This window comes from Argopecten irradians, chromosome 6 (genome assembly GCF_041381155.1).
Source record: "Argopecten irradians isolate NY chromosome 6, Ai_NY, whole genome shotgun sequence".
NCBI classification, from domain to species: domain Eukaryota; kingdom Metazoa; phylum Mollusca; class Bivalvia; order Pectinida; family Pectinidae; genus Argopecten; species Argopecten irradians.
The window spans coordinates 8,990,328-9,127,625 of record NC_091139.1 but is presented as its reverse complement, the minus strand read 5'-3'; the positions used below and the strand labels follow the sequence as shown (position 1 = coordinate 9,127,625).

The window sequence follows — 137,298 nt, the reverse complement described above, 5'->3', positions numbered from 1 at the left end:
ACTTTATAATCATAAACAAATGCTTCAGATACTTAAAATGTGAATTAAATAATACTCATAAATGTACACGCATAATGAGATCTACAAACACAAAACGGCTAGAGTGTATCACAGACTATTCAGATTAAGTTTATGTTGTTTTTATATCACTTATGACAAAACTATGTCAGAACCTTATAACAAACAAATGAATAGTCAAGGATGAAAAGAATTAACGTGAATAGGCACACATGTTAGGAATGGTTAATAGAGAGACTTAGGCGGAACACCCAAAACACTATATCTAGATTGTCCAGTCATAAAGATACATTAATTTCAGAAAAAAGATATGGCTGGAATTACTTAGCATCGATCAGTTTCGCAAAGTTAACTTAAGGATGTATTCTTCTGTGGTTTCAGTTCCGTTGAAATCTCGTTTCCACATAGATCAAAAACGTTATGATATTTTCAAATACGATTTATCAATATCTGTAGCATGTGGTCTGTAGCAAATTTTGTCAAAAAATTACATTTCTATATTTAGTAGATTTTTTTACACAGCGATTTTAATAAATGGCCCATTTGGCGGCCATTTTGAAATTGTGTCCTTTTTGGCTTTGAGTAGAGCCACCGTTTTTCCTTTTTTTTACATAAATTGTTTTTACTTAAATCATCATCGCGTCAGCATTTTCAGCTGTATCGAGTTAATTTTTGCTGTAAATCTTCACTGGGTTCATGTTAATTAAGATATTGAACATTAATGTGTGAAATGATACACTTTTGTCACTTTATTTCTACATTTAATGGTAATTTGAGCACTTCTATTTTTTAATCAAAAATATTCATAAATAACAAATATTTAAATGGGGCAAAAAAGTAAACACACGGACCCCCCATTTTTCTGCCTGACTTAGGAAGAACAACCCTTTCCCTATTGATATGCAAACTATTGACAAAAGTTTAATATCAGAACTTTTTCTATAAAGGGTTAAATTTGACAAAATTGGCTGAAAATGGTGCCTTTTGGAGCTCAAAATTAAGGGGTAGGGGTATGTTGTCATTTTGAGAAAAATATTACTCTTATTATTCATAACTGGTATATTTTTAATGAAGACTACTTGAAAATAAATTCTACAAATATCCATGCATATCTAACACCTCATTAGGGAATTATGGCTTTAAATTCTATTGTATGTGGTCAAAACGGCTAAATTCCAATAAAATCCAACATTTTATCAACTAGATATCTTTGAGTGACAATAGCTCCAAAACGAGCACACGGACATATGTTTTTTCTTCCATTTTCTTTCATGGTGTGAACTCCTATTTCCAAAAATCTATTTGAGAAAAAAGTTTAATACAAGAAAATTTTGACTTCTGAGAGGAGTACATCCTTAAAAAATACATTTCATTCTTCAAAATGTATAGCAGCTTATTCAACTTATTTTCAGCTTATTAGAAACACAGAAGCCATTTTTGTGTGTAAATATAAGGTGCCATATATATCGTCCGCTCAATATAAGTTATGTAGTGTCCCTGACGGGCACCCTCAAGCATCACATAGCTTTGTGCTAAGGTGCTTCCTATGATCTAATGATACCGGAAAGATTCTTCTACAAACTGAGGTATTACGATCGTCTAAAAGCCTCAAACCCAAACCAGCAGCTACTGCTGTTCGGGAACTAACATACTCATATCTTTGTTGGATAGTGAACGATAATGGATTTTGTTGCCAAAATTTATAAAGCCTACTTTTGATTTGGCCATAAATAAACGTAGCAAATGGCCTAGGGTTATACATGCTGTTTCCTGTTATTCAGTTCCATAATGCTTGCTCCTTATAACATTCGTCGTCCCTGTAGAAATGTGATGAACTCGTGTGGAATGAAATGCGATGAAAATGATTTGATTTTGGAGCTGTTGATTAGTTGAGTTTCTCACTCTGACTGGTTCATATGTTCATATGTTGTTCTTTAAGGCATGGTTACCTTAATGGATTTTACTGGATTTAACACTAACATCTTAGTCGGCAGTCATAAAAGCTCTCTGCCGAACGAGGTAACATTCTGGATACTGTACTGTATATGTCATCCTCGGTACTCCAGGGGTTCCGATCACTTTCGATCTCTATACCCCTGGACTATCTTATAGTAAAACTGGAGACAACAGAACAGAACATGTCATTTAGTCCTTTGATCTAGTCTTCAAAGACCGTTTTTGCAGGTCTGTGATTGGTTAAGATTTGTTCCCCTAAGCTGCCTTCAAATTTACTATGAGATATATCGGTGGTGTAGAGATCGTAAGAGATCAGAACCCCTGGAGTATCGAGGATGTATATATGCATGATAAAATTGGTCCGATAGTATTGCATTTTACCCTCTAGTGTCCTTATTCCGTCTTTCTCATATCAGAACTAATTTGAAAACAAAATTTAAAATTACTCTTTGGCATTTCATGGATTTCATTACCGAATTCCACGAGGAGTGTACTTTGTAATTCGGTCTGCTGCTGAGGTATCTCATATCTCTGTTTACAGGGATTGAAATATGTAAACTTCTATACGATGCTGAGACACATTAAATATTTCTATAAATCAACAAGACATAGTAACATGTCACTGATAAAACGGTCCCACGACAAAATGTAATTCACATAAATACATGTTAAGACATATATGTATATAAATATATATAAAGAAAAAAAAATACAGTAAGAAAAAGGGCACAAAGCAGACTGGACGTTCAATAAATGCATATGGTTTCCACTTTTATCTTATGCTTATTTTCCTTACCTGAGTCTGATCTGATACCGATACAAATGATCTTAAATGATACATGTTAACAGTAACACACTATCTAGATATTCGTTAATGTTAATTCCGTTCCACAATATATGAGACTTAGAAAATGAGATTACATAAAACATGATAATTGTGAAATAACAGAATACATACGAAATTTGAAATATCAGAATACAGTATGTTTGTGCAAATAGTTCAGGTTAAATATTCATGGTATCATACTAAGAGATATATTTACCACTTTATCTTTCCTGATATACAACCGGAAGTATATATAACTAGGATTGGAAGACTTAATGGTTTCCGGTGTGCGTGGCACTCTTACCTTTTAACAATAAGCCACCCTATGACATGATAGTTTGCTCCTAATATAGTGTTATCACTTTACTGAACGTAATAATAACTGCATTACTTTTGGTTTCTTAATCTGCCGAATCAAGAATTACTGGTTTTAATAATGGCCATTAATAATCGTAGCAAATAGCATAGGGTTATACATGCTGTTTCCTGTTATTCAGTTCCATGATGCTTGCTCCTTATAACATTCGTCGTCCCTTTTGAAATGCGAGGAACTCGTGTGGAATGAAATGCGATGTAAATGATTTGATTTTTGAGCTGTTGATTGTTGGAATTTCTCACTCTAACTGGTTCACATTATTTTGTTCTTTAAGGCATGATTACCTTAATGAATTTTACTTGATTTAACACTATCATTTTAGTCGGCAATCAGATAAGCTCTCTGCCGAACGAGGTAACATTCCATACACTGTACTATGTGTCATCCTCGGTACTCCAGGGGTTCCGATCACTTTCGATCTCTATACCCCTTCCTATGGTTACTGGAATTGGAATCTGTAGACTCCTTTACGATGCTGAGACAAATAAAATATTTATGTAAATCAAACAAGACACAGTAACAAGTCACTGATAAAACGATAAAAATGTAATTCACACAAATACACGCTAAGACATATATATATGAAAAGAAGAAAATATTTAGTAAGAAAGAGTGAGCGAAGAAGACTGGGCGTTCAATAAATGCATGTGGTTTCCACTTTTATCTTATGGTTATTTTCCTTATCTGAGTCTGATCTGATACCGATACAAATGATCTTAAATGATACATGTTAACAGTAACACACTATCTAGATATTCGTTAATGTTAATTCCGTTCCACAATATATGAGACTCAGAAAATGAGATTACATTAAACATGTTTATTGTGAAATAACAGAAAACATACGAAATGCGAAATATCAGAATACAGTATGTATTGTGCAAATAGTTCAAGTTAAATGTCTACACCATCATACTAAGAGATATATTTCCCACTTTATCTTTCCTGATATACAACCGAAAGTATATATAAGTAGGATTGGAAGAGCTAATGGTTTCCGGTGTGCGTGACACTGTTACCTTCTAACAATAAAACTCCCTAAGACATAATAATATGTTCCTAATTAAGCGGTGTTCACTTCTTTGAACGTGATCATAACTGCATAATTTTTGCTGTAAATCTTCACTGGGTTCATGTTAATTAAGATATTGAACATTAATGTGTGAAATGATACACTTTTGTCACTTTATTTCTACATTTAATGGTAATTTGAGCACTTCTATTTTTTAATCAAAAATATTCATAAATAACAAATATTTAAATGGGGCAAAAAAGTAAGCACACGGACCCCCCATTTTTCTGCCTGACTTAGGAAGAACAACCCTTTCCCTATTGATATGCAAACTATTGACAAAAGTTTAATATCAGAACTTTTTCTATAAAGGGTTAAATTTGACAAAATTGGCTGAAAATGGTGCCTTTTGGAGCTCAAAATTAAGGGGTAGGGGTATGTTGTCATTTTGAGAAAAATATTACTCTTATTATTCATAACTGGTATATTTTTAATGAAGACTACTTGAAAATCAATTCTACAAATATCCATGCATATCAAACACCTCATTAGGGAATTATGGCTTTAAATTCTATTGTATGTGGTCAAAACGGCTAAATTCCAATTAAATCCACTATTTGTCATTTTGGTATCTTTGAGTGACAATAGCTCCAAAACGAGCACACGGACATATGTTTTTTTCTCCCATTTTCTTTCATGGTGTGAACTCCTATTTCCAAAAATCTATATGAGAAAAAAGTTTAATACAAGACAATTTTGACTTCTGAGAGGAGTACATCCTTAAAAAATATATTTCATTCTTCAAAATGTATAGCAGCTTATTCAACTTATTTTCAGCTTATTAGAAACACAGAAGCCCTTTTTGTGTGTAAATATAAGGTGCCATAGATATAGTCCGCTCAATATAAGTTATGTAGTGTCCCTGACGGGCACCCTCAAGCATCACATAGCTTTGTGCTTAGGTGCTTCCTATGATCTAATGATACCGGAAAGATTCTTCTACAAACTGAGGTATTACGATCGTCTAAAAGCCTCAAACCCAAACCAGCAGCTACTGCTGTTTGGGAACTAACATACTCATATCTTTGTTGGATAGTAAACGATAATGGATTTTGTTGCCAAAATTTATAAAGCCTACTTTTGATTTGGCCATAAATAAACGTAGCAAATGGCCTAGGGTTATACATGCTGTTTCCTGTTATTCAGTTCCATGATGCTTGCTCCTTATAACATTCGTCGTCCCTGTAGAAATGTGAGGAACTCGTGTGGAATGAAATGCGATGAAAATGATTTAATTTTGGAGCTGTTGATTAGTTGAGTTTCTCACTCTGACTGGTTCATATTATGTTGTTCTTCAAGGCATGGTTACCTTAATGGATTTTACTTGATTTAACACTATAAGCTCTCTGCCGAACGAGGTAACATTCTGGATACTGTACTATATATGTCATCCTCGGTACTCCAGGGGTTCCGATCACTTTCGATCTCTATACCCCGGACTATCTTATAAGTAAAACTGGAGACAACAGAACAGAACATGTCATTTAGTCCTTTGATGTAGTCTTCAAAGACCGTTTTTGCAGGTCTGTGATTGGTTAAGATTTGTTCCCCTAAGCTACCTTCAAATTTACTATGAGATATATCGGTGGTGTAGAGATCGTAAGAGATCAGAACCCCTGGAGTATCGAGGATGTATATATGCATGATAAAATTGGTCCAATATTATTGCATTTTCCCCTCTAGTGTCCTTATTCCGTCTTTATCATATCAGAACTAATTTGAAAACAAAATTCAAAACTACTCTTTGGCATTTCATGGATTTCATTACCGAATTCCACGAGGAGTGTACTTTGTAATTCGGTCTGCTGCTGAGGTATCTCATATCTCTGTTTACAGGGATTGAAATATGTAAACTTCTATACGATGCTGAGACACATTAAATATTTCTATAAATCAACAAGACATAGTAACATGTCACTGATAAAACGGTCCCACGACAAAATGTAATTCACATAAATACATGTTAAGACATATATGTATATAAATATATATAAAGAAAAAAAAATACAGTAAGAAAAAGGGCACAAAGCAGACTGGACGTTCAATAAATGCATATGGTTTCCACTTTTATCTTATGCTTATTTTCCTTACCTGAGTCTGATCTGATACCGATACAAATGATCTTAAATGATACATGTTAACAGTAACACACTATCTAGATATTCGTTAATGTTAATTCCGTTCCACAATATATGAGACTTAGAAAATGAGATTGCATTAAACATGTTTATTGTGAAATAACAGAAAACATACGAAATGCGAAATATCAGAATACAGTATGTATTGTGCAAATAGTTCAAGTTAAATGTCTACACCATCATACTAAGAGATATATTTCCCACTTTATCTTTCCTGATATACAACCGAAAGTATATATAAGTAGGATTGGAAGACTTAATGGTTTCCGGTGTGCGTGGCACTCTTACCTTTTAACAATAAGCCACCCTATGACATGATAGTTTGCTACTAATATAGTGTTATCACTTCACTGAACGTAATAATAACTGCATTACTTTTGGTTTCTTAATCTGCCGAATCAAGAATTACTGGTTTTAATAATGGCCATTAATAATCGTAGCAAATAGCATAGGGTTATACATGCTGTTTCCTGTTATTCAGTTCCATGATGCTTGCTCCTTATAACATTCGTCGTCCCTTTTGAAATGCGAGGAACTCGTGTGGAATGAAATGCGATGTAAATGATTTGATTTTTGAGCTGTTGATTGTTGGAATTTCTCACTCTAACTGGTTCACATTATGTTGTTCTTTAAGGCATGATTACCTTAATGAATTTTACTTGATTTAACACTATCATTTTAGTCGGCAATCAGATAAGCTCTCTGCCGAACGAGGTAACATTCCATACACTGTACTATGTGTCATCCTCGGTACTCCAGGGGTTCCGATCACTTTCGATCTCTATACCCCTTCCTATGGTTACTGGAATTGGAATCTGTAGACTCCTTTACGATGCTGAGACAAATAAAATATTTATGTAAATCAAACAAGACACAGTAACAAGACACTGATAAAACGATAAAAATGTAATTCACACAAATACACGCTAAGACATATATATATGAAAAGAAGAAAATATTTAGTAAGAAAGAGTGAGCGAAGAAGACTGGGCGTTCAATAAATGCATGTGGTTTCCACTTTTATCTTATGGTTATTTTCCTTATCTGAGTCTGATCTGATACCGATACAAATGATCTTAAATGATACATGTTAACAGTAACACACTATCTAGATATTCGTTAATGTTAATTCCGTTCCACAATATATGAGACTCAGAAAATGAGATTACATTAAACATGTTTATTGTGAAATAACAGAAAACATACGAAATGCGAAATATCAGAATACAGTATGTATTGTGCAAATAGTTCAAGTTAAATGTCTACACCATCATACTAAGAGATATATTTCCCACTTTATCTTTCCTGATATACAACCGAAAGTATATATAAGTAGGATTGGAAGAGCTAATGGTTTCCGGTGTGCGTGACACTGTTACCTTCTAACAATAAAACTCCCTAAGACATAATAATATGTTCCTAATTAAGCGGTGTTCACTTCTTTGAACGTGATCATAACTGCATAATTTTTGCTGTAAATCTTCACTGGGTTCATGTTAATTAAGATATTGAACATTAATGTGTGAAATGATACACTTTTGTCACTTTATTTCTACATTTAATGGTAATTTGAGCACTTCTATTTTTTAATCAAAAATATTCATAAATAACAAATATTTAAATGGGGCAAAAAAGTAAGCACACGGACCCCCCATTTTTCTGCCTGACTTAGGAAGAACAACCCTTTCCCTATTGATATGCAAACTATTGACAAAAGTTTAATATCAGAACTTTTTCTATAAAGGGTTAAATTTGACAAAATTGGCTGAAAATGGTGCCTTTTGGAGCTCAAAATTAAGGGGTAGGGGTATGTTGTCATTTTGAGAAAAATATTACTCTTATTATTCATAACTGGTATATTTTTAATGAAGACTACTTGAAAATAAATTCTACAAATATCCATGCATATCTAACACCTCATTAGGGAATTATGGCTTTAAATTCTATTGTATGTGGTCAAAACGGCTAAATTCCAATTAAATCCACTATTTGTCATTTTGGTATCTTTGAGTGACAATAGCTCCAAAACGAGCACACGGACATATGTTTTTTCTCCCATTTTCTTTCATGGTGTGAACTCCTATTTCCAAAAATCTATATGAGAAAAAAGTTTAATACAAGACAATTTTGACTTCTGAGAGGAGTACATCCTTAAAAAATATATTTCATTCTTCAAAATGTATAGCAGCTTATTCAACTTATTTTCAGCTTATTAGAAACACAGAAGCCCTTTTTGTGTGTAAATATAAGGTGCCATAGATATAGTCCGCTCAATATAAGTTATGTAGTGTCCCTGACGGGCACCCTCAAGCATCACATAGCTTTGTGCTTAGGTGCTTCCTATGATCTAATGATACCGGAAAGATTCTTCTACAAACTGAGGTATTACGATCGTCTAAAAGCCTTAAACCCAAACCAGCAGCTACTGCCGTTCGGGAACTAACATACTCATATCTTTGTTGGATAGTGAACGATAATGGATTTTGTTGCCAAAATTTATAAAGCCTACTTTTGATTTGGCCATAAATAAACGTAGCAAATAGCCTAGGGTTATACATGCTGTTTCCTGTTATTCAGTTCCATGATGCTTGCTCCTTATAACATTCGTCGTCCCTGTAGAAATGTGAGGAACTCGTGTGGAATGAAATGCGATGAAAATGATTTGATTTTGGAGCTGTTGATTAGTTGAGTTTCTCACTCTGACTGGTCCATATTATGTTGTTCTTTAAGGCATGGTTACCTTAATGGATTTTACTGGATTTAACACTATCATCTTAGACGGCAATCATATAAGCTCTCTGCCGAACGAGGTAACATTCTGGATACTGTACTATATATGTCATCCTCGGTACTCCAGGGGTTCCGATCACTTTCGATCTCTATACCCCTGGACTATCTTATAGTAAAACTGGAGACAACAGAACAGAACATGTCATTTAGTCCTTTGATGTAGTCTTCAAAGACCGTTTTTGCAGGTCTGTGATTGATTGAGATTTGTTCCCCTAAGCTGCCTTCAAATTTACTATGAGATATATCGGTGGTGTAGAGAGCGTAAGAGATCAGAACCCCTGGAATATCGAGGATGTATATATGCATGATAAAATTGGTCCAATATTATTGCATTTTCCCCTCTAGTGTCCTTATTCCGTCTTTCTCATATCAGAACTAATTTGAAAACAAAATTCAAAACTACTCTTTGGCATTTCATGGATTTCATTACCGAATTCCACGAGGAGTGTACTTTGTAATTCGGTCTGCTGCTGAGGTATCTCATATCTCTGTTTACAGGGATTGAAATATGTAAACTTCTATACGATGCTGAGACACATTAAATATTTCTATAAATCAACAAGACATAGTAACATGTCACTGATAAAACGGTCCCACGACAAAATGTAATTCACATAAATACATGCTAAGACATATATGTATAAAAATATATATAAAGAAAAAAAAAATACAGTAAGAAAAAGGGCACAAAGCAGACTGGACGTTCAATAAATGCATATGGTTTCCATTTTATCTTATGGTTATTTTTCCTTATCTGAGTCTGATCTGATACCGATACAAATGATCTAAATGATACATGTTAACAGTAATACACTATCTAGATATTCGTTAATGTGAATTCAGTTCCACAATATATGGGACTTAGAAAATGAGATTACATAAAACATGATAATTGTGAAATAACAGAATACATACGAAATTTGAAATATCAGAATACAGTATGTTTGTGCAAATAGTTCAGGTTAAATATTCACGGTATCATACTAAGAGATATATTTACCACTTTATCTTTCCTGATATACAACCGAAAGTATATATAAGTGGGATGGGGAGAGTTAATGGTTTCTGGTGTGCGTGGCACTCTTACCTTTTAACAATAAGCCAACCTAAGACATGGTAGTTTGATCCTAATATAGTGGTATCACTTCACTGACCGTAATAATAACTGCATTACTTTTGATTTCTTAATCTTCCGAATCAAGCATTACTGGTTTAAATAATGGCCATAAATAAACGTAGCAAATAGCCTAGGGTTATACATGCTGTTTCCTGTTATTCAGTTCCATGATGCTTGCTCCTTATAACATTCGTCGTCCCTGTAGAAATGTGAGGAACTCGTGTGGAATGAAATGCGATGAAAATGATTTGATTTTGGAGCTGTTGATTAGTTGAGTTTCTCACTCTAACTGGTTCATATTATGTTAAAAAACAATAAGACTCAGTACAAGTCACTGATAAAACGGTCCCTCGACAAAATGTAATTCACATAAATAAATGCTAAGACACACACATATATATATATATATATAAGAAGAAAATATAGAGAAAGAAAGAGTGCGAAGAAAGAGTGCGCAAAGCAGACTGGGCGTTCAATAAATGCATGTGGTTTCCACTTTTATCTTATGCTTATTTTCCTTATCTGAGTCTGATCTGATACCGATACAAATAATCTTAAATGATACATGTTAACAGTAACACACTATCTAGATATTCATAAATGTGAATTCAGTTCCACAATATATGAGACTCAGAAAATGAGATTACATAAAACATGTTTATTGTGAAATAACAGAATACATACGAAATGCGAAATATCAGATTACAGTATGTATTGTGCAAATAGTTCAAGTTAAATGTCTACACCATCATACTAAGAGATATATTTACCACTTTATCTTTCCTGGTATACAACCGAAAGTATATATAAGTAGGATTGGAAGAGCTAATGGTACCTTCTAACAATAAAACTCCCTAAGACATAATAATCTGTTCCTAATTAAGCGGTGTTCACTTCTTTGAACGTGATAATAACTGCATTATTTTGCTGGAAAACCACAGTGGGGTTGTAGTTATCACCTCGAGGAGATTTCGTTCATACAATTTCTCCGGTTTTATCTGGGTTTTTTTTACATCACACAACTCTTACAGAATAGAAATAGTTCCATTTTATAAACCGACACACGCAGTGCTATTCTGGTGCTATTTTTGGCAGATGATAAATTGACGTGGCGAAGAAATGGAGAATTACGCTTTACCAATACTGTTCTCCATAACAGACAGGGAGTTCCAATTGAATCAGCTGTCAAGTGTTTTATAATTATTACATTTCTGACCAAAGGAGCAACCTAATCCAACACTTACAAAGTGTAACTATGAGGATATAACTTTTGACTATAATAATAGTTGAGCCTTGTTAAAATTTTATGTAACCCAGCTTGCTAGATTTTCATTATATGTATCCCCTCATAACCTTAACAACACAACAACTAGTGATAAAACGTCTGTTTTGATTGCATAATTTTCATGATTCAATATTCCCCGTCAGATTCCTATACAATGATGACGTTGTCATGGTGACGTTGGTAACATTATGCTTGATTTATGTGAAATATTCCTTCCTATTGTGAAGCTAATGGAAAATGTTTGTTTTCGGATGACGTTACATCTGTCTCTATAAAGTACATCAAAAGATTTAACAAAACATAATGATTTGATTGCAACTTGGCATATTTTATACAAGCAAAACAATATGGATTTATTGTTGAAAAAATCAAATCCGAAATGTTTTAGTATATATTGTATTCAGAGGCTTACCGAGGTAATAATTTGGTCTATCGGTATATAAAATGACAACCTAAATACACATGTAAACAGAGTGCACATCGGGTTTCGGTCTATTCGTCGATATGTCAAGTTGTTTTTTTCTTCAAGCCTATAATTTATTTTATCAGAGATACAGAAATCAATAAGAAGTAAGTAACGGCGCTGTTCTAAGCAGCAATAATTTCGACGTTGATCAAACACAATTCGACGTTAAGCAATTGCAATTTCACAAAATGAATTTAACAAAACTAAACATTCATACTATTTTGGAACTCCTTTTCAGATCTCTTGCTACGGTATGTACGTCTTTTTGACCTGTTTTTCTTTTCTACGGTTACTTGATTTATAATTATAATAATGTGTTTCAGCACGTATGCATGGGTCAGAGCTACTGTGAACTAGCGAAAGTCGTTCTCCGATGTACGAGCAACAGATAATTATCTATCGATGTTGGAGCTCAGGAACGTCACAAAACATTAGTTCTGTCGCAGGTGTGACCAGATAAATTAATAAGTTGATGCAATCTCGTGGGGACACATGTGAGTATATCAACGTAATTGCTGACTTTCCATTTTTTATGAATCCTGTTCCATCACTGTGTTTGTCCATATCTTTATTTTCTTTTTTATTAGAGTCTACGTTTGACATTCGAAAGCCTTTTAATTTGTCGGTGCCTTCAGTAATGATATGGTCGTAGTACCTCTCACTTCCAACATTGCACAAGTAAATCATTATCAGATGAAGTCTTAATTAACCGAACGATCATTGGTAATAAAAAAACCCATTTAATACATTTTCATCACGAAAACGACTTAAAATTTAGCCTGTTGATGATATTTTATGCTGTAAACTATTCATTAATTGGTTTTCGTTCTAGAAAGTATTTATTACTTTTCTGGCATCACAAAAAATACGCCTTTCTTGTCGCTCTTGCGAGATACTGATATGTACAGACAATTTCTGATAACGCATTATCTATTTCCTAAACATAGTCATAAGACGTTAAACTAGCTAGTCAGACCGATTTCATAGATAAGCGCCGCTTTGTAGTGTCTTTATTACATGTAGTAATCTGTATCTTGACAATGACGTTCTTGATATAGCCCAACCCTTTATCAGGACACAGTCACGTAATACATAATTCACAATAGATCAAGAAGGCAATGGAAGCAATTATTGTTAATAGATATTTGACAAGGAATCCCCATGTTCAGATCCCATTTAGCGTCACTTTCCTGTTTAATTTCTGTTACATCTGTTCTGTAAAATGCCAGATAAAACAGATGTTATGCATTTTATTTGAGACAATAAAATACGATAAATGGCCGAGTGTTTAAGATGTCCTGACATATTATCACAAGCTCTCCACCTCTGGGATGCGATTTGCCAGGTACTGACCGGTGATCGGTGTTTTTTCTCCGGCTTTTCTCCACCAACAAACCTGGCACGTCATTATATGACAATGGCTGTTAATATGGCGTTACACTAATAAGACCAACGATTTTCCTAACACATGACTTCTTGAGAGTGACAACATATACAATACAATGATGGATAGTATGTAATACTAGACAAAAACAAAGCGTCTAGGAAAGGGCAGATACTATGTAATATTGACTATATTGGTGAATTTTATAATGCTTAATATCAATTAAAAAAAACCAACACTTTAAAATCCTAAACGAAGTAAACTGGTGTGCCTTCTTGCATACCGTACATAATAGCTGCAACTGAGAATCGTTATCTTACACAGAAATATGAATAAGAGTAATTTTGTCCATCTGTTTGCGTACGAAAGAGAAACACAAAGATAGATATTTGGTGAAAACTGGCACACTTCCATGTTAAATTGACCGGAAAGTTGATGATATTTATCCTTAAACACAAAATATGTGTATATCCAAAGCCAGCCAATCCAGCCAAGCAACAGAGGATCTTCATCCTGGTGTATGAGTGTAGCTAATTGTCAATTACATCGCTATGTTCGTGCGTGCCGGACAAAATAACTATATGAAATTGATATCCGTTCTCGGAACATTTCCTGGACATGAATATTCCTTAATTAAGAAAAATCGTTAATTTAAAATACCCCATGAAACATTGCAGACTTTTTGTAAAGATTTTGTTCAGAGAGTTTCAAGTCAAGAAGTTTGCCTTGCATTAGGGAAATCTAGTGAAACTAGGGCTTGAAAATGTATTGTTGATTCTAAACCACACCCATGAGACAATCATGTGCAATACTATCCGCCTAATATTGTTTTATGTTATGACTTTGCTTGGAACATTTATTATAATTATACATGTGTTTTCATTCCCTTAACTCTCTTGCAATGTGTTGTGAGCAATAATTTGTGTCTTAATGAGTTCAAATTAGATTCCCTACAATACACACTGCTGTTGTTAAGGCGTAGGCAAATCTGCAACAGAAAATATCACCTGAAGTTAGTCGCTAATTGAAAGCGAGAAAAAATCCGTACTAAAATAATCTTATTGCGAAATCTGCAACAAAACACAGGCGTTTAAATGTCAGATGTATCAGTCTACTAACAAATAAGACATGGCAATACCAGCAATACGATCAAATTCATAGCTGTAACAGATTAAGAGTCAAAGAATAGTCTGATATAGACTAAAAGTAGCACTACTATCCCACGAAGACATACAATTGTTAGATTTTGTAGGTTTTGAAGAAAAGCAATAGATATCAAAATGTATACTGTTATCATATTTATTACGCAGCGCTGCTTTTAATTAGTATAAATCCTAAATTTAAGATTTGTGTTACTTATTGGTATTTCGCATATTAATGTCTATGTCAAAGAATTTATAATCAGAGATACCTATATCACTTTTCTATTTTATTAATGTTTTAAGTATTATTCTTCTGTATTAACACCTCTCCCGATCCGGGCGATACGAAGAGTTTTTCAGATGTGCTAATAATGTCATTATCCGCATACAGTGAAACTAGATTTTCTAACTACACATATTTGTTAAATATTTAAAGTTTTTTCTTTCATACCTACGGGTGTAATACTGGCTGGTCTAGGGCAATACACTCATGCCGCCTGAGACTGTATTGCATGGCTACTAAAATTTTAACATTTTTTTCACAAACTTGACTGGTTTTACTATAAAAGATGCAAACAACGGAATTTTTGTTGAAAATATCACGTAATTTTTCATGTATGAAAAATTGACTTTCAGCCGTGAATTTCTTCGAATTTATTTCGAAATAGCGGAATATTATTCATATTATAGTTGTAAAATTGCAATAAAACGTCGAGGTATGAAAGAAAAATACTCTTTCATAAGTGGACATGAATGATAGGGATATTCTACCCTCGGGAACACAAAATGTTGCAAAAACCTTATTGCACGGTTCTAGATGTTATATTGCACGGCTTTTGGAACACCTTGCCATTGTTGTCTAACTTTGTAGAAAACCTCCGAGAAATCGCGTGTAACGGCGAGTTACGTTATCCTGACGTCACAAAGGTTCGCGCTCAATTTTGTACTAGCTTTATAGATCTCGGATTAAGCACGTAGAGATTGAACACGACGAATGTAGTGTATTTAAAGGCTGCAGGTCTAATAATATAAAAGAATGCAATACGACATGAAAAGTGTAGTTATGCCATTAAGTACTGGGACTGGACGCCAATTTTTAATATGATTTGAAGCTTTCCCGTCCAGTACGGTTGTGAGGATTTTGTTCAATAAAATTGATTATGTAATAAAAACGAAATTTTCACAAGTTACTGTGCTCTAGTTCATAATAGTTAACCTGAGGTGATGTTAATCAACAAATGTAACATTTGTATATTGAACGAGGCCAAAGTAATTTGTTGATCACCACCACCTTCGGTTATCCTGACTACCGTAGTTACCTAATTTGTCAACCCACACAGTTTAAAATTTCTAAAAGTAGACACATTTATGTACAAACATGTACATGTTTATAGATTGAAAAGTGTTTTGATTGCGTTAAAGGTGGTATGAACGCAACCAGATAGAGACACATTCCATGTATTGCCTTACAAACGGTGTCGGTTGATAAGTTGGCTAACTACAGTAGTCAGGATGACCGAAAATATAGTTCCGATTGTTGAACGCTATATACATTTTTATATTATTATTAATATTACAAGCTAACCGATACTTACATAATATATAATTCATTTTTCGCAATTTTCAGTCATGTGGATATGACGTAAATAGCAATTATTTACATGATGAATAATGTGCGTGCCCCTGTGATTGGGCTGAGGTGACCAATATTACATTTCACGGTCCCGGAATAGCATTTGAGATAGGTTTTTTTTATCTTGTACACACGTTCCTTCAACATATTCATAATTCTAAATATAACTGTCAAAAACTGACATATCTGGATCAAATAATCGATGAAAAGTTACATAATACATATGTATAAGACCACGATCGAATGCATTGTGGTTAGCGATAGGCCTAGGACGTCTCCTTGCAGGCGGTGTATGGAATTTTCAAATAATTATTTGCCTAGATGAAATAAATGATTTGTTTTAATGTCCAGGAGACAGGAGTCATCTCGTCTTTCCTTATCAACACCAAAATAAAACTAACAGGCCTATTCAAGGATACGTCCTTGGCCTAGTTACTGTAAGATACTGTATATATCCGATGTAAATCCTCAGATATATGATTATTTATTTTGTAGTAATAGAGCTACATATACATGTAGCCCTCGCCAGATATTGTGAATAATTTGAATAGGCATGTTTGCATGATATATTAAAAAATTTTTTAAAAAAAACGAAAAAAAAATTGCCGCCGGTGGTGAATCGAAAGATCAGAAGATCTGCTCTGTAACACTAAGCCAGATTTCTGCTTTTTTATATACAGTGATTTTTTATAAGAAGCAGATACCATTGATATTTTTTGATGATGTATGATTTAGTATTTCCTAATAGGAAAAATAAAAAAAAATGTAAATGTAATGTGCATGTAGCTGTTGTTTCAGCATGAAGAAATGTAAAAAATGGTAATAACACATTGATCACAAATCACAAAGTTTTTTGTTGTTCTTTAATATACCTGGTATACGATTTTTTTTTCTTCTGAAATGCTTGAACATCGGTGAAGACACCCCCTGAGAGGAATGAGTTAGATTTCGCCGAGACAAAGCACAGGCTCGTGTTACGTTGATACGGAGAAAACGACAGTTTTTTTTTATACCATGGAATATCAAAGTTATATGCAATGAGGAATTGTACAATACAATTTTTTTTAAATTATATCTTTCTACTGCGTATGAATCTTAAAATTCTACTAAGTTGCATGAAAATACAATGCACAGTCGATGTCGGGAACAGATCCGATTTGATGCATTCAACTCAAATATAAAAAAAAAAAAAAAAAAAAAAAAAAAAAAAATGCTATTGCCGAAATTTTTTAGTCTTAAGTCTTCAAAGATCGCTACTTTTTTAATGAATAAGAAATAAAAACACGAAAAAATCTCGATAGTTGCTCGCAACCCAGTGGTACCGCGGTTTCATCGATTTTCGACGGCTAAAGACCAAAATTGATTTTTTACACACAATGTCAAACATATTCAATTCAAATCATTTATTATATGTTTCAGAAGCATGTTAATGGTGTTTTTGTGCAATCTTTCATGAATTTCATCTACTAAACGAAGCATTGTATCCACAAACACTGTAAGATTTACATTGTAGCCTACGTAGGCCTACTGTTTCTTTTCTTTTTGTCAAAGTGACGTTTAAATTATGAAATGCTTCAAGATAAAGTAACACTATTATTTCAAACTATGTTAAGCTATATATGAGTGCAAATCGCCACCATAATACCACAAATGAATGCTTATTCAATCCTTCAAAACGTCATCTTGCAAGGTCGATTCACCCGGGCTCATAGAGGACAAAAAGTGACGTCATTGGAATGTTCGGGGTCAAATCGTCAAATTTAGAAATGGTAATCAGAATAAAGAAATTAATCATTTATTTACTCATATCGCAATATTTTCATATAAAATTCTTATTATCTGGTATCGAGTTCTATGCCTGGTTAATATCGATATTAGTGCTGAAAATATCTGGTTTATTGATATTGTTCCGCTACTTTTGTTTAGTTTGAATTCGCAAATTCGAAGGGCATCAGAGCGCTTGTTTTCAACCGGAATCAACACCGTAGTGATAAAGACCTTCCAAGTGAATTTTCGCATCGGGGGAACAGGGACATAAAACGTTGATTTTCTCAAAAAGTAAGAAATACACTAATTTTGCTGGAACACTAAAAAATCATTCTGATTTCGGAACAGTTGGAATTATGAAGATACCTCTAACAGTATTTTTTATTATTATTAGTATATATTATGTAAGATAATCATTTTTTCTAGTAGAACTGATTAATATGACAGCGAAAGTGATGTTTTTTTTTGTTTATAAATGTCTATGTTTATAGGATAAATCAAGATATTACATTGTAGCATAATGTACGCCTTCCGAAATCATCGATATGTCATTGACGTCATTTGTCACGTCATATCCGCTTCCTTGCATTATGTTCATTTATTTGTACGTATGTTTGGCGCGTTTTTGGAGCAGTTTTACAAACAACCACGACGGTAAATGTTACGCGTTACATACGTTTTCGTTGTATTTTGGGGATTTTGAACGCAATTAAAACGTATTTGTATTTCGCTTTACCTCCTATATTTCACATAGAATTAATGTACATCAAAAAACAATTCCATTGATATATAATGTGACGTGAGACCATAAAAAAAAGAAGAAACCCACAACGCTTTAAATAAGGGGGGTTTGTGTTTTGGAACGGTATCACCAACATCCCGCGTTACATCTATATATTAGAGAGCGCAGCGAAAGGGCCGGAGGCCCGTTCGCGAAGCGAACTCTAGTGATAGAGGTGTCTCGGTAACGTTATTTTTTGTAATTCATCCATATAAACCGGAAACAGCAAGTCAACACAAGATCCAGCATCGCGCAAGACAGTATCCAAAGTCACACTCTCGCGTAATTACAAACAAGTAATGCTTGCAAAAATTCAAAATGAAAACAAGTAAAAGATAAACCTTCCAATTTATTCTTACCTGAATCTAACAATTACATTTTGTCCTGAATATTAACATAAAAGTGAGCAGTTGCTTCGGAATTTTCTGTCTGGCAATGGAGAATGACGTTGAGATATAATTTGTAGCCGCAGTCACGTATTTTTGCAGAAAGTGAAAGTAGAAGTATCCTATGTTTAATATTGTTTTTCTTGTTATAAACTCAATGCCAGTAATTCAGAAAAGCTATGATTAATGATTGATAATTCTATATATGGTTTCTAGCAGTACAGTTAGTCAACGCACACAATAAGCAATAAAAACAAAACACATGTCAATATCGGTAAGACTGATGGGTCAGGGGAGTTTACTCTTTCGCCGTTGGAAATCCTTTATTTAGATCTACCTGGCATATTTCTATTTAGTTACACATTTAAAAAAACAAACAAACGAAAGAATGGATAAATTGCTGCGCTTTCAGATAGGCTTTGCCTAAAATTTTATTATGTAAGTAATTATGTAGCTGCAGTTTGACTTGAAATATTACAATGACACCTTTCAATAATTTTTAGAATATGTTTTTTTTTCTCTTTTTTCATTTTGAAAATTTCTCAATGATATCAATTTCGAGAAAAGTTACTGTGATATAACCTATTGATGGTACATTGTATAACCGTTGAGATGCTGAATGTTTGTCATGGATGTATATTTACCATACGATATAAATCCGTGGACTACATTCTTTATTGAGGTATCTGTCATTTTACTGTACGGATGATAGACAAGTGTTTGCATGGTGTGTTTAGGCCTATTCTGAATAAAAAGGTCGGATGATGAAGCTGATGAAAATGTTTCGGATATTTTTTTTTTTTCTGGAAACCTGTACGAGATCTGTTAACAGTCATTTCTTCGCGAGTTATGCCTAATTTTTGCTCTATGTATATCCTTCTTGACATTTGTGATAAAAACTCGAGTGTGATGATTGGGTACATATCCTCTGGCAATTTACTTCGATACCTCTTATGGAAGTTCTTATGTTTCATTTTATTACGTAACCGGATAAATGTCACGGCCATCCTAATTGCATAAAACACACTGACCACGGGAAATTGATTATATTCAATATAAGACCAAATATCACAGCTGTGTCATACTTCTAAGACACGGTAGTGAAACTAAAATCGTCTAGTAAATTTCCCGTCTTCCATATCATTGTTCGTGATCCTACAAGTTCCAGACAGGATAGCTTGTTAAAGCAAGACGTCAGACGTATTATTAATTGGTAATGATGGAGCAGGAAACGAAATAGTTTGAGTGGGTGGAAAGATAACTGTGAAATTAAATCCACATTGAGCGATATCTGTAAATCATAATTCTTTAATTTTATTGTCTGCACATTATTTAAGCGTGATATATTTTGTTTGTAAATCAGTTAGGTCTCCGAATTAATACGGAAAACAACGGCAACATTCTGGACACTCCGGAATAGCCCTCCTTCAAGTCAAACGTATCTGTTGTTTTTTTTATTTTAAAATTAAACTTCAAAATTTTCTTACGTGATCTTTACTTCTTGACAAAGCGTGCGGAAGTGTCTGTATGTCACATACGCCCTTGCGATCACGCTAATTTGAACGTACTACCTCTCATTGAATATATAGGAGCATGCGTTTAGTATGTTTTGGAAATATTGATTTATGGCTTTTTATTAAGACCTAGAACGTACTTTTTTATTTGTGGTTTAATTAAAATATCTTACTAATTAGTGATTAAGATTCAACTTAAGACCGAATATTACAGCTGTGTCATACTTCTACGACACGGTAGTGAAACTAAAATCGTCCAATAACTTTCCCGTCTTCCATATCATTGTTCGTGATCCTACAATTTCCAGACAGGGTAGCTTGTTAAAGCAAGACGTCAGACGTATTATTGATTGGTAATGATGGAGCAGGAAACGAAATAGTTTGAGTGGGTGGAAAGATAAAAGGGCTTTTAATCTAGAACTTCCAATCTAATTTGTCTTTGAAACAAATATCTATTATGACAAAAACAGATACGAAATGCATACCGTTCTTACTAAGAAAAATGATTAAAGATCTCCCTACAGACGAGCAAACCACCCCAGCAACACACAAACGATATAACCCTAAGAAATTATTTAGCTACATCAAAACAACTCGAAAAGAAAACAATGATATTACAGCCCTACGTGAAGATGGTCAACTCATAACAGACACCACTACAAAAGCAAAAGTTCTCAGTCAACAGTTTCAAAAAACATTCACAACAGAACAAAACCATAACATACCAAACAAAGGCCAATCACCACACCCCATTATACACCTCAAATACACATAACATGCTTGGGAATTACAAAACTCTTAGAAATCATAAACCCACATAAAGCTTCAGGGCCAGACCAAATACATGGGAAAATACTCAAAGAACTAACAGACGTAACAGCACCCAATTTCACAAAAATATTCACAACATCTCTCACCACAGGAAAACTACCACATGACTGGAAGCATGCTCATGTTCACCCTATTTATAAAAAAGGAGACAAACACACAACCCTACACATTATAGACCAGTCTCACTCACCTCAATTTCATGCAAACTCATGGAACATATTATAACAAGCTCTACAATGAAACACCTCGAAAACAATAACATTTTCTATGATTTACAACATGGATTCAGAGCGTCCCGATCATGCGAAACACAACTAGTCACCTTTATACATGAATTAATACAAAACCATAACAACACCAGACAAACAGACATCATCATCATGGACTTTGCCAAAGCATTTGACAAAGTCCCGCACCATCGCCTACAATACAAACTCAAATATTACGGTATTACAGGACAAACACTGACATTGATTACAGACTTCTTATCACACCGCACCCAAACAGTTGTACTTGAAGGGAAACAATCAGAAAAAAATACCAGTTACGTCAGGAGTACCTCAAGGAACCTGTTTGGGCCTAAGGCTCTTCCTCATATACATAAACGAATTCCCAGCATACATCAAACACAGCACCCTCAGACTCTTTGCAGATGACAAAATGTATTAAATTTCTAAAATCATGTTTTAATATCTTATAGTAGTGTTAAAGTGACTAGCTTAAAGTTGTATGGTCTATCACTTTCGCTCTTTTTGTCATAGTTAAAACTGTTTAAGTGTTATACACATTTTTCTCCGTTTCTCTGAGTTTTAAACTTTCTAATTTTACCACTTTTTATAAAGTTGCAGCCCTGGAAGTATTTTTAATTATAAAATTGAAAAATCTTTTTAACGTGCACACTTGAAAAGTAGGCTCGAAAGAGGCCGAATCATTCCGAACTCTTCCGAACATCGTCGCGACAATCTCGAAGTAACACGAGAGTTGTGAAACCGTAAACAAAAATTGTGGTCGACCTCAGCAGACTGGATCTACAAAGAAAATAATGCTCGCACATTACAATATTTGATACACTCATTATTGAATTACGGCAATGTGTGAATTAGATGTTTCTAATACTTGTTCTATGGACATATACCAGCACGATTTGCTCATATTAGCCAGAAGGAAAACGTAAACAAACACATGTGCGCTTACGCTAGTTACCTGGATCACTACGTGCAGGACGTGTGGACGTCAGTCACGTGATACGATTCGGAATTCCGACAAAACCCGAAGGTACTGAACAAAGCGGTGATTGAAGGCGTTTTATTCAAAACCAGGAATATATAATCCCTAGATTTCGGCTCTCTTATAGGCTGACATATGGTTTTGGGGAGCTAAATCATCAAGATACATGTCCATGTTCAAATATCAAATGTTAAAACGACATATCGTTTCAGTGAAAATTACAAGAAATACAACTTTAAGCGTAAATGTTTATAACTTTTAAATATGTAATTATGCATACTCAGTGGCTCTGATAACATCTTTACAACGATTGTAGTTATTTACGAATAGCAATTAAAACATTTACATGAACAAATATTTCATCGTCATCGGATTCTATAGGGTTGTATACATTGAAAAATAGATTTAATACATCGAACATCATGCAACAGAGGTTGTGTTGTTCAACCTTAAAAAATTCTGGCTGTCCTAAGGAAAAGCCTCATTATAGCTATATAATACTATCTTGATCTTTCAAATTCATTTCCATTTTGATTTCATCTGTGGTATTTATCTTCACAGGTATAGTGGTCAGCACGGGAGTGTTCTGGAAAAGCACGCGCACATTTTCCATCGGGGTACTGAGAGAATTCGGCTTTAGTAAGAGATCACTTGAGTCGAAAATACAAGAAGAAATAGCCATATTCATAGATATATCAGCTGACAAAACTGGAGAAGTTTTTTACCTAAGAGCCACTGCACAGACAAGTATATCCAACATCATATGTAGTATTGCGTTTGGACAGCGATATGACCATGATGAGGAGGAGTTCAAGAATCTACTTCACATGTTAGACCAGGCATTCGTCCTCACCGCTAAGGCCAATATTGCAAACTTCTTCCCCTTTCTCAGGTTCGTATTAAAAATTATAATAGAAAGATAAATAAATTGCACTGACCAGAGTTTCATAGACACAGAAGTTATTGAGGAATTCAGGAAAGTTGAACGATATCGTGATTTTATTTTTATTTATATATTTTTTAAATTTTCATTTATTTATTTGCTACGCGAAATCAAGCCAGTCTATTGTTCGGTGCTTCTGAAAATACATTTTGGTCCCTTACCGCCATGGATATTCGTTTAAGAAAGTGCAGTTTATACCAATATTTGACAACGACGTTTATGGCAGGCATTATATATGAAACAACAAATACTTTTATCATACCAAATATATCATGAAAACTGTTTTTTGTGATTGATCAAAATTACATTTTTATCACATAAATATGATATCGTTGTTATCATGAAAAACTATATTTTCTTGTAATCTAGAATATAATATGGATCGTGAAATTCAAAAATAATCGAAATAAGAGAAACTAACGTAAATACCACCATGTGTAGAACATACCTGGATACGCATTGGTTAAATGTCTACATGATTATTTTCCACCATTTTCATTTTCAACAGATATCTACCCGGGGGATTTAACACATCTGAAAGCAACACTCGAAAACATGGGGGAAATTAAGTCTTACCTACAGAACCAGATTGACCAACATAGAGCGACATTTGACGAAGAAAACGTCAGAGACTATCGACGCATTCCTGAAAGAGGAAATAGCACAGGGAAAGTAAGATTTTTTATGCGGTATGTTTGCCTTAATATGAACTATACTGTCTGTGGTCATCTTATCTTAGCTCTTTTCGAGCCTCAAAGAAGTGCTTAAATGTAATTGTACAAATTAAATCTTTTGAAGGGTCGTTCAAATAACTGCAATTGTTATAAATATGCAAATTTATCATTACGCAAAGGGATTTAAAATCGATAGCGCCCTTAAAAAACCACTATGCATTTATGGTCCCGGGGACCATCGGGGATGACGGGAAGCTGAATGGAAAAGACCGTAAGGTTCTTGCCTTCTCATTAGGTAAGTTTGACCAGGTGATCTTCATACTTTTTTGTTTTGATAAATTAAAGCACCAAGGTATCTACGCGGAAGAATAGAGATCGCAGCTCGAATGGGCCAAAGCCCAGTTCGTGAAACGATCGAACTAATAAATTGTGATTACAATGATTACAAAATAAATACTTTTATCCCATAACTATGCATGTTTCACAAAAGAAAACCCATGTGATAAATTCCGTAGCAGTTGGTGATCGTTTATGTTTACACACTCCAGTGTGTAAACACTTGCGGCCTCTGATTGGTCAACACAAAGATCTCTTGATTCCGATTGGCTCTCAACTTCGGGCAACTTTTCATAGCGCATTTTATTTTGAATAGCATTGTATTTACTGTTATAACAGGTATTTGCTCATTCAAAGTATTAAACAATAGAATATTGGCACTCTATTTAGGCACTTTATTATATGGTGAAAAGATATCACTGCATATTGTATCGTGGTAAGTTTCCTTGAATGAAGACGAGAAAATGGTCACCACGGTATAAATTTAGAGTTAAAGTCATGGGATAAACAATTTCCCCAACGCGTGACAGTTGTTAATCATGTTTATCTAAACTCTCGTTAGTTATTTTTCAAATTTCGCTAAAGCTCGTGTCTTTTCAAAATTTGAAAATTAACTAATTCGAGTTTGATTAACATGGTAAACAACAGCCACTTGTTCAGGAACCTCTATTTGAAAAATTCACAATGGAAGCTTTAGTGTAAGATAAATCGTCAAAAGGGATCGTTTAACATAATCGTACATTTACATTTTGTCCCAAATCTTAACGTCAAAGCCGTTTATGTGACTCTACTGTTTTGGAATGTTTCATCTGGTGGCGGATAATGACGATGATATCTATTTTAGCTTCAATTCGAACTGCGCTCTTCATTACATTATTGGTATTCGTAATTTAGCACTCCAAATAGACGTATGGGTATAAGAACATTGATGGAGTTATTTCTCATTTTAACTGAAACGTCATTCGTTTAATACGATGTAACAGCAACGGTCGAACAAATACATTAAAGTGACATGCTATCACATCATTATCTATTTAACAGGAAGAAGAGTGTGTTTTGGTGAAAGTCTGGCAAGGATGGAACTTTTTCTGTTCCTGACGTCTCTTGTTCAGCGATTCAAGCTTCTTCCTGAGGACGAAGACAACCTTCCAACACTTGAACCAGTGGTGACATTAACAAATGCACCACAGGAATACAAGTTCAAGGCCGTCAAACTGAAATAATGTCTGTCAATCAACTACATTTTCTGACATGAAACGAAAGTTATTAAGGTTTTGTAGATAAACACTGACGTCATTGAGGTACAGTTGATTTGAATATGTTTATGTGTCACGAACTGTATATGGATGTGCATGTATTAGGTTTCCTTATGATATACAAGAAAGAACAGAATCTCGTAGTAATAATCACTATACTATATATGCTATTCAAGACTGCAATGCATATCCTCCAGGAATCTCGTAATAATCACTATACTTTATATGCTATTCAAGACTGCAATGCATATTCTCCACGAATCTCGTAATAATCACTATACTTTATATGCTATTCAAGACTGCAATGCATATTCTCCACGAATCTCGTAATAATCACTATACTATATATGCTATTCAAGACTGCAATGCATATCCTCCGGGAATCTCGTAATAATCACTATACTATATATGCTATTCAAGACTGCAATGCATATCCTCCGGGAATCTCGTAATAATCACTATACTATACAGGCTATTCAAGACTGCAATGCATATCCCCCAGACCTTGCAATTTCAAAATCTCTTCACTGGTTGGAATCACGCCTTTAATTCATCAACGATTTCGTCTTTTTTGATACCCCTGGTCACAGTCATGTCATTGTAATATAATATCGACATGGATTTTCAATACCATGAAGTAGGTCGATTATTAGATACATGTAGATCGACAATCTACTGATGATCAGACCATGATTGTAATAAGTAAGCTTTGCCTAGCAAAAAAGGGTCATTAGTCATTTAAGGATCTGTCTAGTTTTGTCAGTGCCTTACAGGTAGTGCGCTGAAATCTTGCTGTCCCCATTGCTTGATCATAAAATTGCGATTTCATATCGCAAACCTCAATAAGATATAATTATGCATTTACGGCATCAGGCTAAACATCAAGCCCTGCAAAGCGAAAGTCTCGCCAAACGAGACTTGGAAAGTCTCAACGAGACTTTAGAATCTCGCATCCCGCGAGATCTTCAGTTTTAAAAATGGCTTCATGCTAGCTGCAGTGCACGTTTGCAAGAAGTATTATGGCGAATTCTAAAGGTGTTTCTTACGTCGAACCCACCCACAATGTGGAGTCGGGGGACGATAGGGATACCGGGCTTGACCCGGACTCCCGACGTGCCGGCGTACGTGGCCGATGTAGAGTTAGAGAGACCAGACACTCCTCTCCTATGTCTCAAACACGTGGTCGGAAAAGTGCCTCAATTAATTTGCGATCTCAATTTTTCTATTCTGCCTAAATATTATATGCAGGGGAAACCTAACCTGCGCTGTCAATATGCCGTAAAACCATTTCAGCGCATAAAACCATGATATTTGTGTTCTGTTTCTGTTTTTTAAAGAATATGTTGGTCTCTGTTAGTTAATGAAATATCAGAATACACAAAGGAGACGATTATCAAGTGTAGTAGGTTAACACCCATATACTTTACCATAAATAATGTAAAGTGAAATAATGTAAAGTGGAATATAAATAACTCTGAATGATAAAAAGTAGAGATGATATACAATAATGTAAAAAGTGGAAAATAATGCACCATAAATAAGGTAAAGTGGAATATAATTTACCAAAATAATGTAACGTGGAATATAATTTACCAAAATAATGTAACGTGGAATATAATTTACCAAAATAATGTAACGGAATATAATTTAACATAAATGATGTAAAGAAGAATATAATTTACCATTAATTAGGTGAAGTAGATATGACCAAAAATAATGTAAAAAAGAAGGTATGAATTCATTTTAAGTTAACCGGTATAAGTTTAATAACAAATCAAACAAAAAAACAAAAAAACTAACCCCCCCCCCCCCCAAAAAAAAAAAAAAAAAAACCCAAAGGAATGTACTTTTTAACAATAGAATTTTACAATTTTCTTCCTGGATAATAAATTCCGTGATTTTTTTTAAGTTCGCAAAGACAAAACCTCCGTAGATATTACAATTGAATGGTAATCTACATCCACGGAGACACAGATTCGGGAAATTACCCGCGAAAGTAAACCGCACGCTAAAGAAGGTTAATTAGCAGTATGGTGCTTGTGTGAATATGATAACTCTAGATAATGTTTGATAGCTAACTATTCAATTGTACATGGTGAGGGCTGTTACAGTAAAAATTACAAAGGCGTGTAGCTGTCAGTTGTTAATAAATTATCAATTTTATATTGAATTTTGAAATAGCGCCGCTGCAGTTATGCATATGTTTATATATAGCTATGTATTGTTAGATGTATGTATGTAAGAATTTTGTAGGAACAATGGATCAAGACACTGTGAATTGTATACCTGAAATTTGCCCGTATGTTACATGTACATGTATATCCTAAATTCGAATTAGTGATGGATCGTAATGCATGCAGAACAAACGTATACAGTATATACATATATTCATACTCTATGGAAACTCTTATTGACGGATCGGCAGCTGTCAATCAACCGACATGTGACTGCATACCGTTCATAAATGCTACCACAGGTGAGCCCACACATATTTCACTTTCATGGTTAGTTATGATTATATGATCATGAAAGGGGCTTGATATGTGTGCATTCGACAGTAGTACCAAATTCTCTAAACACGGGAGATACTTATCAATTTACCTTGTCGTAGTGATTAGGTCTATCAGTGTATGAAGTGTATATATAGTATCTCTAGTATCTCAAGTGGAAAAGGACTAACTTACCAATTTTGACATTTTAGATACCATGTTTATTAAATGAACACATCAGAAAGTTTCGCTAATCATTGTTTTATTGCATTATGTTTTATAAATTCAGAATACAAATGGACATTATTTTGCATACTTTACATAATTACACAATAATGATAATACGTTACAAATAATTCCTTTGCCTTTTTCACAAGCTAACCGTCTTATTGTTTCTTACTGTACACATCCCAAAAATCTTGGTGCAATATGAATTCCTCAAATCCAAATTAGTATCTCTTCACATTACAAAACATTCTTGTGCTCCTCATGATAGGTAATGACAAACTGTTGAATAAAGATTGCACCAAGGACCCCTAGTACAACAAAAGTACTCACAATAATATATAATAGATGCAGGTAAATCAATGATAAAACAATGGAAGTGCCGGGTATAGAGATGAAAAGGCGTGACTTAAGTTAACAAGCCCTCTCGACTTATTACACTCATACTTTGCTCAGGTGTAATAAATCAATTAGTATTCAAACGCTATGCAATGACCTTTACATACATTGAAAGTATTATCGTATCTGGACCTTTATCAGCAAGTGGTTACGTAATGGCTAGTCACATTTATCACGCGATTTTCGAAATCAAGGTCAGGACCTCAGTTACTGTCCATCGTTAAATAGTTAAAGTGTTGACCATTACCTGTTAGATAAACTCGGACTATCAACATGCTGGACGCACTACTGACCATGGATCCACTGACCATTGGTCTTGGGGTATTTGGACTTCTGTTCCTCTTGAAGCAGATATGCACCCCCAGGAACTCCCCTCCTGGCCCTTTAGGATACCCAGTGGTAGGCAACTTTGGGCAGTTCGCGATCGCAAACAGAACAGCAACATTTAGGAAGCTACGACGTACATATGGAGATGTGTTTAGATTGCGAATTGGTAGTTGTAACATGGTGGTGATCAACGGATATGATACTCTGAGAGAGGCTTTCATCAAACATGGAGACACCTTATCGGATAGACCAAATGATATCATCTTTAAGCTTCTCTCAAGCAATGGAAAAGGTAAGTATTCATCTTCCCCTCCGCTTTCTTTTCTTACAAACAATACACAGTCTGGTTTGTACATGATGTCTATTCTATTTTGACTATCAATTAATCAATATAAGTTGTATTGAGAGAAAGTAATTGTTGTTTGTGGTCTTCTGTCACTCGCTATACAAAATAATCGTTCATTTATATTTTCCACCAATAGCTGTGAATGCAAGGGGCAAGTATTACAAAAAAATCAAACAATTTAACTAGTTATTTTTCCATTCGTATCCAAATTGTTTGATATCTAAAACCCCTAGCCTCTAACAGCTATTATAACTTAAGTTACTATTGACGTTGCGCCAGCTGTCAATCAAACCGCTCGGGTATGGCACGTGACTTTGCATTTTGTATGTTACTATGCTATGCTAGGTTTACATTATGTTCCGGTTTGACTGAAACGTGGTGCGCCGTGGAATTTTGGCTATTTTTGTCTCTGTATTCAAGTTGAGCTAGGTCTTGTGAAGTTTTGCCACGGTCTTTTACGGATTATTTTGAGGACCGTGGATATAGGGGGAAATGTTGTTCTGGGAGGTTAAAGGTACACTAAGGCTTTAGCACGGTCTATCAAGGATACCACTGCGTTCTCTCTAGGCCTGTTACGATCTGATGAGGTCTGCTATGTTTTACACGTTTTGATCAAGGTCCGATACGTTTTTCACCGTCCACCAAGGCTTACTAGGGATGAAAGTCTTATGCCGGGCTTTTTTGGAGCAAATGAAACAATATTTATTGCCGAAATGTCACTTCAAACACGTATTAATTACAAAATGTGTTAAAAGAAAATAAAATCTTAACAATATTTGGTATAAATATATAATTATTATAACCAAGTGTTTCTACACAATTTTTTTTCTGTTATGGTTCTCACTTAATCTGCCTTTTGCAATAATAGCTTCGGTATAATTTGATGGTTTAAATGTGTTTGATAATGACTATATCTATTTATGAATACAAACAATTCCATGAAGTAGCAGATATGTACCGATACTCCATCATATATTGCTTGGAACGTAAGACCGTAATAAAACGTAACACGCCATAGCACGTCGGGCTTTAAACCGCTACAAGCCGTGATGTGCCTTGACAGAATGCATCGAAACGTCTATCATCCATCTTGGCTTGCCGTCAAAACCTTGGCAAACCTGGACAAAACGACAGAATGCAGCCAATCTGCATCAACCGTGATAAAACGTCGAAAAAATGCAACAGAACGTTACACAACTTGAAATCACCATGATATTTCGGGGGGCGTGCTTGCTGCCAGTTCCACCACGGACCGTCTGGAAGTTTTGTTACGGCCTCGTACGCGCTGTAACGTTTTGTTACGTCAATCCCGTTTTATTACGTCCTGTGGCGTTCACCGTCTGTACCGTAAATGCCGTAGCAAATTTTTTGACAGTTTAAAAATCTGGCACGGCATCCACGGTAATCACGACCGCTCACGTTTATCTATCATGTCCTTCTGCGTTATCTCACGTTGTCTTGCGGTCACCACGTTTTGTCCACGGTGGCCTGAAACGTGAGCGGTCGTGATTACCGTGGATGCCGTGGATGCCGCTACGGGACGTAATAAAATTGGATTGACGTAACAAAACGTAACAATGCGTACGAGGCCGTAACAGAACTTCAAGACGGTCCGTGGGCAGCAAGCACGTTCCCCGGAATCTCCGGAATCTCACGGTGATTTCAAGTTTTGTGACGTTCTGTTGCGTTTTTTCCACGTTTTATCACGGTTGATGCAGATTGGCTGCACATTTTGTGCCGTTTTGTCAAGGTTTGTCAAGGTTTTTACGGCAAGCCAAGGTGGATGAAAACTGTTTTGATGCGTTCTTTCAAGGCAATTCACGGCTTGTACCGGTTGAAAGTCCGACGTGATACGGCTTGTTACGTCTTATTACGGTGTTACGTTGCAAGCAAAATATGATGGAGTATCATTGCCTGGCCTGGTACATATTTGCTACTTCATTGAATTATTTGTATTAATAAATAGAAATAGTCATTGTCAAACATATTTAAAACCTCAAATTACACCAAAGCTATTATTGCAAAAGGCAGATTAAATAAGTACAGAAAAAAATATTTGCGTAGAATCACTTTGCTATAATAAATATATATTTTTACCAAATATGCTTTTAACAAATTTTGTAATTAAAACGTGTTTGAAATGACATTTTCGGCAATAAAGATTGGTTCAGTTACTTCAAAAAGCCCGGCATCAGACTTTCATCCTAGTAGGCCTTGGCGGACCGTGAAAAACGTATTGGAGTTCGATCAAAACGTGTAAAACGTAGCAGACGCCATCAGATCGTAACAGGCCTAGAGAGAACGTAGTTGTATCCTTCATAGACTGTGCTAAAGTCGTAGTGTTTCTTTAACCTCCGGGAACAGCACTTTCCCCTATATCCACGGTCCACCACGTAATCCGTAAAAGACCGTGGCAAAACTTCACAAGACCTAGCTCAACTTGAATACAGATACGAAAGTAGCCAAAATTCCACGGCGCACCACGTTTCGAGCAAACGGGGCTACCGTGGTCGCCGGGAACATCGTGTAAACCTAGCATTACTATATTTGCTATGGTTGGGTACACGTGCTTGAACGAGCACGAGGAGTAGAAATACATAGCGTCAGACTTTCGGTCAATGTGTAGATATACGTATATTGAACAGAGTCACTTGGAGATGCAATTATGAATGTTTAGGGGCTCTGATAACGTCCACTGATAAACATATGATGTTTGTTAAGGAATCGTGTTTAAACACGGATAACATTTTTCAAATTAAGTTATTCTGTCAAAGTTAAATTACTGAATTAATTTGCGACCCGAATTGTGGTCCTATTCTTGATGCAAATGTTGCTGAATACCTTTTCATTGTGTATAATGAGAAGGGTCATAATCTTCGCGATTTCAACCAAAAACAAAATAAAATATTTTAACGGTATCATTTTTTCGCGATTTGAATGTTAGGGTAATAGGTTTCAACCATTTTTCAATATTTCGTAGATCGAATGTGCAATGAATGTCCCGCGAAATCGGGAAAGTATCATCTCCACGAAAATAACCGGTTATACGTTAGTTGTAACTCTTTCAAGAATAGCTGAATAAAACAAAATGAGAATCTTGACTTTTCAAGTACTATTCCATAATTATGAATGTTTAGGGGCTCTGATAACGTCCACTGATAAACATATGATGTTTGTTAAGGAATCGTGTTTAAACACGGATAACATTTTTCAAATTAAGTTATTCTGTCAAAGTTAAATTACTGAATTAATTTCCGACCCGAATTGTGGTCCTATTCTTGATGCAAATGTTGCTGAATACCTTTTCATTGTGTATAATGAGAAGATTTCCAGTACAGTTTGCAGTAAAAATAGGACCAAGATACCGGTCGCAAATTCACTCAACAATTTTACTTTGATAGGATAATGTGTTAATATATTTAAAGGATGAAGCAATATAAAAAACACCAGACAAAATCCCAGTCGTTTTTGTTTTGTAATCTTCGAAATCCAGATAGATATAACGTAATTTGTAAAATTATAACCTGTATTAATTTATTGAGCAAAAAAATGGATTTATTTGACACCGTTGATAACAAATAAACTTCAACGAAAAATTACCAAAAACGTAGAATAACATTTAATAGATTAACAGCAGCTTAACAAGCCGTAACATTGTATGTTTTCACGCGGGTCATAATCTTTGCGATTTCAACCAAAAACAAAATAAAATATTTTAACGGTATCATTTTTTCGCGATTTGAATGTTAGGGTAATAGGTTTCAACCATTTTTCAATATTTCGTAGATCGAATGTGCAATGAATGTCCCGCGAAATCGGGAAAGTATCATCTCCACGAAAATAACCGGTTATACGTTAGTTGTAACTCTTTCAAGAATAGCTGAATAAAACAAAATGAGAATCTTGACTTTTCAAGTACTATTCCATATTGATTAGATATGTGATGTTTGTCTTTACAGGTATAGTCGCCAGCACGGGAGAGTTCTGGAAAAGCACGCGTACATTTTCCCTCGGAGCACTGAGAGAATTCGGCTTTGGTAAAAGATCACTTGAGACGAAAATACAACAAGAAATAGCCATATTCCTCAATATTTTAGCTGACAAGAATGGAGAAGCTTTCTACCTCGGAGCCATCGCACAGATAAGTGTAGCCAACATAATCTGTAGTATTGTGTTTGGACAGCGACATGACCACGATGATGAGGAGTTCAAGAGGCTGCTTCATATGCTAGAACAGGAATTGGTCCTCTCCACTAAAGCCAGTATTGCAATCTTCTTCCCCTTTCTCAGGTGTGTGTGATTGCAATAGAAAAAATAAGAAAAAACTTACTGAAGGCAGTATGAATAATAAATTAAAAGATTATTAATGATTGCAGGAGAGTTTATTGCTGGATATCATATTTTTTGTTATTAATTTGTTTATTTTGTAAGGTCAAGCTAATTAGGTGTTTTTAAAATGAATTTTGGTTCCCTTTAAACCACTGATATTCGTTTGAGAAAGTGCGATTACTCATATTTGACATATACATGTATGGCAGGCGTCATTTATGAAACAGTTTTACCACTAGAAAATATTTTTTCATTGATATTTTAATAAACGGAATAAAAATGATATTGTTGATAACAAAAGAAATAAGATTTTCTTGCAATCTTGCAACATAATTATAAATACATTTGTATGATTTAAAAAAAAAACATCCCCAAAAGAGAAATTAACGCATATATCGTCATGTATACAGCATTTCATGTATACCTACTTGTAAAATATGTCTATCATATAACTGTTCATGTTTCCCAATGGAAAAATCGATACTTGTAGCAAGTTTTTGCCTTTATGAAGTTTTAACATCCGAATATTTGATGTTTATTGAGGCACAAAAGTAAATGGTAGTAATATATGTATAACGTAATATGTGGTAATATGTGGTAAGGTGAGAAAATCGTCACGGTAACTGTTACAGTTATAGGATAAACAAGTTCCTCAAAAAGTGACTGTTCGTGCCTTCTAACTGTCTTGAGTGTGATGAACATGTTAAACAACTTGTTTGGAACATCTATATATATTTTTTTATTTTGCATCATTATCTTCTTTAACAGATATTTACCCGGGGATGTAACGCAACTCGATGCAACAGTCGAAAATTCAGGAAAAATTCAATCTCACCTACAGGACCAAATTGATCAACACAGAGCAACGTTTGACGAAGAAAATACCAAAGATTTTATCGACGCTTTCCTGAAAGAGCAAATAGCACAGGGGGAATCAGATGTTTTATGTGGTATGTCTGTCTTACTATATACAACGTTCTCTAAAGTGAATATTCGGGCAAAGGAAGGCTAAAGTCGGTAAAAATTGTGTCCAGTATAATTTCTTATGAAATGGACAAATAAAATGTCCTATCAAAATCATGCAAAGAAGTTAATTATATTATTGGAATCCTAAAACGTCCTCCCGGCTAGCTATGTCCGTGTTGACATTTCCACACAGCCTCTTTTTCAAAGAGCTGCACGAATTTATTTCAAAACATGCTTTTCACAAGGCACTTCCATAATTTCAATGGTCGAAACTGGACAACATAACCAGAACTTGACCGTCATTTTTGGTATATAAGGATTTTTGGAAGGCCAATGAACGTATTTAGACTGGTTTTATTTGACCGACTATTCACTTTAAATGTACACTTATAAATAGTAATATTTCGAGCTTGAACAGATGCGTTAAAATATGACCGCGCTACACGAATTCAGCATTGCGAAAGCAGTTTGAAGATGGTTATTCGAATGCGCCGAACTAAGTATACTGATATTATATTATCATATTCATATAAACAATAAAATGAAATGAATCTGAATGATGCCTTAAAAAATGACATTGACACTTACAAGACGAATTTATAATTAACTTTTTATCATATTTAGTTGAAACATGTATATAAAACAATCTAAACGTTAGCTTCAGAATTTAATTATCCAATAGTATACAATACAGAAATCCAGACATTGTAATCACCATTCGCTGATTACTTCCATCAATATATCACCGTAAGACTTACGTGTATTTTATCAAATATAAATTTTTCTTTCAGACGAGAACCTTAGAATAACATTGACCAACTTATATGTAGCCGGGACGGAGACAACTGCCACTACAATTAAATGGGCCATCCTGTTTCTCATCCACTACCCACACGTACAAACCAAACTAAGAAAAGAGATTGGAGACGTTGTCGGATTTGGTCGTTTTCCTTCAATGAACGACAAACCGGAAATGGTTTATACCGAGGCGTGTATTCATGAGCTACTGCGCATGGGTAACATCGCTCCATTTTCGCTCCTACACGGAGTAAAAGAGAATACGAAGTTAAATGGTTACACTCTACGAAAAGGGGATACCCTTATTCCTAATCTTGATTCTGTCATGTTTGACGAGTCCCTATTTGAAGATCCGAAAACTTTTAACCCAGAAAGATTTATCGGAGATGACGGGAAGCTTAATGGCAAAGAACGTTATGTTATTGCCTTCGGTTTAGGTAAGTGTGCCCAGGTGAAATTAATTCGTTTTGATTGGTTAACACAACTGGGTTCTACATGGAATTTAGGCTTTAATTATTTACATTACATTATTGTTAATCGTTATTTCGCACTGCAAATATTCGAAAATTAAGACACTAAAAACTGCGCTATAAGTTCACACGCTTACTGTCAAATTAGATGTGATAAATTGATCAAATGAAAAAGATGTATACCTTACAAGCTGTACTTTTATTAATACTTTATCACGACGTAACCCTTTTAAAGTCAAATATGGAATACAATGAAGAATATCATTCTTTATCTATTTAACAGGAAGACGAATATGCGTTGGTGAAAGTCTATCAAGGATGGAGATTTTCCTGTTTCTGACGTCACTTGTTCAACGATTCAAGCTTCTTCCTGAGGACGAAGACAACCTTCCAACGCTTGAACCGGTTGTGACCTTAACAAATTCCCCACAGGAATTTAAGTTCAAGGCCATTAAACTGAAATAATTTCTGTCAATCAAATATATTTTTCTGACATGAAACAGTGGATATATAGAGTTACTAGATAAACGCTGTTACTTACGTACGCGAAGGTTTACTGTGTTGCTGTGAAATTGGGCGTCGCTGCCTGCTAACCTCAGAGGAAATCTAATTAGGCCTGTGTTGGTCAGTTGTGTTTTTGCCTTTTTTGCTATGACATGTACCAAGGGTTGATATGGCGACAGAGATGGTAACCCCAAGAGTATCGAGAAGATATGCCAATATGTTCGTGCACGAAATGAAGAAGCTACATAAAAACTAGCATTAGCTGGGTATGGTGGAGCTGTTATTTTTCACTATTCTGTTTATAAAATCTGTTTGTTTTATATGTTACAAAATTATAATAAAATTTTCGGGATATAATGTTTTATGTACTGCAATTCCGCCCGAATACGCAGAGATTCGGATTAAACAAGGATAATTTTTTATTGTTCTGATATTGTTTTCTTCCCTTTGTCATTTAAGTGACTGACTCTTTTTAAAGTTAAATATTTAGACTCAGTACAGAGATTATAAGGATCTGCTCTGGTGAGGTTTCAGTCTCGTTTCAACAATAATCAAAGAGTTTTTGTTATTTTTAAAAACTAATTGTCTCAATTTGTCTATATCTATATTATTATTTATTTTACCTCTATTAATTTAACCTCTATTGCTTGTAAGAAATGAACAATTTGTCGGCCATTTTAAAAAGGTGCATTTCTTACAATATGTAGGGAGGTAAAATTTCACTCTTTTTTACTTCAATAGTTTTACTTAACCCGCCCGTGTTTAGCTATATCATGGTAATGTTGTTTGCTGTTCATAATTTTTAGGTTCAACGGAATGAAATTTTTAAGCATTTAAGTGTGAAATTAAAATTTAATTTTAATTTTAATTTTTACATTTTAGTGAAGATAAAGTGATTTTGATTTTTAGCAATAAATGCTGAAAAATAACCAATATTGTATCGGGACAAAAACCAAGCACACTGACCCCTTATTTTCATGATGGTTTTAGAAAAAACTTTTTTTTTCTTTTGAACTGCAAAATTTTAGAAAAAGCTAGTCATCAGAACTTTTTTATGATGCGTTTGATCTGCCAAAAATTGTACAAACGGGATAATTTCATCTTCAAAATTTAGGGAATGGGATAAAATATACAGCTGTTCTGAGCAATTATAGTAGGTTGACTGTCTGAGAAAAGAAAACATCTATTTTGTCATCTGTGCTAATATTCATACTTGTCAGACAACTAATTTGTAAAATATTGCTTTAGTTTGTCGTTTGTATGCTCAAAACAGTAAAATTTCAGTAAAGTCATAATTTACCTGAAATGGCTATCTTTGAATCATAATAGCTCAAAATCAAGCACACCACTATAGTATTTCAATTACATTTTCAATTTTCGTATGAATTCTTATTTCGAAAAATCTATATTAATAAAAAGTAAGTCATCTGAAATTTTTGACCTCTCAGCATAAAATTGTAATCTGGATCCATATTATTCCTGCTAGGATTTAGAATCACTTGCACGCTCACTTTAATAAAGTGAGTGGATTAAATACCACAACATGCAGTAAATAATTGTAAACACGGTAATAACATCTTACCTAACTTATCCAGTTCATTGTCATTCAAAATTATCGCATGCTAGAACAGATGGGCGGGTCATTTTATCTAAATGACTTACGATGTAAGGCGATAATCGTTTCAAGAGTAAAAGGGTGTGCTCTTTTTGTAATCGCTTGATCGCACAAGGATCTGCTAAGCTAACGGAATGTGTCGGCTTTATTAATGCATGTGTGCTATAAGACTACTTCAATTGCAACCGTTGATTTGGTGACGTTTTCTAGCTTTTGAACTGCGATCGCTATCGATATCAACGCATGTAGCATGTGATTTAAGAATATACAATATGACACTGCACGTAGATAGGCAGAATTGTTCATATGTGTTGTGTGATATTGTCTGATAAATATGTATGGTACAGTGCACGTTCTAACGTGTATTGTCCTAAAGCCTTAGTCACCTATCTATATTTGCAAATGAGTGCCGTGACCCCTTGGGAGCAGACAGTATTATTGTGCAATACATTTTTAGATTATATTGAGTTACACGTCTATTTAAGGGGTAGATAGTAGACAGTTTACTCATATCCAGAAACGATGTCTATTGGATAAACACCTTCAACTGGACAGTTTTAAAAGAAGCAGTTATGTATTTAATTCAAAAGCATGAAACATCAAACATGAAATACAGATTTAAGACAATTAGAATTTGGAATAAGCTATCGCGTTTGAAGTTATAAAAATGACTACTAATAAATTATTGCCCTTGAGCTGATATGGACGGTCTGGGCGTGATAAAGGGTGCGATATCAAAATTGCCATATAATAATCTCTAAATATCATATCTTCAGCTATGTATTAAGATTCCCTATTAGTGTAAATAACTTGGTTTAGAATATTAGAGAAATTCAAAGTACATATATGTTTATGACGATTTAGATTAAAATAATGAATATTGAATGTAAATGCTCTTTGTACCCATGTAAAATCTCTCAAAAAAATAAAAAATAAAAATTCAAAACAAAAAGATCCTCTATTAGTAGACAGACTTAGGTTTAAGTTTAAACAGCAGCAAAGTAACTTACATTAATATATTGAATAATTAACGCCTCATTTATGAAAGTAATAAAGAACTGAAATGAACTGATTTTACAGTATTATACAAAACCATACATAACACACAAGATGCACCTAAATTACAAGAAGATCTAGACGCAGCAGGTAGGTGGGAGGAAGATTGGTTAATGTCCTTCCACCCGGACAAGTGTAACGTCCTTAGCATCTCAAACAAACGCACAAAGACCAATTATACATACAAACTCCATTACCACAAATTACAACAAGTAACATCTTGCAAATACCTAGGAGTCACAATACAAAATAACTTACGATGGGACACCCACATTAACAACATAACAGCCAATGCTAACAAGACACTAGGATTCTTGAAACGAAACCTACAGATAAACTCACAACATATAAAAGAACATGCTTACAAATCCATAGTCAGACCAAAACTGGAGTACTGCTTCTCCGTATGGGACCCCCACCAGATAAATCAAATCATGCAAATCGAAAAAAACACAACGCAGAGCAGCAGGCTCGCTACAAAACAAGCAGATACCACAACACAGGTTCAGTACAAGACATGATGGAAAACCTCAACTGGACCTCACTACAAACACGCAGAACAAGAACACGTTTAATTTTATTTTATAAAATCATACACCATCATGTGGCAATAAACTATAGTCAAATTCTCAATCTGACAGACTTCAGGACGAGACAATCACATCCATTCACATATAGACATATAGCTGCCACCAAGGACATATTCAAACTCTCATTTTTTCCACACACAATTAAACAATGAAACATCCTAACATTGGCTACAGTACAAAGCACTACACAAGAGGTCTTCAAGTCACATATCCTAAAAACAGAACTCGAAGACCCAAACCCCACTCCCTAAAATTCCTATCATATTTTATCTTATAACTGTCACTAAAAAAATAAAAATAAAAAATAACATGCACCTTCACAAACACTGTAAATAACTTCACTCTTTTTTCACATTCACGCCTCTGCCAATCCGCACAATATAACCATAGGCATCGATGGAATTGTGTCCTATATAAGAAGAAGAAGACTTATTTTACATTATGAAATGTATCAACATTCTGGTGAAACAGTGTAAGGTTACGATAAACTTCGGAAACTAAACAACCCACAAGTAATGTTTGATACCTGTGTTCTCTGATGCACGTACAAAAAACACACAAAATACTAAATCAATGTTTTTTGTCGAATTAGGACTCGTCATGTGTGATCGATGGAGCAGGTAAATATCGAAGAAAAATAGAGGTAAGTTAGGTTCCAGAAATCGTCCAATGTGAAATTATTTTCTCTCAAAAGGAAGACCAAGTAACCGATGACTTAGAAACAGCTTTTTAGTGCGTCTGTCTTTTATTCCAGTTTCATTCACGTATTGCGGAAATAAAATAAATAAAAGTAGTACAATAGTGTTCTTATATTGCTGTAATGATGGATATATCGCAGACCTGGGAATATCAACGACTTCTACAGATAAATTATACCCATATGGTATATTAATGGCTAGGTTTAGATGTTAACTTTTAATAAACGATGCCGTTATATCGTGTTAGCTCTGAAGAAATTACCAATAAGGAGACGTCATCGCGCAAAACAATAGTTTGGGAAAGTATAGTATCTGCTAGGTTTATTTTCCCTTTTATGGCTCTAGTGATAAAATCGGATTGTTATCTAGATGAACGTGTCCTTGTACCATTTTTTTATTTTAAACGAACAATCGTAAATAGTAAACTATACACTGATATATATGATCAGTTCGCTTGACCTTGTTGGAAATGCCACAATGACATTTCGTAGATTTTTGCAGGAATACGTTCTGAGAAAACTGCGAAAGGCAATTCTCAATGCACGAAATAACTATCCTCGGTACTCCAGGGGTTACTATCACTGTCGTTATACCCACTCCTGGAATATGTCATAGCAAAACTGATGTCAGCATGTAATTTGGTCCTATGACATCGAAAGAACCACTGTGGTTGACTGTGACCCTGATGTTACACGGCGCTCCCTTTCTCTCTGCAATCTTCAAAAGAATTCTCTGTAGGCCTATGATTGGTCAGGTTTTTTTTTCTTCTGAACTATCACCAGTTTTAATATGTGATAATCCAAGGATGGATATGACGACAGTGATAGTAGCCCCAGGAGAAACGAGAATGGGAATTAACATGGTAGTTTAAAGAGAACAAATACTAGCCTGGTTCGAATTTGGTGAAAATGACGTTAACATTTCAGGAAAACAGCATTTTGTATTGGTAAAATAGTAACATTTTCAGATATCAGGCTGGTTTCACAGTAACAAGCATCATCAGTTTACTGTGTTAAATTTCGAAATAGGGATAGACTGCCATTTTGATATTTGAAAAGTTACAGTGCCTGCGTGGTTATGGGAAACTACTTTATGTGGAGCATGGGGAAATGAAGATTATTTCTGTCTTAAAAACAAATAAAAAAGTTGATCGTAAACACTAATTATTCATTTCTCTAGTTTTCCACCAAACACTCTTGTATTTGTTTCTGTTTCTGTTCATATCAAACGATATCAAAGACATGTAATTATGTGATCGTGATTAACACTTCAGTACACATATCACACTAAATGTCCTTAAATGTCCCTGACGCTTGAATAACGAATAACTGTCTAACTCTACTTTGCGCCTCAACAATCCAAATGGAAAATTGCTTGCTACCGTAATTATCTGAAACACATTTTAAATTCAAAAGCTACTAAAAGAAACTCAAATGGGAAAAAACGAAGACGGAAACGTAACGTTTTGTAGTCAACTATGACAACTAAAGGTGTTTTTAAGAACATTATACGGATGTAAGTCGTCATATACACGGGAACCTATATTTCGATGACAAACAACCGGTCGAAAAGTATATCTCGGGTCATACCACTGGTGTGTTCCTTATGCAGAGTGGATTCACTTCCAGCTAGAAAAAGAGAACATTGGATCTTTTCTTACTGTTATGATCATTTTTTTCACTTTGGAATTTCTAAATTAACCAAATTAAGAATCTATCGTTTGTTTTGTTAAAATTCTATTATTGTTATGCACATTAAGATTAACATGCAACGTGTTTACATGGGGTTTCACGGCTTTTGATTTTGGAGCTGTTAATCATTGAAGTCTCTGAAGTCTATGATTCTGATGGGTTCAGATTATGTTGTTCTTTCAGGCATAATTACATTTAATTAACGGATTGTACTGGTCATCCCTATCTTATCAGCCGGCAACCAGATAAGTAGTGCGGACGAACTGTACTAATAACAGTCGACATAATATCATGTATAGTGAGAACAGGTCATGTTCTTGCATCCCCACTCCCTCCTCGAGATCTTCCTCAAATCAGAAAGTAGAAGAATTCAAAAGCATTTATTCCGGAAAGTTGTCTTTATCAAGCACGTCAAATAAAAAATGAGCTTTCTAAATATGAAAAAAAATCAACATGGATCATTTATCGGGCATTTCAAAAAGTTGATTGTTAGTAACATTATTTCTTTACATTTTTGACACCACTCTCTCCAGTAAACGGCTATTTAATATTTCTATTTTTTGTTAATCTCGGATAAATAGACAATGAAGAAAAAGCTGTACTGCTATTAGCATTTTAACTAACACTTTGCATGTATCATTATAATTTTATATTATATCTATTCGAGAAACGTGTACATATCCATATACATGCATATACACCAAGCTGTGTCTTTTCTACCTATATATAACATTTTAAAGTTTATGACGATGGATATGATGTAGTAAGGCTTGAAGTTGGTTGTTCGTTCATCGTTCGTGAGGTTCACGGCGTTATAGTTGTAAACTTGAAAGACGAAGGACTCCGATGTTGTGTCGACTTTTTATTTCATTCTGTGATGCATATTTCCATTTCAACTTACAATATACGTGTAGGTTATTACAAGCACACAGAGTAATGCTGTGGTTGGCCCCGAAATGGGACCAGACACAGGGTGTGTCCGCTATCCGTCCCTCTACTCTGTATATCTGAATATCACTCCCAGCCCCTTATATATTCTGTTTAGATAATGCATACGTGTACAAATGACAGGTAACTCATGTTAGTACAACATAAAATTATATAACATAAAGTAGGCCGGGATCTAGAGGGGGGATCCACGTGCACCCCCACAACTTAACGAACCAATGATTTTTGAAGACTTATGACCCACTGATAACGAAATCGAGAGGTAACATTGTATAAACTGGGATGAACTTCGAGTTATGACGTCATCAAGATGACTGCCATCTCGAATTTCACTATAAATTGAAAAATAGTCATAACATTGACATTTTCAACCGAGGTAGACAAATGAGGTATCAAGATGACCACAATAGAACAACAAATTCATATCGGGACCACATAATTCAATATATGTAGTGATTTTAAGCTCAAAAATGAGATTTTTTTAGCAAATTTTTCTTGGCTTGACGCAGCAAAAATGTTAACCAACAGTAAACTATCATTCGTTAACAGTTATTTGACCTCTAATCACTCAGTAAAACAATAAAATATATAGAGATACAAAAAAAGAATTATTGTTATACCATCATTAAGTTTACAAAACATCACCGGGTGCGTATACTGGGTATATGCTATTTTTCTAACTCCAAACCGCTGACACTACAGTTTCCTGGTGTATTAAAGGTTCCTTAAATAAGTTTGACTATTGGCGATTTATAAGTAGGAAACATGAATGTAAAGTTGACAGAATATCTAGGTAGGACAAGTTACAGTTTCGTTTATTTCCTATGCATAGTATAAGCAAAATGTCAGAGGGTTACCACAATGTCACATATTTCTTTCATTGGTTCTCAATTATAACCATTATCATTGTGCTTGCTTTCCCGCCTCACTGCACTATCCTCTGACGTGACTCGGCTTGTCTTGTCGCTGGTACATGTAGTCCGAATCAGAGTTATCGAGATATCAGTATCCAATTCGTCGAAAGCCAGAGCGTCGTTTTCGATGTCGATGAGCTGATATGACACTACATGGCCAGAGTTTATATTAGGAGCAACAGGTTCAAGGATGTGGGATCTCCTTCAGATTATAACATATCGTATATACTTTTTCAGACTTTTAGGAAAATACACCAGATCCAGATTCTTCGAATGGTGGAATGATTCAAGCACTATTCATCAACCTCGTGGATACTCGTGCGACTATAGATGGCACAGGTGATATCATCGAGGTCTTTAATGAGGTCATAAATGTTAAATGTTTTTCATTGGTCAGACTTTCCCATGTCCACTGAAGGTACTGGTTGTGTCGCATCTGGTGTATGCGTGGATACACCATTGAGGGATCTCAAGAAAAAGTTTTCTACAGTGCTCTCCAGACTTGGTAAAGAGTGGAACTTCACTGTAGACCTCATTTATGACCTCAAAGAATTCACCTGTGCCATCTATGGTCACTGAGGGTTCACAAGAATGAGGAATTGTGCTTCATACGAATTAAGGAGAAGCAACTCAGCCCTTAGCAGAAAGTGGCTCTGGTGTCTTTTCCATCCTATAGCTAACGAAGAGGTCATCATATACGATATGTGAATCACTAGGTTGAGAACAGGATGAGATCCCACATCCGCGAACCCGATGTTCTTGATGTTACCTCTAGCCATGGACGGTTGACAAGTTAGAACCTCGATGGTAAACCGGTAATGTAATGTCACATCAGCTCATCAGCTCATCGACACTCTGGCGAGAAAGCACGCACAACGATAATGCTTATCATTAAGAACTATTGAAAGAAATATGTGATACAGCAATAACCATATGACATTTCCTTACGTTATACACAGAAAAATAAAGTTAACAGTGGATGCGCTATTTCTTAAAGAAACAAATTTCGGAAAGTGTCGTGGTATTAACGGAAACAAATGCTTTCTTCAGTTTTAATTTCATACCCAATTAGTTGGCGTTGTGCTGTAAAAAATCATTTTGAGAAGCTACTAGTCTACAAACTTTCGAACATGAAAATGGATTATGTTAGGAAATTGAAAAGTCAAATGTGTTTAGATATGAATCGTTAATTGTCAATGTTATCTTCAGGAAATTTTAAGACATCCGGAAACTGTAGTGTCAGCGGTTTGGAAAAAAACAGCAATCATATACCCTGTATTTGTTTTTTTTTATTGATTTACGTCCTATTAACAGCTATGGTCATGTAATTACGGCCTCCCATGTATGCGGTGTGTTGGGTGTATGTTGTGCGAGGTACGTGTTTTGGGAGACTGCGGTATATTCATGTTATGTCTTCTTGTATAGTGGAACTATTGTCCTTTTTATAGTGCTACCTTGTATACGCACCCGGTGATGTTTTGTAAACCAAATGATGGTATAACAATAATTCTCTTTTGCATTTCTATATATTTTTGTTGTTGTTGTTTTACTAATTGATAAGATGTCAAATAATTGATTACGAATAAAAGTTTCGTGTTGGGAAACAATTATAGGCGCGTGAAGCCAAATATAAAAAAAAATGCTAAAATATTACCATTTTTGAGTTTTTTCATTTCCTGCATACACATCATTATTTATATAGGATTATTTGGTCCTTATATGTATTTGTTGTTCGATTGTGGTAATTTTGATACCGCATTTGTCTACTTCGGTTGAAAAAATGTCAATGACTATTTTGAACTTTTCCGTGAAATTCGAGATAGCGGCCATCTTGATGACGGCATAACCGGAGCTTATACAATGTTAACATTGGTTTTTTTTGTTGGAGTTGTTTTTACTGATTGATAAGAGGTCAAATAACTGATTAGAAATAATAGTTTGCTCTTGGCAAACATTTTTGCTGCCTCAAGCCAAATATGAAAAATTTGCTTAAAAATTACCATTGTTGAGCTAAAATCCGATTTTTTTTTCATTTCCTGTGTAGAAATAACTACATATATTGGATTATATGGTCCTGATATGTATTTGTTGTTCTATTGAGGTCATTTTGATGCCTCATTTGTCTTCTTCGGTTGAAAAATGTCAATGTTATGACTATTTTTCAATCTTAAGTGAAATTCGAGTGTTGTTTTTACTGATTGATAAGAGCTCAAATAACTGATTAGAAATAATAGTTTGCTCTTGGCAAACATTTTTGCTGCCTCAAGCCAAATATGAAAAATTTGCTTAAAAATTACCATTGTTGAGCTAAAATCCGATTTTTTTTTCATTTCCTGTGTAGAAATAACTACATATATTGGATTATATGGTCCTGATATGTATTTGTTGTTCTATTGAGGTCATTTTGATGCCTCATTTGTCTTCTTCGGTTGAAAAATGTCAATGTTATGACTATTTTTCAATTTTTAGTGAAATTCGAGATGGCGGCAATCTTGATGACGTCATAACCATATCACAGTTTATACAATGTTACCTCTCGATTTCGTTATCAGTGGGTCATAAGGCTTCAGAAAAACATTGGTTCGTTAAGTTGGGGGGGGTGCACGTGGATCCCCCTAGATCCCGGCCAAAAGTAACCCATATATACACCAGACTGTTACGTCGCTGACAAGTAGACATTTGCCCTGGAGACGCAACACGAGTATGTCTCAAATACCGTACATTAAGTCTTGAAGATTTTGATAAATAATATTTAAAGATTTCTAAAATAATACTAATTATACCATATATAGCATCTATCCCTACAGTATGATGTTTCAAAGAAAACATAAATATTGAAGAAACATCTCCTCATGTCATCGAAGGTTAAACCATCACAATAGATGTATATTCAACAATAATGGATATACAGAATAACAAGAAAAGTCATTACGGTTCAAACCTTTTTAATTCAAACGCCAATATCATCTTATTAAGGAAGATAACTTTATTTCGTGATATACCGGAAGCAAAGTGTTGGACGCGAGACACTTCCGGTTTAGCTGACGTTGCTGTCTTCTAACAATAAAAGATCTTGTAGATATATGTAATAAGCTCCTTATATGGTAACATTCATTCCACTGAACGCAATAAGAGTTTCCGTTTATTGTCACAATACTCCAGTGTAGATTTGTAATTATCATCCAGGGGAGAATTCTTTTACTTATCGCCTTATCACTTCAGCCAGTTTCCATGGTTACATCATTTAACTGTCACAGACTACTTTACGGAAATAATTCATTACACTTTTTGTTCGTTCAAAGTCTTGTGATCCCTTCCGAGAGAAGACCCTACCTTTTTTGTGCAATACTTTGGCTGTAGTCACGAGCATAATATAGAGTGAAATTTGATAATAAATAATATACATTGTATGTGTCCTTCAGTTATAAATATGATGTTTAGTGAAAATATGTCAAGGTTTTAACGAAATAAAGCTACATACAAAACTACTACTTGGCAATTAGATATCGTTATAAACCGGCGGCTGCATGTTGCCATATATACTTAATATTCATTTAAGGATTGGATGAGGTGATTCCTTACTGAATGGATGTGATGACCGACAACTGGCGTAAACTCTGCAGAACCCAAGAACCGGTTTAATCAAACTAATTGCGGTCAATACATCAATATACATCAAATCAGTATATCGTTCATATGTATTCCCTAAATTATTTGACCTTAGACGGTAATTTTAAGCTAACTTTACTGAGAATTAGAGTATATTCCTACCTAATGAAAATTTTATAATTATTTTAATTGATGAAATATGTTCCATAAGCAATTCATTGTTAACATACCATTATAGAAAAAATCCGACTTATGTCACTTATGCTATTTTTAACCCATGTTCGTAGTGTAATCCTTCCCCTCAATACTTTTTTGTTATGCAATGATAATGTGCATCTTTTGTCAATGCTTCTAAAAGATGAACCTATTACTTTTTTTTCTTATTTGATCCTCGAATATTGTCATTTAAAAAAATGAACACGAAACGAATCGTTTGTCTTAGGTAAAACAACGCATTCAATAAAAAAAAATCCTTAAATAAACCTATAACATATACGGATTTATATAGATTCAGGAGAAAATTTCAGGGATAGAAAATTTCAGGGATATTTGTTGGTAGTAATGAGATAACGCGATTCTTTATATTGTTTCAAGGATCCTCATACTATCAAAATAGAATACAATTATGAGTTTTAATTATTGAAGAAAGTTAATGAAATGAAAGCTAAAATGGTAACTTTTATTTGCTACGTTTTCCAGTTAATCAATTCAAATTGTATCATAATACTGCGACATTTTATAACCCACCCTCAACCCCCCAAATAGGTTCCGTTTACGAAACTGCCAAATATGGACCCCTAAGGTTACACCAGCTAGTGTATCCATTTCTAGATTCCAGCTCTTTGTTGGAAGATGTCGTTATTCATTTTCTTTGCAATTAATTGTTCTGTGTCGGTTGAATTATCAGCCGCTATGAATACCCACAGGCTCTCTGACGTCAGATTGAGTCAAACTTTAATTAACAAAATCATTAGTTCTTGTAACCTTCGAGAAAGCACAGTAGAACAACACTTATTCACCTGTCTATCAAACATTTTTTCTCGCATGGATTTTTGGAATTTTCAAACAAGAGTTCACACTATTGAAGAAAAAGAAAGGAAAAACACATGACTATGACACTGTGCTCGTTTCGGGCTATTGCCACTCAAAGAGACTTATTTGACAAAATTTTGAATTTAATGGAAAATTGATATTTTTTTGTGTATATACACGATAAGTTGAAGCGATACTTTAATAATGAGTTGTTTGATATGCATGAATGTTTGCGGAGTATATTGTATATATGTCGTCTTTAAAATATGATATTTATGTTGCTCTGATCATTAAAGTTTCAGCTACAAAATACACTAATTCTTGCTTTTTTTTGCTTTAACCGCTACTAGGAAAACGTTTTGGTATTAAAGTATTGCAAGTTTTTTTGCGTATAAATGCGAAAACGATTTCTTCTTAACAAAGCAAAACAGTCTGTATACACACGTTTGGCTATATCGGAATATTGTTTCCCTATCCGAGCAAAATCTCAAAAATTACCATAAGAATGCAAAAACTAAAGTGACAAGAATGTATCATTTCCCGGATAAATGCTTTAATACAATGGACCTAAAAATGATTTAAAGCACAACAGAGCTCGATACAGTTAAAAACGAATGCCAAGAAAAAATGTGATGAAAATGTAACCATACTCCTATTTACTATGTGTATCAGAATACGTAATTGAAACTAACAGAATCACATACATTTCACTACAGTTTGTGATAGGTTGGAGGAGAAACACTATTATGTTAGATGTATATTATTATGTTCTTGTTAATTCATAAAATAAAATTCATGTTTCTTCATACTGGTTTTGGTTGCTGAATACAAATCCCTTTTGTGTATGCAATAAACATTTTTGAAATGAAATGGCAAAACCATAATATGGTATCACAACTTCCATATCGATCCTATCTTCCTCCTAGATGAATTATTTCGGAGGGTCCTGATAATAGCGTTTACGTTGACGAATCATTAATGGATTTTAATTGTGATGATTCCCCGCATGCCGATAGATATAGTTCTTGCTGGCTGGTATACTGATATATACAAACATGTTTGCGGTTATAAATTAATTATTTCCAAATGAAACAGACGATAAACAGTGAAACTAATTCACGACTTCTGATAGGCTGTGCTGAGGATAGCAAGTTTTCTGTAGCTACTTATTAGTATTTATGTATCATTAACTTGTGACACAAATGGTTGTCAGTGTGTTTCCATATACAGATTCAATGTAACGGCGGCTACTATATCTCTGCCATTTACGATTTTCTGGTTCCCCTTCTCTGTTTCTTAACAGATAAAACGGAGCAATTAACTATGGCAAGGTTTATAGTGTAAGAGTATTTTCTTTCAGTAGAGTTTGTTTAGTTGAGTAAAAAAAGCAGCATTTTAAGCACGGATTGGATTCGATGTTGTGTTATATATAATATAATTGTTACGTAGTTGATATTTATTATTACGGAAATTATCCCATTGTCAAATGTAGAGGATCCTGATGGAACTGGCATTGTAAATCAACACTAACGCAAAGTGAGTTATAATACACAAATACAAATAAATTGAAAACCTATATTTAGAAACAATTTACAACGTGAGATTTCGAATCGCAACCCAGTAGTTAAGGGCTTGTGGTGATATATCGGCTCCATACTTGTGAATTTTATTACAGATTCTTTTATTTACAAATAAAGGGTATTTGTAGGTACCATAAATATGAAAATTGCAACCAAAAGCAAAGAAAATTATCAACAGAATGTTATTAGACCAAGAAAACTCTCATAAGAAGACATTCTGAAAGCAATGCTTACCAAACTACGCTACTGAATGGCAAATAACGTATTTTTGGGATGGTATTAACAGGGATAAAACACTTGGTCGGCTGTAATGAAAAGAAAGACGATTGGCTGTTATCGAGTATTGCAATATCTTCCAACTTTAAATTCCCCAGTAGGATATATTCAAACAAAGTACAAGCAAATTGACAAAACAAAAGAAAGAAAACAAGAACACAACTTCAATAGCTGATAAGTAAATGTATCGAAAAGGAAACGTGCTACTGAAAATAAGAACAGCTTTCCAGTAATGGCTCCTAAGAGGCTATGATTCCTGTAACATCGGCTCCTAAAAGGCTACGACTGAAGGAGGAAGGATACATGAAAACAGCTGAGTTGAATTTAGATCTTCCATAAAGTTGTGTCTTAGAGATAGTTGATTGCACTATCAGAACAAAGGATGCTCTGATGTAAGAAGTCAGGGATAAGAGTTAGCACATGATACCGACAAAAACTCTCGGTAGTGAAAAAAAGGAACATAGAGAGTAGATGCTTAGAAAACACCGCCATTAAATGGCAAATGCAGACATATTTATCTTACGGGAAATATCAGCGATAAAAACGCTTGGTAATATCGTTTACTGGTGGGAATGGAAGGAAAAACAATTGTCTATCATAGTGTATAACAATAGATTACTTACTGGGTAGTCACAGTAAGATTTCCGCTCCTAACCGCGTGTTGCCAGCTCGACGCCAGAATGTAATTATATGGTTTTGTTCCGGAGCTGACATTTTTATCGATATACCAGAAAAGAAAAGATCAAGATATATGTTCGAATTAGTGGAATTGGACACGAGTAACCTGAGATAATAATCTGAAAACGAATGAAAGTATGTACCATATAATCCAGATGATAATAGCAATTACAAAAGATTGATGATTCTTTGAAAGCTTGATCCGTACATACTTTAGAATATATGAAATCATATTTTGTTTATTTTGATTAAGCGTTTTCGATGGCTTGTATGATTTGTTGGCTTTGCGTTAGTTTAAGATCTGTAAAGTATCTTGTAATAGAAGTATTTAACTATGATTTCATTACTTTGCATTTGCTATGGGTTTGAAATAATTTCGAGGAGGAGTTTTATAATTTACAGTTGAAGTTGCTAAATACAATAAATTTGATATCAATACAAGTTCAGAACTAATAAAACAAAAGTGGAAATAGAAATTTAAAAACGTCAAAGAATGAAAATTGAGCGCGGATAATCAAAAACACATCTTTAAATTGAACTTAACATACCAACTCTTTGTCAGATCACAATTTGAAAGCGGTTTTGTGAAGTGAAAAGAGCAAAGACTTCTGGTGTATTGCGCTGTTCGAAAGGGCAAAAATTTCACTCCTTTCCGTCACAAATTATAAAAGGAGTACTTTCCAAAAAATGTATGTCTTCTACAATTGTATTGAACGACATTTAATACTAAATTAATCTTAGAACGCAAAACGTAATCTCCGTAAATATACCTTAAAGAAATCGTAAAAATTAATATCCGCAAAAGAAAGTTGGTGAACAGTATTTTCACGACCAGAATACCTCAGTGACATAGTGGACGGATATAGCAGTCTGACGCTCGCACTGCCCAGCCATAATAACTCTCAGAAAAAGGTGTCGGTCCTTCGAACATCCTTGGTTAATTCACCAATAATACCTCTCTGTATAACAAATTCATCAGCATATCAGATAACGTTTTGTACTTTGTATTCCTTCCCTTTATATGTATTTCAAGTCGTTTTCACTATAATTTTTTACGCCCGATTGACAGCTAGGGTCTTCATGCCTTGTTTAAGAGGCAGGAAAAGACCGGATTTCTCGGAGAAAACCCTTCAAACGATCAGTACCTAGCAACTTCCCAATAAAGGATAAGAACTTGAAACACACAGGTCTATTTTTTTTGTAGTTAGCTTGTGGTAAAATGTTCAAAGTGATAATGTCAGTAATAATTCATAAATACAATTTTATTAATCGTAAAATTTTCTTACAGACTCAGTAACTAGCCAAAATAGGTTTTTGAACTTTTTGCATATTCCTCGAACGCTTTTCCCCCAAGAATGCTTCGCACAGCTGCAAACGCGTAGAAAAGTCTGAAATAGAATAATATTTAAGGTAAGTCTGCAAGAGTGCAGTTGTGAGAAAAATTATTACTATCCCGGTATAAAGCAGAAACAAGTATTAGAAAAACTCAGTAAAAAAAGCATAGTCATAGAAAAATGGAATCCAAAGTCATGAGACGTCAGAAATGGTATAGAAGAGTCAGCAACAGGTATATCAATAGATTGTGTTTCTATAGAACACAATGTCTCAAGCAGTAAACAAACTCAAAACATACAATCACCGACACGTCTTTTGAACAGTTATTAACAAAAATGATAATGATACCATATGAAGTATTTACTATCATCAAATGTATTTTAAATTCTTATGTAAAGGAATATGTTTTCAGGACGTTTGATGATAAAGTATCTGCCTATTTCATCTAGTATGCAAATATCTTTCATGTTATTCTTGTCTCTTCATTGGACAAATATTTTACCGGTAACAATTAATAAAAAGCTATAATAGTGATAGGTTCCTATAAACATCTAATTCAAAAATTTCATCGCTGAGCTAATTTGATGAATTCTGAGTGATGCTTTTCTTAACTTATTTTAATGACAAACTAATAAGGTAATAAATTTATCATATATTTTTTCCAAGTTTGAATGAAAAATGAAAATGAACGCTGCACGAATCAATCTGCATCTCTTAATTTAAGTCATTCTAGCCATGTACAGTTATTTTTTATCAAAGCTTTATAATTTTATTTGAGATCCGTTGATTATAAAAGTTAATCAAAATTGAATATAACCCATGAATCGTATTTTCATTATCCCGCACGAGATTCGTTAGAGAAAAACATCCTATTATGAATTTGTGCTAGTGCATCACGCTACCTACAATGTAGGTTACTTAATGGTTCCTATATAATAATCTGTATCACCAATCATATTTCATTATATTGCATGCCTGATTCAATAAATGTAACTGAGACTTACTCACGTACCACGTGATATCTGATAACGTTTGTGTGGTCTGTTGTTTCTTTTGGTGATGGAATGACGTTAAAAGATGATATACCGCGCTGCGCTAACGTCATTTCAGCGAGAAGATTACAAAAAGTTATGTTCTATCACCACTGGAGATTCTAGTCCCGCGCAAACATTATCGTGTTTTATGTGGTACATGAATTAGTTCCAGTATATTTATAATGTGTACTTTTTTCTTCTAAATATTTTTTAAAATTTTAATTATCAAAATTACTTTATATGTTATAAATGCTCTCGTTAAATTTTCTAATTAATGTATATACATGTATGTAAATTGTTAAAAATGTGTAAAATATTTGTATAAAAAATTATTTAAATGTTTTTACAAGATTAAATAATTGGTTTCATCTACTTAATTTGCGCTAGAATCCATGCATTGATAACTTCTAGAATTGTTGTTCTTACCCATGTTTAAACAGGAAGAGTCGCGTTTTAATGAATGAGACGAAACCTTCCCAGCACCAGTCTGGTCCGTAAGGTCTCTCTTTCTGCTTTTTCATTTCATCTATCATCAGGTCAAAGCCATAAATATCTTCCTTGTCGAATTCCTTCATTAGCTTTCCATCGGGATCTGTAAACCCACAAACAAAATAACAGTGAAAAGGAAATTGCATTTGTTTAGAATTATCATGGTAGCGTTTGTCATCCATCAGCTTGATACAAGCTTGACACATGCTTGACACAGGCTTGACACAAGGTTGACACAGGCTTGACACTAGCTTGACACAGGCTTGACACAAGTTTGACACTGGCTTGACACAGGCTTGACACACGCTTGACGCAAGCTTGAAACAGGCTTGACACAGGCTTGACACAGGCTTGACACACGCTTGACACACGCTTGACACAAGCTTGATACAAACTTGACACAGGCTTGACACAAGCTTGACACAAGCTTGGTACAGGCTTGACACAAGCTTGACCCAAGATTGACACAGGCTTGACACAAGCTTGACATAACCTTGACACCAGGTTGACACAAGCTTGACACAGGCTTGACACAAGCTTGGCACAGGCTTGACACAAGCTTGACACAAGCTTGACACAAGATTAACACAGGCTTGACACAAGCTACACAAGTTTGACACAGGCTTGACACAAGCTTGACACAGGCTTGTCACAGGCTTGACACAAGCTTGACACAGGCTCGACACATGCTTGACACAAGCTTGACACAAGCTTGACACAGGCTTGACACAGGCTTGACACAGGCTTGACACATGCTTGACACAAGCTTGACACAGGCTTGACACAGGCTTGACACAAGCTTAACACAGGCTTGACACAGGCTTGACACAAGCTTGGCACAGGCTTGACACAAGATTGACACAGGCTTGACACAAGCTTGACACAGGCCTGACACAAGCTACACAAGCTTGACACAAGCTTGACACAAGCTTGATACAAGCTTGACACAGGCTTGACACAAGCTTTACACAAGCTTGACACAGGCTTGACACAAGCTTGACACAAGCTTGACACAGGCTTGACACATGCTTTACACAAGCTTGACACAGGCTTGACACAAGCTTGACACAGGCTTGACACAGGCTTGACACAGGCTTGACACAAGTATACGGAGCACCTAGAGATAAACGTTTAACACCAACTTTCGTTAAACTAGTGTTTCAAAGTCATCAATAGTTATACATTAGAACTATATCAGCAATGATATACTACAGCTTCTTTAAGCTGACTATGCAACACTTACAACAAACTATTATAACCAGAGGGTGTCCCAGAAACTTTTTTTTTTTAAATATTACTTCAACGCTCTCGAAATGGCTGTATTTGTTCATAGAACGGTAATATTATAAAGTCATTCTTCATACTCCAGGTGTTACTATCATTATCCATACATCCACTCTGTTTCTTGTTGTTGTTTTTTTTTTATTTGAAAATTGTTTGACAGTAAATAAGACCAGTATACATGTTTTCTGTCTAAATACAGTGTACATGTGTTAAGTAACAATCTCAAAAGAAAGGCCGACAGCGTTACCATATGGCACATTAAGAAACCAAACCCTTGATTAGAACGATAATTATGTAACAGTGGGAGCGAGAAATTACCGCCATTAAAGAGTGTGATAACGACATTCTGTCAGATAAACATGTTGAAAATTACAAGTTTTAACAATAGAACGCTAATGATAATTCCAATACATGTGTTTCCAATATTACAAATTGAATTTTTCACTTAGCATGAACACAGTGACCTAAACATCCCTGAAATCATTCTTCTTTGTAGATTTACAAGTTTTAAAATATATCATTAATCATAATTCCGATATTTCTAATATTTCAAATGTCATTTTTATGTACCTATGCACATAGTGACCTGAATATTATCGACACTGGAATTACAAATTTTACAAATAGAACGCTAAGAATAACTTCGGTATTTTAGATAAAATCAAATGTCATTCTTATGTCTTAATCCACAGCGTGTCCACAGCGGCCTATATATCAATGAAACTATCCATTTTGTTTTATGACACTTACAAATTCTACCAATATATCGCTATTGATATAAGTCATTTTTATGTCCTTAACATAAACACAATCACCTGAATATCCAGGAAACCATTCCTTCTTTGTCAAATTACAAGTTTTACAAAAAAACTACGTTGACGGTAATTCTAATATTTTAGATATTTCAAATGTCATTCTAATATCTTAATCATGGACACAATGACCTGAATATCCCTGATACCACTCCATCTTTTTGGAATGAAATGTTTTACAAATAGAACTTTAATGATAATTCAAATTTTAAGATAAATGAAATGTCATTTTTATGAACACAGTGACACAAACATTCTCGAATTCATCCTTTTTGTGAAATAACAAGCTTTACACTATTAAGAACGCTAATGATAATAATATGCACTTATTATGAACACAATCGCCTGTACATTCATGGAATCATTCTTCTTTATCGTATAATTTATCTATACAAACCTTCGCCATTTTCTTTGGCCTCCACTGCCTTCATGTACCTTTCAAACTTGGTATCCTTTGGCTTACTGATACTCATGTAAGAAGGTTCATCAGATATGGTATGGACTAGTAATTTATCTCTTGCTGGAAGCTGAACAATAAAAAAAACACTCTATATTTCTATATATTTGCTGGATTGTAAACAGAACTAATGTGTTTTGTAATTCCAAAGATGCTGTATTAATTTTGGATAAGTTAGTTTACCATCTTTATAGTCCATGCGAACTCAATTATCCTACATTAGTATATTACGATATCACAAAGAGTTTGCATTTCAAAAGAATATTAGGACCAATTGTTGTGTCATTGTTCTGGTGAATCATGGTGTTACGTGAAGGTTACCACAAGCCTAGGTGAGTCAATATCCCAACTGTAAGTTCATATACGATGTTAAAGACACACGAAATCCAGGACTTACATTAGAATTGATACTAAAATCTCTCCTGGAAATCCAGGACTTACATTAGAATTGATACTAAAATCTCTCCTGGAAATCCAGGACTTACGTTAGAACTGATGCTAAAATCTCTCCTAGAAAATTCACTTACTGAAGAATAAAGAAATTTAACTTCATGCCCAGTGCTCACGAAACAAGAAGGTTTCATATATATCTTACCAATTGCCATACGTTATATGTTCATCAAAAATTGCAATTTATGTAGGTACAATTAATATGTTTTGATTTTAACAAAAAAAATTAAAATTAAAATCAAATTTGATTTAGGAAGTTTTGATATAGATGTTTGAATAAAAAAGAACAGTTCGAATTTTTGCAGGAGTTATGAAATAAATGATACATGATGGTTTTGATACATGATGGTTTTAAAGCGATTTGCACTGGTTAAATATTTTTTTGTCAAGTCATAGACCCCGAAAAATAAACCATATTTTCAGACATCATAAACGATCAGCTCTCTGCAAAATGTATTGGGAATCTGGTTTGATTGACATCGTTATAACGCCACAGGAAACCAATACTATAGCGTGGTGTGTAAATTTGGTTTTGTTCGTCATATTTCTGTATCTAAGTTTACGAAATTATTATATAACAAAAGATACGATATTTAAAATATCAGTTCAATCCTTAAACAACTTTAAAATGTGAAACCTTAAAAATAAACGATGCCATCGCAACATTTCATAAAGTGTTTATATCTTCTGTGTTCCAGTTTTAGATGCCTACGGCGACAAATCTAGTTTCATGTAAAGAAACACCGGTGATTTGCGTTTCATTCGGTTTTATGGTAGTTAAAACCATCAGCTTGGGGAATAAATCTCGCGACTGCTGAACCTACATTACACCCGTAGGTCTATTATCGCGGTATATAAACCGCTAACTGTAGGCATTCTTGTTGTAGTCATTCTACCGCAATCAATTAAGTTTATACATATATATTCACTATAAAAGTGCACATTCCTGCGTGAATTTAACACGGCAACTCTTTCTCGCGTATGCTTCGACACGTTGATATTGTAGCAAGCAATATTTTGTTTAGTGTCTACAATAAGTATTTATTATTTTATCATATGTTATATAGGATTTTATAACAATCAGGAAATGCTTATTTGGTAAACATGGTTTTATTCCGCCAGGTAAAATGGTAGATGATAATAACCCACAGTTTTTTTGTCGTTATGAAATTCCCCAAGGTTAGTATAACGACATATGGACCTAAGCGAAGGTTGACTACTGTTATATCTTTGATTATACTGACCAGTAATGACTCTCCCTCTTGTAAAGTAGTATTTTGAGAAAGTATTGGATCCTCAAGGTTTATTTTCCCTTTCATAACTTCAATGGTAAAGTCATTGGTATTATCCAGCTTAATAGTGTTGGTATATCCTTTAACAGAAAACAAAAAGTCTTGAACATTAAACAATATCAGTTTTGTTTAAGCATTATACCCCCATTACTGACCTATAGTGCCATGTAATATTGACAATTTGTAAACGCCGCAATGCAAGTGTACAATGGTACTGTTGCAATGTCATAATACTTTATTTATCACAAACGGCCGATCTACAATATCGTGACGTCATTATTAACCATCATATTAAAATCAGTATGTGAAGTCTCACAATTATCTCGATAGACGGAGACGTAACATTCAACACGAAGTCACCGTAAGAAAGAAATTGAAAGTGTAGCCGGTACTTATAACTACTAGTTATGTGATGATTATCATATAGAACTAGCATGATTTAGTCAAATTAAATGTCGAAAAAAATTGAATTAAATATTACTACTATTGTTTATGTCCATGGCATAATATATCATTAGTATTTTCTTTTCCTACCTGGTAAGTCTGCTTGGAATCGAAAAACTGTGTCGTTACGTTTATGAATCATTTCCGATTTCTTGTTTCGCATCTCCCAGTAGTTCTCTAATGGCGGTAATACCCAGTCGGTCTTCGAGAATAGGCTCCACTTTGCAGTTAACATATCTTTATCAGGGTCATAGAGTCTGTCGAAAGAATATATATATATAAAATCTCATCATCAAAATCATCATCGCAAGAATGACGACATTGTGATGAGGCTGTACTTCAACATTTGCATCGTCACTGAAAGACATGCGCATAAACCCATCATAACATCTGTTAATTTACTAATCTTCCCAATAAGCATAAAAGGATATTGAATCTTAACTGCTAAAATGATAATCTTTGCTTGTATTTGTAATAGTTAGATTAGCATAATCCGTTTTGAAAATGCTGGTAGACAATATCGAAGGTTAGATATTATACTTTTCACACAGTTGTCATTATTCGAGGAAAAGATATTTAAACATTCTTTGAACATGATGATAACTCGTCTAATTGAACCTGGTAGATTCATTATAAAATCATATTAAGGACTATGACACGATAATATATAAAATAAGGTAATATATAAAGTAAGGAAATATATAAAATAGGATAGTATAAAAATAAGACAATTTATAAAATATGATAATACATAAAGTCAAGCAAGGTAAAATATAAAATAAGGCAATGTATAAAATAAGGTAATATATAAAATATTGTAATACATATAATAAGGAAATAAGGTATATATAACATAAAGTTATATATAAGATAAGATAATATATAAAATAAGGCAAGATTATATACAAAAGAAGGTAATATATAAAGTAACGTAATATTAAAAATAAGGCAATATATTAAATAGGGTAATATATAAAATAAAATACATAAAATAAGGTCATATATGAAATAAGGAAATATATAAAATACGGTAATATATAAAAAGACTTTACGTAAAATAAAACAATAATCTATATGAAATATGGTGATATATAAAATAAGTTAATACTTATAATATAGTTTAACCCTACCTACGTCTGAACCGTCTGTTAACTTTGATCCATATATCGTAAGTAATGGCGAAAGATCCAGCCAAAGTCCCATCCACATCTACTTTACGAGCCAGACATTGTGTGTACTGAAGAAGCATGTACGGGTTGTATGACCAACGGTTCCTTTCACTTTTATGGCTTACCTGAATAATGCCAAGGAATGAATTCAAGCAAATATAATGACATAACGTATTTTTCATACATTTTTGTCTTCGTTATTTCAAACAGAAATAAAAACAAACCATTCCATACCAGTTTTGAAATATCTGTTTTCTCTCCTGTATCGAGATCTTTGATGTAAATTTTGATGTACGGGTCAGGAGAATAGATCATCATGTTCCAGCTGTAACCGTATACCCCTCCGATGTCGTTGTCAAGGCCCTGTATGATATCAACAATAATCAAGATCTACGAGATAAAGGTAGGAATATTTTTATTTAAGTTTTAGTGATAATTATGGTTTGATACTTTTCGCACCAGAAAAGTTGCTCCTTGAATTGAATTCAGTAACTGCATTTATACATGTTGTACCAATAGTTGCAGAATTGTGATTTATTTATGTACCAATTTTCGATATTAATCTAACATTTTAGCGCAGCCAATATTTAAAATTTGTAAATTATAATATATACATACCAAATACTTCGAAACTCTGGTCTATAAGGCACCATCCAGTACCATAACCACAAAAGGTTAATTCGATGGTAATAATTTTATTGCCGTTATCTTTGCTTTGAACCGATTTAAACATGTTTAACGCTGAAACTTACGTAAGGAGGAAATTTGTGCTAACTACGAAAAGATATATTTCGCGATTTGTTTAAGTATGAAAGATAGCTAAATAAAAATAAAACTGGCGGGGTTGTCGCGAAAATAACAACAACACAAACTATTTCGCAAAATTAATTCTCTTGAATACATCCGAATTTACCATATTTAGATTATGTCCTTCAATCATGTCCATATGTCCCTAAATAACTGTATTCATAGAGCTTAATGTATTATAGTTACTCATGAACGATTTACCTTAAATACTCCAAATGAAAACGGTAGAAACACCTGCTCAGCTATGTAGACAATGACAAAGAATGTGCTGAGTATATGATAGCGTCCTGGCTTAGTTGGGCAGTCCTTTGGTGGCACATTCTGTTCCTCTTGCATCTGTGTTAATAAACAATTTATTATAATGTTATGAAGACATTATATAGCGAATTACTTCCCTTGGCCCGATGTCTACAACTGGACAGATCTCCAGTAATGGAGGTATTTAATTCTTTTTAGCGTATATATACAAAATAATGACGAAGCCAGCAAAGTTCATAACACTATTGAACATGTTTAAAATTAGGTCAATTACAGGTAGTTATATACCTGTTTGGACCTTGACTCGGGTTTGGTGTCTCCCTTTGAATATAAACAATGGCGACTGCTGCGGAATGTGCTTGGTTGTCTCCAGGGTAGAATTTTCCTGAAAAACTTTCGGGGCCAATTTGGATAGCAAAACACCGTCATAGTAGCCATTCCAATAAACGGAAACATACCTAAAAGATCAAAATACCTTTCACTGTCTATTGTTCTATTGAAGCAGCAGAATTTTGACTTTATAAACTTGATAAAAACATCAGATGTCAATTACTATGATATCATTGTGAAGATATCTGTAGGAAATATTGTATATAATTCGGTTATGTTTATTTTATGTTGGTATGTTTTATATAAATCTAACTATGATACATTTAATAAAGTATATATAAAATGAATAAAATATTGCAAAATTATTAACATCATATTTTTGACTTCAATATGCACTTTCCATTTTCACACACATTTTATTCTGTGTTAATTGTTATTATGAAAGTGTTAACTACTTTTTCATAGTTTATAGTTACAATTATAGGAAACTGATAGTTAGTTAGATAACATACCTATACTATATATTTGAGAGTTCATAGCATGGAAGGTGAAGCCGAAAATCAGGCCGAACACTCTTGTTTTATCAAAGAAAAGAACATATCCCAGCGTCATGTCTAGTACACAGCCTATCCAGTGTACAACATACAGGTCGATTTGGTCATCGGTCAGAAAAGGTCTGTTAAAACATAAAATTATACATGTAACAATAATCAAAGGTGCTCCATCGCCAACAGAGCATGAACGATAATCATAATTTGGACAAAAATATTTATAATTGTGTATATATATCACATAATCCGCTCGATACCTACATCAATGTAGTGATTTAGCCCGTGTAATATCTTGCATATGTCGTAAGAATAATTTGGTCAGAATTTCGACGCCGTGAAAAAATGGCGGCCTCCGCTGAATGTTGCATGTACTTTGATGTAAGAAGTTAAGTTATAAAACTTAAATTTGTGTTCATTTCATTTGATATCTTATGAAACTGGTTTTTGCTCATCGACGCCCGCAAAATTGAAAAAAAATATATAAGACTTCATAAAATCAGATTATATGAACATAAAGAGCCTATATATCTATAATTAGAACAGGAATCATATTAGATAATGTGTTTGATTTTCTGTACAATTAGTGTCTCATTCCATATACAAAATAATGTAAGCATAGTGTCATGGAGTTGTGCTCGGGATGCAATTGATTATTTTAGATTATTTTAGATACCTCTATTCTGAATTAAGATAAGAAGCAAAAAAATTTCAATGATGGCAATAGTGTAAAGTAAGTAACTTGTTTACCGAAGAAAATTATAATTTGTCTGTTCCTGTTTTTATATAAATACCATTTGTCAGTGGTATAGCACCTCAAATAGATATCGAAATGGCTTAACTGCAAACGGGTGTTCAACAGTTATCATATTTACCTGAAAATATCAAATACCCAACTACCAGACACGTGCATCTGAGACCAACCATACATCCATTCTGGATCTAGTTTCTTTATTCCGGCGAAGAAGTACACAATGAATACCTAAATTAAAAAATAAAGTGTCTTTAAGCGTATCATTCTTTGTCTAAAAATTACAATGTTTAACCCGTTTAAAAACAATAATCTTGGAAAGGAATTAATATATTCTTTATGGGTTTTTTTCAATTACCAAATATTCTGTGTTTTGTATTCATATGCATACACTTATATGTCAATTGTTTAAATTACTATTGTCTACTGTTTAAACTGAAATAATGTTCTTTTAGATATACTTGTGTCATTGTGGAAATATTGAATGGAGTTAACACGGAACGTTGCAAGTGTTGTGTCCAATTATCTAAATTGATTTACACAAAACAGTATAGCTCCAATATATCAAATAAATTTAAATTCTTAAACAAATAACGTTTATGGTCATTATATAAATTAAAGTCAGATAGCTAGCTACCTAGAAGATGCCCTCTCACCTGCTTCTGTGTTTGGTGATATAAGTCAATTTTCATTTATGTATAGTCTACTGTAGTTGATGCATTATTTCTAATAAAACAAATTCTACCAAATAAAGATGGATTTTATCATTACATTTTTGGGAAATGCATTATCATCATAATTATTCATATATTACTAGATAAATTCTATTTCTGGTCTAGACAGGACCATTTTGTAAATTAGACGATATTTTTTTATATTTTATTTTTTATCTTAATTTGGTGTGTTTCATTCAACATGACGGTATATTATATAAGTATTTTAGTGTCATGTGACATAGGTGATTGTGACCTCTAGATATAAACTGTGATGAGACATCAGGAAACAATATCTTGTGGTTAGGAGTCTATGAGAATATGCCAAAATGGCCGTCATCGTAATTTTGTACGCCATAGTGCTACTAAAAATTAAAATCCTGTGATTTAAGGGACATTTAAAAGGACCACAATAATAAGATATTATATGCTATAACTATAACCGTTTAATTTTACCTACCTGAAATCGCATGACTGTGTAATTCCATAACGGGACTGCCTGGTTCCGAATTTCTGGCCAAATCAAACCGTCTATTGACCTGAATGGTGTAAACTTTGGTAAATGTTTAGGTAATAAATTTATTCATTTAGTCTGAAAGGCATACTCATTACTAAATGCTGTTAATTGACTATCAAACAGAAAAGTCTTTTCCATGTATTGATAGCATTGGCATCATAACAATCAAACACATGATTACACAATCAAATTATGTCGTTAAATTGAAATATTCGGCTAGAAAGCCGTCTTAGTGGAATGTTTGAATTAAAAACAAAATGTGCTGTGTGATTTATGCATTAATGTCAATAAAATATGGAATTTATAAAACATTTAGATAGGGATATTAACGTTTTGAATATACATGTATATACAAGCTTGATTATTCTAAATGTATTTTTTTTATATTTATTTTTATATCCAATTCATTTCTGATGAATGATATATGCGGCTGCGACGGAAAAGTATACCAGGGTTTATGAAACGCATCAGCTATAATACTATTGATCGACAATGAAAACAAATAAATTATGTCTACATTCGTATGTTGATAACTTCTAACTAAGAAGACATAATGCTGACGATTGACATTAATGTGATATTACGACTATAACTATGATTTTACTTACATATATCGGTTACCGTCAGTTAGAAGTAGAAGAAAGGCGAGTAATCCGAATAGATAGGAATGGTTGTTCCACACCGTGCCGTCCAATAAAATTATGTACCAATATACACCGGTAAATATCATCAGTGACCAGCGGTACAGGAACCCAAACATTATACTAATGGTAGCTGCAACAAAATACCACATGTAACCATAGTTACATAACTTCAACATTATACCAATGGTAGCTGTAACAAAATACCACTTGTAACCATGGTTACAGAAACTTTAACATTATACCAACGTTAGTTGCTACAAAATACCACATGTAACCATGGCTACAAAAACTTCACACATTATACCAGTGGTTGCTGTAACGAAATATTACTGTTAGGATGGAGATATATACCTCAATATCATACCGATGGTGGTTGTAACAATATATCACCTGTAAACATGGCTACAAAAACTTCACACATTATCCCAATGATGACTGTAGCAAAATAGCACATGTAACAATGGAAACACGAACCCCATGATTATACTAACAATGGCCGTAACGAAATATTACAATATGGATACACAGACTCCAACATTATACCAACGGTGGTTAAAACAAATATTTCTCTTACTTTTAAAACATAAGTCTCATTATTATATCAATTGTGGCTGTAGAATAAATCATACTACTATGGATAGACAGACCTGAATATTATACTAATGATGCATGTAGCAGAATATCACGTGTAACCATAGTTACACAAACCCAATGATACCAATTGCAGGTAAAAATGCAAAACGAGCATTCAGTACGGACCACAGCGTTTAATTTTAACAGAGAAAGAGATGCAATAGTAGTTTTGTTGACTTAAACCTGTACCATGATTATACTAGTCGAGTATTGGTACATCGAGTAATTAATATGACCGATATACTGATTGAAGTGTCATGGTATATTTCTTTTCAATTTATTATATAGTGACGGTTGTATATAGTTATCAATGGCTGTATTTTTCTACACCTTATGTAGATACGAATAAATTAAAATCGTTGATTTATTTCTTGGTGGATACAAATGACAGCGTTTTACTGATATTTGTTTTCCTGTGTAAAGGCGTACCTAGAAGCATTATGAAATACAGTAGATACATCCATGCTACTGAGAGGGGCTTAATGAAGTCGAACACTGGAGCATAGCATCTGTCAGGTGACCAGCGTCTGTAGGCCTGTTGTCCCATTCCTCTCTCCTCCAGTGTATCAATAAATAGCAAGAACCCTGTGGAAAGGGACAAAAGTGAAAGTAAACATGTGTAGATCCTCCGTGATTATAACAGGAAGCGGAAGTTACATCATTCCAGGTAATATTTGGACAATAAGACGCACAGTGTTTTACAAATGAAATTAATTTGTGGGGGAGGATGACCGAATTACATTTTTGTCTTTAACCCTAAAATTATTAATAGACTCGATGGTCGAGATTGAAAACCACTAAGGATTAACATCGTTACTGGGACTAAATCAGTAAACATCAAAACATGCAAACTGACACTTATTATGTATTAGCAAATTAGCAAAATAGCAAATTAATAAATTAGCATTTTTTAGTGGTGAAGTAAGATCTGAAACAGAGGAGAAGTAATGAGTAAAACATAACAAAGTGTTCAGGGTCAGATGTAAAACTAGAGGAAGGACAGTTTTTAAATGAAAATTGTTGTCAGGATTAAGCTATCTTGACACTATGTATTATGTGCCAAAATCTAATAGATAACAAGAAAATATACAATTCGTTTCGTTGGTACTAAGGGAACAGTCACAACAACTTTGACCAAAACCAAAAACATATTTATCTTCTTCGTTTTCCATTAAAAATACATCATTTTCTTAAATACTCAGTTTCTGCAGATGGAATTTGTTTTTCTTGATCCTACTCATTTGATCGATGGACCGTAAAGGGATGTGACAACTTTACACTCAAAAGACTGGATAATTATCATTTTCACCATAACTTAGCTTTTAACATTGATATCAGCAGGGCTACCAATGTGGTTCAATTGCCCCTTGGCTATACATAAACCACACGTCTAGGTAGCTTAAAGTTTCTGAGGACATTCACTCTACAAAAACACCTTCGGGGTATATCTTTTGGGATACGCAGAGCTGGGAATTATATTAAATAAGCTAGTGATTTCAATGAAACATATATAAAAGGTTATAAACTAAATTATAAAAAAAATATAAGTTAGATATAATGTTGAAGCAGAAAGATGATTAAAGAAATTGAACTTCTAATTTCTGTTAAAGTATATAAGAACAAAATAACTGTCATTATTTAGTCCTTATAGATTCCAAGAGTTTGTAATAATATAATAGCCTTATTCAATGATCATAGCTGCAAGATGTTGTAGAACTTTCAACCATTCTGTAATCTGATACTTTAATTAATGTTTAAAGGTATACTGAAACAAGTGGATACATTCTGCAAAATTTACATAAACTGTGATATACCAAAGTGCATGGTTTACCTAGTTATTAAGACAACTATAATTGTATTATTCGAACTATTGACGTATGTGTGGCAGAAGTAGGAGTGATTGTTTAAATATTAATTGAACTGTTAACAATAGATACATTACCATAGAAAAATCGAAGTGCCCCTATAGCGGCTGGGTCGGTCGGTCTACATAGTAACCTTACAAAAGATCGCCACGATGTGAAATCCCGCAATTCAAAACCAAATAGTTGTCTAAAGCCACCAATGTCAGTCTTCGGTGCAGGTCCTAAGTCTTTCCCATTGTTTTCAGTAAAATCTGTTCTTCCACTTTGGTTAATTTTCGTTTGTCTCCTCGACAAAGACGCCATTTCGTCTAAATGTGTCTTATAAAGCTACATATAACCTCTAGTGATGAACGTCCCCTATCCATGTGTGATAAGATAGGCTGGCTGTGGACGAGGTATGAGATGAATACGATGTCATCAATCATCTACCTCATCTGTCTATACAAGTTGGTGCCAAAACTTCTAGTATGGAATAAAGTTATGTAAATGTGCTACCATTTCGTACAATTCGCACTGACGAAGGAAAACATGGTTAAGTGAACTAGGTCGTCTCCTTATGCCGAAATCATAAGTCAGGACACTGATGAGCTAAACATTTTAGATAAAACACTAACCTTTCTAATTATTCATCAAAATTCCTCAGAGTAACATATCGTAAAACCGGTTATTTTCGTGAGGTTGATGTTTTCGCAATTTTGCAGGATATTACTAGGATCACAAGAAATTGAGCCGTATAATATTGAGTAAATATTGAAAGAAGTATACCATGAAAAATCCCAATTTGCTTAAATTTAATTTTCTTTGTCTTTAGTTTAAATCGCAAAATGTTATCCCACGTGAACACCCAGCTTTATATAGAGATTGGATTTCGTTTTTATGTTAACCATACGTGTATGGAGCAATTCCTCTAAGAAGATATTCTCTGGGTAACGCCCCATATTGAATATATTCTTAGAAGAATTGCTCCATACAAGCATGGTTAACATAAGAACGAAATCAAATCCCTATGTTTACACTCACACGACTTTTTATTTATACTTTATGTGATAAAATCGTCATTTGAAAGTGACGTAATTAATCAATAAAAGTCGGTCAAAAGTGGAAGGAGCTTACTCAATTGAACAGCGAATGATGACTCTTCACGTAAGGTAGAATTATTCATCCGCGACGACAAAAAAGTTCAATATCTTAGTGTGAAATAAACATTACAAACAAGTAAATTTCAGAGATGATTATATTTAATCAGATCAAAACTTTAAATATATATTTAATTTTGATAAAAGTTAATATATAGAGTAATAACATAAAGTATTTAACTCGGTCACATGTGTGAACTCGGTGACCGGCGAGGCGAAGCTGGCGCACGCTTACACACTGGAGTTTGCCGAACTTGTCAAAACAAGTAGCTCAATGTATTTGAGATTGTCGTCTGACTTGACGATATTATATCCTTAGGAGCCATGTGATTATATAATATACGCTTAGATCCATCGTTATTGATAAATGGAACAACTTCACTTATGTTCGATGGATACAATGTATTTGTGGTAACGCGTAACTGTCAACACGTGGATTACTAGCGGTGCATGTCTTAAAATACACATGATTAAAATCTCAAAGAACAAAGACAAGAGAATGTTTATAACTAACCTAGCTCTGTCAGAGGGTCTCACGTCCGTCAACGCCAAAGACTCGATCGTAGGACACAGACACAATGGTAATGTTTACATTTGACATCCATCATTTTTAACAAAAATGAAAGCATTGCACGTCGCCCCGGTCGGGATATTTTATCCCGTTTCTTTATACAATTGTTAATTTAAAAAAAATGTTTGTATCATATATCAATATGAAGCATATATGTATTGTTTATTTTTTCCAAAATTCTATGAAAAACAACAATATGCACGTAATGTTGCGTCAACATGTAAACAAAACCATGTGTTTCTTTTTTAAAAAGTAGCCCCTTTATGTTGTATTGAAAATTTTTATACGCAAGTTCAAAGTTCAATGTTACCATGCAGTTATGGTAAACAAAATCGGCTAGTATTTGCGTATAGTGAACAAGCCTAGCAAGTGTAAATATAAGGTTGTGTGGTTATTTATTGTGTTTGTTTATATTGAATGGATGTGGATGTATGGTTTGTAATAAAGAGAGAGAGATGTAAGCTTGTTTAAAAATAGAATTATGAAATATGGAAATTGTCTGAAGTCCGTCTACGAAAGGTATCTTTATTGTCATTTACAAATAATTAATTTTTCTTTGTTTTCATACCAAATCTGGCTTCTGATTGGCCAATATTTTATTTGCATACCACTATGAAAAAAATCCGATAATGGCGCGAAACCCCGATGTTATCGTGACGTCACAATAGAGACATTGACGTTGCGTATTGATTCGGAAAAAATAATCCCTTGAAAAACCACTATAATGTTACATTTAAACATACTTCATTTTATCAAATAGAATATAAAATTAATTATAAGTATTGATGTCACTATTTCTTAATTTTAACTTTTATGAGAATCCGCTTCGCGGATTCACACAGTTTGCAAACAATTTTTTTTTCATACCCCGATGAAATTAAAAAATAGTGACATCAATACTTAATCAATTTTGAATAAAAGAATTGTGATTAAAAAATATCCCACAATAAGCGACGAAAAAGAATTATCAACATAAATTTCATCTTTGAAAATATCTCTAAATTTATAGACTACAAGAAAACATTATGTTCCTTAAAAATATTCAGTTGCCTTTGAATTTGGTAATAATAACCATGATTTGACTTAAAAAAAGAAAGAAAAAAAACAGTTATTCCAACAGAGACCATAGTATAAAATCGTTTTCCCTAAAAGCAATTGATTTACTAGCTTATCATACTGATAGGTACCGGATTTCGCATAATCTCGCTCATCATGAATCTCAGTTGGAAAATAAAGAGAATTGAAGTGGAAAAAAACAATAAAGATTTCATATCAACTTTATTTAGCCACGAGAGATCCGAACAGCATCGAGACTATTCATTCTCAATTCAATATAATAATTTAAAATTGTCTCTACATTCGTTTTGAAAGGTTAAAGATAGTGTTGATGGTTTCATAATATAATATAATGACGCTTATATTTTTCTCTACAAATAAATTGTATTCTTAATATTTCCCTTCACTATATAAGCTGTTAAAATTAGCTACTGTAACACCAAATTTATTAAGTGCATTATAATATAGTTTATTGAAAGATATCTATCTATCTCAGAATTATTAAGAACGCACAATAAATTAATTTCGTTTCTTCATTGTGGAGTACTAATGCTACAAATGTGCTTACACACTTAGATAAATACAAACCCGGTAACTTGTATAATCAAGGAAAGAGCAAAAACATGAAAAATAATTATAGAATAAGAAAAAAAAATTACGCGTGGCCCATATGAATAAAAAAATTGTGAGATTTAATTAGGCCTACGTTTTAGTGTTCAGATTATAATACAAGTGTAGTACAGAAGAGCAATAAATGTTAAATGTTGCTGTCCCCTTTATTATTTCTCTTACCACGAAAGTTTGTGTTCATTACATCCTTGTACGAAATCACTATTATGACGATATGTATTAATTATGATTATTATTATATAACTTTATTATGATTATATAACTTTATTATGATTGGTTTGTGAGCTTCATTGACAATATAAATGGAATGCAAAATTGCAAAATTTGAACGCCATGTGATCAAGAAAAAAACATTCAAAACATATTCGGGATACAGATTTATTCATCAGGTAGAATGATTTTGGTACAATCATCATGGTACATGTTTGTGATGCAATCATGATGGTAAATGGGAATAATTCATGTACCACGTGATACCCGATGAAGTTTGTGCGGGAGTAGTATAACCACAGGTGATGGAACTTATCTATTTGAAATCCCCCTGGTAAAATGACATTAGCGCGGGATATCATCTTGTGACGCCATTCCATCACCAATAGAAACAATAGTCCCGCGCAAACGTTATCTGGTATCACATGGTACATAAAACAATCTCATTACCTAAACTCGTGTGTAAAATGTGTTCGTCACGAAAATATTCAAAATGGTCTTCGAGTGATGTATTTAGTAAATGGCTCTCCGCCTGCGATACTCCGAATGGCTGCCATGGATATGATCAATCTAAAACATAAACATAGAACAAATAAAAGATGTCCTATAATAAGCAATGCGCATGTTCAAGTTCATGTCGTTCAAGTTGAAGAGGCATTAAAATATTCACAATTCTAAATACATAATCAAAAACTTTATAACATCTTATATTTGATATGCTAAGATTTTTCACCATTCTCATTGGTTAATATATGGTCATGTGACGTTAAATATACAGTTTATCGACTCCGTGTTTCCATTTTTTCTTTTGTGACAACATTGCCGGAACGTTGCATTTTTTCAGGGTCGCATCCTACGGTCATAGCTTTTCTTGTTATTAAAATGCACGATGGAGAATGTTTTTGACATTTGTTAAAGAAACTACGTATCTTATATAGATATTAAGGACCCTTTTTTTGGTCCATATGCTATTATGCCGCCCAGGTAGGATTAAAAATATTAATTCTACCCGGGCGGTATAACACCATATGAACCTAAACAAAGGTCCTTAATTGATTCTTATTTTGCATTAATATTATACATGTGTATGCATAAAATATGGGTAATACAGAAAAAATCTTGAACACAAAAGTGCTGAAAGTGGCAACCGTTTAAAATCATTAGTTTCTCAAAGTTTAAACTAATTTCATCATTATATTAGAAAATCATGGGTTTTATACAAATGTTTTGGCTTTACAAAAACGCAAATAAACCAACATACCCATGTTTCATAACGGTATATTTATGTTTCAAGAATGTCAGGAAGGTTTCCAAATTCCAGTCTGGACCGAATTTCTTCGCATCTGAATCCTTCTTCTTTTTTTCCAAAATGAAATTGAACATATGTAGCTCTCTTTGGTCGAATTCCTTCAATAATGTTCCGTTTGGGTCTGCAAATCAAGAGAAAATTGAAATTTAAAATTCCACTTCGTCAAAGTTCAAAAAGTAATTTCCAAATAAAACTACTTCTACGGAGTAGTTCGACTATTGTATACGCATGTTATAGAGGGTTTCTGGTGGTGTAGCGGATAATCATTCTCTTTTTAGCTAAGAGGGTGGGGATTGAACACTGGCACGAACGTGAAAACCCCAGGGGTAAAGCGAGGTTTTTCTCTCGAAATATGAATCCTCGCGTGCTTGCACCAAGTTCATCGAAAATGATTTATAAGTTATTTAACATGTTCTGTTATCGATGTTAACGAGTAAATTGTTTATCGTTTGTGCATTAAAACATAGTATTAGAACATAATTGCGATCAGACTTAGTCTTAAGACGATACAATTATGTTGTAAATTCACAGATGATCAGCTTTAGTTAGATTACGTGTTAATAAGTATTTACAGAAAATACTATCATATTTAATATACTTGCAATTAAATTAAAGCGAAATAAATCATTATTTTGTGATTTAGAAATAAAATGTAACACATATGTAGCAGGTGTCGTGTCGAAAGACTTATATTAGTATTTATATAATTTTAAAAACGGGATCCTTTTAGTGGCCATTCTGAAAATGTGTGTTTCTTCGCTACGAGTAGAGACATTTATTCTGCTATTTTCCATCATTTTTTCAGTTAATTTTAGTTAATGGAATATCATATATCCGCAGTCTATCTGCGAGAATAAAGAACGCGAGGTACGGAAAGCATTGACAACTTACCTTGGCCACTCTTCTTCTGCGCCAGTGCCTCTTTGTACCTATTGAACCTCGTGTTATTCGACAACATCTGTCTTGAGAGTACATAATAGGAGGGCGATATAGTATGGATCTTATAGTCTTTTCCAGATAGCAACTGAAACACGATACATTCTATGCATTATATAGTATGGATCTAATAGTCTTTTCCAGATAGCAACTGAAACACAATACATTCTATACATTATATAGTATGGATCCTATAGTCTTTTCCAGATAGCAACTGAAACACAATACATTCTATACATTATATAGTATGGATCTAATAGTCTTTTCCAGATAGCAACTGAAACACAATACATTCTATACATTATATAGTATGGATCTAATAGTCTTTTCCAGATAGCAACTGAAACACAATACATTCTATACATTATATAGTATGGATCCTATAGTCTTTTCCAGAGAGCAACTGAAACACAATACATTCTATACTTTACTTATAGTCTTTTCCAGATAGTAACTGAGACACAATTTATTGCATACTTATCTAACGGCGGTTAAAATTTGCAATGTAGTTAGAGTGTATGGTTCTACTGTACGAACTTGGCCATTTTAAACGAATAATGTATTCAAACGCAGAATTTGATCTTTATATCACTTTACTAAGGTCACCAGACCTATATAAGATATATAAAAATATGTGGAAAATAAACTTCAAGACCTACCTCGGCTTTCCCCCCAGCTTCAAAAGTGACATTTGCTTGTCCAATGGTCTCTAATATAACAGTGCCCTTCAGCAATTCCATAGAATTTATAGCGTTGATATCATTTATGGAGAACGATGTATGGTTTCCTGTAAAGAAAATAAAACTATACAGTTCCAATAAATAAATAAAACTGTTTGCTTAGTAGTGTCACTGTATTTAAATTAAACCTGTCAGAGATAATAATGCTCTTTTAATAGTGCGTTGTCAGTTTATATTTAAGTCTTGCTTACAACAACTATTCATGATGTCTAGAAATAACACATCATTTAATAATATCTATGGTGGTTATCGATATTCCGTGGCCTACATTCGTTAAGAATAACTTAATATACAGGCAAACCTATCTGTCAAGACCACACAAAGGAATCAAAGCAAAATGGTCCTTTTAGCCAAGTGGTCTTTATACACAGGGCAAAATTACTATTTTAGGACCTCGATAAAGTGATCTTAATAAACGGGTGGTCTTTGTACAGAGATGGCCACTAACGCAGATTTTAATGTACTCTATATGTGTAGCTCAAGAGTAGGCCTTCAATGTTCCACATTTCTTACCCGGAAAGTCAGCTATGTATGATTTTGTTGTCGTTTCGTCTTTTTCTTTCTGCATACGATTTTTCACTTTCCTCATTTCCCAGAACCCCTCTGTTACTGGCATCCACCAATCTGTGTCCTCAAATAGGTTCCATCGAGCGGTCATGATGTCTTTGTTCGGGTCAACAACTCTGCAGAAAACAATAAAGAGTCGAAATTTATAGAGTAAACAGAATTGGTGAAAAATGTTTGATCACATTTAATATAGATTATTTTATTTTTTTTATTTTACTTCACAAAGAATTGTCTTTCTTGATATATTTTTTTCTTTTAAAAATGCGTTTATTTATATTAAGGGGATTTGGATGGATGGTTCGCAATAAAGAGAGAGAGATGTTAGATTGTTTAAAAATAAAATCATGAAATATGGAAATAGGAACATATATTGATATTTACATGCAATGTTGAATAAAAAAATGTTTAAAAAAAATGTGTAAGAAAATATGATACAATATACCTATATCTATATATGATATAACTAACTTTGGATAGTTGATTTTCTTCTGCATTATTAGACAGATTATAGGATATTCACTTGACATTACCTTTGCCTAAATCTATGATTTAACGCTAACCATACATCGTAGTTGATTGCGAAATTGCTATGTCCTTGTGCTTGTAGTCTTTTCGGTATGCATTGTGTAAATTGGGTGAGCATCACTGGTGTATATGCCCATCTATTGCCTACACCGAACTTTAACATCTGAAACAAAGAACAGCATAGTTTTAAAATCTCATAAACAAAGATCAACTTCTATAACCTACAATAAGATTTGTCATCTAAGACAAAGAACGGAAAAAACAACGAATTTTCGTTAACAAACGACAACTTTTCTAGTCTTCCCCTAGCTTTGTTATCTGAAACACAGAACGGTATAATAACAATATGGTAAAAAAGACAATTTCTATCGTCTACAACTAGCTTAAAATATTGATTTTTACTAAAACAATATTAATCATCAAGCATGCACAATATGTCTTGGTTTTACATATTACATATAACTTACAGATTGTGACATATCAACCCTTTCGCCAGTCTCGAGATCTTTTACAAAGATGGACACGTCTGCTATATGTTTCTCAATCATCATATTCCATGTAAAGCCGTAAAGCTCTCCACCCCATGTTTTTAGCCCCTAGTAACAGAGAAAACTGCATTCTTATATTTTAAAATAAATGGGTTTTTTAGTTATCGTATTCGACCCAATAAGTGCCCGTATAAGCGCCTTTCAATTTTTTTGAGGCATCAACTTCATTTACGCCTCAAATTAAATGCAGGCTGGAAATATGAAAACTGTAGATATCTTATTGATTTTTTTCAAAATGATCAATTGCTTACTTTGTACATTCATGACAAAATAGGTTTGAACACATTTGGTTCTATTAAACGCCCCTTTATTTCTTTCATTTTTAGCGTCCTGGGTGGGAAACTTGAAAAAGATAACTACTGTGATAACAAAATGTGAGTTAAATTAATGTAACGTTGTATTGATATTTATTTATATCAGCATCGATACGATACTGCATGTATGCCTTTATAACGTCATTTATCGCTGGTGTTACAATTCGTGGAAATTAGTAAAAACAATACTAAAGCTGAAATAACTCTTACTAAAACTTGCAGCTATACAGTACAGAACAAGTGATGGTCATCTTTAAAAAAAACTTAAAATATAGAATCTTATTGTTTAAGACCTCATATACATCAGTATACGACCGTTTTATTAGATCTGCATGCAATAATTTGCATATATATAAATACCGAAATCTTGATATAATCATTAAATGTAAGGACATGTCAATAAAAATATACTACTAATGTCCGCATAAACAATAAATTTTAATTACAATATCTACCTAGAATATCCCCCCCCCCCCCAAAAAAAAGAAAAAAATGGATTAATTAGTAATGTTTGCGTAAGGTTTAATTACGATGATATTTACCTTGAATAGTATACCCAGCGAGAATGGGAGGAAGATCTGCTCTGCTATATACAGTATTACAAACACCGTACACAATACATGGTAGGCTCCAGGTCGTAATGATTTACTGGTGTCCTTCTGTTTACGCCCATTCACGTGTATCATTTGATCACCATTTTCCTTAAATGAAAATAAATGTGCCAAATTAATCAATCATAATCATTCTGCAAAATGAATGGATTTTTTTGTAAGAACTAATTTTATAATTTCGTTTATTTTTAATGCTTTGTGCACTGTCTATAGTTAACTTATCGTAGTAAAATTTATCTAATTTGCAATTAGTCGGAATTACTATAAATGAATGAGATTTTATTGAAATTCATTAAGGTTAATAATTATTCCTACCTTATAAGCCTTCCCATCGTCACCATACAAACAATGGTGATTGTATTTAAGATATACAGGGGGACGGCTTTTCCAAAATAAAATCCGGCTCATGACTTTTCTTGGCCAGTCAGGGTAGCAAAATATAGAAACCGTAGCGATTCCAATATATGGGAACATCCCTGAAAAAATATTCAGATATCTTTAATGATAATGAATTTGTTAATTTTTAATTGATGACCATCCCTGAATATATACGACGCTATGATCTATTTTTACTTTCCTATTTTACTTCTAAGTATGTCATGTATTTGAAATCTCATTCCGAATAGGCCATTCAGCTTTGGCTTCTTATATATATTTGATGCTGTAGCTACGGTGTACTGTTTTTATGATGCGATAATAAGCAAAAACGATATTATCTAAAAAATATTTTAGCAAAATTGTATCTTTAACTCAAAAATGTTACCTTTGACAAGGACGTTTCGTGAAATATTGAATGAAAGAAGAGCAAGAAAAGCTGCCTGACACGCTGACAAACATTGCATTACTCTAAATGAACTTAGTGTCTCTGGCGATATAATTTAGCGGATTTCGCGGGCGATTAGAATAAGCGAAAATAAATCTCCGCGAAACGGTAGAACTCCAGAAGTCTAGATCGCAAATACAAATATCTGTGAAACGGTAGAACTCCAGAAGTCTAGAATGCAAATTCAAATCTCCGCGAAAGTATCAAAACGCAAAATTAAGTATCTGCGAAAATAAGTAAGTATACAGTATAGATCCGATAAACACGTTGCCTGAAAGATTTAATGACAGTATAGAGCTGACTAACACCGACTTTGTACAAATATTGAATTATACACAAAACAAACATACCTATAAAGAATATCTGTGAATTCATTGCATGAAATGACAAGGCCATCAATATGCCAGTTTTCCGTGATTTATCAAAGAAGAGGATAAAGCCCAGGGTCAGGTCGAGTAGGAAACCAAAGCGATGGACGATGTACAAATCTATCATTTCATTGCTTAGAAAAGGTCTGAAAGGAAACAGATTTTTTTATAGAATGTAAAAAACATCAACCTTATAATTTATCAGTTTGCCAAAGTTTACCCCAGCTTTTAAAAAATTTGTCGATAAACATTTTCGTCATTTTTTTTTTCCAAACACGTTTTTTGGAGCCAAGAAAAAATACTTAAAGTAAAAATTGTTATTATTAATTTTAAAAAATATGAATTACCATCCTCTCCATTAGAAATAAGTCTATAGATGGACATTATTCAAGTATCATATTGCTTTTAATTTAAACGTTTTTTTTATTTAAACAAAACTTCTTTGCACGACGCTATAGTAAAATGGACTAAATAAAAGGTAATCATATACATATATAGTTTGTCTCTCAGTGCTGTTTTGTTTAAATATAAGCAACAGAGCATACGTCCAGCTATTACCTGAATACATCGAACACCCAGTGCTTAGACAAGCCTTTCTCAGAGTAACCATAAAGCCATTCTGCATCCAATTTCTTTATCCCAGCGAAAAAGTACAGCAAAAATACCTACAAAGCATATGCACCTTGACTTTATATATACGCATATATACGATTCGATAATTAATGTACTGTCTGCCTAAATGGTGGCTTCGAAAAAACCCATCATGTTAGAAATACGACATTCTTACGTGCATGGAATATAGATATTATTTGCAAAGACGTATGAAAATGTTGTGTCCATGTTAACTATAAAATAAGTGGGATTGTATCAGTGTATATTGTTATGCTTGGCTTAGTTGATAACAAAAGTATTCGAAACATACATTTATTTTTACATACATGGTTACATGACCAGATGAATAAAGTAGCACACATTTCTACATCATACACGCTAAATCTACTCGATAGTAAAGATATACATTTAAGAATTGAATTTAAATTTGTTTAACTCCATGGGTACATGCGTATACGGAAAAAAATGTTTGCAGACGTTTACAGATGGACAAATAACTATTTTAGGGCTGCTTCAAAACAAATGAAGTACGTTTAATGTATTATGCCATTGATTTCTCAAGTGAAATCAATACGCAACATCTTTATATGACGCCACTAAAACATCGCGTTTTCGCAACATTCGCTTTGGGGAAAAATATCGACCGATCAGAAAGTCAGATTTAGTATGAAAACAAAGAAACAATAGTTATTTACAAATAAACCCAATCATTTTACTTACCTGGAATCTAAATAGTGTATAATTCCATAACGGTACTGCCTGGTTACGAAGTTTTGGCCACACGATACTGTCGATTGACCTGTAAAACAAGATGTCCATATACATACTCAATGACACCATTTCTACAAGCTTCTAGCACACACGTGATTAATAGAAATATTTTCATCAAGACTGAGCATTTAGATTATATGAAGATTTCAATATCTTAGGTTCCGTTAATAAAGTAGTCAATGCTTTAACTCATATGCAAAATTATTGAGAGTTGTACCGGAATAAAGGCATTAAGAGGTAGCAGACGCTTTATATAAGATGTAATTGACATTGTGTGACATTTTAGACTTATCAACTAAGTGTGAACGTTTATAATGTACAATGGATTGTCTGACAATAGTTGTAAGGATCTCCAACCTGTTTAATCGTTATCATCAATGTTATACTACATATATTGTCTAGTTGTGGATTTTTGTACATTGTATTGTACATTTATTCATGTAGTTACCGGGAGAAGGCTAATATAGGAATTGCTTGTTATCTATTCTCTATATAATTCTCTTTGTATTAACATCTTAAAAAAACATTATGAAATTTTAAATTCTATCTTTTAAAAGAATCAATTAGTCAGCCTCTTTATTAAGTGAATTACAACCTGATGAAAAGCATCATCTTCTTCTAATTAAGATGCATGTACGTAATAATGCAATATATTCTGATTGATAAAAATCAGATGATAATTTGAAGTATAATTTGCGCTACTCACAAATATCTGTTACCGTCGGCGGTAAGTAGAAGGAATGAGAGAAGACCAAACAGGTAACTATGGTTATTCCATTTCTGCATGTCTAGTAGATGTATATACCAGTAGATGACGTTAAAGATGACTAGACACCATCGGTACATAAACCCTAGAGCTATTCCGATGGTAGCTGTTAGAACAAACAATCAATATAAATGTTTATTGCACAGAAATTGATATTGCATTAAGTGAAATTAACGCAATTACAACTTCTGTTTCATTATCAATGCAGCAATGTGAAAAATACGAGTTGGTGCCAAATAAGATGAACCTAGTCTGTGCAAATATTCTATATGAACACTTTCACACATGCATGCCATCAGTTAGAGGACAATTCACAGTAGCAGTTCGTAAAAGTTTAGGATTGCTTCAGTTGCATTCTTCTGTATGGTATTTAGTGTTTATGTATTAAACCTTCAGTACAAAGACTTGACATTGTATGAGAAGAGAAGTTATGCAACAAACAACTGGAATTATTCTTATTTATGAACAAATGCAACGTTGATTCGCCTACTTTTATTCGTACACTCACTTATAAACAGAATGAAGTGGATTAGGTACATCCAGTCCAGTGGTAAGGGCTTGAGAAAATACAGTACTGGAAATGTACACTTCTCCCATTTCCTAAACGACATAGTCCCTAGCCCTTTCTTCTCTAAGGTGTCAATCATCAATAGTATACCTGGAAATACATCACTCTGTATCAATTAAGATTATGGTAGAAAGGTTTGTAATTGTGCAAAAAATATAGAATCAAGAAACGGATAGATTTTGGAAACGAAAATAATAAGAACACGATCAGTAAACCAGACTAGAATACTGTAATGAGTAACATTCTCGAATAAAAACGAAAGAAAAAAATATTGATAACTGTCGGATTTTTTCATCGATATTTTTGTTCGCATATTATTCGAATAGATACAAGCATTACATACGATAATACAGTAGTCTTAAATAACAACGAGTATTTACATTCAAATTCCATAATGACAATAAAAGGGGGAAAAGTCACATTGTAAGTCTTTGTATTTCCAATAGTTTTAAATCGGTAGGTATTTAGAGTAGGGTAACAAAAATACCAGAGGAACTGTATGAAATTATAAAAAAGGAATATAACGCCTACCGTATAAAAATCTCAGTACCCCTAGCGCGGCCGGATCGGTGGGACGACTCATTAACTTTACAAACGAATTCCAGGATGCCAGTTCAGTAAACGAAAATCCAAACAGCTTCTCTTGTCTGCCATGTTGTTCTGTAGAAGAGGAATATTTCCTTTCCAAACCGGCCATTTTCTTACTGCCTTGAACATTATTCGTCCCTGTCTCCTTTCGTTGGCGAATAACTTGCATGTCTGCGTATATTTTCTGTAATTATCATTGACCGGTAAGTTCAGTTATATTTTATATTTGGATTTACCAATTTTAGCAAATGCCCATTACTGACGTGTAACGCTGGGATTATATACACGTCTTTCAAACCTTTGCCAATAGTAAATGCCACTTGTAATTCACACAGTATTCCTTAACGTATGTGGTTAGTATTCGCGGTCCCATCAATCACACCTGGGTACACTACACACGTGTACACGTGTTCTTAAGCAGGTATCAGGTAGGAAGTGGTTATTTTATATGGCTGTGTGTGTTGTTTTCCACGTTCGCGTGATTTCAGTTGAAGCCAATTGCATCGTTAGGATACCTTGATGCCTTATTGCCCTGACGGATGACATTCACTGGCCTCCAGGGGTTACTTTCATTGTCGTTATCTTTCACTGTCGTTATACCAACGCCCAGCCTATCCTCGGCCTCCAGGGGTTACTTTCACTGTCGTTTTACCAACTTCCAGACTATCCTCCGCCTCCAGGGGTTACTGTCACTGTCGTTATACCGATTCCGGGACTTTCCTTAGTGTCAATGGGTTACTATCATTATCGTTATATCAACTCATGAATTATTAACTGCCTCTATGGATTATTATCATTGTCGTTTTATCTACCCCTGAACTACCACCCTACCCTGAACACCTACAGGGGTTTCTATCACTGTCATCATATCCACCCCTAGTCTATCATCAGCCTTCAAGTGTCACTTTTATGAAAGGCCGTTCATGTCAGAAACGAGATAATTTAACGCGTTAACATTTAACGCGTTAAACACACTTTTAACGATTTAAAAGTTCCTTTTAACGGGATAACATTTGAAACATTAGATCTAGAGTTATTTCTAGAATCAGAAATGAACAAGAATGAATTTAAGACTAGTGAAATCCATTGTCAACGATGGGCAATGCATATGTCATTAAATAATAAACATGTACAACGATAGTTGGTATATATGTTGCGAAGATCGATAGCACACACTTCCTAAAATTGATTCTAAAATTGCATCCATTACGGTACTTTACAGAAATGGTTTTCCAATACTGTAATATTCATTATCTGAATTGTATAAATCTATAAAAAAAAAAATTATAGTTGTAAGTTATAGTTGTCTTCCTCCCAACTTTGAGATTTAATACGCAAACCTTTCCTGGAACCAGCGTGAGCTACGATAATTTTCCTAGTTGTTCTAAGTTTATTGATACATGTAAAACAAAACAACAAAAACGTTCCACGTCATTCAGAAACAATTTATTATTTATTTTTCACCATTATCAATCTCTATCTCATTTCCATATTTAATTTCTGTTTCTGAAGAATTCGATTTTGGTTTTATCAATAGAGAAAGAATTACGAGTCCAATAAATCATACGGAGACGAAAACCGAAACCAAAAATCTCTTCTATTTTTTTTTTTTTTTTTTTTTTGTCTAGACCTCCCATCGTCTTAAAATGGTCTTGAGGCATTCTGGTGGGTCCATGATTATATAATAAATAACTTATTATCAGATACGATAATAAATAACTTATTATCAGATACGTGTGCTGTTCACAAGCAGCTGTGGGTTTTCGGACATATGGGAAAGGCGAAAAGAACAGTTTCCTATGTGCCAACATAACGACGTCACCATTACATGACGTCATTATAACGTTGCGCTTCGACCAAGACGTCAAAATGGCGGACACGTGTTGTGTGTGGGGATGGAATCAAATGTTGCTTTTCTACAGAAGACAGTTTACTCATGTTCTATATTGATCTACTTTAATCTTCATGCAGCTGAATCTCGTTTCATAGAAACACAGATTTCTGCGAAAATGCATATGTTGTACTTTTAATGTAATAACGTGGTGTGGAAATGAAGATAGCGTTGCGAGGTATCGCTTGACGTGCTTCTGTTACAATGACATAAAAACGGGTCTCGTGTGAGGGTGATGTACTAAACCCATTATGGCCAGGTTGAGAGGGCACTATTGCCTCATAGTATTGTCTCGTTATGGGATAGTGCTCGAGCCGGAGGCGAGGGCACTATTCCATCCCTCGACAATACTATGAGGCAATAATGCCCTCTCAACAAGGCAATAATATATATATATATCCCATTAAATATAAAACCGGACTACTCATATTTTAAACATTACAAAGGAGCGACGCCGATCACCAAAGAAAACATAGCTTTTCCGGTATTCGATCAATCAAATCTTTTGATGTGCATTGTTGAAAAGGTAAAAAAAATGCAGCATACCAAAAAGGTTTTCGAAATCAGAACTAAAAGCCTGACATAGAGTATTTCATATGATAATCTATCAGACAGTTACTCCCCTTCTATTACTTATTTTACGATTCACGGTTTAATATATAACAGCATTAATAAATAGTGTTACAGGCTGATACCCTGAAGTTCAAGTCAGATGATAATGATAATATGATCTAATGTCTACACACATGCTAGCATTGGGGTGGTCAAATGGTACGGCGGTATTGCACTAGCCTTTCACCAGCACAACCGGGGTTCAAATTCCCGATAAAATTTCTCTTCCATTACGATTTCTTACACGGTACTATCAGGACCAAGTGTGCTTTTAGAACTTGTTCCACGACCGTTGTAAAATAACTATAGTAAAATATAGGGGTTATTGTCTACGGGTATGGGTTTTCAGATGTTAGTAATTTGACATAACGGTGCCCGAGAGGTTATGATGTATCGGCATATTACCACACAACCTCTGGGTCGCGAGTTCGAATGCCATATACTGACCGTTGGTCGGTGGGTTTTTTTGAGGTACGCCTGCTTTCCTCCACGAACAACCATGACAAGTCCTTACATGACCCTGGCTGTTAACAGGACGTTAAACTAATAATACATGTACCGATAACCGTGTGGATTACACAAGCTACAGTTTGTTAGGTAAAACAATTACCAGCTTTCAGTACTTTATGCCAAACAATTCACGACTCCATACATCCAACAAATCCCTTTACATGTTTTGTATTAATGTCAAAGCTATTTGAAAATGATAATTCCATGATGTCTTTTTTAATTTTTTTTAAATGTTTATTCATTAATCCATTTCGATGTAGATTTGTAAAGATAAATGATATGATTAATGTCAAACAGAACAATACTAAGTAATGAGATTAAACAAATAAGATCCAACAGAGAGTCAGATTTTTAACACCTGGCCTTTTAGTTATCAAAACGAAGAAGGCATGGTCTGTCTTATACAGGGGGCGGTTCTAGGTATATTAGATGTCTTTTAGACGACGATATAAGTTATCATTGAGTGCAGTCTTCCATGACCTTTCTGCGTACCTGTGTGTGAAATAGCAGTGTTCATCTTACCTGGTATATTCTGGGGTGTCTGAGGATACATACAAGGAGAAATGGGACCACAGGTAAGACAAGTCTACCTAGGGAAGGGATGAAAAGTATGTTGTGTTTGTGGTCACGTTTCGTTTTGTTTACATGATCTACTCGCGTCAGGAAAACAGTAAATTAAAAGTAAGGACACTCAGAATGTACCATATCATAGTTAGACAAAAATTCGTCTTTTTCTTTTCAAACAAGATTTTTGTCATATATGTCTTATGTTTAAAGAATGTAAATGAATTAAGTCTAATGTGATCTAGGTTTTTTTATAAATCAATGAAGCTAATTACTCGAAACAACATAATCATGCTCCTGCAAACTAATTGCATTAAAACAATACGAATATATATATATGTGCATACTATGTGATGATCGAATAGAAAAGACAATATGAAACAATACCTTTTGTAAAAAGTTCCGGAGATACGCAATTTCTCATTGAGTAAAAAATTGGTAATACAACAAAAATATATATATTTTAAAATGCTTTCCTTACTGTTACACCCAACCCCTTCCCTCGATCCTGTTTAACGATTAATTCTAAAAGGCCAAACACAGCGTACTCTTGTATTATCTGGTATCCAATTTTTTGTTTGATAGAAACGAATGGACATTTAGTGGTTTGTACCGAATAATCGCTTATAAAAATTGAGTGTTTTACAGAAAAGCTGCAAATAAAATATAAATATGATGACACATCTTAACTTTTATTATTATATTTATCTCGTCTTTTGTAGTACGTATAAAATGTGCATCTCTCTATTGTTTAACTAAATGACAACAAAAGACGATATATTCTTAAAATAAACATTGAACTACTGAAATTTATTTACTGACTCTAAAATAGACTAACTTCAAATTTAACGAAATAGACTGTAGTTGGAATGAGAATAATCAAAGAACCGATCGTATTACAGTTAGGTCATAAGTTTTAAGAAATTCAAAATGTCGTTTAATTGAAGTAGATATATCCATTATCTCAAGGTTTGGTAGTTGTTATTAAGCAAGTTATAATAGCTTATGACATCATCTTTCTTTTTTTCATTATTGAAAATTAAAAAATTTCATAACATAATTTGTGATTGATACATTTTGATTTTAAAAGTTGCGTGATCAAAGAAATTATAGGTATCAGATTATCACAGAATACCATAAAATATTTAAAGGAATCATAACTGCAAGAAACTGTCAACATATAGCAGAAAGAGTTGTAGATGATCAATATAAAAATACTAAAGGTACATTAAAAATCATTAATACAAATTTCTCAAAATACTTTTTAAAAATCCTACATTGCATTGCTTAAAAAAGATCACAAAAAATAAGTTAGCATCATAATACCACAAAGTAGCACAACGCACTAAATAAAAGTCAATATATCATTACCTTACAATAGCCTAATACATCTTTTATTTCGGGAGAAAACCATTAAAATACCATATAAATTACTATATGTCCATTAAATTTAAAAAAGAATATTAAGGTAGCGCAAAATATATGTAGCTTAGATTCATTGTAATAATTATTACATAGATATATGTTTTGACAGGTTGTTATTGATGTAAAACCAATAATATTTAATATTATCGATAATATCCCGACTCAAATATGATGGAACCGTAAAGTTGTAAGGAAAGCAAACGTCATGTTAACGTTGAGTGAAATATCACTTTAAAATTTCACGTTATTTATTGAAACTGTGATTCGAATTAAATAATCAATAATGTGTATTTCGTATCTTTCCATGAATGCAATTCTACTAACACCGACATGGATTTTTTTTCGTGGAAAGGAGCAAATCAGTTATAGGAAAAGAGAAAAGTTGCTGTTTTTTATATTCTGTTTGTCTGTTTTTATGGCATTTGTCTGCTAAATGCGTAACTACGGGCTTGCTTTTAAGTATTGATATTTAAGCTTGCCAGATATATATTTGAATACCATTGAATATACTTGAATATGATTAATCGATCTGCAGTAGCATCATTTTTCAATCTTATGTCGAAGTTTACTCATCTACCTTGACGTTATTTTGTATAATAACAAATAATGTTTTATTTTGTCCAAGCGTATCATTTAGAGATATCATTAATATTCATTATTGCAAATAAAAGGAAACTTTTAAGACAGAAAAATTGTTCGAAAAACAAAACGAATTCATTTAACAAGCAGGTGTTAATTTGCGTATTCTGTATTTTTTTCCATCAAGAACTCGCGTTAAATCGCGCTCATTTTTCATCAACCGCGTTTAAAGTTGACGTAAAATGGCGATAATATTCATTATATCATTACATACACACTGTACACTAATGGCAAACGTAATCGGGACCGACCCATTGAGTCGCTCGGGTGTCTAACAGTTTACAATAATGTTTGAATATCAAATCGCTATTGAAATACACAAAACCATATAATTTAGCCATGTTATAATGATTTATACATTACATATCACCTTACACTATCTCCTTTATTAAAACATGATTTATGTTAGAAAATTAACATCGTGATTGATGGCTTTTTCACAGGACTCTGTGCATCTAGGAATAGACCTTAGAGATGCATAAAACTAGTTAAAGCTTAATCTGACCCGCATGTGTTAGTAACAGTTTTTTTAATGGCAATAAAATGAAATATCAGTATTTTGCTTATCAAAGATTAGCAGAATATGTAAATTGTTATGCAGTCAGTATTAGTATTAATTATATTCATTATAAAATTTACATTTATATACGACTTCACTCCACCAGAACGCATGGTGGAGTATAAGTAATACATTTACCTTTTTGTTATCCAGGTAGTTTTTTTGTGACATTTGTTTAACATTTCTATATAATGTTGTTATCTTCTGTAAAATCTAACATTTAATGATTGAAATTTTATTTTCATTTCTATACTGGTTATTGGTGGTTAACACATGTCATATGTAGGTGAATTTCAAGTTATAAACAATTAAATTACATTTCAAAACATGCATGCTAAGAAGTTCGATTTGTACACATTTAAACAGTACCCTATCGTTTTTGTGTTTAAAATACCAGAACAATTAAATATAGATAAGTAACTTATAAATATGTGATGATTGACAATCAGTACTTTGATAGTTATTTTTTCTCCTTTTTAACTACTTTTGTACATTTTCACACAAATTAATAGATCACATCTATCTTTAGCGAAAAAATATGGATAATGAAATGGCAGATATTATTTATTAAATGCTATATTTGTTGTAAGCAAATCGTCACACTAAAACTGCTTTCCCGGATTTTAATTGCTTCAACAACTAAAACATGGACAAAGAATTCCCGTAGCGTATTTTTGATTAATGATATAATTGTGATATCACCTACAATTGTAACGCGTTAAACTGAGTTGGCAAACAACAATGCTTCATTTTCGAGTGGATGATTATTTTTCTCTCAAACATGTAGACCACGTTTGTGATATTAAACCTCAAATTTGAAAAAACATTTATTAAATAACTTTACAAACATGCATCTCCTTTTGGAGGGGCTGCGAACTTGTTTTCATCTAGCTCGCTGTGTGGCGTAATTCTGTGGAATCCCCACCACAGGATGTAAACTGTTGTAATATATTGTGCAAAAGTTGTATTTCCACATGATAAATTTTGAAAAATATAATAATATGGTTCTTTATAATAAATTGTCATCTTTATAAGATGGCCATTTCAATTCATATTGTCTTTGAGTCTTATGTGGAGCAAGCATAAATGTATTTAATGTATAAAAGGTTTACGGAAATCAAGTCAAAGCAGCCTTTACGTCACGCCAGCATTGTATCGTGATGTCATGTCACTGAATGTATCATGACGTCACAATGGATTTTCCTACCGGACAATCCAATAAAATTCGTTCCAGGTCAAGTCCTAAGTTCAATTTACTATGTATATTTCATACATAATATCTCTAAAATGTCATGTTTTATAAAACAAATATTAGAAGTTGCTTTTTCAATTTAAAATTTAAAGATTAAAACCTTCGAGACGAATTTCATGAAATTCCATAAGAAAATAATATGATTTAAGATATTTTATCATATAACTTCATCAACCTCGTTTTTAAGAATTGTAACGCCAAAATGTGTTACAAAATCCAGCGGAATCCGCGCAATGTTTCCATTGCGACGTAAAGACAACGTCGCAATTTCCCGTCATATTTCATAGTGGTATGAAAAAATGAATAGGCCAATCATAATGTCAAATTTGGTATGAAAATAACGAAAAATAAATTATTATTTCATAAATGAAACGTTTGTCGTTTGTAAATGTGAGCTACGGTGCTCATTACTCTCATCATCAATCTATTAAGATGAGTTAGCTGTTACCGACAAGTTCTGTATATACCCTTTACATATTCATTTGCGTTGTCTGTCAAATGCCATAATATCTGTTGTTAATGAATCAGCTCTATTAGTAATTACATGACCAAAGCTAACAGGATCGATACGTCATACACATAAGTTGATGATGTATTGATTTCTGCGTTCTCTCCTTGTAAAAATGTGTTATATGTAATGTATTTTGATAACCCCTTCCTGATGTTTTGAAAAAAGAAATGTTGCTTATAATGACAATATGACAAATTATGTACGGCTTATAATGAAAATACGACAAATTATTTACGGGACATCTTGACAATACGACGGATTATTTATAACATATAATGACAATATGACAAATTATTTAAGTCATGTAATGACAATACGAAAAATTGTGTACGGCTTATAATGACAATACAACAAATTATGTACGGTATATAATGACAATACGACAAATTATTTCAGTCATCTAATGACAGTACGAAAAAAATGTGTACGGCTTATAATGACAATACAACAAATTATGTACGGTATATAATGACAATACGACAAATTATTTCAGTCATGTAATGACAATACGAAAAAATGTGTACGGCTCATAATGACAATACAACAAATTATGTACGGCATATAATGACAATACGACAAATTATTTCAGTCATGTAATGACAATACGAAAAAATGTGTACGGCTTATAATGACAATACAACAAATTATGTACGGTATATAATGACAATACGACAAATTATTTCAGTCATGTAATGACAATACGAAAAAATGTGCACGGTTTAATGACAATACAACAAATCATGTACGGTATATAATGACAATACGACAAATTATTTCAGTCATGTAATGACAATACGAAAAAATGTGTACGGCTTTATGACAATAAAACAAATTATGTATGGCATATAATGACAATACGACAAATTATTTGAGTCATGTAATGACAATACGAAAAAATGTGTACGGCTTAATGACAATACAACAAATTATATATGGCATATAATGACAATACGACAAATTATTTCAGTCATGTAATGACAATACGAAAAATTGTGTACGGCTTATAATGACAATACAACAAATTATGTACGGTATATAATGACAATACAACAAATTATTTCAGTCATGTAATGACAATACGAAAAAATGTGTACGGCTTAATGACAATACAACAAATTATGTACGGTATATAATGACAATACGACAAATTATTTCAGTCATGTAATGACAATACGAAAAAATGAGTACGGCTTAATGACAATAAAACAAATTATGTATGGCATATAATGACAATACGACAAATTATTTCAGTCATGTAATGACAATACGAAAAAATGTGTACGGCTTATAATGACAATACAACAAATTATGTACGGTATATAATGACAATACGACAAATTATTTCAGTCATGTAATGACAATACGAAAAAATATGTACGGCTTAATGACAATACAACAAATTATGTACGGCATATAATGACAATACAACAGATTATAGACGACTTATAATGACATTGTGACAAATTATGTATAACTGATTATAATGACTATACGACAAATATGTGACGGCTTATGATGACAATATGATAAATAAGGTACAGCTTATTATGATAATACGACAAATTTATGACGCCTTTAATCAGTGACGATAGCACAAAATATAAATTCATTGTAAGTTCAATAGCGTCATTTACGTCATAACGACTAGAAAATTGATAGAAAATGGCATTTGGTCTATTTATGACACATGTATTAGACCATATAGCAAAAAAAAACATTGTACCAAGTCCATAAGTATTTATGAATTTAAACTTTAATTAGAGAATATTCGTACATTTGATATGTCTGTAACACCTGTAATGCCGTGATGTATGACAATCCTGCGCGGCAGTAATTCGACACGACACCTGTGTCCGTATCACGAACGAAGACGTAACCCACCCTCTATAAAATCATAACGTCGGCCCAACATAAATCTCCCCCAGGCCATAAACTGATATTACAAAACATAATGTTTACAAAGCTAAGATCCGGGCACGTGATCACATCACGAAATAATTAAATATACGAATACATAAATCATTCTAACAATACACCATTAAATGATTTTATAGGAAAATCATGGCTTTTATTGTCCACCATCTTATCTAAAAATGTGATGTACCCTGGGATAAAGTCTTAGTACGTCTTTTAACTTTTTTATGCATAAATTTTTCCCAAATTAATTTGTACACAACAAACATCCAAAGACCAACAAAATTGTGTCTGTGTTTTTTTACATAAAAAACATACAACACTATCCATATAGAGTTTACGACTAAACATAGACATGTTGATTTCTTTATTATGTTAATTACCTCATAATCATATCATCGTTTATAACATGTTTCAGCGCATAACATCGCATAAGGTATAATTTTAACAAGCACACTGATTATAAAACACATACATTACTAATTGGACATTAATTATCATTCATTCCGCTGCAAGATATCCCATTTGATCATAAAATGATATATTTTTTTATTCATAAAACACTATAAAAATTAAACTGACTTCGGTTGTTCATATGCTGTCTTTGAATATTACATAGTTATCTCCCTGTGGGAAGGTATCGATTGTGACGTCATTATTTTGTGAGTGCAATTCACGTCTTTTTCTCTTAAAAATATGACGTCGCACTGGCAAATATTTGACGTCAAAATCAATGCTTACCCGCAATGACTGACAACTGATTTTATATTCTTAAACACTGTTTTTCTCATTATTTTATCTTTTTTTATTCTTGTTTTTTCTTGTAGTTGATTTCTTCGCTTTGTCTTTTCGTTTTGTTGTCTGTGGTAAGTTGAATATTTTACACATCTAATTTACAAAGACAACTTATCAAAAACGATTGAAAAGTGTCTTCTACATATAAAATTCTTTTATCGTTAATTTCTATCATATTAGTTATGTCGACTCGATGCTTTTAAATCGGAAATCTATGACTTCCTCCGATTTATAGTATGACAGTGAAAAACCTGTAGAAATGTAGGAAGTATTTGTAAGAAACATTACTATTGTCTTATTGTTTACTACATGATGTATGAACCTAAATAAGAATATCTCATATTAAAAATATTATATGTCACCTATCATATATTATATTCATATAATTTACAATTTAACCTAATGTAATTTTGCTTTCGTTACAGACAATACTTCCTGCTGCGTCACAGGAAGCCACACAGATAGGTAACACTATAGTGTAACCTGTAACTGCTTTGTCAATAGTGTATGAGGACTTTTCAGAAGTAAAAATATGAAGGGGTTTGCTATAATTAGTTCTAATCAGTAGACTTAATAGTATCCTACAAAATGTTACTAAACATCTAGTTATTCTTATTTATTTTTTTTTCATTTCAGAGCAAATAATATCTAAAAATACTAACTTTGTATAAAACGCATTATTACTTATAATGCAAGATACCAATGATTGATTAAAGGCCCACTACCTTCCCGAAACGGCTATTAATTTTTAAAATGGTAATGAAAAACGAGATCGATAATTTTCTAGAGTAGCTCACCGTTACTACTACACGTATTTTCACTTTCTGAAAAATTTGATTAAATTAATAAAATGTTAATTTTCATTACGTGTTATGTTACCCGCCGTGTCCTAAATTCCGCGCGGTAGTTGACTTTCACAGCGCCAAAACGGCGAAATGACTCTCCACTGTACAATCATGTATTACGCAGGAATTCTTGCATTTGTTTGGTGTTTTAACCTCAGCTTATGTCATCGGTATATATTTTCTGATGTTACCAATGATGATGTTTTACTCCGGAAAGGTAGTAGATCTTTAAGGAACATATTATCAATGATTTATATAATTTATGTTTTATAATTTCACTTTGCTCTACAGTTAGAAAATATAAATAAGTTATTTAACAATAAAGCCGATAATCGTCGGGTTCACAACAATAACAGGAAACTTTGATTTAACGCCTTGAACATTTTATAGTTTGGCTTTGAGAGCAAAATTTAATGAATACGTCGATTTCATTTTTATTTCTTAATTAAAACTATGCCTGAAATATAATAACTATTTGAAATAAAATACAGTTTTTAATGTATGTTCCTTGATTCAAAATTCAGGAGCATTTTGTCATTTTAAAAGTTGTAGACAATATGTTTTGCATATTACAGATTCACCTAGGTATTTGTGACGTCATTATTTTCTGAGCGCAATTCACGTCTTTTCTGACCTTATGCTTGCAATCACATGACGTCACCATTAATAGCTACCCAACCCACAAGGGTAGATAACTATGTAATATATAAATACAGAATACTGTAAGTTGAAAAGAAACATCCACGGATTTTTTTTCACCACACGTACTTCTGATATTCAAAACTGAAAGTGAATTTCAAACTTGAAATATCTAATGATTTTAGATAATAAATTGTATCATACCTAGTGTATTTTCTGTCGATTATTCAGCGCAAAAAGAATGCCTGACATTTGAAAATCAGTCTGTATCATGGATTTTACAATAATAAAATTTAAAAGGTAATTAAGTGCACACTATTATAAGAGGATGAGAGTTTTGTAAGTGAAGTGTGAATTTCCCAGGAACGCCCTGGCTGTCACACAAACATCTGAAAGCAATTTGTCAACTGCAAACCTACATGTGTAATTTGATATTTTAGATTGTCATTAAAGGAAATTCAACCGTAATACCATTATTTTATTTGAATGTGATGGACTATTTTATTATTCAGTTGTTATTTTTACAGTATAACATATCCTTACGATTCATTTGGGTTGCCTGCATTTTGATCTTTGCTGAGAGTGCTGAATGCATAATTGATATAGTTTGTATAACAATATTTTAATTATGCGGTTGAAGAATAATACTCGCAAGGTATTAATATATATTCTATGAGACATGTTGGATATTGACATGGTGCATATGGTTAGCTGAATAAAACATTCACAGGATAGTGTCAGTCTACGAAAACTTTATTCAAAATTAAAATCAAAATAGTAGAATTAGATGTGTGGATGTTTCTCGTTAACCTCATAAGAACAACATAAAATACCAAACTGAAATCACAGAGTTAGTGTTCTATGTCTTCTATGTGACCAAACTTCATATCTACGTAAAAATTAATCCAGAGAAAAGTACCAGTTGAAGTTTATCCTAGGCAAACCGAAGCACTGAATAAGTCTGGTCTGACATCACATCGGACGGATGTTGATCCTCATCAACGTGCTTCCTTTGGTTAACATTAGTTTAACAGCTTGTGTGAATGATAATTAAAACAAAAATATGATACTGTGGTCTTTGTAAAATTGAATATATATATATTGATATGTAAATGTAAATAAACCATATTTTTGGAGAAAATTCTTAACTGTTGTTTTTAGAGCTTATGTGAATGATTCTCAAAAGATGAACGTACCATAGTATATTCTGGTCTTCAAAATATGTAAAATCGAGTATAGAGTTTAATATGTTTTAGGAGAATGATACACAACATCATCGCATTTGATGTTTTTAATAACATCGATATCAAGCAAAAATGATGTCGTGGATAATTTATATTTTTTTTATATAATTTTCGTCCATGGAACGGAACAGGCATATGAAATGAATACTGGGAGTAAAAAGGTATTAAATCGTGACCCCAAATGTATGTTGTCAGATCCTCTATGGAACGGAGATATACTAACAATTTATACTTTAGTCAGATAAAAAAAATATTATATATTTTAGTAATGAATGTGCTGGCTATGAGAGTTTGGGTACTTAAAATACCAACCTGAGTGGAGTTTTTGTGATTATAAAGGCTAAATTAGTCAATAGAGACTGTTGGGAGTTGTATTCCTAACTACATGCATAGGGTACAGTTAAAGTACACAACATAAGTGATTCATAGAGAGGTTTCTTATAAATAACTAGTCATGTTTACCCAAGACTTCTCAAAAGACTTTTGTTGTTATGGCTTGCAATGAATATTTAATAACAGAAAACGTCAATTTTGATTTTGATTGACACTAATCATTTTTATCATCCTGAATGCATTAACTGCTATCGCTTTAACAAACTAAATATCAGAATTTAAATTGAGGTACATGTTTAAAGAGAGCATTGAAGGGCGTGTAAGTCAGCTGTACTTTAGGGTTTATCATGTGTTGCTATCACGGTTTCTGTTTTGGATGGTTTTCTCATATTCACATGTTTTCTAAATAATCAACTTTGATTTAACGTATATAAAGTATGTGAGACCATCCGCTTCACGTAGTTTACCTGTCAATGTCGCTTTGATTGATCGACATTGCCAAGGGCTAGAATAAATACATATAATTCACACGTCCTCCACCAACCTTTCATGGTTCAATATCCGAAATGTAAGAAATTAAATAATTTGTGTTTTGTATCTTATGCTTGTGGTATTTATCTAGCATATATATTTTAAAACTCACATTATACAAAATGCACAATGTTGTTTCATAAACGAGATCAGGAAAAAACAACTATGGGTGAACAATAAAGTTGTGTAAAAGGAGCGGTTTGGTGTAATTTGTACAGTGCTAAATATCGTCTCTATTACCCGGGGACCCGGGTTCGATTCCTGGTCTTGACACTCGACAGGAATTTCTATGTATTTTCCCTGTTCTTTTACAATTATAACAATTAACACTATCGATTAGTTTAAGTAATAGTAAATCATGTTTATATGGGGTATGTTCCTTGCCGTCCTCGACGGTATGCTTTGGTTATATAGCACTATAAAAAAGGATAAGAGTACCACTATACAAAAAGACACGACAGGGATATACCATAGTCTTTCACTCCAGCACCTCGCACTGCACAGACACACAACAACACATACACGATAGACCATCCTTGATGACCCCGGCTATTAATAGGACGTAATTATAATATACCAATCCAAACCGCGGAAAGTAATATAATGTATTTATCTTATTTTGTTAACAGCCAGTTTCCTGTGTTTAGAAGATCATCAAAACAGCAGTGTTATACATGTAGATTTTATACTGGACAGGAAATATGATATCGTGACGTCAGTATATGCAAATGAGCTTCCTAACTGTGCAGGAACCAGTGATGATGGCGGTTTGACTTACAAATTACGAATGACTTTTTTTAATGGCACCCAAACGTTCCCGTCGTCACCATGTGGTATGACTATTGTAAGTGGTTTTAACGTTTACAAACTAACGACCTAAAATTGTTGTGATGAAAATGAAATAGGCCCTAACCAGTCATTGACTTTAACAGCAGTTTTCTGACAGTATGCATCAGAATTCCGACATACGTTTTATACATGTTCATACATGTGTTTATTTCAAAATTAATGCGTCGGAAAATGATCAAAATGGGACAATTTATTTGTTTTTGAGTTGTTAATTGTGTTTTGTAATCACAATATTTATTTCCTATTATTTTTCCCAGACCACAGACGGGTGGTACCAGCTTAAGATTCGTTCTGAGGCTAGCAGTGGTCTAGTTTCTTATACAGATAGACTGTATGAGTTCAAATGTGATCCAACAAGAGTTATCAGTCCATGGGTATCAACTTCCGGTATAAGTGTCGGGTAAGTAACTCCGTTGTTGATTTATCGTGCCAGATGAAGGAGCAATGTCACATCTGGATATTTTAGCTGGATTGGTTATGAGGTGGGGAGTGAAGGAATGGTTTATCATTGTCGGTAGAACGATTGATTATAAGGTCATGGCAGAATTCACTGAGATTTACATTTAAAGAGTACCGGCATGTTTCATGACAATAAAAATATTAATATACGACTAAATAAATAGGGGAAAAGTTTTACCAGCGAAAATCTGTTTTTACAAAAAAGTTTTTAATGCATGCAGTTGCACTGAATTGTAACCAAAAATTTGTAATAAGTGTGGGTTTTTTTTTCTTTTGAAATTTCACACCTTTTACATGTCTATTTGTTTCTACTAAACGTTATCTTTATGAGCAAAAGGAGGCATGGCTGTATAATTAGTATGCACTTTTATCCTTACATTATCTAGGTAGATATGTAACGTTTATTCCAGAAGTGTGGACCTGCTGAATCTAACCAGTTCTAGGAGCACATTATTGGAGATAGTCTCCATAGATACCAACAGTCCTGTATTTTTAGCCTACCTGGGTGACCTTGTGCGGTTCAAATTCACCATGACTTTTACGAGTGCTGTCGGTGGGTATTTTTGTCTTTAACAATCCAAATGTAAAATAATGTTTCAAATACATCTCTTAAATGTTCATAAAACTCGATAAAAAGCTTTAATTGTTAAATAATTAGTTCATAGCCAACACCAGGTTCCTCGCCATACCAAAAGCCTCGTGTGCATATAAAACCACTACATCTCACGAAATTAAATTTAAGATCCCCATACGGTACTAATCCTAGGGCATTATTGGGTTCGTATTTATTTTGTATTCAAATATAGAGCATCACATAATGGCATTGCACTATAATACCTTCGTGAATTTGTTGTCCTTATACAATATGAAACTGACCAAAATATGAATACATGCACGCCACTATGCTTTTCAATAACAGAGCGTTAGAAGCTGTTTCAATGGTTACCTTTCCTTCCAGAAAACATCGACGTCCTTGGTGTACGACTAACAAATCTGATATGTTCCCCCTCGGATACATTTCAACCAATAAGACGGACTATGATCGACGAAAATGGGTGAATTATTTTTGCTTCACCTTATCTTTTTTACATCGTCCACTGATACGTATGTGTAATTGAAATAATTTTATTGTTTATTCATAGTTATATTTATTTTAGACAGGCGCTGGTATGACACCCCTTTTTTTATCAAATTATATTTACCATTTAACGATTTTCCACCGCTGCCAAACGATTTTTTTCAACTATCAAAAACATATTACAAAGTTTCTTACTTTATACCATTACTACCATTGAACAGTTTGAGGTTCTAATTTTACTTCAAGATAAAAATATTAAAAATGATTTATTGCGTCCCAAAATACATCTGTGACACTATGCCCTATAGAGAATGAAGTACTATCTGCGCATGTTCCAAAAGCAAAATATATTATTTTATATTCAGTTTGTGTAAATTAGACATATATCCATGATTAAACACCAATTACTGTTCAAATGATGAGTATCGTTTATGCTCTGTCGACGAAGGAACATCATTAATCCCTGTAAGATCAATAATAAAATGAGCGCGGTCGTGGTAAGTGTATTTCTGAAGTCCTCTCTAATGACAGTGGTACTGCAGACAAGTATTTATTAAGAAGACAGTAAATTGAAGCATATACTTCTTTAGCCACAGGCGTTTCATTTCGTTACATTTTTCTTCAAATGTCAATTTAGGATTAATATCATCACAAGTATGTTATATTTTTCAATTTACCTTATGTTTGAAATATTATTCGTAATAAGCGATATTCCACCCCACCACATTCCCTTTGACATGACAAACTGATATACCAAATTTGGACGGCAAACTCTTTGATGTCCTGTCACTTTTTTTTAAATCGTCACTTTTTTTTAAATCGTTCAGTCTTTTCAATGCCAAAATATTTAATTTGGCATTATAATTGTTTCAGATGTGCTGTTAATTATACAGAAAAGGCATTAGCACTATCGGGACCATTTACCACAGAATCCAACGGATCGTCACCTTTTATAGCCTTTTCACCAGTATTTGAAATAGGACGATTTGCTGACTCTTTTGAAGTTAACTTTATAGTCACCATTGAATACTGTACGTCATCATCAGGTTCGTGCTTCACGGTGAGTTGTATAACATTAGATACTAACAATTTCGATGAAAGTGTATTCTAGATTTATTTTTGTAGGAGAATATAGAGGCAGTTTGTGATGATAACTTTTATCCTTTCCAGGATATGTGCATGCCCCGTCAGAAGCGCTCAGCAGACGGAGTGGTGGAAGTGCGAACCTCGACTAAAATAAATGTATACCAGCCACAGGACGTCAGCACACATATCAATAACACAGGTAGTAATCATTTGTTTCTTTTTTATTGATAGAAATAAATTTACTGTAAACTAACGTTCTTTCGCGGCTACTTGATTTCACGATTTTCATTTCAAAACAAATTCAAGAAGATTAACATTCGCGGATTTTAAAAGTTAACTGGACATTCCTATCACTATCAATGATGTAGATGGACGTTTGCGGAGATAAACTTTCGTGAATTTATTTGGATCGCGAAATTCGCGAAAATAAAACGCACGCGAAAGAACGTTGGTTTACAGTAATGAACAACGCGTTACATTAGCCTGGAATTGCCTAGAAAATATGTTTCATTCAGAATTCAAGGATTGTTAGATTGCAATCTTTGGAGATGTAAATGCAATCTGGGTGGCAGATAAATAGAATAGCGACCTTTTGTATGCTATGAACATTTATCTGACATTCAGATTGCATTCATATCTCCAATAATTGCAATCTAACAATCCTTTTATTGTTATATTTGCATCTAACTTGTTATATTTCAGTGTAAAACATACATTAGATGCCAGTTAAAATTTGAATTACCTCCTTCAGCCATATACCCTGAACAGCCATGTTCAAAGTGATAAGAAATAGTCCCTATAAATTATTCAAAAAGACAACAAAAAATCACTATTTTTTCAATAACTTTTCAGTTTCCCATTAGTAAGATTACTTACTATTTCATCATCGAGAATACACTTTTAAATACCATGAGGACAAATATTTTACCAATAGTCCTATTATTACTTATCATACCAAGCACCATTTTCATCAATAGTCCTAATTAATAGGAAATCCCTATAAAATAAAGTTCCTCGTTAGTACTGTAATCGAAAAATAATCTTACATACGGACGGACATTTTGATGTTTTCAGAGTTATCTTTTAAATGTAGTTTTACCACGTTTTAAAATGATTTAATTGATAAACAAGGAAGAGAAAGACAGAGAAAAGACCTTTCTTTCCCTTATCTGACAGACAATTCTATGGTGGTCCCAATATCCCTCTGGGATCTCTTGTGGTAATTGTAGTTGAGTCATCATATTTTTAGATACATTAAATTCTCAAGGTACCCGTATAGATGGTATTCGGGTAATACTACAGTTGTAATGTTGATTGTTTTTATATGTGTGATATATCATTCTCTATTTATGACCTAAGCGTTTGAATATGTGGACAACTTAATTTTAATAAAAAATAATTCGACTCATATGAAGAAAAAAAAAGTTCCCCGGTAGAAAGGCATTGACTTTAAAAGGGAAAACTTTAGCTAAATAACTCCTCTTGAGTTCTATAACGCTTTCCTATTGAGAATGTCAAGTTAAGGAATTCCTTGGCCTAATACGAGTGTATCTGATATGATAGAAGCATTAAAAAAAGCTTTACTGCTTTGAAGTCATGTGATTTCGAATTCATATGGTCATATGTGTACAGTTTTCCATGTCTCTTTAGAAAACATTGTATCTTTTCATATTGACAGCATATCTAAAACTATTATATGTATCATAATAAATCTTTTTGTTTAGATCTAGAAGAATCACCTAATTGTTTTGTGACGTGGATGTTCGCTGCCGTGGCTGGTACTGTTTTCTTTATTCTTTTCCTGGATGGGCTTGTCATCGCCTACCTTGTAAGACAATTGAAAGGTTTAACGCGTGAACGACGGATAAAAAGACCAACATTAATATACCCTAGAATTAATACCGGGATGGCAACCTCATACTTCTAATGGACGAGAAATTGAACGACAGTCAGTGATAAACCATGGGAAAACCCGGGATGGCATACTCTCGTATGGCTGAGAGCCTCCTGTTACTTCTAAACAAGACACACTGCCTGTTATATTATCGTGTCATATGTTATATGTTTTATTTGTTGTGTTGTTTAATTTTTTTATTCTGTTAAATAAATTTCTGTTAACACAAAACAATTTTGACGGATTTACTTTTTTTATTTTAACAATAACACATGATTAAGAGATACTTAAGTCATAACTGAAATTCATTGTAATTTATTTTAATGTACACTGTAAATAAATGTAATCAAAATATAAGAATTAACATTGTATAGCAAAGTACGACATGTAAAATATTTTAAATATTGATTCCATGTACATTGATATTATAGTATTAGTAGTATTTCTATCAATAAAAATGAAATAGATCTTAAAAAATAAACAATTGTCAAAACATATAAAACATAACAATGCGATTCTTTTAAAACAAAAACATCTTTGATTTAAAATAATTGAACACAGCCTTCACTTGTAATATTCGCTCTTTTCACACGTTGTTACTACTTTTGCACATGCGTAATTAAGCTCTACACATCATTTTAAAAATAGCTTGGGCATATACTTTTTCTGAAATATCACTTTCGCATAAACAGTTTTGTTTGTGTTAAAAAAACTATGCACCAGTGACTATAATTAGATTTGCATTCACACATCAATTTGGTGCCAACATCATGGGATAAAAAAAACTCATCTTATATTGTGGTTCAATCAAAGTACATTTTCAACTTGACAACCTTTGTAAATATGTCTTAAACACTTACTGTTTATATCGTCTTTGAACTCTACAGTAAAGATACAAAGTTATCGATAGCGCCGTTAGAGTCAGGAAGCCAAGAACACCAATCACGCCTAGAAATCGTCTGTCCTCTAAACAATATTCCTGGACGGAGTCAGCCGAGTCTGCAACAATAACACAGTTAATGGCCGGTTAAACGGTAATGCAAACGATGTTGTCAACATACATAAACACGACATTGTCGAATTGTATTTTTTCATAAATAAGTTTCCTTTAGTTTGTTATTAATCAGCGCAAGACTGAACAAATCACATAAAGTTGAGAGTTGATTTTGAATAAATGTTTTAAAGCTAGAAAACATGGTTAGTACATGGATTAACGACATATTAATTACCTGATGGAATACCAGATTTATTTAGTTGTTTCCCGGTAACGGTGACGTGTAGTCCTATAACCTGGGAGCCAGAATCACTGTCTGCATTACGGCGCCTTCTACCCTGACATAAATCCTATATAAAAAAAAACCAATAATCCTTTTTCGAAAACATTTCTTTTACCCTATTCTTAAAACATTCAACAACACATTCAAAAAACTAAGAGAAAAAAGTTCTATGGTTGAAATCTTAACTCTATATACGCGAAACGCAATTCTAAACCAAGGCATGAAATTAAAAAAAACTGCACAATTATTGTTTTTAATAATTATCAATTTCAACAATATAAATCCAAAAGCTTATTGCATTTCTCTGTTAACAGTTGAAAATTAATGTATTTACCGTTGTACATGAACTGTCGTCAGAATGAAAACAAAACTCTAGTCTGCATCTCATATATACATCCGCTTGATTTTCAAATCGAGGCATATAGAAACTTCCGGTGTTGTATACGACTGGAAAGGGTGCTTGGTCACTGGTCATATTAAATGTTGACGATGGAGTAAATGGTGAGACATCACGTCCGGTGGGTAGGCATCTAAGTCACGTGATAAAATTAACGATTTATCAAAATCATCTTCTGGATGTAGTATTATGTCTTTGCATGATAAGGAATTATAAATCGTTAGGTCATTATTTTCTGAGCAAATCAAACGCCGTTTTCACTACAAAATATGGCGTTACGATCTCAAACACATGACGTCATAATCAATACATACTCACAATGCCAGATAACTTTATAATATGCAAAAAAAAATACTGATAAAAAACAGTTTTCTACTAAATCAACATTATTTAGCATGTTTTCTATTTTTTAATGGGACAGTTCTTTATTGAAAATTACTTGCAGAAAATTTATTCTTTACAACATACCCAGATGTTTGTATAATCATCTTTGATATGTCCTCGTCCAACCAGACGTCGTTAGGTTTAGCAACACACTCAACTGGCCTTACTCGCACTGGGTGGAGGTTATCTAAATACAAGATCACGTTATTACACAGACATTTACATGGCATCTTAATAAATACTCGTGAGGTGGAAACTTTAAAAAAAAAAATAAATATCAAAGTTTCAACCTCACTCGATGAAATATAACTAGTATTTATCAAGAAACAAGGTATATCCTCTATTTATTCTCATGTCATCAATATATATCAAAATGTAAAGAAACATGGAGCCACACAGCTTGGCATTATCTCCCGCGCCCGGCAGTTGGAATGAAACCCAAATACAACAAGGTCAAAGTAACAACTATTCAAGTATATCTTTAAATGTATGTAAATAGTATTGTAAAACTGCAAAAAGAAATAACAGCAGATAACAAAAAGAAAATGTACTTAAGTATTTTTGACCAAATTTCCATGGTAACAGAAAAAAAATTCAAAAATTGAAGGTCCGCATTAGCAAAAGGAACAACAAGGGCACAACACTTGTCTTATATAGACATTTTCATGGAGCTGCGTTAAACGGTTTTGGAGTTATAGTCCGGAAACAAAAAGAAACAGTCATTTGGTATTTTTTACTAAGTTTCCATGGTAACGGAAAACTTCCCAAAATGGAATGTCCAAAATAGCAAAAGGCACAACTACGGTACTTGTTTGACATATTCAGAAAGTGTCATAGAGCTACGTTAAACGGTTTAGGAGTTATAGCCCGGAAAATCATCTCGGACGAACGGACGGACGGAGCCCAAAACAATATTCCCCGCAAAAGCGTTTCGCGTAGGATAAAAATATAAAGCAACATTACCTATCAGGGTTGCCGGTAAGTCAGGATAAGGATTACCTGGTGATAAAAAAAAATTATTAGTTCATCTTCACTTTAGAAATCAATGCATGTCAATATTCAAACTCATGAAAAATATCAAATGAATATGAAAAAATTACATCGACTAAAACTACAATGGAAATAACGCCGATTAAAAAAAAAATCATTATTCTTCCTAACTCCTCTATAAATCAATACGATATTTTAAATGCTTCAAGTAAAAATTAAGCGCCTAAACGGCAGCTCCGGTGGCATGCTTTTAGGGAGTTATTAGTAGATTCTGTACATATTTACCAGTGTCTGATTCCGTCTCCTCATCTACCCAGCCGTCACAGTCATTATCTACTAAATCACCCCTATAGCCCGATGTCTGGGAACACCACGGCTAAAAACATAAATAATCAGTCTCATTTTCACATTTTCATTGACTAGAATCTTGTACTGAAAAGCAATTGTTTATTGAGTGACTAGAAAATAATAAGTATAATTGACTTTGTCGCATAACTGGCTCGTCCAACCATGTCATACGACTATGTCACAACTATCGTAAGACACACGTGTAATAACACTATTACGACGTCACAAGTAGTTTTGAAGACATAATCTATATATGACGTTGCATGATTATCCCAGTAAACGTTATATCCAAGCCTGATTTTTACTATTTTTATATAGAGACGATTTTTTTACTTAAATTTTTATTAATAAACTTATGTGATAAACAGAATCTTACACTCGTGACTATGTGATATGAAATTTTAGAAAATTCGTTAAATAGTTTGACATGGCACTCGCCTAAAGCTCGTGCCATATCAAATGATTAAATTCGTTTGATAAACTTCACACCACAAAGAAATCCATGCATGATCTTCTATCTGTAAGTTATGATATCAAAACTAGTGTATTTAGAAATAACTTAACAAGAAATGATCAATTTACAACAAATTTCAATTTCGTCATTATTTATAATATAATGACCTTGGAAGCACAAGAGGGAATTTTGTTTAGAAGGCAACCGGATACCTCAGATACCTCGGAGATTCGAGTAAAATGCCACACAAAACTCACAGACCTAGCCTACCGTAGCCCAGTATATAACCTTTGGCGGTCCAGTATTTACATGGTGATGTCCAATATGTTTGAATCAAATTATAGATAGCAACAGCACTGGCAAGCGTAAAATATTTGACAGCATCAGGTGGAGTTTTGGTAGACAAATTAATTAAATAAAAGATGATAATCGTTTCATTTAACGCAATACAGAATTTCAAAAATCATGTTTTCATATATATAAGGCGGTTGAAATGATTCATCGTGGCAGTGATGAGCACCACGTTATGGCATTCTATTGTACAAATGTCTTCTTTTATAGATAGTGTGTCGTTTTTATGAAGTAGCTTACATCACCATTGAGAAACAGGTCAGATAAATGAATCCCCGGAAGCACAGTGGCAGCCATAAATTGCGAGCCATTGTTAAGTACTAATAAGGCTAGAAACGGCTGTGAAGGATGGGACACTGTCACAGGTAGAGCTATGTTGACGGGAAGGCTGACATTCATTGCAACCAAACCTTCAGCGTTGGAGTCTGAAAACAAACGCGTTGTACATTTCATCAATTTCTTTCAAATTGTTGCTTTGTTATATGGAGATTCAATGATATATCAGAGTTAATTTATTAAGATGTTACTTTTAATAAATAAAAAAATATCGTATTGCGTACAATAATTAACCAAAGCATCCGATTTCTGATTGACTAAGCCGGTCACACTTTTCATGCAATATGTGTTCTATATATACATTAAATATAGGTTGTTTCAGTTATAGACTGATGACACCTGAACTGCGTCACATTACAGGAAAATCGCATCGAAAGAGAAGCAATAAATATTATAAACTGGAATTTAGTCTGGTTACTTATCTACTCGTTCTCATACTTATCAACCATATTTTACATGTCAAAAATGTCAAGATGTCAAAAGAATAGCTTTAATGATTTTAATTTTCAATATTCTAACTGCTACAAGTTTCGATTAAGTATTTTACCTGAGATTAAATGCTGAACTTCAGTGCTCTGTGCCGTAAACCTCTCCTGGTTCAACAGTAATTCAGATTCAGTTCCATTCAATATCACGATGTAAATGAATGCTAAGCCAATGTCAGCACTGTCGACATCCAGCACATAGAAGGTCGACCACTGTTGTATGGGTGGTATTGACGTGACAGTAGAATCACGGTAGTATTTCGTACACAGCACCGCCTCACTAGACCTCACTTCAATGAAAGACGCGTCTTCAGTGGTTAAAGTAAGCGTTCCATGCTGATTTAACTGAATGAAGTTATCAGAAGATCCCGTCTGATTAGACGGGAACCATATATCGGTTGTTCCTGGACGTATAGCGACACATTGGACGTCTCCAAACCCCGAGGGAACTATAAAGGACGTGCCTAACTTCTGTAGACTTGTAGCCTGTTCAATTCTGTAATTATTCGAGGAAAGTGATGTATCAAATCCCATAAACACAGCCACTGGTTTAGTTGATGTTATGATAGTACTCAAGAGACTGTTGTTACTAGTAATATGAATGACGTCAAATTTGTTTATGTTATTAGGGGTTACATACCCCCCAGATATACTGACACCGTCAATCAATAAAGGATAGCTTGTCGAAGTAACTTCGACTCTGGTATCGTCCTCCTTGGTAATCACTATGGCGAAATCTGCGGAAGACAAATAGTATTCATCTCCTAGAGTATCGGCGGGGTACACTGTCGCTATAGACTTGGCCCCAGAGGTGGAGATATACGCCATGAGATAGACTTTCTCGGTCGCAGTGACGAGCAGTGCTGTACCCGTCGCAATCTCGATAGGAACATCTACACGTGCGACTGAAGACGGACCTACTGTTATGGAATCCACTACGTTACTCGTGCTGCTGTTCCAAAAAGAAACATGTGACGTCAGTGGAGTGGCACTTATGACGTAAAATTCGTATGTTCGAACTATCTGTGGTGATGAACTGTCAAACACTATCCAAAACGACGTTCCACATGAGTCATATGCTGTTACAAATAAAATGAACATCGTCAAACCAATTTTTGCTTTTGTACTTATTATGCATGTGTTTGTTTACAATCGTTAAGGAACTAAAACCATGATTAACAGAATCAGAAGACACATCCGTATCCAAGACACATAATCTATACAGTCATGCTTTCCATTCTGTGTGTGCATATTATAGAGTTATCTGGCCCTGCCGGTAGGTATTGATTGTGACGTCATGTGTTTGGGAGCGTAACGTCATAGCTTTCGGAGAAAACGACGTGAACCGCGCCCTCCCCCCCCAAAAAAAAAAACCAATGACGTCGCAATGGATACTTACCCGCAAGGGAGCTAACTCTGTAATATGCAAAGACGGAATATGTAATTAATTCCGCTTCATTTCATTTTGTTGGCTGTTTACTAAATACTTCGTCTTTCCTGTCATAAAATTTCTTATAATTTTTTAATTTCACTTTCCATTGATATTTTTCTGTGTGGACTGTAGAGCCTTACCGTTGTTGTCTTGTGTCTGAGGGTTATACACCACCTGGAGGTAAACCTCGGCACCAAGTTCCACCACAGAAACGGGGAGGTCTGTAGCCTTGTCCACAAGTCTCAGTGCAGCTCCTACTCGGACCTCCTGTATCGTCAGGGATGTCAAACCCCTAGCAACCCATTAGTTAGAAAGCTGTTGTAAGTCGTAAAAATTCAAAAGATGATTGATATAAGGAAATGTACACGAAGAGCGATTCCTTCTTTGATTAGTAAAATTCGTTTTTTTAGTTCCAGCAACCAGCTACAAACCTTAACAATCTATGACATAATGCATCCAAGCCGTGGTATATATACTTACACAACGAAAGCTGGACCAACCGTTTGCCAACCTCTTAGAAGATTTCCCACATCGCATTGGCAATCGTAGTAGGCATCTGTTCCAAGGTCAAGTTTAAGGTCACCAATGGTCCGAATTCGAAACTTAAATAGGGTTTCAACAGTTATCTGTAAATAACGATAATTTAGATATTTTAAATATAATTTTAAATGAAATAATACTGTTGCAAACATTTACCTAACAATTGCTATATAATGTAAGATTGTTTACTTGCATTAAATATATATATATATATTTATATTTAAAGCAATTTAAAACCAAACTTACACAAACCATGAACATATTATCATGACAAAAGCTACAGAAGTCAAGCCATACTTCCTGAATGCCACACGTGTTGGTCAAACTGATGACAGATGTAGGGTCATCGGTATCTATGGTGATGGTCAACTCGAAGGGACTGAACGCCGTACCGTCCCCCTTAACGGAGGTACATCCGGTTTTCTTACCCACGCCCAGGGTGGTAGCGCTGGCGTCATATGGCACGAGGTCTATCACAGGGTCCTGATTGGACAAGACCCTGAAGGTAAAGTGAAGAAGGCTGCTGTCGGAATCGTTACCGAAACACAGGAATGTGACTGTAATAAACGAATAAAACCTTTTAGCGTCCCTGGTCAGTTTGCATAATTATGTATACCGTAAAGCCGGTTATTTCCGCGGGGATGATATTTTTGCAATTTCGCGGCACTTTGCTATGATCGGAAAATTTGATCCGCGAAATTATGAGAAATGGTTAAATGATATCTACCTTTAAATCCATATCGCGAAAACTCTTAATCCCTAATATATGATTCTCTCGTTTTTAGATCAAATCGCGAAAACTTTGATCCGCGAAAAGAACCAGCTATACGGTATTTTACTTTGCATTTCCCATTGATACACGAAACAGTTCATATTAGGCACCAATCTCAAATTGATAAGAATATTTCCAATCTTGACGGTATCGACTTAAATTGCGGCGTTCACAGTGTCATTGTTGTCTTTCTTTTGTTCTGTATAGAACATTGTTGTACTGTTATTCGTTTGTTTGTGAATAACAGCAATCTACCTAAGAATACGTTTGTACCTACGCTCCACTTCCGTTCTCCTCGATACGTTGCAATACTTTGAGTGTATCGAATAGTCAAACTACCCTCTAATATTAATAAGATTGTAAACAGCATCATATGTTACATGAGTATTAAAACATTAAATAATCCCGAGTTTACTTCATCGTTATTTCTATAAATTCTCCATCCGATTCTGAAAGTGTGCATTACATAACATAATTGTAATAAACAATAACATCGTAGTAACAAAACTCAATAAATCTTAAAGTAATGGCTTATAACAGTAAACAGTAAATCCAGCCAGCATTAACCAAAACAGTTAATCATAGCAACACTTACCCTGCTGTGTCCGGGTTACTGCTGATACGTTCTGAAATAACGAAACACGTTAACTTTATAGACATGTGTTACTGTGAAATAATTAATTTTCGTGGGGGTTTAATTTTCGTGGATTTCGTTTTTTCACAAAAATCAACGAATTTACATCCCCTAGAAAAGATATATTTTAAATTAATATTTACAAATGTCATGTTAGTTTGTGGGTTCATAACATGATTAGTAGCTCACTGCATGAAGTCTATCGCAGGGAGTAGCATATCAAGTTAAAAAGTCGTAAAGTATATATACAATGTACTGTTCAAACAAAGATGGTTTTTAAAATTTGGTAGAATATATCTTTATGTACCAAATAATTGATTGAGTCTATCATGAAATTATCAATGTGATACATATATATATGGAAGGAACTTTAAATCATATCGTGTTTTATGGAATATTAGGCCAATGACACGAAGTATCTGTAATGGATTTCAATACGACTACCATGGGTTTTCTTACATGTACACGCTGTGTTAGATACATGTGTAGAATTGTGTCAATATTTTCATTAATCAAATTAAGCATAATATGTGTAAGAGACATCTCATATAGATACTAATAACTAAAATTTGTCTTATGTTTTTTAACAACAATAGAACAATCTGTATGGAAAAGAAAGTTCTTCAAAATCGTTACAGCAGACTTGCAATTAAATAGAAAATGAAATGGAATAAAATAATTAGTAAATGTCTAGAAAAAAAGTCTATTTCATGTTCCAATGATTTACCTTGCTGAACACAAGGAGGAGCACTCCAAGCCATCTCATGCACCAAGCCTCTCTCCCAATGTCCTAGTAATGTAACACAAAATGTAGGCACAATGGTCTAAGAATTGTTTTTTTATTAGAATGAGCATACTCAACGGATTTAAAGAAAGTAAACCTAGATACAAAAGAAAATGAAAAAATCGTTAAAAATCCCAATCACACATCATAATCACTTAAAAAGGCACACCTAGGACATGTGATTTGAATCCCGTTCCTGATAGGATGGGTTTCAATATGTCCTAAGCATACATAGACGTGCCTCCTTAAAATGTATGCGCAGACAATATTGTGTCAAATATTTTGACGGAATAATATGCGGGTTTTTATGTATGTTAGCTAGATAAAATTTAAATAGATGGCACAGCTGAATATAACATCGTATTATTTCTTAAAAATCTTTTCAGAATTTTTGCATAATGAATTAAAATGTGTCTGTAAATAGAATGCCTGTGAATATGATTATGCAGGAAAAATAGCTTGTCATTTGTTGTTTGAAAATCACAGATTAAAGTCAATCCATCGGATTTAAATCTCATAATCTTATTTGAATAAGAATATACAATTTGAAACCGCCCATCCGAAGATTGATGCAGATGTCTTTTTCATACGAAATTGTGGTTAGATTTCAGTCCAATTAAACTTCATATATATCTGTAGTATATATATATGTAGAGATGACACGTGAATCGAATGCACCTAATGTAAATTACGAAACTAATTATCATTTTTAAGTGGCTATTTTTGTATGTAAATCTTCCTCGCAGATAATATCCCGTGAATTTGTCATAACATCCGGGCGTTTTTTTCTGTACCTGGGGTGGTCGTGACATTTTATTTGACACGTACAATGTCGTGTGTCGTATTTCTATAGGGAAATTGTGTTAGAGCAGGCGCCGACATGATGCTTCAATCTGAAAAAAAGATATGGGTGATAATTACTGTGTCACCACTCAAAAGGGGTTGTAGTGACCGACTGGTTAACATGTCCAGACATATTACCTCAAAACCTTCACCTCTTAGAGGTGAGTTCGAATCCCATGTGTAAGGAGTTCAGATAGAAGGGGCTGCAGTGACCGAGTGGTTAAAATGTCCTCGACTCTGGGTCGGAGTTCAAATCCAATGTGTAATGAGTTGAGATAGAAGGAACTTGAGTGGCCGAGTTTCGGTGATAAAATACGCTTTCATTGCTAACAAGCTTGTGTCTACTGACTTCGATAATATAGGATGGTTATTTGGCTAATTGGATACAATCACTAGTGTTTTTAGTGTCTGTAAGGATTTGGTTTCTGTTTAAATGAGAAACATAACAGTAACTGTATCAAAGCAATAAGAAGATAACCCAAGCATTATATTTGCAGATTAGCATTATCTCTTGCACATTTAAACTACTATGTGTCTGAAATTTCAATTGTTTTTCTTATTGAATTTAGATATATGGTATTTCTTTTATTAATTTCATCGACAAAAACAATTATTTGGAGTGCAGAACAAAGAAAATCTTTTTTCAAACCTAATTGGTTTAATATACATTAATATAAGACCAACCTCAGTGTATCTTGGGATTGACAGCACCGCTACATTTATGTTATGTAACATTCACGCTTTCACTGCCTGCTTCTTATGTGGGCCCGTATTCAAAACAATAACTTGATATTTAAGGATAGGGTGGTATATACACAATTTAGACATTGTTCATTATTTTGAATTATTTACGTAAAAACTGGAAGAAATTTTTGAAAGGGACAAGCCTATTCATGGAGAGCAAATTATTAATAGAAACTACGGTATCACTTTTTGTTAAAATAAGTCATATTCCATTAAACATTACCTGCAGCGTCAGAGAAATAACACAAATGTTGTCTTTACAATACTCAAATGTATTAAGAGGGAGTACAAGCTCACAATGACAATATCTGTAAGATTAAGATGTAATATTTGTAAGATTAAATTAATATTTGTAAGATATATATAGTAACATTTTGTATGATTAATGTACAATGTTTGTGAGATTAATACACAACATTTGTAGATTAATACACAATATTTAATATACAATATTGTAGATTATATACAATGTATGATTAATGTACAATGTTTGTGAGATTAATACACACATTTTAAATTATACAATTTTAGATTAATACAATTTTGTATGATTAATGACAATTAATAACAAATTTGTAGATTAATACACATATTTGTAAGATTATACACAATATGTTTATGATTAATGCACAATATTTGTATGATTAATATTTAATATGTACAATATTTGGGAGATTAATACACAATATTTGTAAGATGAATATAAAATAAATATTTGGGTGATTAATACACACTATTTGTAAAATTATTACACAATATGTTTATGATTAATGTACAATATTTGTATGATTAATATTTAATATGTACAATATTTGGGAGATTAATACACAATATTTGTAAGATGAATACAAAATAAATATTTGGGTGATTAAAACACAATATTTGTAAGATGAATACAAAATAAATATTTGTAAGATTAATGCACAATATTTGAAACATAAAGACACAATATTTCTAAGATTTAGTCCCAATAGTTGTAAGAATAATGCACGATATTTTGAGGATTGATACACAATATTTGTAATATCAATACACAGTCAATCTTTGTATGATCAATAAACATTATTTGTATGATCAATACACAATGTTTGTAAGATTGATAGTCATTGTTTGTAAGATGAAGACACTATGTTTGTAAGATTAATAGACATTATTTGTAAGATGAAGACACAATGTTTGTAAGATTAAATAACATTATTTGTAAGATTGATAAACATTATTTGTAAGATAAAGATACAATGTTTGTAAAATTAAAAAAAACAAATATTTGTAAGATGAAATCACATTGTTTGTAAGATTAATAGACACTATTTGTAAGATGAAAGCACACAATGTGTAAGGGGACGACACAATATTTGTAAAATGCAAGACAGAGACAAAATAATATTTGAAAGATTGATACACAATAATATTTGTAAGATTAATGTTCACTATTTCTAATTAGATAACATTTCGAAAGGGATACCAGATTACGGTAGATTATGACTGAAAGAGGTTGCTGTTAGCTTAAGATTAGTGCTATCAGTACCTGCTGTCATTTTTTCTGCTTTTGACAGTCAAAATCATTATATGTCAATTAGATCGTTATTATATTGATTTTAATAACTAAAACCAATGAAATGAACAACATCTACTGATATTTGTGTGTCAAGTAAATACGTCTTATTCTTTGTAGGGATTTGTATGGAAGGTAAATGTGAAATGTTTGTATGAAATAGACGAATCTAACCCCACAGAACGCCATTGAACATCATTGCTGAGCGTTTCAGTTTTATTTTTGTGACAACATGTGTTTCAAATTACAATTAGAAATGACCATGAGAAATATCGGTTAACAAGTACAAAATACAATTTTTATATAATATTTTCAGACATTTTTATCATATTTTTAAGTGAAAGACAATTGGTTTGAAAAGAGGGCGTGTACATTTCTGAAAATACTACAATTTAATTACCACCCAATAAGACTTTATTACAATGAAAAGAAATGATGTGTTTTATGTCTGACGGTGTCGGTTTGAAAAGCGGATACTCGGGCCAACATTATCACCGTGAGATAGGGCAGTGTTTATAATAACACACAATAGTAATAAATTTGTAGAGCAATTAAACCAGAATATGTATCCCAACGACGTCAGTGCAGTGACATAAAAGTTGTACTCTCTGTGGTGTGGCACATTAAAGTCGAGCATATCTGGAATATCATTAAAGGAAGTAAAAAAAGGAAAGATCGTGTTTAACGTTTTTGAATTAAACAATGTGATATGTTGTCGATAAAAAAACGATGATATAAATGCGTATGTCTTTTGCCCTGTACACACTGATGCTGGGAAATATTACGCGTATTTGTATCGATATGAACGATTAAAGACCAATTAAGGCATCCATTCTGAAATGAATTTTTATGATTTTTGATGATTTTATATATCTGGTCAGTTTGACTAATCCACAATTTAACAAGGAACACGCATAATGATATAAAATACAGCCATAAGATACAAGGCAATAATTATGGGATAAGAAACAACATTTATATAGACACTGGATATTCAAAATCATAAATTATCAAATGTCAAAATGATAAAATGATTTTATGTTCCTCATGTGTACTACGGGCAATGTTTTCCTGAATTATTTCAATCACTTGCCAGATTAAATAAATACCCGTACCTGACTAAGTTAGTACAAACAGTGACTTACCTGTGGGTAGTCACGAGACATGTCCAGGTAAATGGTCTTTATAGCCTCATTAATGTCCGGGGATCACATCACCCGCTCGTACAAACATCAACGTTCCGGGTATGTGGATGGCTTGTCAGTCACTTTGAGTGACATGTCCGCCTCCTCCAATCGTCACCATACTAGTACACTGCATGGTACAGTGATAGTATCATCAACAGCCATTTCTGAGGATAGGAGAAATTAATACAGTCTTTACAAGTTTTATCCCGGTCACGATCGGGTAAAACGCAAATATATCTTACAAAGGGATGTAAATCAACTTTGGGAGCCGATAAGAGTATCGTTGACATGATTCAAGGTCCATGTCGGCAGCCCTAGGGTGTGGGGAGATCCTATATAGGATATATATTGATATGTTAATTAATCATTATCTACTTTTCGTGTCTATATAATTATAAATGCCAAAATAGTATAAGTCTACAACAAAATCTGAATTTTGATGAATATCCATAACGTTTAGCCCAAGTGAAATTATTCCATTTTATAGAAGATTTTGAGATCAACGCTTGCTGTTTTAAATTGACAGCTGACATGTGACACGTGATTCTATCTGTAATTCTCAAAGATAAAAGGTGAAGAAAAATAACTATGTTTATGTATGATAGAATATGCTTGGAATTAATACAGAACTACCACTTTCAAAATGTATGTATTTAGTTTATATGAGGTGCTGTGAAAATTCGATACATGTAAAATTTGTCAACACCAGAGAGTAGTAAATAATACTTTTATGTCTATGTCGGAAAATTATGTTGCAATTGAGATTTATTTGCGTAGCAACCAAACATTCTTATAATCATGTACTTATCTTCATGTTTAATGTCAGGTGTTGCTCGTGTTATTTTGTACGCATAATTACACACATGTTAATTAAGTAAATATATAGGCATTTATTTCAAACTGCTGTACACCAACTTTCTTTCGCGGCTATTAAATTTCGCGATTTCAATTTCTAAACATTTTCATGTAGAAATTGAACTGCAACATCTTTGAATTTAATTGTGAAAGAATTGTGGAAAATAACTGTGAAGATAAACTTTCGCGAATTTACCTTAATCGCGGAATTCGCGAAAACAAATCGCACGCTAAAGAAAATTGTTTACAGTAACTATATCTAATGATAAGGATAATTATTCATGAGTACATTGTAATTGTTTTGACCGCTGATAACATTTGACAATATTTTTGTCCGCAGTGTTATAATGACTTCTTTGCAATATATTTACTACTTCAAGTAATTCGTATCATACAGACATATGTTTATAAGGATCCGGCATTATATGACAAAAACCGTTAATATTACTTCATTGGCCCATAATGATGAGAATAACTATTAATGCGTACATTTGTATTGGTTTCGTCATCATCAGTGTTATACATCCTACATTAGTAATATATATAACGTCCCTACTTATTTCAATTAAATAACCCATACAACAGCATACACTTTATATCTTTGGATACAGAGATGGCTTCGTTTTAACTAAACAATCTTGAAGGGACTATAACTTAAGATTTCACTGTTGAAAACAATAGTCAAGCGTTATGCAACTTATAACATATCCTCAAAATTACACCTTCTTACAATTACAATTTTTTTATGTACCGACAAGCAATATATTTAATGTTTTATGTCGGTAAAATGTTTGCCATTAAACAAACGGAGAAAGCCGAAGATATCACTCGTGGATAGGAGAAGCGTGCGCGCTAGCTGTTACGTGCACATCTGTCGGAAGATTTTAAAAAAAAATAATTGAGAGAAAGTGTAAGTTTCATGAAATATAATAAGTTACATAACGCATGGCTTCTGTCTTCAATGGTGAAACTAATTTATGTTGTAGTCCAAAGCTTTCTTTAAGTTAAGACTTATCCAATCAAAGATGACGTTACAAAGAGTTATGTCATTTATGATTGGCTAAGTCTTAACTTAAGTCGAGGTTATTTTCTGATCCTGGAGCCTGGTGTCATGCGGTGTACCTGCCGGTATACAGTTTATACTTCCTCAAACGGACTAAATACATACTCCTTCCCCGATTAGGGTATCTTGTATAGAAATACGACCTTTCAACGTACGGTAAAAGGAAATATTTCAATATGACGAATGTCAATATTGAAATATTTGATGATACTATATCAAACTGTTAGCGTTTCCCTGTGTGTCGTACCTGTAGGGTCTATCTTTCAATGAACATGTCAAAAGGGATTAATTATCATTGATATCATTTATTTTCTTTTGTTTCCTCGACAAGAGTAATTAATTTTCAATTTTCCGTGTGCCGCTCGAGCTGACGACATGTTACATTGGACACTAGGCACGTATCACATTTTATATTTGTTTAGGGTTCATTCTGTTTGTGTTATTATTAGTATTATAAATAAGATAGGGTGCTTGTTTTTGGTTTCCTTTATAAAGGTTTTGTCAGGTAAAAGAAGAATATATAACACATACAAAACTGTGTGTCCTCAGAAAATCATCTTTATTATTCAATCTGATATTGATAATCTCTTCCAAATTCCAATTCTGAGAGACTCTTTTTTCTATGAAATCTTTACGTCGTTGTAAAAGTCAATCAGAAACGAATTTTTTCTGGAGTCAACAGCTTATCGACTCGAAAAAACAAACATTTTAGCCAATGAAGATATACGTTGTAAGCAGTATTGAATTATTTCCATATATAACAATTTTACAAGCGTTTATGTGATATTATTTTGTTCCTTTTGACAATATTTGGACACCAATTTCGCTACTATATGTACATGCTTTGAGTACATATGTATATTGTAAAATTGTCTAGAAAATATTTTGCCATTATAATCTAAAAGGTGGCCGATATAGAGACAGTGGGTTTATCATAAAACAGTCAGGATATGCTTAATGTGGTTGTACAATTGTCAAAATTTAATTAAACACGGGAAAAGCAATAGTAAATATATTTGGGGTGTTATTTGTTCAATTCTTTCATTTTCTTTTCATTTCATTTCATTTCAACAATTTTAATGACATTTTATGTGCACAGTTCACTGCTAGCTTTCTGTATTTAGTTTTTATTTTAATGTTAAGTGTATTTAAGGGTAACTACCAAGTGAGCTATACTATCGTTGAATGTCTTTTTTATAATCAAAGAACCTTTTTGGTTATACTATTAGACTTTCCTGTTTGAATTTAACAAAATCTGAAAGTAATTATCTTTTAACAGGTTTTAAAGTGACTATTGGTATCCTTGTGGTACTGATTCTTCCATCTCTGTCTTACGCTCGGAAGGAAAGACATCGGATACACATGCCAATAACGTCACTTCCATGTAAACTCGAGATCTTACCATACTCTGCAGCTTACTTCGCAGATTGGGTCACCAATCTGGATGCTAACTTGGCTCACCTCAAACTGGAATTCGTGAACAATACTGGAATCATTGCGCATATCAACCATACTTCAGATGTTGTTTTACCGCGCAAGATTATCTGGACATACGTCTCGAGTAAAGAATCCTTCCGTTACACCAAATGGCCCATAGATTTTAATATACTTTCTCTGGGCCTTTTGGATGGACATTCGCTTCATAAAGAGGTCAAACTTTACCTAAATGTGACTTCAACGGATTGTCCAATGGTACTCGGCTCAAAAAATAACTCAAAATTGATATCAGAAGCCATGTTAAATTTCACAACACATTATTTCAAGGCGGACAGGAAGTATAGCATATGGTGTTATTATTCGGAAATTGAAGGATTTGAAAATTCAACATTGTACAATATCGGAAGACACCTACTATTTCCAGGAATTGCGGTCGGTTACAAGTGCTGTAAGCAGAGGAAAAATCTACGGACTTTTCGATTTTACTATCATTGTAACAACTTCGTATCGACATATTCAACAGAATCTACATTGGTTCCCTTTATTTTCGGAGCGGTACTATTCGCCTACTTCCCAATACTTTTAATGCGCTTTGCCCACTGTATGGAGACGTATGACGGGTTACATCTCTCACGTCACTACAAGGACTACGGGGAAATCGAGACGACGACTTCCGGAGAGGAGGAAGGACAACACGGAATGGTCAATGACGGATTGCAATGGACGTTTCTGAACTCTAATGGTCCAGTCAGTTTTTCTAAATATATGTTTACGTTTTGTACAGTATCTGACAAATTTCCGGTTTTAGCCTCAAGATTACGACGTCTGCTGTTTGTGTTTCTCTCGCCTGTAGTCATATACATCAAACTTGCTGTGTATAATAAGTACTTCGGCGATGTTATTCATGCAGCATTGGATCGTAAATTACCGATTGGATTCTTATCCATGTTGGGAGGCGTTCAAGAGAGCCGTGGGAACTTCTTGCCTTATCTTGGAGGACCATTCATGGTGTTATCCTTGTATTTCCTTATAGGAGTTTTCCTGTTGGTGATACCAGAGAAGCTATCGTTCCATTTGGAGAATGTTTTACCTTCTTTTGAAGACATGAAACCGTCGTCTACATTGCTGCAGATGAACATGAACGCTGTCGAACAACTGTCTTTGTTAAAATGTTCCCAGTTCACAGGTTATACTAAGGTATGCACAGTTATACAAGCCAAATTGTTTATGATGTTCAACCCACAAACGTGGCTCTGGCTTCTGTGTTGGCAGACACAAAGATGGCGTTTATGCGTTTCAAAATATTTCTTCTGGTTTCCTTGCTTCACAAGGTTTCCTCTTGTCATCATCAAATGTTTAGGGCTGGTTTTGTATATATGTATTTGTGTTGTTGAACTTATCGTTGTTGTATGTGTACAATGCCTACCTGTTATACATTTCTTGTTGCTTTCTCTCAAGGCGTATTATGCAGCTGTTTCTGGTGGCGCCAGAAATCAGCGAAGACCCCTTCGTACTGTCCTAGGCATATTTGTTACATTGTGTATGTCATGTTTCATATTTGCTTTCAGCTTGATTTTCATCAATAGTTCTACTTTCGTTGCTAATGTGTGTATATATGTGTATCTGTCGATACTAGTATACCCTTCCTACTCATTTGCCTACATTTTCTTTGTTGGGACAACTGCTTACTACATTACAGAAATCGTCACGTCATTTCGGGAGAGATACTTACGCTTACTACGTCAAATCATCGAAATATCATTGAAATTGCAACAAGAATTGCGAGAAGATAACAAGGCTTATATTGAAAATGAAACGCTAAATATTAACATGAACTTACATTCAGTGAATCGTGTCAATCTAAACGGCTTCGAAATCAGTCTGAAAGGATCCGAGATACCATTTTTAACGACCAATGACAATCATGAATACGTTAAATATCTTCATAATTGTCCTGGTATTCCCAGCCAACTTTTTGAGGAAATTGTTCGCTACATGAAGCCTATTTACATAACCATGTGCTATTCACTGGTTCAGATTGTTTTCATTTGTGCTCTGGCGTTCATCTCTCTATATTTAGTCTCCAAACACAATAAATCGGCAGATGTAGGGGGACTCATGCACGTCATTTCCGTTCTGGTTGTTGGAATCATACCACGTGCTGTTCACGCTCTGGTTTCTAGGAGTAAGAGGGGCGTTGTTAAGGAAGAGCATACCCAGTACGTCACGGAAACTATCAAAACATTCTGGAGACGACATAAGGGAAGTGCATCATAAAATGTATTTTCTCACATTTGATCAAATGTGTTTTGCGCCTCTCATTCAATTATATTTACAAACTTTCAACTAATATCCTAAGTTATACAAAGTATAACATATTACACGCTTTATTTTTCAAGCTCCTGTCCAAGCTAACGCTCTGTTATCGTGTATTATTGTATATCAGTATTTCCAAATAGCCGGTTATTTTCGAGGTGCAAAATTTTTGCGATTTAAACAAAGGAAAGAGGAAATAAAATTTTAGCGGTTTTAAACAATCTGGCTTTAAGAGTCTTATTAAGTGAATCAACCATTTTCGTTTTGCGGATCTTTTTTGCGATCGTGGCAATGTTCTGCGAAATCGAGAAAAATACCCCTCCCCCCACCCAAAAATAACCGACTACATGGTATCTATATGTTTTATATCATATCGCCTCTTTGAATATATTGACGAGAGCTGTAGATGCTTAATATCGGTACAGAATACTCCAGTTGTTTGTTCTCATAATGTCTCAATGTACAGTCTGTTTGTCAAACATGGCTGTTTTATTGCCCTCCATGAGTCTAGCCATTGTTACCAATAGAAGTGTTCCCACCGTGAATATTGCTGTGCTTATTTAATGAAAAACCAATAATTATATTTAATTATCTCACATTAATGTCTGTGCTTCTGATTACATTTTAGAGCTTTTTACTAATAAAAACATCTCGCAGTGTTCTGTCGTTGTTATGGATATTGCAGTCGTAAAACCGATTTTGCCAGTGTAGTGATTCAAGCGTTTACAGTTTTTAAGTGATCAAGTTATTTCACTAAAACCAGAGTTATATACATGATACACTTTAATTTCCCTGCTGTTCCCAAATGCGTGTTACTTCCTATAATAAAACAAAAAGTTTATTTACTCGTATAATAATTACAAGTATTTATTATCTTTTTTTTTCTGCAATGATATACATAAAAGCGCTGAATCACGCCATTTTTACATGACTTGTCAACTTCCAACTTTAAAGTATTTACTAAGGATATACCTAACCTTACAATTCCCAATTGCAGTTAATGTCCCTTAAACTAAAATATAGTTTGAAAGGATATATATGCTTGGTGCTTCTATCAAATAATGTATTGAAAATTTGACATGGAAAATTATGTCTACACGATTATGGGTACTTCTTCGCCCACAATTACGTGATTCGTATCCTACAGACATACGTTTGTAAGGACCCTGAATTACCCAGGATATATATACATATATTTCTCTCATACCTACACGTGCAATACTGGCTGGTCTAGGGCACTACATTCATGTCGCCTGAGGCTGTATTGCACGAATAAATTAAGGCTCGTGACGTCACAGCGTTAACAAAATTACTATTTTTACGTTAAAATCTTAACATGTCTTTAGAAACTAGACATGATTTACTTGCAATAAAACGTCCAGATATGAGAGAAAAATAATCTTTCATACGTGGATATGAAGGATGGGATTACTCTCTCCTCGGCATCACAAAATGTTGTAAAACCCCCAGCAAGCCTCGGGTTTTACAACATTTTGTGACCCTCGGGTAGATTATCCCTATCCTTCATATCCACATATGAAAGAGTCTTATAGTATAACTCCTTTAACCTAAGGTATCACCAGTAAAATAGCAAAAGACATTAAGAATGTGACAATTTCCTGCTCACAATAAAACAAATCTATCAAACTTCTATCGAAACATGATAACTCGAAGATGATACTTAACTCGAGGTAGTCATTTTGTGCAGCCATCGACGTCGATACAACTTTATTTTGTATATATTTTCTTTATTTAGAAAATTTCAGAGAAAATAATAGCACTGTCTTCTCGGTAGTCTTCTTATTGAATCCTTGAGTTGGTTACAGACTAATAGAAACACGCCATCATCCTCAATAGACCCTGGAATGATTACGGACGGATAACATTACGCACAGAAGGCGCCATTTTAGTTGTTCGCAGGCTGATACAGATCGCACGTAAACTGGTTACATTTCCAGGCGAACACGCATGTCAGCGTAAACCCGCGACAGTCATCCACATGGAAACACCGGTTAGCACAATCCGTTTCCTGACCGACCTGCGTAGTAGCTATGTGTGTCAGGTGTTTCGGAACCTCCTCGAGCTTTGGTGGCCAAACACGTTCAAACAACATTCTTTCGGGGTCCTCCGATCTGTACATATCGACGTAACTGGTATTGAATACTTCACTAACAACATAAGCCATTTGAAGAGCTGCAAAGGAAAGTTCACTTGTCTCAAATTCATATTCAACATGCTATATGAAGTATGCAAGAAAATATATATTTTTTCCATTGAGTAATTTCTTTCTCTTTTAAGGTCATTTTATGTTTTTTTCAGGGCATTTGATTTTTTTTGTATGCCACGCGCAAAAATGTATGCTTAAATTCGTCGGAATAGATAAAATGGTTCTGCTAAAGATAGGAAAATTTAACTTGTGGATAAGTTCAATCAAAGGATTTTTAGACAAGCACATGTACGTGTTCTATCTATTTCGTCGTGTCAAAACTGTATTGGATTGAACCAAATTAAGCAAAGAAGAACTCATCAGAAATATTAATATACAGTACGAAGAACTTTCATTTTTTGCCGTCAAATTCATAATAGGGATTTTAATGTATCTTTCATTGTACTGATCACATATATGTTACCAGTTAAATGTGGGTCGGTGTAACTTGCTTAGATTACGGAATTCTCTCGTCGAAGACCAGCGATCGATACCTGTTCGGTGAATCAATGTAATTCATACCTATCAATCCATTTTATCAATTATAAGGATACTATAAACCAACCTTCTTTCGTGTGCGATTTACTTTCGCGAATTTAACGACTCTTGTTAATTAGCTAAAGTTTTTCTCCGCAAATGAACATTTACAACATTGATTATAGAACTATCGGAATTCTTTTTAAATCTGCAAATGTTAGTCTTCGCTAACTGGTTTTGAAATAGAAATCCCGAAATTTAATAGCAGGGAAAGAAAATTGGTTTACTGTATTTCTAACTTTATCCTCCTATACCTTTTTAGATCCACCGACAATGAAGTCATACTTACATTTTTAGATACTCACACCGACATTGAAGTCATACTTACATTTTAGATACTCACACCGACATTGAAGTCATACTTACATATTTATATACTCACCCGACATTAAGTCATACTTACATATTAATACTCACACGACATTGAAGTCATACTTACATATTTAATACTCACACGACATGAGTATTCATATTATACTCACACGTGAATCATACTTACATATTTAGATACTACCACAGAGTCACGCGACATTGAAGTCATACTTACATATTTATATACTCAATCACACCGACATTGAAGTCATACTTACATATTTACAACCGATATTGAAGTCATACTTACACATTAAGTCATACTTACATATATATACTCACACGACATTGAAGTCATACTTACATTTTAGATACTCACACCGACATTGAAGTCATACTTACATATTTATATACTCACACCGACATTGAAGTCATACTTACATATTTATATACTCACACCGACATTGAAGTCATACTTACATATTTATATACTCACACCGACATTGAAGTCATACTTACATATTTATATACTCACACCGACATTGAAGTCATACTTACATATTTATATACTCACACCGACATTGAAGTCATACTTACATTTTGATACTCACACCGACATTGAAGTCTACTTACATATTTAGACTTTGAAGTCATACTTACATATTTAGATCACACGACATTGAAGTCATACTTACATTTTTATACTCACACCGACATTGAAGTCATACTTACATATTTATATACTCACACGACAATGAAGTCATACTTACATTTTTAATACTACACCGACATTGAAGTCATATTACATTTTAATACTCACACCGACATTGAAGTCATACTTACATATTTATATACACAACTCACACCGACATTGAAGTCATACTTACATATTTATATACTCACACCGATATGAAGTCATACTTACATATTAATATACTCACATCGACATTAAAGTCATACTTACATATTAATATACTCACACGACATTGAAGTCATACTTACATTTTTAGATACTCACAACCGACATTGAAGTCATACTTACATATTTATATACTCACACCGATATTGAAGTCATACGTACATATTAAGATACTCACACCGACATTGAAGTCATACTTACATTTTTAGATACTCACACCGACATTGAAGTCATACTTACATATTTATATACTCACACCGACATTGAAGTCATACTTACATATTTATATACTCACACCGACATTGAAGTCATACTTACATATTTATATACTCACACCGACATTGAAGTCATACTTACATATTTAGATACTCACACCGACATTGAAGTCATACTTACATATCTATATACTCACACCGACATTGAAGTCATACTTACATTTTTAGATACTCACACCGACATTGAAGTCATACTTACATTTTTTGCAGATGAATGAGGACACGCGGTCCTCACAGTCCCAGAATTGTCGTTCTCCTGTACCACTAAGAGTTGCACACAGAGCTATGCTGGTCTCCGGCATGTCTGAAAAAAACTCACAAATCTTGTTCACAGACATAAAAAAACTATCCGTAATTGTATTAAGATATCATCACGGAGAGTGCTGAAATGAACTTAATTGATTTAAGAAATCAAAATAAAATGTAACTCGTGTTGAACCTCTGGCAGATATGTTCCTGTCATCTTGAAGTTGCCTCCCTTTCAACAGTTAAACTTGTGTTCCAGTTTCATTGCGCCGTGAATTCCTCATATTCTATGTTATACACATTGTAACTTTCTCTCATCTCAAACACACATTTGAGCTTCAAACCAAATCGTGGTTGTATGCTACTTACAAATAGCAATTATAATCCAAATAAAAAAATATCGTTATGTTCAGAAAATATTATAGTACAAACAGTTTGTTCAGAGCATTGTCCAAAAATATCGGAGATAATAGGCACATTTTCAGCACCAGAGCATGAACCATCTGTGAAGTTATCATGAGGATAGTGGATGGTGTTGAGAGGTACTATGTTTCTATAGATGTGTACATGGATTTTATTTAAATGATATATCAAACAAACAGTAAGGTTAAATAATATATAAAGTAGATAAGGTTGAGTGAAAAAAGTATATATGTGTTGAATGAATCTCCTCCTGTGTGAGGATACAATGATTTTTGGTAGTACTGCCGAAACTCATTTTAAACCTTTGTTAGTTATTGTGAAACCTATGCAGTGTTTGTATTGTACACAAATGAATTTCTTAACATGTCGGTAATTACGCTCTTCTTCTTAACATGTCGGTAATTACGCTCTTCTTCTTTAGTGAGTATGAAAATTACGACACATATAAACAATAAGGTATGTGCATATGGAATTACATGTAAAACAATCTTTCTACCAAAATAAAATATGGTCTACAAATAAACCAAAAATGAGAAAAAATGTGTTATCATATCGTAAAACTTAAAAAGTCTCGTCATCTTATTGGCTGAAACAATGGCGAATGAGTTAATGAACAGGGAGTCAATAAAAAAAGACTTCCCCGGGATCGGAATTATTTTTTTATTATCATTATTTTAATTTCTTCTTACCTTTATCAAAGTAGTCTGACAGAGATCCATCAATCCAATTATACCGCTGTTTCCTATCATCCGGGTCGAAAGAAAAACCCAACCAGGACAGATGAGACTTGTCTGTCCCCTTGAATGAAAAAAGTAATTTAGTATAAAAGATATTTTTGGTGGATACAGGTAAATTAACTCAACTCAAAATGGTGGAAATGGGTAAGCATTGTGGTCCATTCTTATAAAACTGTACTGTATTGTCCTTGTGGTGATTTCGTCTTTGGGTTCGGTCGAGTTATTAAGGCATCATTTCTTGTTTACTCAATAGTAATAAATTTTAAATTTAATTTTTTGTAAATAATTTTAATAAAAATGTATTTATTTGGCCTTTGCATATTACAGAGTTAGCTCCCTTCCGGATAGGTATCGATTGTGTTGTGAGCGCAATTCACGTTGTTTTCTCCGAAAAGTAAGACGTTACGTTCGCAATTACATGACGTCATTATCAATACCTACCTACCCGCAAGGGCAGATCACTCTGTAACATGCAAATACAGAATTGGGTCATGAGATAATAAGTATTGGAAACATCAGCTTAATATATCACAATTAACTATTTCCAATGTTCTTAGAGTGTCTCTAATACAAAAATTGTTTTACACGCTCTAAACATTGCGCGATAAATTGTAACTATTTTGACATATGATAAATATTTAAAATGTTACACTCATTGCTATTGGTGATGATTGGTCTCATTTTTACATAACCGGAAAGATTTGTACGTCGGGTATTATGACGCCATACAAGAATGATTAGCGAGAAATTTAAAAAAAACTAAACTATTGGCTAAGATTTAAATGGGTGACAATTGAATTTGATTTATAGCAAAAGTAAGTATAAGCACGAAAATTAAAGTGTAATTAATGCCACACCGAAATATTGCAATTATATTATTAACATTATTCTCGATTTCTGTTGGGTTTATGAAGCATTATATATTGATTTGAAAGCCTTTTCTGTATTTGCATATCAGTATAAACACTTCCTCGCCGACATTCCATTTTTCTGATAAAACGTACCTCCTCAGTATAAACTCATCCTCGGCGACGTTCTGGATCCTGATAATACGTACCTCTTCAGCATGAACTCATCTTCGGCGACGTTTTTAGATACTGATAATACGTACACTGTACTGTACCTCCTCAGTATAAGCTCTTCCTCGGCGACATTCCATTTTTTATGATAATACGTACCTTCTTAATATAGACTCTTCCTCGGCGACGTTCAAAATTCTGGTAAAACGTACTGTACCTCCTCAGTATAAACCCTTCCTCGGCGACATTTAATATTCTGATAATACGTACCTTCTTAATATAAACTCTTTCTCGGGGACGTTCCATATTCTGATATCACTTACCTGCCAAAGTTCCTTCAGTATGAATTCCTCCTCGGCGAAGTTCCAGATACTGACTAGTTGTGCATCCTTTGTGCTGCAGATCTCCTTAGCCGTCACAAACTGGACTGGATGAGGATTGAACTGGTAACAAAAGTGTTTGTAATGGGTCCAGCCCAAAGTACACCCTTCTTTTGTCATACTCGTGCCTGTAAGATATCAAGATATCTTCATTCAAAATACGTTCGAACAATTAACAACCTGCGCCAAATTTCTTTAACCATTCTGAAGATTCTTTTACGACTAAAATTGTTGTTTACTTTTTATTTCAACTTCAAAATGCACGGTCATTATCAATTGATAGCATCACGGATATTATAGATGTTTATGCATTTTATCATTAATATCTATATAATTATTTGACTTCACAAAATGTGATCATTACAACTTTGATAGAAATTACATTGTTACAACTGTTTTCCCAAAAAAAAAAATATGGCTTGTTTTTTATAGAATAAAAAAATGGACTCACCGACACACAAGCTTGCACTGGTTAGAACAATGGTGAGTTGAAGTATAGCCGCCATAGTATTGCGTGATGTGTTGTCGGCGTCTGTGATCATCAATAACATCATACCACACAGTCTAGGAGGCACTTACACCAGTTAAAACCAGCGTTACCATTACAACCCACAGCTAACCCCTAATAAATAAATTTTGATGACTGATGTTATTTGTGGCTGACGATGCCTTGTTTAGAATCGATAATGATGAGAAATATTGCTGGTGAATTCGGTGTCTACTTTGCTCTAGTGCTCTCAAACCCTTATCTTCCTACACATGCTGCTACATGCAGAGTGCCCCAAACGTCATGGTTACCGTACAAACAATATTTGTATCGACTACAAGGCTAAAATGGCTATCATTTTATAGGCTTACTTATAATTTTGAAATAATTTAATAGCCATACCGTCAGATCTTATCTATCTTCAAGTCAAAGTTAATTTATCAGCTACCAATGTTATTTGATTGGATTCACTTGGACATATTTCTGTATTACTGAAACCGGGCCTGCAACGCAGATATTACAATAACATACAATCAAATATCTCTTTAAAGATGCTACACCGCTAACAAATGGTATTTTTCTCTATCAAAAACAGAAGCAGGTGAGTCAGCATTTTTCTTCAGTTACAAAAATCATCGTAACTGTAAATCATCATTACAAAAAGTAATCGTTTTAAAAATGCATTGAGCGATTGTACGGACATCATAATGTTCAGTAAGGGACTCTTGATGTAATAAAAGGGACAGGGCTCGTCAGTGATGTTAGGGGCTTCATATAAAAGATAGACTCCGCACTGTTCTTAAAATGAGGTAACTATTTAACTTTTATCCAAAACAAGTACGTCAGTACATGCAGACAAATAATTTTAATTTTGTGCAAAATGAAAAACTGTGCGATGGTAATTTAGTCGCCTATGTTTTAATACACAAACTTTTGATAACCATTCACATTGAATAGTCGTTTGATTAAATAATGTAATACAGCTGGAGTTACTCGATAAACGCCACGTTTCAGTCCGGTAAAATTCATAACGTTGCCGAAAAAAATGACAACGAAAGGGATGAAAATAACAACAAACAAGCTAAAACAAAACATATCGAGATAATGGTTAATCTATGTTCTTATTTTCATCCTGGACAATTTTTGTTACGCTATACAGTACATACTGACGCCAACAAGCCAACATACACAACAAACAGGCGCCGTAGTCATCCAACGATACATGCCGGTCAGGGATTTCTTATTTCTACTGGGAACCAAATAGACAAATATCGGTAATCAATGTAGCAGGATAAAAATTGGACAGATATGTCTTAATCAAAAGGCCGTCTAGGGAACAAGTGAATCTACGAGAACATCGACTCGCCAGAGGTTTGGGGCCCTCTCACAATCAACATCTGGAAAAGTATATAAAATACTCGATCCAAAACATTAAACAGTCAGCACAAACTATGGTGTTCACAATGTATGCTTAGTTTACACATGTCAAGACGATGGATCAAGCTTTATACTCCGTATTGTATTAACGCACTATAAATCAGTATTTGAATATTGTAGCCAAAGGATAATACATGCTTAAGCTTTTACACATATATCTTACATTAACGAGATATACTATGACATGTTTCGGGCTAAAATCTCGCCATGCTGAATGAAGCTACACAGCCATGGTGGGTAATTAAACAGAACTAAAGGCTAATCCGATGTCTAAGCTTACAAATCAATATATATTGCTAATTTGGCCGAGTTGATGTGCAACATTAACGGCAAATTTATGACAACGCGAACTATATTGTTTTATTTTGATATTTACGCGGTGTCTTTGTGTCTGTTCTCGGTGTGTGGTACCCAACAAAACAACACCCGGGTTTTAGAAGGGTCATTAAGAGTTAACATTTGTACAAATTAAAAATGCTTTTGTACAAAATAAAAAAAACATTTGTACACAAAAAAAGTAAAATACATTTGTACACAAGAAAGAAAAAATACATTTATACACAAGAAAGTAAAATGCATTTGTACACAAGAAAGAAAAATTACATTCGTATAACATCAAATACATTTGTACACAAGAAAGTAAAATACATTTGTACACAAAATAGAAAAATACATTTGTACAAAACGAAAATACATTTGCATACAGGAATGAAAATACATCTGCACAAAATAAAATACATTTCTACAAAATAAAAAAAAATCATTTGTACACAAGAAACAAAAATACATATATGCAAAATTAAATACATTTGTACACACAAAAAATACATTTGTACAAAATAAAAATACATTTGACATAAGAAATAAAAATTCATTTATATAAAATAAATATACGTTTGTACACAAGAAAGATATTTATACCTTAAACAGGATCCTATCTAGCTAACTTTTGTATTACCAGTCATTACAACATACAATACAAAAACAAATAAATAAGTAAGTAAATAAATCTAAATTAAAATTAATAAATAGGTGAATTAAATAATTATGTATAAAATTAAAACTACATCTCATTTTTTTTATTAACAAACCCCTACACCGTGTGTCTATTGTGCCTTCGACTGTAACATGCACAGATTGTGTTTTGTATACGAAGTTTCGATGAAAATCGATCTGCCTTACACCATCGTCAACGGTCGTGCACGAGCTGTATACGACACTCTCTCTGTAACTGTCCCGGCCAGTTACTGTGTATTGGTTTGTTTCACGCTAATATAATTGTTGCTTCCTTCAATAAGTTGATCCAAAGTGGTTTGTCTTTCCACTTGAATCCCGTGATATAGACTTGTTCAATTTTACTTCATTACATCTACCATTGATGAGCGGTTTTATTTCGGATTTTTGCTACAGTATCTGTCAATTTATTTTTCTTTCTCGGACACTTGCCCGGTCGTGCATCGTTACTGCTATATGTATAAACATAACTGGTTTATTATTGCAAACGGATTTTGTATAGCAGTATATTGGGATGGCCATCAACGGTGACGCATCAACCTTCTACAGATGGCTTCAAAGTTGTTCTACTATATTCGAGTTACTTCCCCTGCGCGCGATCCGTGTATTGTTTTAAGAGATGACACAGGGACTACGCCTCTACATAATGTCTTCACTGTTTCATTAAAACATGTTCTTAAATCTACGCATCATCTAAATTGTTTATGATGCTGAAGGAACTATCAACAAATGCAGCATTATTAAAAGATATCGCATTATTCATTATGCTTTTTATTAGTAGTATTTTTTTAATTCTATTCTCCGGAAGTACACACTTGCCATGTGTTTACTTATAATAGAAATTGTACAAATAGATAAATTGAAGTCAATGTTTGGTCGTTTTGATTTCACATGATACTATATGAATGAATACTTTAGAGATCCATTTGTAGGTAAAAATCATCTCCATAGATTTGAGCAAATCTGCTAAGTACGTTATCACATCATGATTTGAATTAGGTTCTATTATTATGCAGATTTCATCAAAACAGTATAAATATCTATTTTTTGTCTTCTCTCCCTCACTTCTGACTGGTTAGTCTGGATTTCTCTTGACCCCGACACAAGACTTAGACAATCTGACAGGTGCTTGGCTGATGTCGATACCAGACGTCTATCTGCCAGTCTGATGTCTGACGACAAAGGGACACTGGGCTAACCTGATTTACTATATACGTACTAATACATTGTACGTGTACACATCTTCTAATCAAAGATCTTCAAATTTAAACATAGATGTAATCGCCATATCTCTACCATTATCAAGAATAGTCTTCTTAGACATTGCGTAAACGCTTAACTGTAAAGGTGTTTGGTAAAAAGTAGATAAGGATGTTCCGTATATGTAAATATTCTGATTAAGATAACACTATCTTCTTCTATATATCGTGTGTATCATTGTATTTTTGCTCTATAAGTAAATGTCCGCAAGTTCACTAATGTCTTTGTAGTTATTCAGGTCAAAAGTCAAAGTGGCAATTGACTTATCTTATTTCAAAGTAAGTGATATATTTCTCCGGTGCCGTAACAGCGCAAAGTTCAAGGGTATAAAGCACGTGTTGTCAATAGCCTCGACGCAATAGACAGCTGTTCATTTCATCACTGCAACGACACACACACATACAACAAATCAATACCGCGGAGTCAGGCGCAATCTGAAATCGAAATCAGATAGTATCGATAGCCGACTCTGACAGGGTGAGTATATTATTACTAGTATCGTACTGATAGATATTATAAAGAAATTACTTATTCACATCACATTGTGATTTAGTTAAACAGTAAGACCTAATCATTATGCTTGTACCAATAAGTTTAATTTGCTAATGAAATATTTTGCTTTATTTCATATAATAAAATGTGTACATTGTACAGTAAAAGTGTTATATGCATATGTTTGTGTTTATTTTAGCATGAGCAAGAGTCACTATAATTACATTATTTAATTGGTGTTTTTTGCGATTTTTTATCTGGCGGACATGTTTCAGCGATAATTTGATATTTTATAAGATAAAATAATCTTGTGTAATAAATATGTAATACTTTCGTATTAATTAGAGCGATATTTTGCTTGTTCTTATCTCTGTAACGAAAATTACGATGTATGTATAATAATCTTAATGCATTTACAATTTATACAGAATGATTGCTGAGAAAACTTGACGAATCGACTGAGCTGACCAAAGCTGACCAAATGGATTACCAAACAGCCTTTGACATACTGACCAGTTTCCCAAACATCCAAAGCATTCTTATATCAAACTGTGAAGGAGAGATTTTAAAATCATCGGAAACTTGGGACGAAGCTTCAACTGTTGTGGAAACAATTACAAATGTCATTTTCAACACACGATCTATTTCTGTATTTAAATTTTCGTTGCGCTGTGGATTGTTTTCCTGTGTAAAAGGATGCGACTCGGTGCTTGGCCAGGACTATGTAACAGGACGGACATTAGTTATATATAACCACGATGGCTTTATTGTAATTATAATAGGTAGCGGCAAGTCTGGACAATCCTACTTGAAACATGTTAAACACGCGCTAGGAATCAATTTAAATATCAACAATGGAAACCTCGGGGCTGGGTTGGTGGTGGATAATCGATATCGAGGCTAGTTTCCGTGTTTTTGTTTCCATGGTGATTGGTATTGTGAATTGTAGATAAATCTATAAATTGCATGCTAACTGTAACTGTGTTAAATGGAGCGTAACCGAAATCAATTACGTGTAAACATATACCATTGATTGTATTATGCTCAGTTCCCGTCGCTCGAATACTTCGGCTTAGAATGCACCATGATGACATTCCAACTATAGATTCAATCTGATACCATATTATATAATTTTTTACATGTTTTACATATTTATGAATATAATAACCCGTGTTGTGATATTTTTGAACAATTTGATTTTTTTTGCATATACATGAGTCACAAATGTGTCGCGATCGCAAGCATCAAAGACATAATTGTTTTATGACGCATTGTTGTATAATGTAGCCGGAGTATTTTACACTCCCAAGACAAACGAACGTGTACAGTTCTGTAGCGACATATGGCTATAATCCTGAATAATAAATGTAATGTGGATTTTGTGATAGTGTCGTGCATTGGCCAGCTGTTTCCAGAAAGTAATATTTGTTGACAATTTGATACTAAACAAACATTCGGAAGTAATCACATGTTGTATAATTTTTAACACTTTCTCTAACACTTCAGAAGCATTAAAACAATAATTGGTCTCTTGAAGTTATCTGGTTTTTGTTGCTTGTTTCATCCTTCCGTTCAGTTTCGGAACTCCAAAGATTTATCAATAACCATGAGAAATATTTATTTATTTAAGATACAACTTATTAAAATTAGTTTAAAAAACAATTATTAATCAGTTAAAGTGCGACTTGAACAGCTCAAAGATAAAGCGTTTAGTGAGAAATAAGATGTTATTAAATTAAAATGCGTTTTCGGTCGATTGTACGATAATCCTAAACACTCGTTTATCAGATTAAGAACGCGGTCATGTAACTCATTATAATGACGAATACATTTTTTTAAACGTTAAAAAAAAAAAAAAATGACAAAAGGCTTTGTGTTCGTTTTTATGATATGACCATGCTAACAAAAATGGTAAGATAATAGTAACAAATAGATAAAAAAAAAACATTTTTGTTCATAGATTTTGCACTTCTGTTATTACCTGCCTGAATATATATTGGGTTTTTTTAATATTACACCAGTGACTAGACAATGCTTTGTTACGGAGAGGAGATTTATGAGTCAAGGAAATAAGGCATTCGCTTCTTTAGAACTTAGATAAACCACTTTCTGTTTCACACTATCCGATCTCGAAAGAAAGGAAGTGAATATGCGATTTTTTTCAGTATTTCCTGCTACGATAAGCAATGTTGTATTATCTATATGTCATTAAAAACAAAGTAATTCTAAAACAAAGAAATAAAATTCGTCGAAGATAAACTTTATTGTGAGTTTGTGAGAGGATATTAGCTTGCTACATTGTTTTGACATTTTAATCATTATCCATAGCTCGAGGTGTTATAAATAAAACACTTTCACTTAAGGCGCGCCATCTGGTGGCACGGAATTAAACACCAGGTGATGATCAGGCTCACATCAGAAAAAAGTTCATTTTCCGATGTAAATGTGAAAAATGACAAAACTAGTGACTTCTAACTTTCTAATGCACAATATAGGTTACAACATATCAGAATTACCGATGGTTTGAAAAACCAATCTACAACTCCTCCGTATATATTTACACACTGTATAAACAGAGTTGGAAGATAGCATACTATGGTCTTTCATACCTACACGTGTAATAAAGGCTGGTCTTGGGCAATACATTTATGTCGCCTGAGGCTGTATTGCATGGCTACCCATGCAATAAAGCCTCGTGACGTCACGGCTTCAACAAAATTTCTATTTCCTCGGTAAAAATTTTAACACTTTTTTTCACAAACTTGACTGGTTTTACTGTAAAAGATGCAAACAACGGAATTTCTGTTAAAAGCATCACGTAATTTTTCATGTATAAAAAATAAACTTTCAGTCGTGGATTTCTTCGAATTTATTTCAAAATGGCGGGATATTATAATTGTAAAATTGCAATAAAACGTCGAGGTATGAAAGAAAAAATACTCTTTCATAAGTGGATATGAAGGATAGGGATATTCTACCCTCAGGATCACAAAATGTTGTAAAACCCTCGGCAAGCCTGGGGTTTTACTACATTTTGTGACCCTCGGGTAGAATATCCCTATCCTTCATATCCACATATGAAAGAGTCTTATATTATAGTATTCTCTCACTGAAACACCCTCCCAAAGACACCGAACTACGTACCACACAGTTCATATGAGATTTTATGAAACTTTTTATTTTTTGTGAGCCGATCCTTTACCACAAGACCGAAACAAAGATATTAAGTTTTTTATATTAGATATGATTTTTGAATAAAAGGTTGGCTTCATATTAAATATTAAAGAAATGCATGAAGAATATTCATAATGAACTATTCTCTCATTTGCTTATTACACTGTCATGTGAAGGGCGATATTTAGATGTAATCCAGTCATTCTTCTTGCACGTATCCTACTTTTTGAAATAATTATCATAACTAATGTAAAGACCGCTGTTTCGGTCAATATGGTGTTGTACCGTCCAAGTAGAATATCAACTATTGACCTCGACTGCGCACTACGGTCATTATTTAGTTCAACACCGGGTTGGTATATAGCACCGTATGAACCCCGGCAAAGGTCCATAATCGATATATCTTACACAGACAACACCCAAACTAGTCGTCCCACTCACTATATTTGCTGAGCTTAATGCAAAGGCAAAGCGTACAAAACTTTATTTAATGAATCGTTTAAATGAGGTAAAAGAATGTACGAGTCATGAATACAAATGTTCTTATCTACAAAGGACTTACTCATTCGTATAAATGTTCTACCTCGTTCGTTAGTTCTTTTTCAATTTGTTTCTAGGGCTTAATTCATTTTGTCGCAATAAAAATGTCACAATTCATCTAGCATACAAAAATGAAATTACCAGTATTAGAGGGATGATTAACTTTGCGAAGATGTGTTTCAGGGATGGTATCGCACTACGTATATACCATTGGCTTGAGGGGGAGAGACGATCAGAAAAATATATATTTTTCACTTGAGAAAAAAAGACGTATCCAAAATAAATCATCTTCTTTACAAGCGTATCCAATAGGGGACAGTCTTTAAAAATATCCAATAGTGACAGCAGATATAATTGTTTGTAACGTTCTACTGTAGTAAAAACAGGATAAAGGCTACGATTTATAGGCCAGGCTAACATGTGCTATTTACGCGTATTTATCAGTTTATTAATCTTCCAATTATTTCTGTGTACATATGTAAAAGTTGTTAAGCCACAGATGCCACGTTTTTTTGTTTGTTATTTTATTTATAATGTTTCATTGTTAGCTGTTCACCGCTAAGAGCTATTAAACTGATTATTAGTAATAATAGTGTCATTTGTTTTAGTTTTTATAGAGTTTTGCCGAAAGGCTGCGTGTGTTTATAGCAACATTTGTTACTAGTTGTGGATGCACAAAGTAATTATCTTCATATATTTCTGTCAGCACTGAATTTTGATTTACCAACAAAAATGAAACATATTGTTGTAGCAGACATATACTACATTAAATAAGTCATTTCGTCTTTGGATATTACAGGGACATTTACAGTGCATGTAGGTATCGATTGTGACGTCATTTCTTTGCGGATAAATATTACGTCGTTTTCTCCAAAAAAACCTTTGACGTTACGCTCATAAACCCATTAAGTAGCATTTGATAATACCACAAGTTCAGATAATTCTGTAATATGCAATACGTAATAGATATATAATAAGTAGACATACAGTGAACAAGATTGGTTCATCCCATAAATATGCAATGGAAAATCATATGATAAACTTCGTAGCAGTTGTTTATCGTGAAACACCTACCGTGCCTCCCATTGGTCACCTCCATATTCTTTTGATTTTGATAAGTTGCATAAGGCTTTCGATTTTCGACTTACTTCCAAAGCTTATTTAAAGTATAAACTTACTTCCAAAGCTTATTTAAAGTATAAAAAGTCACATTATTGACTCCCACTTTTATGACAGCAGCGTAAGAGGCAAAATGTGGTAGTTAGCTCCCCTAAATGTACACGAAAATCTCTTGATAACCATATCATAAAGATAGAATTAAAGTTATGGGAGAAACTTTCTCTCACATTTTTCATAATATTCTTTCTCACTGTAGGTATCTTCTCTTTTTCAAAGGTTAAATATGATAGCATCATGTATTAGTTGTAACATAAATCGCTGGTAGATAATTGATTATTTAATATATAGATATGATATGATCATTGAACCAGGGAAGCTCAGCTGTTTGTAGTTTCTCATTCTGGTTTTAAAAGACGTCTATCTTTTATTTTTTTTCAAAAACTTATCGTTCTAGAGTATCCCTTGCTATCTATATGTAATCTCGCCAGGTACTTTAGAGTATCCCTTGCTATCTATATGTAATCTCGCCAGGTACTTTAGACCCAAACAAATAATTTTAATTGCATTTCTCTAAAACGCATTTCTATTGAATTTTGTCTGTATTGCCTGTAAATTCATAAGTTGTTTTGTCTGTCAAGCGCTTTATTCTGCTCCATGATTTTGGTTGATCCATCTCTCTCTCTCTCTCTCTCTCTCTCTCTCTCTGACTGCTCCATTTTTGGTTGATCCATCTCTCTCTCTCTCTCTCTCTCTCTCTCTCTCTGACGGAAGCCTTAGCCAATTTTGCAAAACTTTGTTTAGACGCCATTGACTTGATCTTGGGGAGGTGACTGATGCAGAGGTGGTGACAGGGACTTCGTCCTCGGTCAATATAATTTTCTTGGTCCAATGAATCCAGGTTTTGACCTCAGCCAAATGCTATGATTGCAGGATACACATCTAGATTGGTTTGCAGTAGACGAGTGAAT

General features: G+C 33.6%; 9 protein-coding genes and 1 long non-coding RNA gene across 10 annotated transcripts; 5 read left to right on the top strand and 5 right to left on the bottom strand.

Moving 5' to 3' along the window:
• Positions 1-21,862: 21,862 nt before the first annotated feature.
• On the top strand, positions 21,863-25,885 carry LOC138326190 (cytochrome P450 2J2-like). Its single transcript, XM_069272318.1, has 4 exons — positions 21,863-21,929; positions 23,271-23,601; positions 24,506-24,621; positions 25,704-25,885. The coding sequence occupies exons 1-4, from the start codon at positions 21,863-21,865 to the stop codon at positions 25,883-25,885; spliced, it is 696 nt and encodes a 231-aa protein (XP_069128419.1).
• Positions 25,886-29,129: 3,244 nt separating this feature from the next.
• On the top strand, positions 29,130-37,191 carry LOC138324913 (cytochrome P450 2B4-like). The gene is made up of 5 exons (XM_069270149.1): positions 29,130-29,650; positions 33,664-33,994; positions 34,802-34,983; positions 35,791-36,234; positions 36,551-37,191. Exons 1-5 carry the CDS (start codon positions 29,305-29,307, stop codon positions 36,730-36,732), a joined length of 1,485 nt encoding a protein of 494 aa, XP_069126250.1. The 5' UTR covers positions 29,130-29,304; the 3' UTR covers positions 36,733-37,191.
• Positions 37,192-52,745: 15,554 nt separating this feature from the next.
• Positions 52,746-66,046, bottom strand: LOC138326259 (vitamin K-dependent gamma-carboxylase-like). The gene is made up of 14 exons (XM_069272379.1): positions 65,855-66,046; positions 64,757-64,922; positions 64,092-64,170; positions 63,043-63,149; positions 62,132-62,295; positions 61,578-61,747; positions 61,233-61,367; positions 60,459-60,587; positions 60,186-60,349; positions 59,146-59,312; positions 58,564-58,691; positions 56,810-56,939; positions 54,254-54,419; positions 52,746-52,846 (listed from the first exon to the last, which is right to left on the bottom strand). Exons 1-14 carry the CDS (start codon positions 65,970-65,972, stop codon positions 52,756-52,758), a joined length of 1,914 nt encoding a protein of 637 aa, XP_069128480.1. The 5' UTR covers positions 65,973-66,046; the 3' UTR covers positions 52,746-52,755.
• A 5,009-nt stretch (positions 66,047-71,055) lies between these two features.
• On the bottom strand, positions 71,056-73,211 carry LOC138326258 (uncharacterized). The gene is made up of 3 exons (XM_069272377.1): positions 73,094-73,211; positions 72,155-72,323; positions 71,056-71,463 (listed from the first exon to the last, which is right to left on the bottom strand). The coding sequence occupies exons 1-3, from the start codon at positions 73,158-73,160 to the stop codon at positions 71,382-71,384; spliced, it is 318 nt and encodes a 105-aa protein (XP_069128478.1). The 5' UTR covers positions 73,161-73,211; the 3' UTR covers positions 71,056-71,381.
• A 180-nt stretch (positions 73,212-73,391) lies between these two features.
• LOC138326189 (vitamin K-dependent gamma-carboxylase-like) lies at positions 73,392-81,108 on the bottom strand. Its single transcript, XM_069272317.1, has 13 exons — positions 80,883-81,108; positions 80,292-80,441; positions 79,724-79,889; positions 78,967-79,045; positions 78,193-78,299; positions 77,617-77,780; positions 76,759-76,919; positions 76,375-76,533; positions 75,438-75,566; positions 74,976-75,133; positions 74,392-74,561; positions 73,798-73,925; positions 73,392-73,415 (listed from the first exon to the last, which is right to left on the bottom strand). The coding sequence occupies exons 1-13, from the start codon at positions 81,106-81,108 to the stop codon at positions 73,392-73,394; spliced, it is 1,821 nt and encodes a 606-aa protein (XP_069128418.1).
• Positions 81,109-84,420: 3,312 nt separating this feature from the next.
• Positions 84,421-100,791, top strand: LOC138324912 (uncharacterized). Its single transcript, XM_069270148.1, has 10 exons — positions 84,421-84,527; positions 91,644-91,682; positions 92,037-92,076; positions 95,833-96,047; positions 96,310-96,452; positions 96,922-97,064; positions 97,470-97,566; positions 98,463-98,649; positions 98,760-98,874; positions 100,400-100,791. The coding sequence occupies exons 1-10, from the start codon at positions 84,516-84,518 to the stop codon at positions 100,600-100,602; spliced, it is 1,194 nt and encodes a 397-aa protein (XP_069126249.1). The 5' UTR covers positions 84,421-84,515; the 3' UTR covers positions 100,603-100,791.
• A 171-nt stretch (positions 100,792-100,962) lies between these two features.
• LOC138324911 (uncharacterized) lies at positions 100,963-114,148 on the bottom strand. The gene is made up of 14 exons (XM_069270146.1): positions 114,041-114,148; positions 109,697-109,759; positions 108,931-108,961; positions 107,861-108,120; positions 107,504-107,649; positions 107,164-107,315; positions 105,654-106,670; positions 105,011-105,195; positions 103,903-103,993; positions 103,591-103,626; positions 102,712-102,814; positions 102,181-102,376; positions 101,799-101,913; positions 100,963-101,568 (listed from the first exon to the last, which is right to left on the bottom strand). The coding sequence occupies exons 1-14, from the start codon at positions 114,059-114,061 to the stop codon at positions 101,426-101,428; spliced, it is 2,559 nt and encodes an 852-aa protein (XP_069126247.1). The 5' UTR covers positions 114,062-114,148; the 3' UTR covers positions 100,963-101,425.
• Positions 114,149-117,362: 3,214 nt separating this feature from the next.
• Positions 117,363-119,714, top strand: LOC138326188 (uncharacterized). The gene has a single exon (XM_069272316.1). It carries the CDS (start codon positions 117,363-117,365, stop codon positions 119,712-119,714), a length of 2,352 nt encoding a protein of 783 aa, XP_069128417.1.
• Positions 119,715-120,619: 905 nt separating this feature from the next.
• On the bottom strand, positions 120,620-127,591 carry LOC138326257 (snaclec 3-like). Its single transcript, XM_069272376.1, has 5 exons — positions 127,259-127,591; positions 126,751-126,935; positions 125,361-125,469; positions 124,202-124,306; positions 120,620-121,946 (listed from the first exon to the last, which is right to left on the bottom strand). The coding sequence occupies exons 1-5, from the start codon at positions 127,359-127,361 to the stop codon at positions 121,660-121,662; spliced, it is 789 nt and encodes a 262-aa protein (XP_069128477.1). The 5' UTR covers positions 127,362-127,591; the 3' UTR covers positions 120,620-121,659.
• Positions 127,592-131,361: 3,770 nt separating this feature from the next.
• On the top strand, positions 131,362-133,025 carry LOC138326256 (uncharacterized). The gene is made up of 2 exons (XR_011208880.1): positions 131,362-131,482; positions 131,926-133,025. It is a non-coding gene; the product is annotated as an uncharacterized lncRNA (long non-coding RNA).
• The last annotated feature ends 4,273 nt before the right edge of the window (positions 133,026-137,298 follow it).

What these genes read in the sequence shown, in the direction of transcription:
- LOC138326190 (XM_069272318.1), top strand. Translation starts at nt 21,863, where the DNA reads ATGGACTTTGCCAAAGCATTTGACAAAGTCCCGCACCATCGCCTACAA. An exon ending in AACTTCTTCCCCTTTCTCAG is followed by an intron (nt 23,602 to 24,505) that starts GTTCGTATTAAA and finishes CATTACGCAAAG; the next exon opens with GGATTTAAAATCGATAGCGC. An exon ending in GGTTCTTGCCTTCTCATTAG is followed by an intron (nt 24,622 to 25,703) that starts GTAAGTTTGACC and finishes TCTATTTAACAG; the next exon opens with GAAGAAGAGTGTGTTTTGGT.
- LOC138326257 (XM_069272376.1), bottom strand. Translation starts at nt 127,361, where the DNA reads ATGATGTTATTGATGATCACAGACGCCGACAACACATCACGCAATACT. An exon ending in CAGTGCAAGCTTGTGTGTCG is followed by an intron (nt 126,936 to 127,258) that starts GTGAGTCCATTT and finishes GATATCTTACAG; the next exon opens with GCACGAGTATGACAAAAGAA. An exon ending in GTCAGACTACTTTGATAAAG is followed by an intron (nt 124,307 to 125,360) that starts GTAAGAAGAAAT and finishes AGTTTTTTTCAG; the next exon opens with ACATGCCGGAGACCAGCATA.
- LOC138324912 (XM_069270148.1), top strand. An exon ending in GACTTTTACGAGTGCTGTCG is followed by an intron (nt 97,065 to 97,469) that starts GTGGGTATTTTT and finishes CTTTCCTTCCAG; the next exon opens with AAAACATCGACGTCCTTGGT. An exon ending in ACTATGATCGACGAAAATGG is followed by an intron (nt 97,567 to 98,462) that starts GTGAATTATTTT and finishes TAATTGTTTCAG; the next exon opens with ATGTGCTGTTAATTATACAG.
- LOC138326258 (XM_069272377.1), bottom strand. Translation starts at nt 73,160, where the DNA reads ATGTTGTCGAATAACACGAGGTTCAATAGGTACAAAGAGGCACTGGCG. An exon ending in GCAGAAGAAGAGTGGCCAAG is followed by an intron (nt 72,324 to 73,093) that starts GTAAGTTGTCAA and finishes CTTGATTTGCAG; the next exon opens with ACCCAAACGGAACATTATTG. An exon ending in TATACCGTTATGAAACATGG is followed by an intron (nt 71,464 to 72,154) that starts GTATGTTGGTTT and finishes TTTATGTTTTAG; the next exon opens with ATTGATCATATCCATGGCAG.
- LOC138326189 (XM_069272317.1), bottom strand. Translation starts at nt 81,108, where the DNA reads ATGCAAGTTATTCGCCAACGAAAGGAGACAGGGACGAATAATGTTCAA. An exon ending in TGGGTGTTCGATGTATTCAG is followed by an intron (nt 77,781 to 78,192) that starts GTAATAGCTGGA and finishes GTTTCCTTTCAG; the next exon opens with ACCTTTTCTAAGCAATGAAA. An exon ending in ACGATGGGAAGGCTTATAAG is followed by an intron (nt 76,534 to 76,758) that starts GTAGGAATAATT and finishes TTTTCATTTAAG; the next exon opens with GAAAATGGTGATCAAATGAT.
- LOC138326188 (XM_069272316.1), top strand. Translation starts at nt 117,363, where the DNA reads ATGCCAATAACGTCACTTCCATGTAAACTCGAGATCTTACCATACTCT.
- LOC138324913 (XM_069270149.1), top strand. Translation starts at nt 29,305, where the DNA reads ATGCTGGACGCACTACTGACCATGGATCCACTGACCATTGGTCTTGGG. An exon ending in TCTCTCAAGCAATGGAAAAG is followed by an intron (nt 29,651 to 33,663) that starts GTAAGTATTCAT and finishes TTGTCTTTACAG; the next exon opens with GTATAGTCGCCAGCACGGGA. An exon ending in TGTTATTGCCTTCGGTTTAG is followed by an intron (nt 36,235 to 36,550) that starts GTAAGTGTGCCC and finishes TCTATTTAACAG; the next exon opens with GAAGACGAATATGCGTTGGT.
- LOC138326259 (XM_069272379.1), bottom strand. Translation starts at nt 65,972, where the DNA reads ATGGGACAACAGGCCTACAGACGCTGGTCACCTGACAGATGCTATGCT. An exon ending in GTATTTCATAATGCTTCTAG is followed by an intron (nt 64,923 to 65,854) that starts GTACGCCTTTAC and finishes ATTTTGTTGCAG; the next exon opens with CTACCATTAGTATAATGTTT. An exon ending in CTCTTCCTGTTTAAACATGG is followed by an intron (nt 52,847 to 54,253) that starts GTAAGAACAACA and finishes ATTCTATTTCAG; the next exon opens with ACTTTTCTACGCGTTTGCAG.
- LOC138324911 (XM_069270146.1), bottom strand. Translation starts at nt 114,061, where the DNA reads ATGTCTCGTGACTACCCACAG. An exon ending in ACACGTGTGGCATTCAGGAA is followed by an intron (nt 107,650 to 107,860) that starts GTATGGCTTGAC and finishes CGTTATTTACAG; the next exon opens with ATAACTGTTGAAACCCTATT. An exon ending in CTTACCGGCAACCCTGATAG is followed by an intron (nt 102,815 to 103,590) that starts GTAATGTTGCTT and finishes TCTTGTATTTAG; the next exon opens with ATAACCTCCACCCAGTGCGA.